The 110,756-nt window shown below is 43.7% G+C and overlaps 4 protein-coding genes and 2 long non-coding RNA genes across 6 annotated transcripts; 2 read left to right on the top strand and 4 right to left on the bottom strand.

Moving 5' to 3' along the window:
• Positions 1-1,136: 1,136 nt before the first annotated feature.
• LOC138788911 (cytochrome P450 2D17-like) lies at positions 1,137-12,826 on the bottom strand. The gene is made up of 9 exons (XM_069967306.1): positions 12,565-12,826; positions 10,660-10,831; positions 9,566-9,718; positions 7,286-7,443; positions 6,215-6,388; positions 4,504-4,645; positions 3,211-3,398; positions 2,398-2,539; positions 1,137-1,591 (listed from the first exon to the last, which is right to left on the bottom strand). Exons 1-9 carry the CDS (start codon positions 12,757-12,759, stop codon positions 1,410-1,412), a joined length of 1,506 nt encoding a protein of 501 aa, XP_069823407.1. The 5' UTR covers positions 12,760-12,826; the 3' UTR covers positions 1,137-1,409.
• LOC138788913 (uncharacterized) lies at positions 12,494-14,848 on the top strand. Its single transcript, XR_011362668.1, has 3 exons — positions 12,494-12,820; positions 13,951-14,090; positions 14,425-14,848. It is a non-coding gene; the product is annotated as an uncharacterized lncRNA (long non-coding RNA).
• LOC138788912 (cytochrome P450 2D17-like) lies at positions 14,119-30,617 on the bottom strand. The gene is made up of 9 exons (XM_069967307.1): positions 30,305-30,617; positions 23,690-23,861; positions 20,925-21,077; positions 19,052-19,209; positions 17,710-17,883; positions 16,157-16,298; positions 15,824-16,011; positions 14,931-15,072; positions 14,119-14,595 (listed from the first exon to the last, which is right to left on the bottom strand). The coding sequence occupies exons 1-9, from the start codon at positions 30,497-30,499 to the stop codon at positions 14,414-14,416; spliced, it is 1,506 nt and encodes a 501-aa protein (XP_069823408.1). The 5' UTR covers positions 30,500-30,617; the 3' UTR covers positions 14,119-14,413.
• A 3,778-nt stretch (positions 30,618-34,395) lies between these two features.
• On the bottom strand, positions 34,396-72,834 carry LOC138788907 (cytochrome P450 2D14-like). The gene is made up of 9 exons (XM_069967304.1): positions 72,560-72,834; positions 66,649-66,820; positions 57,417-57,569; positions 54,945-55,102; positions 54,164-54,337; positions 51,423-51,564; positions 46,240-46,427; positions 45,784-45,925; positions 34,396-34,969 (listed from the first exon to the last, which is right to left on the bottom strand). Exons 1-9 carry the CDS (start codon positions 72,749-72,751, stop codon positions 34,788-34,790), a joined length of 1,503 nt encoding a protein of 500 aa, XP_069823405.1. The 5' UTR covers positions 72,752-72,834; the 3' UTR covers positions 34,396-34,787.
• Positions 71,561-73,899, top strand: LOC138788910 (uncharacterized). The gene is made up of 3 exons (XR_011362667.1): positions 71,561-71,612; positions 72,394-72,436; positions 73,809-73,899. It is a non-coding gene; the product is annotated as an uncharacterized lncRNA (long non-coding RNA).
• A 2,608-nt stretch (positions 73,900-76,507) lies between these two features.
• LOC138788908 (cytochrome P450 2D6-like) lies at positions 76,508-106,288 on the bottom strand. The gene is made up of 9 exons (XM_069967305.1): positions 106,026-106,288; positions 103,645-103,816; positions 94,856-95,008; positions 91,904-92,061; positions 89,458-89,631; positions 87,103-87,244; positions 80,280-80,464; positions 79,884-80,025; positions 76,508-77,218 (listed from the first exon to the last, which is right to left on the bottom strand). The coding sequence occupies exons 1-9, from the start codon at positions 106,218-106,220 to the stop codon at positions 77,037-77,039; spliced, it is 1,503 nt and encodes a 500-aa protein (XP_069823406.1). The 5' UTR covers positions 106,221-106,288; the 3' UTR covers positions 76,508-77,036.
• Positions 106,289-110,756: the final 4,468 nt, after the last annotated feature.

The following is a 110,756-nucleotide window of genomic DNA, read 5'->3' as shown; positions in this document are numbered from 1 at the left end:
TATGTTTACACAACGTATATTTTCCTAAAACCATGAAACCACAATGATTATTTTACGAAAATATATGTGCCATTGCTGCCTATGGAATCCAGGCCGGAGCGTACACACATAGGGGGGCATTTATTAAGTCCGGCGTTTTTTACGCCGGACTTAAAAATGCCCCCGCAGCTCCGGCGCTGCCTCTACATAAATCCCATGCGAGCCGGTGCGCACCGCCGAAAACCTACGCCAGCTGAGGACTGGAGTAGGTTTTCGGCGTATATTTGGGCGGAACAGATGGTAAATCGCACGGACTCTGAGTCCGCGCCCTCCGTTCCGCCCACTACACGCCCCCTTTCCGCCCCCCTGGCGTACTCGGCGGAAAGTGCCGATTTGCACTATATTTTATTATTGCGGGCGCACGCTGATGCGCCCGCATCAAAGCTCTGCGGCCGTAAAGATCACCTGGCCGGTACTTAAGTACCAGCCGAGATGATCCAGCCAGAGACCGGCCGTTCCGTGACCAGGCCGGGGTCACGGAACGGCCGGTCTCATACGTTGTGTGAACATAGCCTTAGAGTGGCCCTTCAGACTGACAGGCCGCTTAGCCAATCACAGGCTGGGACCAGTGATTGGCTGAGCGGCCGGTCAGCTCTGATGGGCTGCTCTGAAGCTGCAGCTTGCAGGACCGGAGAGGAAGCAGACCGCAGGAGGAGCCGTGGAGTGTGGATAAATAATGTAAACTGTTTGTAGAATCCTCAGCCGTCAGCTGTGTATCAGTATTACACGTAGTGATGCCTGCCCGACACCCATTTTAGGTCTGAGCCTAAAGAAACGATCAGCCGATTTCAATAAATTTCCTTCATTATATTTATTAGATTGCATTGTATGACCGCAGTAACCCACAGAAGCACATGGCTGGTTATGTAAGTTAAAGGGAAAACTATCAGCAGGTTTGTACATTGTTCTGGAAGTCTGGTGTCTAGAGATGAGCGAACCAGGTTTGGGTTCGAATCCATCCGCACCCGAGTGTTCGGCATTTGATTTGATTTGATTAGCGGGGGCTGCTGAAGTTGGATAAAGCTCTAAGGTTGTCTGGAAAACATGGATACAGCCAATGACTATATCCATGTTTTCCACATAGCCTTAGGGCTTTATCCAACTTCAGCAGCCACCACTAATCAAATGCCGAAAGTTCAGGTTCGGATGGACTTGAGCATGTTCGAGGTTCGCATCTCTACTGGTGTCCTATTCCTCATACCCTCAGTGCAGAGGGGACGTACAAGCTGAGGAACACCCCCAGTGCACCAAACAGACTAATTAGCATATGTCTTCCTGAACAAATTCCTCCAAAATGGCATCACAGAGAAAAGTAAGAAGACCGGAATTAGCAGCTCTGCAGCAACAGGTACATACAAACCTGTTGTCATTTATCCCCTAGCTACAGCGCAAATATTGAAGGGATGTGGACTTAGTGTGAACCCATAGAGAGGCTCTTCCCTGGGACGAGGTTGGTCATTCGGTATCTCAAATGTAAGTTGCTGTAATAAAGTGGTAAAAAACAGGAAGAGTTCCATTCTGGCAAGTTGTTCCCCCACGCATGCTCTCCGACCTACAAGAGAATACATATGACGCTTAATAAAATTGGGATGGAATTTTTTTTTATGTTTTTGACTATACGACGGTTTATCACATGTTGTGCTGTAACAGATTTTAATGCTATTATTAAAGTCAAAACTAGGAATACAATTTTAAAAAACTACATATAGAGGCACCTAGCACGGACAGTTAGTGGATCAGTCAACTAAGTCCCCATGTATATGTATAGTCTCTGCTCTGTATAATTGGGGGAGTATAGAGTGTCCCACACACACCTAGCCCTAGTCAGCACATCAGCACGCGGTGTCTAACAACACAGGGAGCTGGCTGCCACACATTTAGAATTTAAAAAAACATAGAGGTCTTTTCCTCATTATATCCCTTCCCTCCTTTTATGACCCAGTCCTAATAATGGCTTCAAAAACTTTATTAACATTAAAAACAAAACAAAACAAAAAAACATTTACTTAAATTTACTTAAAATTAAGATTGGGTTCAATTATTTAAAAATAGGCTGTCACGCTCGGTTCCTAGCACAACTGGAGTGTACGGTCAATTGTGAGGCAGATGGTGTCCCTGGCTACCGGATGTCCAGGTTGCTAGGGATGCGATAGCTTCTCCATTAGTTTTTGCCGCGGTCAATCGGCTCAGGTGTTTGATATGAAATTTGTGCTGACTGGCGGCTGTCACCACCAGTTAGCTTCTGTTGTATTGTGGTAGTCGGAGTCTCAGCCTCAATCAAGCCCTGGGGCTGGGACTTGAGTCTCCTTTAGTTTTATGTATACTATAGCCGACACCGATAAGACTCCCCCGGCTCACCTGCAGAAAATGGCATAAATGCTTCTCGTTTTATAAACTTTCCGTTCTCATCTAGAAAATGCTTTGGGTAAAATTGGAAAGGTTTCTCCCATAGTTGCTGATCTTTGAGCACAGAGGACAGGTTGGTGATGACAGTGGTGCCCTTTGGAAAAAGAATAAAAAAAATATATATATAAGAAATCTATACAGCAATTCCATTTAACACATCATAGGAGACATAGGGCAAAAAAGATAAGAGTTTGTGCCTGATGCAAAGTCACACATTTTTGGGATCTGCCCCAAGCTCCCTGAATGGGTTTACTACAATTTACTCCTGCTACAAGGTGAAAATTGTGGTTGAAATTTATGCCCGTTCCAGGTAGGGGTAGGAGGGAGCAGGACAGCAGTGATATAGTAGGTGACTCCCTACAATCTGCAGAGTTATAAACTGCCCTGTTTCATAATGTTTTCTTCTCTATGATACTATGCAGCTTTACATTGCTTTCCCTGCCTCCTACTTGCAAGCACTAAGGAAACCCATCACAAGCTGCGTCATATAGGAAAACTCTGAGACTTATTGTCACTGATCTGTCACTTGCTGCACTTAGATAGAACTAATGCAAGTGTAGCGAGGAGACTCTGTCCTCTCTACCTCTGCAAAGTCACATGCATCATGGCAAAATGTAGACTGTTTTAGGAGAGCCATATCAGAGTGGAAGAAGGAAACAAGATGGCAGACATACACAAGGCATAGACACAAGCTTCTATACTATTCTCTAATAGCCTATGCTGCACTTCAGTTCTCATAATACAAGGTGTTTCCAATAGTTTTACCTTTGGTATAATGTAACCATTAATCTCCATGTCTCTGTAGGTCATATGAGGCATAGAAAAGGGAATAATATCTGCACATCGTTGTACTTCATGGACCACAGCATTAGTATACGGCATTTGCAGCACGTCCCCCATTGTTGGTTTACGCTCTCCTCCAATGACTTCATCAATTTCTTTTTGTACTTTGGCTGAAAGGTAATGCTTATACATCACTATACATACACTAATAAAGGAACATAATATTACATTGCAATTTGAAGGAAATTATTAAAATTTATTTCAACATGTGGTGAGCATGAGGGGGTGCAACAGTTGGTGTAGTGCAGAGCTAGCTGGATGCAGTAGTGCCTGCTGTACATCATGTGGCAGGGTGGCAATGCTAGCATCTCTTGTGTACCAAGCACTCTTTTTTAATACAAAGGACAGACAACTGACCACTGACAGAAGGATTCTGTAAAATACCTTTAAACTTGAATAGTTTTTGTTATACTGCTTATACCCCTGGGAGTAAGATTATTTGGTCATTTTCCCTTTAAGGTCAATGCTATTAGTAGGTCAATTAAAGACTTTAGCTTTAAAGCACTTTAGTAGAAATATCAGTGGCCTGAGATGAAAGTAGCAATGCCAGGGAGTCCTTTAGCAAAGTCTCCAACCCTGGACTAGAAGAGGAAAGTAGTAGAATGATCTTTGCAATATTACTGGAAAATGATGGTTTTTCTGACATAGTTTTGGGACGTGGTGGAATCCACTCAGAGGCAACATAACTTGCATATAGCTAGATCTTCTAAAGGTGCTTATGGCAAAATATTCTCCTTGGCTTGACCTTTACAGACAACATCAGGGGGCTGGATCTAGTCTTGGAACATTAGCCCAATTTACTTGTCACTTCCTGTACACTGTGGGAAATTTAGAAAAACCCACAGACTAGTTTAGACTTGTTTGCATCACCCCTTTCTAGGTTAATAGGAGCTGGATTAGGAACTGCTCTCATTGCTTGAGAGGCATCATGTGACCAAAGCATCTTCCTTACTGGATGTGGTAAAGATACAACAGATATGTTAACCCTTACATTCACAGTACCATTCAGTGTATGCTGTTAAGCAGTGTGCAGCAGTGGGGCAAATAAAATAGGAGAATATATAATACCTAAACACAGTTTAAAGTGAAAAGCAAGGTATTTATAAGCCACATGACAACCATATACATATAGTAGCTGGGAAACGGGTACTGGAACACCGTGAATACAGTTCCCTTTATAGGTTGTTAGATGCAAAGTTAAATACTTCTACTCACATTGGACATCTGGGTAGAGGATCATGTACAGCAGCGCCCACCTCAGGGTGGTACTTGTAGTTTCTGTTCCACCCACAAATAAATCATATGTTGTCATAAGCAGGTTTCCCTCAGTAAAGCTACTGCCACTGTCTTCTTTCACCTAAAAGAAATTAATATTATTAGTGTTTTACTTAGAACAAACTTAGCAGGCCTCACTACTGCTTTTAGAGCAGAGCAGTGGTCGGTAACCTAGACAATGAGCTATCAACAAATAAAGGAAAAAAGCAGCATATCAGGAGAAGGAGCACAGAGTTTGCTAAATTAATGTTTTTGCTAAAATATTTAATGTGACTAGTCCTACAAGTTAAAAGGGAAACTGACAGCACTGAGGGTACCCGTCTGCATAAGGAGGGTGCGCAGAGACTGTATGTATGGCATTCTCCAATGTTTTAATATGTTAATGCCTAATGCTGTCCCTCCTCTATTTCTCCTCCCCCTCTTTAGCCTATCCCTTCTTTTCCCTGGCAATTGGGCCAATAGGAGCTGTGCTTATGTTCCCTGGGCTGACTCCTGTTACAAGCACCGACCTCACCCTGCTTGCTTAGTTCGCACTTACCTCTCAGTAGCCGGTTTTCCATAAATATATGGAAGAGTTAATGATATAATACAAGTTGATATTTGAAAATTCTACACTTTACCTGTTCAAGTCACAGCGGGCTGGAATTTTCCGACGAAAGGCATTAGGAGAATGTACAGCGGGAGTCCGTCAGTAGCACACTGCTTGCTACCCCTGGAGTAAGAGTTAGGCCAGTTGATATCAAGTTCGGTTTGGTTTTAATAAACGCTGTGGTCACCATCACCCAGCAAAGATATTGAAGTGTCTTTTGTTTTTTCCTGGTGGGTTTTGTATGGTTTTGTATGATCGGTATGAACCCTATATGCAATCTGGCTATACGTAGCAAAGTGCTGGTAGCTTCCAGTTAATTATTTACCAAGAATTGTGTAGGTACCTTTATCTTTAGTCTCCGCTCCAGCATGTTTACGCCCTCCCCACTCCCGGACCACTCATCACAGAATAGTTGACAGGCGGCTCATCTTGAGACAACTTACTATAAGTTGAAAAAGTAACACCTCCTGCTATGAGGACAGTGTAATAATCCTCATCATTATATAAGCTAAGAGACTGTAAGTCTAAAGGAGGCTACATTGTCATCAATTCCATTATACTGTGTGAGAGGTGCTGCATAATCATAATAACTGTAATGGGAGTTTCTGCTCCTCTTCCCTATGGATATCTGGTATAGAACATACTATACATCCTGATCATACTGGAAGCTCTGGCAGAGATGGTAACCCCATTGAAAGCACAGAAACACATGTATTTTACAGGGGGTCATCATGTGATCACATGACCCAACTGTTCAAAAGGATTCCAGCAATTTTCAAACAACTAAATGAGGGAATTCTAGCCTCATAAAACAAATCTTAGTGAGAATGTTTCTATTTTTAGCTCTACTTCTTGGTCACGCCTCATAATATCACTGGCAACCAATACCAAATGAACCAAATTCAGTTCTAGAATACAGTATTGCAATGAGATGAGACACATACTCCCTTATCATTTTCTTGAGACCCCAGAAGACCACAGCTTCCAATACATATGTATAGATACTATAGATTTGTATAGAACATAGATAAAGTAACACACTTCTACCCTATAAATTCATACTTTTTCCATCTCCGCCAGGTAGGCATCTATAAAATCACGGATGTCATTCGGATTCCAATTTTTCTTATGTTCCAAAACCATTTCCCTTAAGAATTTAATGACTTCATGCTCCAACCGCAGCGCCCGATTTACAAGCCACGGGATGTTCAAGAGAATTGGTATTTCATTCAGAACCTAAAAAGTAAAATAAAGAATTGTTTGAGATTGCTTCTATATACAGTTATAAGTAGGGACATGTCTATCAGTCCCTTAAAGAGACTCTGTCGGTAGGTTTATGCCCTCCTATGCCAGGGTAGCATAAACTAGTGACAGAGAAGCTGAACAGAATGATGTATCACTTACATTGTTCTGTGCAGCTGATTCGGAGATATCCTCCTGAATAACATGGACAATAAGTAGTCCTCTCCGTTATGTGCATGAGCCCAGTAGTCCTGCATATTTATGAGAAACAGAAAGCTCCGCCCATCAATTGCTGATTGGTGCTTATCTATCTATACTGTGTATAGGCAGTCACCTGTTAATCAGTAGCTGGAAGGCAGGAGGAGGGTTGTGGCAAGAATCCTATTCTCCTGCATATTAGGAGAATGGCTGAACAAAATTTAAAAAGTAATTCACCGCTTTGCTCAGCATTTCTGTCACTAGTTTATGCTGCCTTCGTTTAAGGCAGCATAAACCTAGTGACAAATTCCTTTTAAGTGCCAAAGAAGCTGGGATAAACCCTTAGCATGCACACCTAAAAACCCCTGCTCTCATTGTTTATTAGAAGGAGCGGGTCGATGCACCGAGGACGTAGCTCCACCCCCAGTGCACTTGAAACACCCTGATTAGCATATCAAAAACTGCTAATATTCCAAAAACTGCATAGAGAATCAAGGTAAGTTTCTTACCTTCTTACCAGTGCCCTGTGCTCTATAGGGACATATTAGCAGGGTAGATGCCTCTAACCTGCTGATAGTTTTCCTTTATGATGAATTTCAATGTATATTAGAATGAATTTCTGGATTATCATATGTCATAATGTTCTACAGTAAGGGATATTAGTGTGACATTGCTACAAAGCTTTTAAAGTACCTGATACAAAAATCCATGTTTAGATTTTAAAGCGACATCGAAGAGACTTATAAGGTGTTGAAATTTTGCATCATCATAATCAAAGCGATCCCCAAATGCGATGGAGCAGATGACATTACTGACAGCGTTGTGTATATGCAGTTGTGGATTAAAGTGGCCTGCAGAAAAAACAACTATACTTTAAAAAGATAAAAGCAAAATTAGACACACATATACTGCATATAAGCAAAAAGAAGTGAGAAAAAAAAAAAGATTTTGGAATAACCTGGATTGATGCAGCACCTGGGTCTGGATGCCTTATGAACAATGATTATGAAACTAGATAGTGATCTAAAGCACATAACTAAGGAATAGTTAAAAAAAAATCAAAAAGTTAAAAAAAAAATAGTCAGAACTTAAGCTTTAAAGGGTTTATCTGAAGATATGTATATGTGGCTAATGATGGGGTAAGAATTAAAAAAATATATATACTTACCAGCCCTAATGCCCTGCAGCCACCACATTAACATTCCTCGTTCCCAGCCCTCTCAGCTACTTCCTGGTTGCTGATGCATGCAGAAACTGCCCAGCTTAGCTAATCAGTGACTGAGATGGCTACAACTGCGGCCCGTGATTGGCTGAGCAGGGCAGCTCCTGGAAGTAACCAAGAGGGCTGGGGGCAGGAAGCATTGGCAATGCAGCTACAGGGGCAATGCAGCTATAGGTAAGTATAGATTTATTTTTAACCTACAGTATTTAAACCTGTCAATATACTGTGGCTTGACCTGAAAAGTGCTATGCACAAAAGGTATCCCTGAGATATTGTTGGTGCTAAAGCATTGACAGGGTGAAATGGTCTAAGATTTTCCTTCAACATGGTACAAATTGTTATCACAGCTCCTTGAAACATCCAGGGGAGGTGATTACTGCCATAGGGGGGTCGAGAGGTTATAAAGTTGAATACGTTTTTGACTCTTCATATTTCTGCCAGCTCCAAGTCTTAAAGTGTCCCTGTCGTTATAACTTTCAAAATCTAAATCAACAGTAGATGTGGTATAAAGCAAGTTTGCCATATACATTTATATACAGAGAGTCACGGCTCGATGTGTCCATCAATCACATGGCTGCCTTCTCTATGAGTGCACAGATGACCTGGGATACACAGGACTTCCTGTTTTATGACTCTTTGAGAAAAAAAAGAGTCAGAAAACAGGAAGTACCATTTTTTTCCATGATAACTAAAAATATATATTGCAAACTTGCTTTTTTCACATCTACTGTTGATATAGATTTTGAAAATTATAACAGCAGAGACACTTAAAGGATATGTCTGGTCACACGCTTCTCCATCTTTATCTATCTTTTGTATAAGAATATAGGACACCGCCAAAACACACATCTGGATATAATGCTAAGTGGGACAGTCCTTACTGTCAATAGTCAGTCCAAAAAGGGATAAAGTTATATATTTGTAATAAACCTTTTATAAGAAATTGTATACTTTTTTTTTTTTTACATGCAGGTAGGATGGTAAATGGGAATCTATGCAACAGAAAAGAGTTAAAGGGGAAGTCCGGTGAAAATTTTTATTAAAGTATTGTATTTCCCCCCAAAAGTTTTATAAATCACCAATATACACTTCTTAAGGGAAATGCTTATAAAGTGCTTTTTTCCCTGCACCTACTACTGCATCAAGGCTTCACTTCCTGGATTACATGGTGATGTCACTTCCTGGATAAAATGGTGATGTCACTTCCTGGATAACATGGTGATGTCACGACCCGACTCTCAGAGCTGTGCTGGCTGTGGCTGCTGAAGAAGATGATGGCAGAGGGATGCTCAGTGCCCCTCCAGTGCCCTGTGTCCCTCAGTGTCCCCCTGCCATCATCCTTTCCAGCAGCCACAGCCCGCACAGCTCAGGGAGTCTGGTCGTGACACCATGTTATCCAGGAAGTGACATCACCATGTTATCCAGGAAGTGACATCACCATGTTATCCAGGAAGTGACATCACCATGTTATCCAGGAAGTGACATCACCATTTTATCCAGGAAGTGACATCACCATGTTATCCAGGAAGTGAAGCCTTGATGCAGTAGTAAGTGCAGGGAAAAAAGCACTTTATAAGCATTTCCCGTAATAAGTGTATATTGGTGATTTGTAAAACTTTTGGGGGGAAATACAATACTTGAATAAAAATTTTCACCAGACTTCACCTTTAAGCGGGTTTATTAAATTTAACATGTATATGACATGACATTATATATTATTTTATTATATTACACACACATCTGACACTCACCTTTCTGGGATCTAAATACAGAACGCAGCCACTGAGCTTCTTCTGTCACTCTCTCCTCCAGGGATTTCTTGCCCATCCCAAAGTTTCTAAGTGTCGTTAGGGCAAATCTTTTTTGCTCCTTCCATGAGCTCCCGTATCTGGCGACCGATATGCCTTTGAAAAATACAAAATGTATCCAATACTACAAGGAATACAATACGGAACCAACCCATGTATTTGCCAATGTGATTTATTCCAGGCTAAAAAATGTTTGTCCACGAATCCACAGTGTGCACATATCCTTTTAATATTAATAACTTTTGTGACTACAGTTCATGAGGTACTATAGCAAAGCAACAGGCTCCACCTTGTTCACACTGAATTGAAACGCAGGATGGCAAACAGCAGCGTAACTACTATCTCAGTGTCAGGCTCTGTTCACACAACGTATGAGACCGGCCGTTCCGTGACCCCGGCCGGGTCACGGAACGGCCGGTCTCTGGCCGGATCATCTCGGCCGGTACTTAAGTACCGGCCAGGGGATCTTTCCGTCCGCAGAGCTCTGATGCGGGCGCATCAGCGCGCGCCCGCATCAGAGCTTCCCATAGCACACAGTGAAGCGAGCGGCCGGAGCCGCTCGCTTCACTGTGTGAACTGACAGGTCTTCACTGAATTCCGGACGCAGAAAACTGACATGTCAGTTTTTTGTGGCCCCGCATGGGATCCCAGCCTGAGCGTATACGATGTGTGTACGCTCCGGCCAGGATCCCATAGCTTAATAGGCTGTGTTCCGCTGCACAAAAACTACCGCCGTTGTTGCCATCGGCAACAACGGCCATAGTTTTACGTAGTGTGAACATAGCCTCAAAGTGCAAAAACTGGATTTTACAAATTTCGACCAGCTGTTGGAGTCGGCTCTATACAAGGTCTTCACCCAGGCTATATCCCGGCAACTTTACTATTGGACAGTAATGGGCTTTGGACCCATCTCATCTCTTGATTTTGCTTTGCTGTTATTATGTTTGTGGTTTTAAATACATTTAGTGACTTCCTCCAAGTCTTAGGCCTTGCTTAGAACAGGTATAAAAGCGTTAAATCAAATTATCTGAAAGTACCTTTGGTGTCTCCAGCATATCCTACTTTTTCAAAGATAGGAAGTTGAGGCCGATCTGCGATGTCCTCGGCCTTGTTGATCAGCGCTTCCTTCATCATCTCAAATCCATTCAGCACCACCAGTTTTTTATAGAAGTACTGAAAACTGAATACGTCTCCAAACTCTTTTCTCAACTGTTAAAACAGATATATATATATATATATATATATATATATATATATATATATATATGTAATTAAGAAGGAAAGATCTCATATTCCCAATATTAGGTAATCCCCATTTGTTAGCCCTCCCCCCAACAGATAGCATATGTTAGGCATCACCCCCAGTATCACCCCTAGTAGATAGTGCCTCCAATAGTACGCATCTCCCCCAGTATCACCACTAGTAGATAGTGCCCCCCATAGTAGGCATCTACCCTAGTCCCCCCCCCCCAGTAGATAGTGTCCCAATTCCCTTGGTAGTAATAGTAGGCATCTCCCTTGGTAGTAATAGTAGGCATCTCCCTTGGTAGAAGAGCCCCCCAACTCCTCTCCATGAAGGGATCCCCCAATTGTTGAAAAAATAGCCCACAAGTGATGTGTTTCGAGCAATTGAGCACTGAGGGGGGGGGGGGGTCAGAGTGGTCTCTTGTGGCTAGAGGCATAGTGCTGCCTCTGGCCACAAGAGTGATTGGTGTGGTGGGAAGCCAATGGTTCCTTACTCTGTCATCACAGCACCGCATTTAACTGCAAGTGCTCGTCGAGAATGCCTGCAGTTAACGGGACATTTGCAGACCCCAGGAGGTCCGCTTGACCACCGGGCACTGCAAATGATTATAGCTCAGAAGGCCCAGTGTATTGCAGCAGCGGGCCACCAGGCCTCCTGATGCAGTTGGGCCCATAGCAGCCGTAATGGCTGCTACAGTGGTAGTTATGCCCCTGCGCTGGTTGCAGAGTCTGTAGGACTCTTTGAGAAGAGAGTTATATAGATTTGTAAAGACTTCTACGCCATTCATACTCCATTGGGAATTTTGGAAAGAGGGACATGCAAAGCAGCCCTCTGATGCCATCTTTTAGAGGACGTGTTCACTTGTTTGACTTCAGTTAGGAGCCTTATAGGGAATCTGTCACTAGGTTTATGCTGCTTTAAATGAGGGCAACATAAACTAGTGACAGAAATGCTGAACAGATCGGTGTATTACTTACATCAGTCTGTTCAGCCGTTCTCCTGATATGCAGGAGAATAGGATTCTTGCCACACCCCTCCCCCCGCCCTCCAGCTGCTGGCTATACACAGCATGGGTAGATAACTGCCAATTAGCAGCTGGTAGGAGGAGTTTTCTGCCTCATGAATATCCAGGATTACTGGGCTCATGCACATGATGAAGAAGATGACTTATTGCCCATGTTATTCAGGAGGATATCTCTGGATCAGCTGCACAGAACAATGTAAGTGATACATCATTCTGTTCAGCTTCTCTGCCACTAGTTTATGCTACTCTGAGATATGACGGCATATACTTTCTGAGTCTCTGTAAACACATAACTTGGACTTCATGACTTTTCTTAGTGAGTGAAGTAATCTACATAGGTATTGTCAAGATCACTTTATTTACATAAAGATAAAATAACAGTACACCTTATCACCGAACGGTGACCTATGTTCATCTAGAACAGAGATAGGGAATGAGCTGTGAAATCTACCCAGATGACACAACGTCTCATATTTTGTGTATTAGCACTATAAAACAAGGATCGGTAATGCAACAAAACAAGTGTAATCTGTACTCTATGTATATTGAAAAGATATATATATATATATATATATATATATATATATATATATATTGCTCTCTATAATCCTGAAACTTCATGTGTGGTCTGCGTGCACAAAGGTCAGAAATAACCCATATTATATACTGTACCTGGCGAACTGTTTCTGCTGGGTTTTTAAAGTCAACCTGCAGGGTGTTACCAAGAAATGGAATCCCTTTAGGACCCGGGGGAAGCCGTGATCCATTCTTCCTGCTCTTCACAAAGTCCAAGAGGAAAAGGCAAATGACGAAAGAAATGAGCAACAAAAATCCATTGGAGAATAAGAAGGAAATAAACGCGACCATCTCCTCTGTGTGCTGTGTCTAATGGATCCTACTAGTACTAGGTTGTGGAAGTTATGATTAGGTGAGTCTCAGATTTCTTTATATAAACTCAAAGTACAAGTCTGCCTTATCTGTACTAAGCGGAAAACAGCAGTGTCTGGTCACGCCTCTAACTGAACTCTAATCTATCCCTTAAAGGGGCAGCACACAGAAATACATGTTGCCTTCTAAGAGCAGTAGGGTTTAACAATCTGTAACATAACACAAAAAAGGAATTATTTACATGGTATTACAAGATATTAAAGGGAATTAAGATACGGAGCTGACAGACCCCAGGAGTTAGGGGATCTGTAACTATACCTACATTTACCGTGACAGCTCTTTATAACTGGATAATGCTGCACTTTTATACACAGTCGCTGAGCCACAGGGGCATGCCTCCTCCCCAACCTCATATCCTGGATAGATATAGATGGATCAGCTTTAAGCATGGAACCCTGTACATTAATTAGGGAAATCAGGGTGGTGGGTGTATAGTATTATAGTATTGTAAGTGTATAGTATCCAATAAGAAACAACCCCACAGTATATACCCCAACATCGGAATCCACCCTGGATGCCAATATGGTCCCAGACCAGATCCAGCCAACCTCCATGCCCGTTATCAGATGCTTTCTCTGCATCAATTTTAAGGCTTCCAGGCCCTCATGTAAACTGTGGAGACAAGACAAATCCTGAGCCCCACTTTATAAAGACCAATACGTTTAGGCATAAAGGTGACAAGTCGGTTAGTCATGATTTTCTATGGTAACTTAATTCATAAGGGACATTGACCATAAGGAACATAGATCATAAGGGACCTTGCTATGGCTACTGACTATGTAAATGGACCTGACACATCACAACCAGGTGGGGATAGGATAGGACCAGTGGTATGTGGCCGCCAGTGCTAGAGCCGGGGAGGTGAGAGCATGTTATTTTTTTTATCCTCCCCCTCCCTGGCAATTAATTTCCCTTGACTGCTGTCTGGTCATTCAGTCCTGCTCTACTATAAGTCCTGGTGGTATCTGAGTACTGGGAGCTACTGTTAGGACCTGGGAAAGGCAAACACTATAGGTGAAGCCAAGTATTGCAGTTTAGCAACCATCCAGGCGTGTTGCAGTTAAGCAATGTGAAGGTGTATATTGTTTGTTTCTATTTTTCTAATGACAGAGTAACCTTACTCCTATGACATCACTGACGCAGAGAAAAAGAAGTGGCAGCATCATCTTTTTGACATCACATGTTAGAGGAGTGATGATGACATGCACCTTCATTAGCCCTGTCGGTTGGCGAAGAATATATAATGCCAGGTATATACATATATAAAAGATACTCAAATTCATACAACATTGTTTTTTATTTTTATTAAAGTCACAGTCCAATAGGAATCCAATAAGTGACAATTTGGGCAACAATTCATCTCTTCATCAAGCTGTCAGCACCAAAATGGTCACCATTGTGTATCTGGGATCAGTGATCGGATGTATAGATTAGATTTCTAGGTGTGAGGTCACTTTTCTACTTTAAGAAAAAAAGGTTAATAAAAATTATTTCAAAAATTGTGTAAACTATTTGACTATTTGAAAATTTTTGTAAAGTTTATGTAAATTAAGATCACCCTCTGTGTCGTCATTTATCCCCTAGCTACAGCACGAATATTGAAAGCATGTGGACCTAATGTGAACCCACAGAGGGGATCTTCTCTGGGACGAGGTTGGTCACTCGGAATCTCAAATGTAAGCTGCTGTAATAATGTGGTAAAGAAGAGGAAGAGTTCCATTCTGGCAAGTTGTTCTCCCACACATGCTCTCCGACCTACAAGAGAAAACATATTACATGGCAGCTTAATAACATTGGGATGGACTTTTATTGACAAGTTTTTTATACACTTTTATATACTGTATAGTATGGTTTATTTCATGCTGTGCTGATTCTATTATTGGAGCCCAAACCAGGAATGGAATAAAATGGAGAAGTAGAATCTTTGCTATATCCCTTTCCTCTTTTTATGACCCATTCCTGGCAATGGCCACATAGTTCTACTGTCCATATTATGAAATCATAACCCCTGTATATATATATATATATATATATATATATATATATATATATATATGATAGCTGACACCAATAAGACTTGTCAGACTCACCTGCAGAAAATGGGATAAATGCTTCTCGTTTTACAAACTTTCCGTTCTCATCTAGGAAGTGCTTTGGGTAAAACTGGAAAGGTTTCTCCCATACTTGCTGATCTTTCAGCACAGAGGACAGGTTGACAAGGACAGTGGTGTCCTTAGGAAAAAGAGTAAAAATTTTAAAAATAAAAAGTTATACAACAATTTCATTAAACAAATCAAAGTTTGTGTCTGGAGCAAAGGGGGCAAAATCTTTGTGATCTGCCCCAAGCTCGCTGATTGGGTGGGTTTAGCAGTAAGTGGTGAGGCTTCACATTAAAGGGATATGGCCTTTATGCCAAATTTATTACAATTTATCAGGTATAAGTTGTGATTGAAATCTATGTCAGTTCCAAGCAGGATTAGGAGGGAGCAGGACTGCAGTGATATAGTAGGTGACTCCCAACATTCTGTAGAGTTATAAACTTCCCTGATTTATACTGTTTTTCTCTCCTGTGTATACTATGAAATGCATGTAAGGAATAAACCCATGACAGGAAGCTCTAAAGGAGCCGAAGCCATGTAATATAGGAATACTCTGAGACTCTAAAATTTGAGTTACAAAAGATTTATGTCACTGATCTGTCACTTGCTGCACTTAGATAGAACTAATGCAAGTGCAGTGCCACCTCTGAAAAGCCAGATGCATCATGGGAAAATGTAGTCTGTTTTAGGAGAGGCATATTAGAGGGGAAGAAGGAAACAAGATGGCAGACATACACAAGGCATAGACACAGCCTCTACATTATTCTTTAATAATAGCCTACTATCATTCTGCCAATTAATGTCAAAATAACAAAGTCAGCAGTAAGAACACAGGACTTCCCTCATAGAGTTCTTATAAGTCAAGACTTTGCCAATAGTTTTACCTTCGGTATAATATAACCATTAATTTCCATGTCTTTGTAGGTCATATGAGGCATAGCAAATGGTACTATATCTCCGCATCGTTGTACTTCATGGATCACAGCATTAGTATACGGCATCTGCAGCACATCCCCCATTGTTGGTTTACGCTCTCCTCCAATGACTTGATCGATTTCCTTTTGTACTTTGGCTGAAAGGCAATGCGTATACATTACTGCACATACACTTATATAAGAAGATAATAATACGTTACAATGTAAAGTAAAATGGACGTTAACATACCGTTCCATAGATTTGGGGAGTTGTTAGATGCAAAATTAAATGTTTCTACTCACACTGGACATCTGGGTAAAGGATCATATACAGTAGCGCCCACCTCAGGGTGGTACTTGTAGTTTCTGTTCCGGCAACAAACAAATCATATGTGGTCATAAGCAGGTTTCCCTCAGTAAAACTACTGGCATTGTCCCCCTTCACCTAAAAGAAATGAATTCTGTAAATGTAGTTAAATCTAGCAGGTGAAATTACTGGAGCTACAGTACTTGTATTGGTTAGAGATAGGATCAATAAGCTCAACAACATATACTGTAAAGTTGTTGTATGGTGGAATAAATACTACTTTGAGGGTAGCTTCACACTTGCGGATTTCACGCCATTGCCTTGCATTGCCGCTGCGAGTATGTAAGTTAACCTACCACCAGCCGGAGCATAATGGCTTGCTTCGGGGGCTCCCGGCGTCTGTCCGTCCCGCTCAGCCAATCAGTGGGCAGCACACTGGCTGAGTGGGACATCTTGCCGGGAACCCCAGAAGCAAGCCAGAGCAGGTACAGTATGCTTCGGCCGGCGGAGGTTAACTTATATACTTACAGCAGGATGTCAATCCCGCTGTGAGTATGTATTCTCAAGTACAAGGCAATGAATCCCCTGCGGATCGGTTATGTGTGAAGCTACCCTCGATAGGTAGACTGGTCAGACTAAAAAAAATTGCATTACTCACCTTTTCAAATCCTCCACTGCTAGTTTTGACCTCACTGGATCTCTGTTGATCTCCACTTTGTGGTCCCATATTGACACACCAGAAATGCCCACTGAGCCAATCACTGCGACCTGTCATAAACAGTGCTTTTTGTTTTAACCCTACTGTATATGTCGCCCCCCCCCTCCCCCTCTTTTCACATCAGTGCCACCATCTTGCTGAGCCCTTCCAAACTTCGTAAATAGTTTAGCAAATTTTGAAACAAATCTGGGTTTAGAAGGTTTTTTTTGCTCATCTCTAGTATCAATTTGCTTGATCGCGTGAGTGCCGCCGCCATTCTTCTCTTTGTATGTGAGATTATTTTAATAAAATGTCAGAAGTGACTGATCAGCCAACAAGGTTTTGCTGATCACTGGCTCTAATACATGGGCATTATTATTTACCTGATTGGGCAGATAATCAGCCCGGGTAATCGAACCTTTACCCTCTTACTGCAAGAAATCCACCATCTAGTTGTCAGCATGTGAACCCCCACCAGATCTCCTATAATAACAATTCTACAATGCAGTTCCTAAAAGTGATATGAAGTATTATCCCTCTAAAAAAATATTTTTGCCGCTGCCGTCTGACGTTGAGTAACACTTACAGTCAGATTAGCAAGATCCGTATGATACATATGAAGTGAGACTATTGCTGTGGCCTACATTGAAACCGAATTTACCTCTACTTGTTGTTTCCCTCCTCATACTAGGACGCAGGACTCTTGTCATGAGACACATACTACCATATCTTTTTTTTTCCAAGGGCCCCAGAAGAGCACAGCTTCTAATACATTCTGAATAAACACATGTATAGATACTAGTGAAGTAAAAGGAAATAGCTTCTATCCTATAAATATAAAAGCTCTTTTACTTTTTCCATTTCCGCCAGGAAGGCATCGATAAAATCACGGATGTCATTTGGATTCCAAGTTTTCTGATGTTCTGAAACCTTTTCCTTTAAGAATTCAATGACTTCAAACTCTAACTTCAGCGCACGATTTACAAGCCATGGGATGTTCAAGAGAATAGGAATTTCATTTAGAACCTAAAAAGTCAAATAAAGCAATCACACAATCATATCCCAATCCCCTAGGAGGACAAAAAAAGTAAATATAAAAAAGATTACAAAAAATAAAAATTTAAATGAAAAAAAAAAAAAAAAATAGCCTTTTTCCAATAACATTCTTTACTATTGAAAAAATAGATATAAGGGGGAGATTTATCAAACATGGTGTAAAGTGAAACTGGCTCGGTTGCCCCTAGCAACCAATCAGATTCCACCTTTCATTTTCCAAAAAGTCTGTGAGGAATGAAAGGTGGAATCTGATTGGTTGCTAGGAGCAACTGAGCCAGCTTCACTTTACACCATGTTTGATAAATCTCCCCCATCAAGTATACATAATTTGTGGCTATAGTGTCATTTGTCTCAAATTACAGAATTGCTGTTTTGGTCACCATAAAAAAGGAATTAAAATAATCATACATACCCCAAATGATAACCTGTACCAATAAAACTACAGCCAATGGGGGAACTTACATGGGGGGGGGGCCTACTCCATTGGGAAAACTACCCACAGGGGCACCTACTTAATGACTAGCTACTGGAGGGGAACTAGCTAATGAGGAAGACTAGAGACTGGGGGGAACTACCCAATGAGGAAGACTAGCTACTGGGGGAACTACCCAATGTGGAAGACTAGCTACTGGGGGAACTACCTAATGAGGAAGACTAGCAACTGGGGAGGAACAACCTAATGAGGAAGACTAGCTACTGGGGGGAACTACCCAATGTGGAAGACTAGCTACTGGGTGGGACTACCCAATGAGGAAGACTAGCTACTGGGGGGGAACTACCTAATATGGAAGACTGAAGACTAGCTACTGGAGGAACTACCTAATAAGGAAGACTAGCTACTGGAGGAACTACCTAATAAGGAAGACTAGCTACTGGAGGAACTACCAAATGAGGAAGACTAGCTACTGGGTCAACCTACTTAAGAGGGTAATTACCCACTGGGGACACCTGCCCATAAACAGGATTAACCTAACTGGTTAATGGAGGAGGCTAACCCTCTTCCTAACCCATTAACCTACTCACTTCTCTGTTGAGATTCGCCCTTTTGGACAAATGACCCCGAAACTCCCCTGGATTACCATATGTCATAATGTTTTACAGTAATAGATATTAGTGTCACGTTGCTATAGAAGCTTACCTGAAACAAAAATCCATTTTTAGCTTTCAAAGCGATATCAAAGAGACCTAAGAGGTGTTGAAAATTTGCGTCGTCATAATCAAACCGATCCCCAAACGCGATGGAGCAGATGACATTACTGACAGCGTTATTTATGGGGAGTTGTGGGTTGAACTGATCTGCAGAAAATACAATAAAAACAAAATTATACATACTAATATACTGTATATAAGCAAGAAAAAGTGAGTGAACACTATGGAATATCCTGGATTGATGCAGCACCTCAGGGTCTCGGAGAATGACGATGTGGTCAACCTAAAAAGGTGTTGGGTGATGCAACAAAAATTTTTTGGACTGGACGAATCACAGTTCAGACTTTATAGGGGTTATCTGGGGATGTGTATGTATATGTGGCAAAGGATGGGGTAAAAATAAAAGAATGTACACTCACCATCCCTGATACCCTGCAGCCAATGAGAGGGCTGGAGACAGGTAGTGTTAGCAATGCCACTGCAAGGGATCGAGGCAGGTAAGTATAGATTTATTTTTACCCTATTCCTAACCACATATACATTTCCCCCAGACCCTCCCTTTAACCCAATCAAATGTGGCCTGTACAAGAGGCATCCCGGAATTACTGTTGACCCTAAACACATTTACTGGGAGGAATGATCCAACATTTTCCTTCCATATGGTGTAAATCTTATTCACAGCATTGAATCTTTTATCGGAGGTGATTACTAATATAGGGGGATCTAGAGGTTATAAAGTTTAGAAGTAGAATGATTCATTTACTTTCTCCCTTGCCCTGTGGATGTTTGCCCAAAGTGCTCACTAAAAGACACGAACAGTACAACTGTCTGTGTTTTGGTTTGTAGTTTAGTACGACTGTGTTTGTCTATTACTGGGACCTAAAAAAAAAAAAAAAAATTAGTAATAAATGCAGAAAACCAGATATTTCCAAAGGGTTCACTTGGGCACCATGTCATATCATTTGGGGACAGTGTTATAGATCATTTGGGCATGGTTGTGCAGTACATTAGGGGACAGTGGCACCATTCATTAGGATACAGTGGCACCTTAAAGGACAGTGGCACTTCAGTAGGAGGGCATCAGCATTACTAAATTACTTAAGAGGGTACAGTGGCACAATAAAGTTATGTGAGGGGGCACAGTGGCACAATTAGTTACTTCTGTACACCATCCTCACCTGTTTCGCTCCTACACTGGTCCTCCATGTCACTTTTATTTACTTCCCTACAGATATTACCTTCCCACTTTAAGGGGTCATGGTGGCATAATTATTCAGTTTAGGGAGTGTAGCATTGTGTGAAAAAAAGGTATAGTAAAGAGAGCAAGGATCCAATGACATCTGGGCAGCAAACTTAGCATAAGAGGAGATGTCATCAGAAGTCTTCATGGTAGCCATGAGCAGATGGAGAAGAACATGAAAATGATCAGAGAAATTATCACATGTGCTGCTGTATGTCCTGCAGGAAATTCTCTTTTTTCTTTTCAGTCTGACACAGTGCTCTCTGCTGACATATCTGTCCAAAACAGGAACTGTCCAGAGCAGGAGAGGTTTTTCTATTGGGATTTGCTACTGCTCTGAACAGTTCCTGTCATGGACAGAGGGGGCAGCAGAAAGCACCATGTCAGACTGAAAAGAAAACATTTCCTCCAGGACATACAGCAGCTGATAAGTATGGGAAGACTTGAGATTTTTTAATAGAAGTAAATTACATATCTATATAACTTTCTGACACCAGTTAAGCTGACTAAACCCTTTAAGGATACATCTGGTCACATACCTTTAAATCCCTATCTATCTTAAATATAAGAACGTACATTTTACATTATAAATTATTATATTACACACACGTCTGACACTCACCTTTCTGGGATCTAAATGCAGAACACAGCCACTGAGCTTCTTCTATCACTCTTTCTTCAAGGGATTTCTTGCCCATCCCAAAGTTTCTAAGTGTTGACAGGGTGAATTTTCTTTGCTCTCTCCATGAGCTTCCGTATCTGGCTAATAAGACACCTATCAAGAGCATGCAATTTATCAACTAAATTGTTGGAGCCCAATAGTAAAATTCATTTCGATGTTCTTCCTGGTGTAATAATATAAAACCAACCATCAAAGCCACAAAAATGTTTTTTGTTTTTTTTTAAATAATATAGGTGTTGAGCACAACTAAAGAAACTCACACTATTTTTCCCATACAAAGGTCAATTAAAGTACAATATTAACTAATTCTGGGAAGACCATTGTGTCTCGACATAATAACTCTATGGTTCCTAAGCCACAAAATGTCAACCTAAAATACTATAAAATAAAAATTAAAGTCTTGTTGTTACTTAAAAAAAAAATCTGACATGTCACACAGACACAAACAAAGGGGGAGATTTATCAAACATGGTGTAAAGTGAAACTGGCTCAGTTGCCCCTAGCAACCAATCAGATCCCACCTTTCATTTTCAAAAGAGTCTGTGAGGAATGAAAGGTGGAATCTGATTGGTTGCTAGGGGCAACTGAGCCAGTTTCACTTTACACCATGTTTGACAAATCTCCCCCAAAAGTGTTTATCAGGGTCTTGGTGCTCGGTCTCCGTGTTCTGGTTTTGACCTAGTCTTCTCTGAAGTCTGCTTCTTTCTATCCCTTCTGTATACTAAGGGCCATATTACATGGCCCGATTACTAAAGTGTAAAATAATAAAGTGTATACATACCTTAGCTATATAGGGATATTGACAGTAAGCGCAATATTAGGCAATCTTAGGTAGTATGTTATACTGTGCGTTAGGTATATAGTTGAAGATAGAATTAAATTAATTACCTGGTATGATGCTGCTCATGGTTTGTGCTGTTTGCTGTAGATCCGATATATGCGTCTATGGTACGTCCTTCTAAAATGCTCTACGCCGTATGCTTTGCAACGGGATGATGAGTGTAACCTCCGCTGGAGGTGCCCCGGCCGGCGGCACTACTCCGCAGTTGGTTACGTAGGTGGTGGCAGTTCAAAAAATATTTCCGGGAGTCGAGTGACGTCACGACTAGTACGGGTGCTTAAAGAGGCAAAAAAGGTAATCTACGCGTTTCAGCAACAATGTCGGTTGCCCTCGTCAGGATTATGCCGCGGTCCCGTGTATCTCCCTTACTTATAGGTATTGTGGACTGCCCACCTCCCAGGTGTAAGATAATTATATGTTTTCATGTTGCTATAATGTTCTGATTCAGCATACGTTTGTATGATTATGCGGCATTTGAGTCACAATATTACACCTCAATATTTTATGTATACATACCTTACCAGGCTCCCTGGTGCTCCTGCCCACTCCCTGGTATCTCTCTGGCTTCTGCCCGTAGCCACTGGGAGAACTGCATCAGCCATTGGCCGTGCATCTCTGAAGTAACTGGCCTCTCAGCCAATCACTGGCTGCAGCGGTGTCCTGTCCTGTGATTGGCTGAGCGGCCAGTCACTTCAGAGACCGACCGTGCAGTTCTCCCAATGGCTGCGGGCAGAAGCCAGGAATATACAAGGGAGCTGGCAGAAGCACAGGTATGTATAAATGTTATCATTTTCTCTACACACTCATCAGCCATTGGTCGCACATCGCTATTACACATAGTGATGCGCATTTGGCAGGCGCTGATTTTTAGTCATCGGCTGATCCTTGTCTTTATTACACAGATCGATAATCTGACGAATTAGCCACTTTTGACTATTGCTATGAGTCATGCCAAGAGTGTAAGTAGAACTAATGGGGCCATAAACCAAAGCTCCACCTTCTTGACACTACACTGTACTGCAGGAAGGCAAAGATCTGTTTAATCTCACATCTTTCAGTACTTATCAGCTGCTGTATGTCCTGCAGGAAGGGGTGTAGTCTTTCCAGTCTGACACAGTGCTCTTTGCTGCCACCTCTGTCCATGTCAGGAACTGTTGAGACCAGTAATGAATCTCAATAGAAAACCTCTCTTGCTCTCCAGACTGGAAAGACTACAGCAGTTAATTTGAAAGATTTTTTTTTGCTGGCATACCTGACTTTAACTAATATCATGCGGTTCAAGTGCAAATACTGGAATTTTTAAATTTTGACCGACTCTTGATATTGGAGCTGGAGTGCTATAAAAAGTCTTGGCAGGGCCCTATCCGGTCCATTTTATGACTGGATAGTTATGGACTTTTGGACTTTACTCTAAGCCTTGGTCGTGCTAACAGGTAATTAAAGGGGTAGTGCGGCGCTAATCATTTATTCACAAAATAACACACATTACAAAGTTATGCAACTTTGTAATGTGTGTTATGTATGTGAATGGCCCCCTTCCCCGTGTTTCCCGCCACCTACGCTAGACCCGGAAGTGTTGGTGCATTATACTTACCGCATTCGTGTCGACCCCTGTCCGCCATCTTGTGGCAATGACGTCGTCTACAGGAGGCCGGCCGAACTGCTCCATCCGTCCCTCATGCCGGCCCCCCTATGCCGCGTCATCAGCTGCGATTGGCTGAGCACAGTTAAACGGGGAAGGGGGCAATTCACATACATAACACACATTACAAAGTTGTATAACTTTGTAATGTGTGTTATTTTGTGAATAAATGATTAGCACCGCCCTACCCCCAAAAGGTTTTATGTAATCATTTCATATTACCTTTGTTATCTCCGGAATATCCTATTTTTTCAAAGATAGGAAGTCGAGGGCGATCTGCGAGGTCTTCTACCTTGTTGATCAGCGCTTCCTTCATCACTTCAAATCCATTCAGAACCACTGCTGTTTTCCCGAAGTACTGCAAACTGAATACGTCCCCAAACTCCTTTCTGAACTGTTAAGAACAGATATAGATACATGGGGGGAGATTTATGAAACATGGTGTAAAGTGAAACTGGCTCAGTTGCCCCTAGCAACCAATCAGATTCCACCTTTCATTTTCCAAAGAGTCTGTGAGGAATGAAAGGTGGAATCTGATTGGTTACTAGGGGCAACCGAGCCAGTTTCCTTTTACACCATGTTTGATAAATCTCCCCCATTGTCCATAAAAAAAAGATCCATGAAAAGTACAGTTTGGTGATTTCAATATTTTAGAAAGAAAAATATGCAAAGCATCACTATGACGCAACTTTTTACAGGTAGCTTTCCCTTCGAGGGTACTCCAACAAAAATCTTTTTTCTTTCAAATCAACTGGTTTCAGAATGTTATATAGATTTGTAATTTACTTCTATTTCAAAATCTTAAGTATTGCAGTACTTATGAGCTGCAGTATGTCCTGAAGGAAGTGGTGTTTTCTTTTCAGCCTGACACAGTGCTCTCTGCTGCCACCTCTGTCCATGTCAGGAACTGTCCAGAGCAGAAGAGGTTTTCTATGGGGACTTACTATTGATCTGGACAGTTCCTGTCTCCAACATACACTACCGTTCAAAAGTTTGGGGTCACATTGAAATGTCCTTATTTTTTAAGGAAAAGCACTGTACTTTTCAATGAAGATAACTTTAAACAAATACACTCTATACATTTCTAATGTGGTAAATGACTATTCTAGCTGCAAATGTCTGGTTTTTGGTGCAATATCCACATAGGTGTATAGAGGCCCATTTCCAGCAACTATCACTACAGTGTTCTAATGGTACAATGTGTTTGCTCATTGGCTCAGAAGGCTAATTGATGATTAGAAAACCCTTGTGCAATCATGTTCACACATCTGAAAACACTCTAGCTCGTTACAGAAGCTACAAAACTGACCTTCCTTTGAGCAGATTGTGTTTCTGGAGCATCACATTTATGGGGTCAATTAAACGCTCAAAATGGCCAGAAAAAGAGAACTTTCATCTGAAACTCGACAGTCTATTCTTGTTCTTAGAAATGAAGGCTATTCCATGTGAGAAATTGCTAAGAAATTGAAGATTTCCTACAACGGTGTGTACCACTCCCTTCAGAGGACAGCACAAACAGGCTCTAACCAGAGTAGAAAAAGAAGTGGGAGGCCACGTTGCACAACTAAGCAAGAAGATAAGCACATTAGAGTCTCTAGTTTGAGAAACAGACGCCTCACAGGTCCCCAACTGGCATCTTCATTAAATAGTACCCGCAAAACACCAGTGTCAACATCTACAGTGAAGAGGCGGCTGCGGGATTTCGGGCGTCAGGGCAGAGTGGCAAAGAAAAAGCCATATCTGAGACTGGCCAATAAAAGAAAAAGATTAAGATGGGCAAAAGAACACAGACATTGGACAGAGGAAGACTGGAAAAAAGTGTTGTGGACATATGAATCCAAGTTTGAGGTGTTTGGATCACAAAGAAGAACGTTTGTGAGACGCAGAACAAATGAAAAGATGCTGGAAGAATGCCTGACGCCATCTGTTAAGCATGGTGGAGGTAATGTGATGGTCTGGGGTTGGTGCTGGTAAGGTGGGAGATTTGTACAGGGTAAAAGGGATTCTGAATAAGGAAGGCCATCACTCAATTTTGCATTGCCATGCCATACCCAGTGGACAGCGCTTGATTGGAGCCAATTTCTTCCTACAACAGGACAATGACCCTAAACACACCTCCAAATTGTGCAAGAACTATTTACAGCAGAAGCAGCAGCTGGTATTCTATCATAGGTAATGGAGTGGCCAGCGCAGTCACCAGATCTGAACCCCATTAACCTGTTGTGGGAGCAGCTTGACCGTATGGTACGCCAGAAGTGCCCATCCAACCAATCCAACTTGTGGGAGCTGCTTCTAGAAGCGTGGGGTGCAATTTCTCCAGCTTACCTCAACAGATTAATAGCTAGAATGCCAAAGGTGTGCAATGCTGGAATTGCTGCAAAAGGAGGATTCTTTGACGACAGCAAAGTGTGATGTAAAAACAATGTTATTTCAAATACAAATCATTATTTCTAACCTTGTCAATGTCTTGACTCTATTTTCTATTTATTTCACAACGTATGGTGGTGAATAAGTGTGACTTTTCATGGAAAACACTAAATTGTTTGGGTGACCCCAAACTTTTCAACGGTAGTATAGATGTCAGCAGATAGCACTGTGTCACACTTGAAAGAATACATAATTTCTAGCAGGACATACAGCAGCTGATAAGTACTGGAAGACTTATCGTGCGTAATCACCCGAACTCTTAACCCCTTAGGGACCAAGCCTATTTGGGCCTTAATGACCAGGCTCATTTTTCAAAATCTGACCTGTCTCACATTCTGAGATTTTCGATACATATGGTACTTTATGTTAGTGGCAAAATTTGGTCACTGTCTTGTGTGTTTTTTTGTGAAAAACATCAAAATATCATGAAAATTTAGAAAAATCTGCACTTTACGAACTTTGAAATTCTTTACTTCTAAAAAAAGAAAGTCACATGACAAAAATTAGTTAGTAAGTCACATTGTCAATATGTCCTCTTTATTCTGATTTCATTTCGTAAACATATTTCACTTTTTTAGGGTGTTACGGGGCTTAGAAATGTATCAGCAAATTATGACATTTTTATGAAATTTCCAAAACTGATTTTTTTTTTTAGGGACCAGTTTTAAGTTGATTTAGGAGGCTTGTATACTGGAAACCCCCATAAGTGACCCCATTTTGGAAACTAGACACCTTAAAGAATTAATCTAGGGGTATAATGAGCATTTTGACCCTACAGGGGCTGGAGGAAAGTATTCCCAATTAGACCGGAAAAAAATGGACTATAGAAATTTTCCAATAATATATTTGTTATGATTAAAGTATCTAATTTTCATAATAAACATGAGAGAAAATTCATCCCAAGTTTTGTAACGCAGATATGTGGGCGCAGATTTTCCGAAGAAGTTTCTGAGCGCCAGGTGCGTTTGCAGTGTCCCTGTAATGTCTGAAGAATAGAACCCACCTAAAAGTCACCCCATTTTGGAAAGTGCACCCCTCAAGGTATATATCTTGGGGTGTGGTGACCATTTTGACCACACAGGTATTGGAGGAAAGTATTCAAAACTAGACCATAAAAATGAAAAAAAAAATGAATTTTTCCAATAACATGTTTGTTTAGTTTGAAATTTCTCAATTTTACTAGGAACAGTGGAGAAAAAGCACCCCAACATTTGTAACAGAGGTTCTCCTGAGTACAATGGTACCCCATATGTGGGCATAAACCACTGTATGGGCACACAGCCGGGCTCAGAAGGAGTGTCATTTTAGTTACAGGCAATATGTGGGTGTTTACTGGCTATCTGGGGTGGTAATGGACAATCTTGGGGTGTTTACTGGCTATCTGAGGTGGCAACAGGCAATCTGGTGTGGTTATGGGCAATCTGGGGTGGTTACGAGCAGTATGTGCCAATCTGGGGTGGTTACAGGCAATCTGGGGTGGTTATGGGCAATCTGGGGGTGTTTACTGGCTATATGGGGTGGTTACAGGCAATCTGGGGGTGTTTACTGGCTATATAGGGTGGTTATGGGCAATCTAGGGGGTGTTCGCTGGCTATCTGGGGTGGTGACGGTCAATCTGGTGGTGTTTACTGGCTATTTGGGGTGGTGAGGGGCAATCTGGTGGTGTTCACTGGCTATCTGGGGTGGCAACGGGCAATCTGGGGAGGTGATGGGCAATCTGGGGAGGTGACAGGCAATCTGGGGAGGTTGACAGGTAATCTGGGGAGGTGACGGGCAATCTGGGGAGGTGAAGGGCAATCTAAGGGGGGAGACAGGCAATCTGGAGTGGTTGCGAGCAATCTGGGGTGGTTGCAAGCAATCTGGGGTGGTTACAGGCAATTTGGGGTAGCTACGGGCAGTCTGTGGCAATTTGGGGTGGTTAAGGGCAATCTGTGGTGGTTACGGGCTATCTGGGGTGGTTACAGGCAATCTAGGGTGGTTACAGGTAATCTGGGGTGGTTACATGTAATCTGAGGTGGTTACAGGCAATCTGGGGTGGTTACGGGTAATCCGGGCACTTGACTTTGGTGACAGGGGTAAAAAAGTGCCGGCACCATTTGGAACAAGCGATCAGCGGTATATAGTATATACCGCTGATCGCTTGTACTGGGACCACACCGGGTTGTCCCCGATCATTGCCCCATGCTCTCCGCCACCTCTAGTGGTGGAGAGAATGGGGCTTTGATCATTTTTAGGAATCCATCACTGTCAACAGAGTCTGTTCACAGTGATGGCGGCGGCCATCTTGGATCAGATGGCCGCCCAGGGAGGGGAGGATCAGTGACCAGGTCACTAGGGTTAATTCTGGGGACAGGGGGGGACATGTTTTCATCTCTTCTCACCGTGGATTCACGGTGAGAAGAGATTAAAGCGTTCAGCTGCGCTGGCAATGTCCCTTACCGGTTGCCGCCGTTATACTGTTAATAACGCTGATCGCCGGTGAGGGGACTGGCCGGGACTGACCCCACATTCTGCCACCAACCCCTCAGCTACCTCCGATAGCTGAGAGGAGGGGGCTGCGGGCATTACCGGCGCCGCTGCACTATTCTGCGCCATCGCCATAAAGAGCTGATGGCAGCAGAATAGAGCCCATTAGTGATCGCCGTAAAAATCCGTATCGGCGGTCACTAATAACATAATACATGTATTCTCTGGGTCGCTACGGTTACGGCGATACCACATTTGTTTAGTTTATTTTAACTATTACCACTTTGGCGCAATAGAAACTATCTTCCTAGCAAAAACCCACAAAAGCTGTCGCCACATTGCAAGATCCATAGCGTTCTCATCTTTTGCGCGACAGAGCTGGTTTTGGGCTTTTTTTTTTGCGGGAAGATCTGTAGTTTCTATTGATACCAAGTTTTATATGTATATGACTTTTTGATCTCTTTTATGATGTATTTTCTAAAGCAGATTGATAAAATATAGCTATTCTGGTACTGTTTTTTTTTTTTTTTTTTTTACAGCATGTGTCGTGCTGGTGTAATTATTGATATAGTTTTATAGATTGGGTTGTTACGACTGTGGTGATACCAAATATGTATATGATTTGTGTTTTTGATCTTTTTTATTTCACGTTTTATAGTGTATGGGGAATGTAATGCATTTTTATTATGGGTGGGGCTGAGGGGGGTGTTGTGTGTGTTTGGTGCACATTTTTTTTTCACTTTTACACTAGTGTACATTACTGTACACTAGTGTATTACTAATCAGTGATCATTGATCACTGATACAATACACTGCATTACCGTATTGGCTATGTGTCAGCTACTTGCTGACAGACATCTGCTCGGCCATACCTCTGTATGGCCGGGCAGAGGCATATCCATGGTGAGCTCGGGGGCCTTCATTAGGACCCCGGGATCACCACGGAGACCATCGGGTGCCGGACTTCCCCGTGGGACTTCTGATCAGGTCAGTATACCTGCGGCGCCGACCGGAATCCGTTAGATGCCGCTGTCATGCGGGCAGTTTCAGCGGGGGGTCAGCTGTCACACTGACAGCTGACCCCTGTACTCCTGCTGCCGCCGCGGGGCGGTAATTTATTCCAATTCGTCCGCCGTTAAAAGGCATACGCATCGGAATAAAGCCCATTAGTGGCCGCCGTGAAAAGGCAGCATGGCGGTCACTAATGGTAAAATTATCACATTCCTGATCTTGCACGGTAAATGGCGTAAGCGCAAAAATCCGCCAAACTGCAAAATTGCTTATTTTTGGTCGCATCAAATCCAGAAAAATTGTAATAAAAAGTGATCAAAAAGTCACATATGCGCAATCAAGGTACCGATAGAACACATCATGGTACAAAAAATGACACCTCACACAGCCCCATAGACCAAAGCATAAAAGCGCTATAAGCCTGGGAATAGAGCGATTTTAAGGAACATTTAGAATTTCAAAAAGGTTTTAATTTTTTAAAAGCCATGAAATAAAATAAAAGTTACACAAGTTACATATCGTTGTAATCGTACTGACTTGAGGAACATAGATAACATGTCAGTTTAACTATAGGACGTAAGGTGTAAACACAAAACTCCCCCAAATAGAAAAAATAGTGTTCCTGAAAATTCATGAAGGGGTTAAAACCTTTAAAATATGACTGAAAATTTTTGCCAAGCCAGAAAGCTCTCCAGAAGGAGATGTCACCCATCTGTAGACAGGTTGTTCGCGGTTATTGCCCTTCATCAGGACAGAGCAGGCTGGCTGCAGAAACATAGGACCAACAGGGTAATGTTTCTCCTCGCATCAAAAAGACATGTGGAGGTTTATAGGCCATTCATATTTACCTACCTACTGCTTTCTAAACCCTGAAACTCTATGTGTAATCTGCATGTACAAAGGTCAGGAATAGTTATAATACACATACTGTACCTGGCGAAATGTTCCTGTTGGATTTGTGAAGTCAGCCCACAGAATGTTACCAAGAATTGGAATGCCTCTAGGACCTGGGGGAAACCGGGATCCATTCTTCCTGCTCTTCACAAAGCCGAAGAGAAAAAGGCCAACGAGGAAAGAAAGGAGCAATAAAAATCCATTGGAAAATGAGAAGGAAAGAAACTCAGCCATCTCCTCCGTGTGTTGCGTCTAATGGATCCTACTTGTACTAAGTTGTTGAACGTGCCGTATGATTAGGTGTGTCTATATGTTTCTCTATATAAACTCAAAGTACAAGCCTGCTTTATCTGTACTAAGCGGAAAACAACAGTTCCTGGACATGTCCTTAACTGAACTTTAATTCCTTAAAGGGGTAGTACACACAAATACATGCTGCCTCCTTGGAGCATTACACATGTCAGCACTGACAAACCAGATGCATGCAGGGGGGGGTCTAACAATTTCAGGGCATTACAAGAGATTAAAGGGAGCTGGCAGACCCCAGGAGTTAGGGGATGTAACTATACTTACATTAAACTTTTATAAATGTATAATCAGGGGCGTAAATGTGTTGTCCCAATACGGGTGTTGCTACTATTCACACCCTTCGTAAAAGTCTGTACGTTTTGTGGTCTTATTGCAACTACAGTATTATTAGAGCTGACCACTAGATGTCGCTGTATTGTTTAACTGAAATATGGAAGCTGCATGGCTGAAGTGTCTCACAGGGTTATTGTTTGTGTGTATACCAGATTCTGTTGCACTCTTTCAACTCAACCACAGCGCACCTTATACGCTCGTTAGGAAGTTAGTCCCTTGGGTGAAGGAGGAGTCTTAGCTAAGCTTTGGTGGAGAAAGGATGCAGTTTAGCCCTGCACCGTGGTTCTACCTGGGCCCTGGCCCTCTGCCAGGTCCCCTCTACAGGGTTGCCGACTAAGTTTTTAGTCGGTACCCCGCATAGGTAGGATGCAGAACAGTCAGCTCTTTCAAACCTTTTTCTTGAAGCATCAAACACACTGTGTGATGCACTGCTAAGCCCTTTCAGGGAGGACTAGCCAGCAGATCACCTAAACCCACGTCGAGGACTAGGAGTAACTATAGTGTAAGACAGTATCCATAAAAGAGCCAAAGAGCTAGGAACTGAACCGGGCGGAGCAAAGTTACTTAAAGTCGATGAACTTCATCTCGCAATGCGGGTGTACCCAGAAAATTGTGATCATTCCTCTTATCCCAGGTAACAAGGTCTGGGGCCTGTGTCACCCTTTAGTTTGGTTCAGCCAAAGCGGTGTGAAGACTATAGGAAAGGTCAAAACGCAGGCACAGGTTGTCTATTCTTCTTCTTTTATCCTTATCTTTATTCTTCTTCTTGTTCTTTTATGCACTCCAACAACCCGGCAGAGCACATTACTAATTGGGTTGAGACTCTCACGGCACTCTCCTCTCTACTACGCTACCTCAGTACAAACTTATCAACTTTACTACGTCCTACTCAGCACTTATCACACAGATATGGTGGTTCTATGTTCATGTATTTATTGGAACTGTATCAAGTGTATCTCAAGATTCGTTGTATTATCTGCTGCATATTAACAAGTAGTAAACCAAGTCAACGTTATCACCTGAGTCTGTGATTACTGGCTACCACCTGCTCAGCACTTGCACCGCAACCTTGGAACATTTCCCCTATCTGTGGGTGGCAGGTCTTACCACTATTCGGGAGGGTCATTACACCGCTCTGGCCCCCTGTGACTACATAATCCCAAAGGACCCTGCAGCAACCTGACAGGACACCGACCACAGGGGAAAAGGGCACAACCGGCCTTACACTCTTAATAGCAGGAGTGCCATCACACTTGTGTGCCCACCAGGCACTGGAGTCACGCGACAAAACCCAAAGGTCCCGCTGTATCTCGGCCATCCACCACAATATTGGCATCACACTTCCATCTAGCAAGTGACCGGCCATCCCACCACTACAACATCATCCGGGTGCTCACCACATAACTAGAAATGGCTGGGCACCATAGCAAACGTTTGATTGCCCCCCCTTCCCAACTGACCACTAAGCCGTCAAGTCTAGTCATAGCTGCAAGTTCTCGTCAGGAGTGCTTGCAGTTAAAGGGACATTTGCAGAAGCGGGGAGGCCCCCTTGGCCACCTGGTGCTGCAACTGATCACGGCTTAGGGAGCCCAGTGTACTTCAGGAGCAGGCAATGGGCCCCCTGATGCGGTGGGCCCCATAGCAGCCGCTATGGCTGCTACAGCGATACTTACGCCCCTGCGTATAATGCTGCACTTCTCTTTTATAGCTGAATAGTCATAGAGGCAGTGCTGAGCCACAGGGGATGCCTCCTCCCTACCCTGCTTTCCTTGGTTGATGTACAGGACTCATTGTCCCAAGTGATTGCTAAAGTATCTGTGCCTCACAATAAATTGAAAGATGATTAAATTATTTCTTGCTGATTTCTTCAAATAGTTCGTAGGAGACTGCTTTGGCTGTCCAGGTATGATGGGAGTTGTAGTTTTGCAACAGCTGGAGAGCCAAGGTTCCCTACCCCTGAATTAGGGGATGCTGACTGGCCTAAACATTGTGTCAGTCATGTGACTTGCCCCACACATCATGTGACCTAGTATTTAATTTATTGAGGAACAAAACTAAACATAACTACAGCTACATTATGTCAATGTCATGTTTTTTGTTTTTTTTTTCAAACTGAAAACTTTATTGGCAACATTTTTTTTTTTTAATAACTTTAACAACATGGCAGTGTTACCTAGACACAGACCATGGCATTATACATGTAGATACACACCAAGTAAAGAAGTTGTTGAGCTAACCAACCACTATCTGGTGATAGGTGTCATGGAACCTTGTTGCTAATGGAATTAAATGGGTCACATGTCGTGTGTGTGCGCCTTTTCCTCCAACTTCAACTTCTTTCTTATATTTCTTATCACTCTCATGAGGGTGCGTTCATGCTCAGAATTCCGCCTGCTTCACTGTCAATTCTTTCAGCAGAGAGACACGGATGTGCCCTATACTTAACATTGAGGCAGTGAGGCAGGCAGAATTTAGAGCGGAGTCGTTGGCGGTGATTCTTCTCAGAATTTCCACCTGTTTTCCTCATTGTGAATGCACCCTTAGGCTATGTTCACATTTAGTATGAGACTACGATCTCAGAAAAGATCATCTGCAGTACCGTCCGGATGATCTTTAGCGCCGATGAGTTCTGATGCGGGCGCATCTGTGTGAGCCCACATTAGAACTCCCCACTGCACACAATGGAGCGTGCGGCCGGAGCCGCTCGCTCCATAGTGTGCACTGACAGGGTTTTCTGCTTCCGCTATTTAATGAATATGTCAGTTTTCTACGGGGCCGCTAGGGGTCCTGGCCGGAGTGTATACCCTGCGTTTACACTCCGGCCGGAATTCCCTCGGCCTGTAGCACAACGGAGGTTCTGTACCAATTACGGCCGTTGCATTAACATCCGTGATTAGAACAGAACTTATGTTGTGTGAACATGGCCTTATTCAGCAGAGAAAACCAGTATTCTTTTTATTATTTTGCTGCACTACAATGTTAGTACTGTCAGACCATACGGTGCCTGTTAGTGTTTTGCTTTTTTTTTTTTTTTTAAATAAAAGAGAACAGTCACATTTATAAGGGCAGAAAACAGGCAGAATTGCGCAGCGGAGCTCCCGGCTGTGGAATCCCACTTGCTTCAGTGTGTCCATGGGATGGCTCACGCGCCTCTACTTCCATCACTCTCCGCTCAAAGAGTTGACATGAGCGAAGAGTGGAGGGAGTAGAGACGCGCAAGCAATCCCATGGAAACACTGAGGCAGGCAGGATTCCCCGCTACGGAATTCCGTCTGTTTTGCTCAGTGTGAACATACCCAAAACTGACATTCATCAAAGTGAGTGGCACATCACTCCTGCAACTTTGCAATGTGGAACTGAGGGCTTCAGACTTATAACTGATCTTCAAAATGTATATGCCAGCATACTGGTCCTTTAAGCGGTAACTTCATTTGTCCACGGGGATAAAAAAAGGCCTGCCAATGGATACAGAATATAGACGACAGTACTTATATCCAAGCAAATATTGGTTCCTTTTATTTAACCCATTTGTACAATTGTATAATTATACATGACATTTCAGGCGTCAATCCAGCCATTCAAGGTGTCAGAACCTGGTGGAGCCGTATCATAATGATGACTACTAGAGAGGAGCGGGACTCAAGCATGCTCTAGTCCGGAATTTAAATACTGGTGGCTGAAGTTGGATGCCGCCCTAGGGAGTCCTGGAAAACATGGATACAGCCTATGGCCTGTGGCTAGTGACTATAATGTAGATTTGATCAGTGAATGGCTATAAAGGATTAATAGAATTAGATTTAAAAGGTTCCGTTTTATGACTACACGGAACTAAAGCAATGGGTGCAATGATACAAATCCGGTTCTCTCTCTGTAGGAAATGTTATCCTCTAGCTACAGCATGTATATTGTAGGGCTGAGGACTTAAAGTTAACGCATAGACAGGATCTTCCGTTGGACGAGGTTGGTCACTTGGTATCTCAAATGTAAGTTTCTGTAATAAAGTGGTAAAAAACAGGAAGAGTTCCATTCTGGCAAGTTGTTCTCCCAAGCAAGCCCTCCGACCTATGAGAGAAAACACATTATTTTCTGCAGAATCAAACACATTACAGCTTAATAAAGTTGGATATTTTTTATAAGATTTTAATGTCTTTGCTATTTAGTCATTTTACAACCCAGTCCTGGCATGAGCAATGGCTTCACAAACTGTCAATATACTATGGTACAATGGTATATGTGAAATCCTCCGAATTAATAATTATATAAGGAATCTACGGACATGAAAAAGATACTGAACATGTGCATGGTGTCCCACCATGGGTGTTTATAGTTTGGGCACCTGTCGTAAAGTCCTGTAACGTAGAGTAAAGAAATGAATGAAGGTGCACTGTATATATTAATGCATGTTGCACAGCTGTAGTAAGTCAAGGGTTATTGCTGTGTTTTGTGATTCTGTGCACCAATGAGAGATGCTCACCTCTTTCTACCTATCTCTACTCTCCTCTATTCTTTGCACTCTTTTCCACCACTCACAGGAGCTGTTACACACACCCTGTAGGAAGTAGGCACATGGGGAGAGGAAGAGTAGGTGGTAGGGATGAGCGAACCGAACCGTTACGAACCAGATTCGTCACAAACTTTGCAAAAAGTTCGGTTCGGTACCGAAACTGTACTTTAATCAAAGAATAGAACAGGCTACAAGGGATTATTACTCCTATAATCCTTTGTATCCTGTTATTATGTGAATATCAAGGTGTGTGACGTCACTCCAGGAACAGGAAGTGCCTGAGCGTCCATGCTCTTTCTCATTGTATGTCTAGACTGCAGAGAGAGAGGAGGTGTACGTTAGGCAGAGAGGAAAAACACATAGATTACATATCAAAACAACTGGATAAGTACAGGGAGAGATAGAGAAGGAGTATATATTGTTGGTGAGAGAAGCCGGAGAGAGGAAGATAAAAAAAAAAAAAATATCGCAAGATACAGGGAAAGCTTGATAAGCTCATACATAGTGGAAGAGGCTGAGAAATCAAGAGTTAGGTAGCGAGAGGGAGAGATAGCCATCTAACTCAAAAATCGTAATATCTAGGGAGAGATAGGGAGATAAAAAAAAGAAATAGGGAGAGAAAAGTGAGAAGAGTCACTCAGGAGTCAGGACACATAGCATTGAACCAGCTACTGTTCTGTGACAGAGAGGAGACGCTAGACGTTTGTTTGTTTGTGATCAGCTGTTGTAGGTGACGCTAAGTCAGCGCCTCACAAAAGCTGTCCGTTTGTGCTCTGCTGGTTGCCGTCAAACCCCTCTAGCCACCCGCAACCAAAAAAGTTTAAAAAAAAACCTTCAAAAAAAATAAAAAAAAGTTGGTTTGTTTGTTTGTGATCAGCTGTTCTATTTGAGGCGAAGTCAGAGCCCCACAAAAGCTGTCCGTTTGTGCTCTGCTGGTTGCCGTCAAACCCCTCTTGCCACCAGCAACCAAAAAAGTTTTTAAAAAAACTTTAAAAAAAATACTAAAAAGTTTGTTTGTTTGTTTGTTTGTGATCAGCTGTTCTATTTGAGGCAAAGTCAGCGCCCCACAAAAGCTGTCCGTTTGTGCTCTGCTGGTTGCTGTCAAACCCCTCTAGCCACCTGCAACCAAAAAAGTTTTAAAAAAAAAAACTTCAAAATTTTTTTAAAAAAGTTGGTTTGTTTGTTTGTTTGTGATCAGCTGTTCTATTTGAGGCGAAGTCAGCGCCCCACAAAAGCTGTCCGTTTGTGCTCTGCTGGTTGCCGTCAAACCCCTCTAGCCACCCGCAACCAAAAAAGTTAAAAATAAAAAAAAATAAATGTTTTTTTGGGATAACCTGTAAATTTCTGCTTTGCTGGGTGCCTCCAACCCACAAAGCAATAGTCACTGAAAATTTGTGCCTTCTGCCCAATAGATTATTTCTTTTTCAAAATTTACACCAACCAAAGAACTATGTCCAAGCGTCCTACTTCCAGCACTTCCCAGGCAAGGACTGCAACGGCAGGTGGTGAGGGTAGGAGAAGTGGCAGCACCAGGCCCGGCGGCAGCCGGGGCAACAGGCGTGGCAGCAGGGTGCAGCTACCCCAGACACCCAGTGGTTCTGTAAGAACCACACAGCCAGCGGTTCTAGATTGGCTTACCCAATCCTCCACTTCCACCGCCCAAAGCTCCCAAACGAGGTCGGCTAGATCATCCGACCCCACCCTTACATGGGAGGGTCACGACAGTCCTCTGCCCCGTCCCCTGTTATTACTATGCCACCCACCTCTGGGGCACCTTCTGCCAGGGAACTGTTGGCAAATCTTGATCTGCCTTTGGATTCTCTACCACTTTTTAGTGATGATGAGGAGGAGGATGAGGTAGTCCACCAAAGGCAGCAGGTGGAACGTGCAGAGACTGCAGAGGAGGTGGTGGCTGTAAGCCAGGGAGGGGCATCCAGTGCCACACCTGAGATCCTGTCCCAGCCACTGGAGGACAGTAGCAGTGGTGGTGATGATGATGTCGCCGATCGGACGTGGCGCCCCCAAGCACCATTATCCTCAGTGTCATCAGGGGAGGAAAGTGAGGTGCTACCGAAGCAGCAACATCCCACTGCTGCAAGGAAGCGAGGCACAAGAGAGAGGGGTAGAAGACAACCTACCAGGCAGAGTCATTTACCTCCAAGCCTTGGTCCTGAGAGGGGACCCTCAGGCAGCAGTGGCAGCCAACAGGCCGCAAGACCCCCCGTGGCTGGCAGCAAACCACGGTCCTCTGTCGTCTGGCAGTTCTTTCGGCTGGGGACAGATAAGCACATCGCTCTGTGCCTGCTGTGCAACGAGAGGGTCAGTCGTGGCAGGGGTGATAATCTTGGGACAACATCCATGAGGAAGCACATGGAAAGGCAACACCAACAGGCCTGGAAAAAACGTGACCCCAATACCACCTCCTGTCAGGATGCACCATACACTGCAGATCCCATCATGCAGCATCCTGTCACTTCAACTCAGGCCTCGTCAGCCTCAGTTGCCAGCAGCAGCACAGTCTCACTGCCATGTACACCCCTAATGAGGCAGCAATCCCTGACCGAGTCCATGGGCAAACGTCAGGTGTACTCCAGCAGCCATCCCATGGCACAGAAACTGGCCGGACACCTGGTTAAGCTGCTGGTGCTTCAGTCTCTGCCATTTAATCTTGTGGACTCCCAGCCTTTCAGGGATTTCATGGCGTGTGCGCACCCCAGATGGTGAGTCCCCAGCCACCACTACTTCTCGAGCAAAGCTGTCCCATCACTGCACAGTTATGTAAAAAGAAAGGTTGGCGACTCATTGGGACTCTCGGTGTCCAAGACCGTGCACCTGAGTGCTGATGTCTGGTCCTCTAATTATGGGCAAGGCCAGTACATGGCAGTTACTGCCCATTGGGTCAACATCCTCCCAGGAGACCATCAGGAAGTTGGCCCATTCTTGCCACTGTCACCTCCACGGTGCTTTAGGGGGCCAGCAGCGGGTAGCACAAGTTCTGCCTCCACCACCACTGCAGTCCAACCTGACCCAGTGTCTTACCACCGATGTCAGGCCCGCCGCTCTCAGGCTGTCCTCCATTTGGTGAGCCTGGGTCAACGAAGCCACAGTGGGCAGGAGCTCCTCCGGACCATCAGGGAGGAGATTGGCTGACCCCACGTCGACTAACGGTGGGAAGTGTCATAGCGGACAACGGGAGGAACATTGTCTCTGCAGTTCAGCGGGGAGGGCTGACTCATACACCTTGTATGGCACATGTGATCAACCTCATAGTGCACAGGTTTCTCCGATCATTTCATGCACTACATGACCTTCTGAGGATGTCACGTAGAGTGTGCAAACATTTCAGCCACTCCTACGCTGCAAGGAACACCCTGCTCAGAATACAGAGACAGTGCGGTATGCCCCAACATCGGCCAATCTGCGACGTGCCAACCCCCTGGAATTCTGCCCTCCATATGCTCGACCGCCTGTACGAGCAAAGGTCAGCCGTAACAGACTACCTCATGGGGCAATCAGGCAGCTTCACGCCACACTGCGACTTCCAAGTAACACACTGGCAGTTAAAGCGGGAAGTCTGCCAATTGTTGATCCCTTTTGAGGACGCGACTCTCTTTGTGAGCAGGCAGGACTATGGGATCAACGACATCATCCCACTCCTCCATGTTCTTGAAAGTGCACTGAGCATCATCATCATCATCATCATCATCATCACCAGGCTACAACTCCAAGGCTGAACATCGCCTTGAGCCCAGAGCTGGATGAAGTGCAGATGGAGGTTGAGGAGGAGGAAGATGTCTACGCCCAGCCATTCCGCACACCGCCACCTGGCTTCTCTGCCTCTCCATCACAAGAGGAGATGGAGGATGAGGTGGTAGAGGAAGAGGAGGAAGACCCCAGCAGACCCTGGAACTACACTGAGGACAGTGGAGAGGAGAGGCGGTCATTGTCCTTGGTGCAGATGGCAAGGTGTCTGCGGGAGTGTCTGCGGAATGATAGCCGGATTGTGGACATCCGCCAGAGGGACCAATACTGGCTGGCCACCCTGTTGGACCCTCGCTTCCGCCGCAAAATGGCAGAATTCTTCCCGCCATCACAGAGGGAGGCTAAACTGGTGTACTACAGGGACATGCTCACCAGTCAGTTGGTCTCAACTTACCTGTGAGACCAGCCAGGTTCCCAGACAACATCCTCTGGGGGGAACCAGCGCGCTCCACTCCCACCACCACTAGTGGAGGCGTCAGAAGTCGCTACAGCCTGCAAGCCCTCATGAGCGATTTCATGCAGCCAGCTTGTGAAGAAAGGACACAGCACCGGACTCATGGCGTGGACCAGCATGAGCTCAGCCACCAGGTCACTGCCTACCTTGATTCTACCCTGCCCCAAAGTGTCACCGACCCCGTGCAGTACTGGGCAGAAAAACTCAAGATTTTGCCTCAACTGGCAGAGTTTGCGTTGGCTCTAATGTCCTGCACAGCCTGTAGTGTGGCGTCAGAGAGGGTATTTAGTGCGGCGGGTAACATCATAACACCGCAAAGAACGTGGCTCTCTTGCCACAGTGTGGAGATGCTCACTTTTGTTAAGATGAATCGTGCCTGGATTACATCGGATTATACCATCCCCCTGCCTGATGTGAATGACTAATTCATCAGTCACCCGTCTTGCATGGCAATCCGTGTGTCCAAGAAATTGACCTTGATATCCTAAATATGTGCCCAACGTAAAAATCCGTAATTTAACTTATTAAGTAATGTTCCCCCCTTAGACCCCAAATTTTTAAAAAAAATCACCTTAAAAATTCCCAACTTAATTGGGATACATTTGAAATAACAGATCCCCATTTCCAAATTTGATGCCCATGGTGTGTTGGCCATTTAACATCTCCACACCAGTGCACTGTCCAACCCATACCCCAAGAACAGTAGCAACCCTAAAATAATCCCCACGACTATGCTTCAAAAAGTGTGGATTTCACCTTTTGTGAACTATAGCCGTGGGGTTCTATCCCTGGCACCCGTGCCAAGGAACACTACTCACCGTTTTGTGAGCGAGTACTAACTGTTCTTGAGGTATTTTGTGGATATCATGAGAGTAGTGAAATCTTGCACCGCAAATCCCGATGGGGTTCTTCTGTGTGCAAATTATTTCACGCCTCTCATGCAGTCACTTGTCTATTTGGAAACATACTTGCTGGAAACTGCCTTCTCAACTTGTGTGTTTGTAACAATACTAGCCATCAACTGCTGCCTTCTCCTGGTCCTCAACTGGTCTGTTTTAAATAATACTGACATGGAATCAATCAAATGCTGCCTCCTCCTCCTCAAGTAGCCGCTCCTCAATAATACTGGCTTGGAATTAATCAACTGCTGCCTCCTCCAGCTGCTCAAGTAGTCTTTTTTTAATTATACTGGGCTGGAAAAGATCAACTGCTGCCTCTTTGTCCTCAATTAGCCTCTCCTCCATAATCCTGGCCTGGAATAGATAAACTGCTGCTGCCTCCTCCTCAAGTAGCCTCTCCTCAATAATACTGGCCTGGAATCAATCAACTGCTGCCTCCTCCTTCTGCTCAAGTAGTCTGTTTTTAATTATACTGGCCTGTAATCGATCAACTTCTGCCTCATCCTCCTCAAGTAGCCTCTCCTCGATTATACTGGCCTGGAATCAATCAACTGCTGCCTCCTCCTGCTCTTCTAGTAGTCTCTTTTTAATTATACTGGCTTGTAATCGATCAACTGCTGCCTCATCCTCTTCAAGTAGCCTCTCCTCGATTATACTGGCCTGGAATCAATCAACTGCTGCCTCCTCCTGCTCTTCTAGTAGTCTCTTTTTAATTATACTGGCCTGTAATCGATCAACTGCTGCCTCATCCTCCTCAAGTAGCCTCTCCTCGATAATACTGGCCTGGAATCAATCAACTGCTGCCTCCTCCTCCTTAATTAGCCCTCTCCTCCATAATACTGGCCTGGAATCAATCAACTGCTGCCTCATCTTCCTCAAGTAGCCTTTCCTCCATAATACTGGCCTGGAATCGATCAACTGCTGCCTCCTCCTCCTCAAGTAGCCTCTCCTCAATAATACTGGCCTGGAATCGATCAACTGCTGCCTCATCCTCCTCAAGTAGCCTCTCCTCAATAATACTGGCCTGGAATCGATTAAATGCTGCCTCATCCTCCTCAAGTAGCCTCTCCTCAATAATACTGGCCTGGAATCGATCAACTGCTGCCTCATCCTCCTCAAGTAGCCTCTCCTCGATTATACTGGCCTGGAATCAATCAACTGCTGCCTCCTCCTGCTCTTCTAGTAGTCTCTTTTAATTATACTGGCCTGTAATCGATCAACTGCTGCCTCATCCTCCTCAAGTAGCCTCTCCTCAATTATACTGGCCTGGAATCAATCAACTGCTGCCTCCTCCTGCTCTTCTAGTAGTCTCTTTTTAATTATACTGGCCTGTAATCGATCAACTGCTGCCTCATCCTCCTCAAGTAGCCTCTCCTCGATTATACTGGCCTGGAATCAATCAACTGCTGCCTCCTCCTGCTCTTCTAGTAGTCTCTTTTTAACCCTTTAAGGACCGGGGCAATTTTTATTTTTGCGATTTAGTTTTTTCCTCCTTGTGCATAAAAGGCCATAGCAGTTGCATTTTTTCACCTAGAAACCCACATAAGCCCTTATTTTTTGCGCCACTAATTGTACTTTGCAATGACAGGCTGAATTTTTGCATAAAGTACACTGCAAAAGCAGGAAAAAATTCAATGTGTGGTGAAATTGAAAAAAAAAACACATTTTGTGTTTTTAGTGGATGTGTGTTTTTACACCGTTCGCCCTGGGGTAAAACTGACTTGTTATATATGTTCCACAAGTCGTTACGATTAAAACGATATGTAACATGTATAACTTTTCTTGTATCTGATGGCCTGTAAAAAATTAAAACCATTGTCAACAAATATACGTTCCTTAAAATCGCTCCATTCCCAGGCTTATAGCGCTTTTATCCTTTGGTCTATGGGGCTGTGTCAGGTGTCATTTTTTGCGCCATGACATGTTCTTTCTATTGGTACCTTGATTGCGCATATACGACTTTTTGATCGCTTTTTATTAACATTTTTCTGGATTTGATGCAACCAAAAATGCGCAATTTTGCACTTTGGGATTTTTTTGCGCTTACGCAGTTTACCGTGCAAGATCAGGAATGTGATTAATTAATAGTTTGGGCGATTACGCACGCGGCGATAGCAAACATGTTTGTTTATTTATTTATTTACTTTTATTAATAACCTGGGAAAAGGGGGGTGATTCTGACTTTTATTAGGGGAGGGGGCTTTTTATTAATAGCAACACTTTTTTTTTTACTTTTACACTTATACTAGAAGCCCCCCTAGGGGACTTCTAGTATAAGTGCTTTGATCTCTCATTGAGATCCATGAGATAGGCACTCGTTTGCTTTCGGCTGCTGCAGCCGGAAGTAAACGAGTGCCGAGCCGGGGACGGCGCCATCTTGGAGCGGTCCCCGGCCGGCTTCAGTTACGGAGATCGCTCCTCCGGGATAACATCCCGGAGGAGCGATCTCCCCACTAGACACCAGGGATGACGCTGCGTCCGGTAATCGGATGCAGCTGTCAACTTTGACAGCTGCATCCGATTACTGTATTAGCGGGCACGGCGATCGGACCGTGCCCGCTAATACCGGCGATCCCGGGCTACAAGCGGCACCCGGGACCGCCGCGCGGCCCCGCTCTGAACATCCTTACCGACCGCAGGGCGTAAATATAAGCCCGCGGTCGTTAAGGGGTTAATTATACTGGCCTGTAATCGATCAACTGCTGCCTCATCCTCCTCAAGTAGCCTCTCCTCGAAAATACTGGCCTGGAATCAATCAACTGCTGCCTCCTCCTCCTTAATTAGCCTCTCCTCCATAATACAGGCCTGGAATCAATCAACTGCTGCCTCCTCCTCATATAGCCTCTCCTCGATAATACTGGCCTGGAATCGATCAACTGCTGCCTGCTCCTCATCAAGTAGCCTCTCCTTAATAATCCTGGCCTGGAATCGATCAACTGTTGCCTCCTGCTCCTGAAGTAGTCTGGTTTTAATAATACTGGCCTGGAATCGATCAACTGCTGCCTCCCCCTCATATAGCCTCTCCTCGATAATACTGGCCTGGAATCAATCAACTGCTGCCTCATCCTCCTTAATTAGCCTCTCCTCCATAATACTGGCCTGGAATCAATCAACTGCTGCCTCATCTTCCTCAAGTAGCCTCTCCTCCATAATACTGGCCTGGAATCGATCAACTGCTGCCTCCTCCTCAAGTAGCCTCTCCTCAATATTACTGGACTGGAATCAATCAACTGCTGCCTCCTCCTGCTGCTCAACTTGTCTCTTCTCAACAATACTGGACTGAGAGGCGAGCAATCTACTGCTGCCTCCTCCTGGTTCTCGACTTGTCAACAATACTGGCCTGGGTGCAATAAAGTGCTGCCGCATCCTCCTTGTAAACTTTTTTTTCCAATATTTTTTTTCACTATTTTGGCACTTTGATTCACTATATTTTATTAATTTTATTCCTATTATTATTATTTTATTTTTTATTTTTTATTTTTTTTCTCATTATTTTTGGAAATTTTTTTTCCCACTTTTTTTCATTGTAATATCAACTGCAACTAAACGAAACTATACCCTATCACACTCCCACTATTGTAGCTGCAATTATTCAGCCGTTAGAGCAAGGTTCGTTTTCGGTTCGGTTCGATCCGAAATTCACGAAAGTTCGCCGGATCGAACCGAACCGAACTTTTCAAAAGTTCGCTCATCCCTAGTAGGTGGCTTTAGTTAGTTCTTTTCTGATTCTCAGTTGAGCAGAACACACAGATCAGGCATCCCTGATAAACTCAGCCAGGAGCCCAGCTCTGCCAGGTTCCTTGTCCAGGACAGACCAGCTGTGGTGTTAGGACACACGTATGGAGAACCCAGAGACTTTCTTAAAGCTAAACTTATAGCCAAGATACAGTGCTAAACACTTAAAAGGAGGACAAGTCAGAGAACACCTCAAACCATGCCGTGAACATTTCTATACAGTGCAGGACAGTATGCCAAGCAGAGAAATTGATCTGGATATCTCGCAATATAGGTGACACCGGGACAAATTCAGACATTCTGCTTAACTCAGGTAACCAAGACTGGGGCTTGTGTCACCCATGTAGAACGGGTAACCCGACTCTGCAATGCAGAAGGTGGTCTATAGCGACAAAGGTTGAAACACGGGGACAAGACAAGTATTCTTCTTTCAAGTATTTCTTCTTCAAGTATTTCTCTTCACAAGTTACGGTAGAGCACACTACTAAATTGGGTTGGGGCTCTCCCGACAAACTCCTCTCTACTCTTCTGAATTCTCTACTCTACTCAACCAAACCAGCACTACTGTTCTACGTCAGGACTACAGTATCTCTAAGGACAGATTCAGTGAACGCAAGTTTGTATTAGTCACATATTATTCTACGATCATGTATTACGAGAGACTTGTCAGTAAAGATCAGTTTATCTATTCAACTGGGACAGTCCAGGTGGGTCATATCTCCACTCCGGACCAACATGATAAGAGCCCAAGGGACCCATCAAAACCCCGCAGGTCGCCGACCATTAGGGGTCAATACAGCCAGCCACAAAACAAATAATAAAAGCAGGTACAACCTGTACCTGTGTGCTGAGTTAGCACTGGCGTCATGACTATATCACCATTGGCTGAGCTGTATTCCAACCACAGACATATCATCCGGGCGATTAGGCACCACACAAATTGATGTGCGTATAGAAGACACCAAAGGGGATAGTTTGCACCTACTAAGAGACAACTGAAAATTAGAGATGGAGCTTGATCAGAAATAACAGCTGTTGTTTTCCCTTATTTATACATTGTGGAAAAGGCTTAGCTAGCATTTATGGGGCCCTATTGCAAACATTTTTAAGTGGCCCCCCTCTCATACGCACAACACAAAGCACTGCACATAATTGCCAGCTGGAGAACAGAGGTTATCAGTGCAGTGAAGCAGAGATGTCTGTCTTCTGCTTGTTACCTTTTTTTTTTGTGTTGCAGCATGGGTCACTTACACACTGCAGTACATAAGGGGTTAAGCAGAAGGACACATACTCTTACCTTCTCCCCCGAGCCGCCCTCCTGCACGGGCCCCATAGCAACTGCCTACCCTGCCTCTATGGTAGCTACGCCACTGCATTGTAGGAACATTGCCTAAGAGCGGATTCAGTCATATTAAATAAATTGAATGGAAGTCTCAGATGGTATGATCTTGGATCTGACCAGTTTAATGACCCCTGTATATAAGATATAATAGCTAACACCGATAAGACTCCTCCGACTCACCTGCAGAAAATGGCATAAATGCTTCTCGTTTTATAAACTTTCCGTTCTCATCTAGAAAATGCTTTGGGTAAAACTGGAAAGGTTTCTCCCATACTTGCTGATCTTTGAGCACAGAGGACAGGTTGGTGATGATAGTGGTGCCCTATAGAAAAAGAGTTTAAAATATAGGATCGATAGTGTACAATTGTAGTCATAACGTCCAATAGTAAAAAATACCCTCATCCTTTTATTGAATTCAGGTTCAGTTGAGGATGATTGATCTGTTGCCGCTCATCACTTCCATATTGTATAACTACTGTGTTACTGACCTATCTATACTATTGTTGCAGAAAAACTATTTACCACCAATTTTTTTTTTATGTTTTTTATGTTCATCCTGCTATTTGGAATCACAAACTCATTTATGTGGACATAAGCTATCCCCTTTACAGTTCTGATGTTTCCCATAGTTTTTACCTTTGGTATATTGTACCCTTTAATCTCCATGTCTCTGTAGGTCATATGAGGCAAAGCCAAGGGAATGATATCTCCGCATCGTTGTACTTCATGGATCACAGCATTAGTATACGGCATCTGCAGCACATCCCCCATTGTCGGCTTCCGCTCTCTTCCAATCACTTGATCGATTTCTTCTTGCACTTTGGCTGAATGACAATATTCATTAATAAATGAATGCTTCTACATACTAAGGGGGAGCTTTGCTTTGGCTGTCCCAGGCATGATGAGTATTGTAGTTTTGCAACAGCTGGAGGGCCGCGAGTTTGAGAACCCTGCCATAGAAGGTTCTCATTATTAAAATGTGTCTGCTGGTCGAGATATCATGTGTAATCGAAGATACATAATGAGCTGCTAGATAGCCACTTCCTACTATCTATCTATCTATCTATCTATCTATCTATCTATCTATCTATCTATCTATCTATCTATCTATCTATCTCCTATCTATCTATCTATCTATCTATCTATCTATCTATCTCCTATCTATCTATCTATCTATCTATCTATCTATCTATCTATCTATCTATCTATCTCTCTATCTCCTATCTATCTATCTATCTCCTATCTATCTCAGGTATAAGAACACAGACAATAGAGCACACTTGTCAAACTCCGTCCCTCCAGTTGTTACAAAACTACAAATCCCATCATGACTGGACAGATAAAGCATGACGGGAATTGTAGTTTTGCAACACTTGGAGGGACGGAGTTTGAGACCCCTGATAAGTTATAAGACCTTATAAGTGATTATAGTGCAGTTACATTCAGTGACTCACAGTAGACGTCCTCTCTGCATGAAGAGACGTCCACTTTTCTTTTTCTTCTCCATCTGGCTCCGGCCATCATGAAGGCTTCTCTGGCCATGACTCCTCTCCACGGGATCTGCCAGACAGACATTTTAGGCTTCTTGCCCCAGCAACATCCTCATTTGTACATCCCTCCATATAGAATGCCCCCCCCCCCCCCCGCTGCACATCTCTCCATATAGAAAAGCCCCCCTGCTGTACATCCCCCATATAGAATAGCCCCCCTGCTGTACATCCCTCCATATAAAATAGCCCCCCCCGTGCACATCTCTCCATATAGAAAAGCCCCTCTGTGCATCCCCCATATAGAATAGCCCCCCCCTGTGCATTCTCCCTTATAGAATAGCCCCCTGTGCATCCCCCCTCATAGAATAGCCCCCTGTTCATTCTCCCTTATAGACTAGCCCCCCTGTTCATTCTCCCTTATAAAATAGCCCCCCTGTCCATTCTCCCTTATAGAAAAGCCCCCCTGTGCATCCCCCTTAAAGAATAGCCCACCTGTGCATCCCCCCTTATAAAATAGCCCCCCTGTGCATCACCCTTATAGAATAGCCCCCCCTGTGCATTCTCCCTTATAGAATACCCCCCCCCCGTGCATCCCCCTTATAGAATAGCCCCCCTGTGCATCCCCCTTATAGAATAGCCCCCCTGTGCATTCTCCCTTATAGAATAGCCCCCCCTGTGCTTCCCCCCTTAAATAATAGCCCCCTGTGCATCCCCCCTTATAGAATAGCCCCCTCTGTGCATCCCCCCTTATCGAATAGCCCCCCTGTGCATCCCCCCTTATAGAATAGCCCCCCTGGGCATCCTCCCATTTAGAATAGCCCCCCCCCCCTATGCATCCCCCATATAGAATAGCCCCCCTATGCATCCCCCCATATAGAATAGCCCCCTGTGCATCCTCCCTTATAGAATAGCCCCCCTGTGCATTCTCCCTTATAGAATAGCCCCCCTGGGCATCCTCCCATTTAGAATAGCCCCCCCCCCCTATGCATCCCCCATATAGAATAGCCCCCCTATGCATCCCCCCATATAGAATAGCCCCCTGTGCATCCTCCCTTATAGAATAGCCCCCCTGTGCATTCTCCCTTATAGAATAGCCCCCCTTGTGCATTCTCCCTTATAGAATAGCCCCCCTGTGCATTCTTCCTTATAGAATAGCCCCCCTGTGCATCCCCCCTTATAGAATAGCCCCCCCTGTGCATCCCCCCTTATACAATAGCCCCCCTGTGCATCCCCCTTATACAATAGCCCCCCTGTGCATCCCCCCTTATAGAATAGCCCCTTTGTGCATCCCCCTTATAGAATAGCCCTCCTCTGCATTCTCCCTTATAGAATAGCCCCCCCCCTGTGCATCCCCCCTTATAGACTAGCCCCCCCTGTGCATCCCCCCTTAAAGAATAGCCCCTCTGTGCACCCCCACCCCCTTATAGAATAGGCCCCCTGTGCATCCCCCCTTATAGAATAGCCCCCCTGTGCATTCTCCCTTATGGAATAGCCCCCCTGTGCATCCCCCATATAGAATAGCCCCACTGTGCATCCCCCTTATAGAATAGCCCCTCTGTGCATCCCCCCATATAGAATAACCCCCCTATGCATCCCCCCATATAGAATAGCCCCCCCTATGCATCCCCCTTATATAATAGCCCCCCCTATGCATCCCCCCTTATAGAATAGCCCCCCTGTGCATCCCCCCTTATAGAATAGCCCCCCCTGTGCATTCTCCCTTATAGAATAGCCCCCCTGTGCATTCTCCCTTATAGAATAGCCCCCCGTGCATTCTCCCTTATAGAATAGCCCCCCTGTGCATCCCCCCTAATAGAATAGCCCCGCCTGTGCATCCTCCCTCATAGAACAGCCCCCCTAAGCATCCCCCCTAATAGAATAGCCCCCCTGTGCATCCCCCCTAATAGAATAGCCCCTCTGTGCATCCTCCCTCATAGAATAGCCCCCCTGTGCATCCCCCCCTCATAGAACAGCCCCCCTAAGCATCCCCCCTTATAGAATAGCCCCCCTGTCCATCCCCCCCTAATAGAATAGCCCCCTGTGCATCCCCCCTCATAGAATAGCCCCCCTGTGCATCCCTCCTCATAGAATAGCCCCCTGTGCATCCTCCCTAATAGAATAGCCCCCTGTGCATCCTCCCTAATAGAATAGCCCCCTGTGCATCCTCCCTCATAAAACAGCCCCCCTAAGCATCCCCCCTCATAGAATATCCCCCCTGTGCATCCCCCCTCATAGAATAGCCCCCCTGTGCATCCTCCCTGAAGGGGTTTAAAAAAAAAAAATAAGAAAAACAACTCACCTCTCCTCGGGCCAGATCTTCAGTCTGCAGCAGCTTCTCCCTGGTGCTGCAGCGCAGCGGCTCCTCTTTCCGCTCTCAGGTCCTCAGTGGCGCGTCAGGGAAGTGACATCACCGCTGGGGACCTGATGTAGGTGCCTGTAGACGTGCCTGCGTGCGGCACGTCTGCGGCTACTGGGGGGGATCAGGCGGCCTGAAAGAGACTGAGGGAATAGCGCGGCGGCCGGCCGCGCTATTCTTTCAGTCTCAATTATAGCAGAGGGTCGGCCACGGGTCGAGGCCCACTCATTGGTGGGGAAGACCCGCCCGGGGGGCACAGCCCTTGCCCCCGGGTCAGCCCGCCCCTGCCAATCACAGACCCTCCTACTCAGAGGTCAAAGTGTTCAATACAATTGAGCTACAAAATCCACATCCAACCTAAGGAAAAGTGTGACACTGTTTCTGGTAGAAAGCGGCCATTTTTTGCTAAGTTCACAAAATGTATTTATTCAATTAGTAATGGCCGCTATTGCAGATTCCAACACTGGCCGTTATTAATTGAATAAATACATTGCATTTACTTCTATGGAATCCCAGCCGGAGTGTATACATTCTGTATACACAACTGATGGGATTCCTTGTGGCCACACAGAAAACTGACATGTCAGTTTTGTGCGGCCGCTGTTTATTGATTAGCGGCCGCACAAAACTGACAGTGCAAACAATGTAAAGTGCGTCTTCGGCCGCACTTTACATTGTCTGCTATGGGAAATTGGAATGCATGCACTACCGAATGCACCCGCATCCCAATTAAAAAGAAATTACGTTCATCCGGCCAGTACTGCAGTAAATTTCACTGACAGTGGCCGTTCTGTGACTTTCTGTGTTCTTCCTGGCCAGTGTCATACATAATGTGAACCCGGCCTAAGACTAGAGAACCCTTTTAAGTTTAAACCTCTCTCATGTACAGTAGGTGTGTCTTTCTTATAATAAATGTTGGATGTGAGGCCCGCAGATCTTAATAGTAGAGCAAGGTGGGAAGACCCACATGTAAGAAATACATGGCAATCACCATATTTGATCATTACAGTAAAAACATAATATTCCAAAGCCCACTACATTCCATCAAAAAAATGTGAATCCCTCCCCTGTCCAGGATTCCAGGTTTTGCTGTGAGAGCTCTGCTTTCTCTCTACACTTATACACAGCCCTAGTGATTCTCCCCTGCAGACTGCCTATTGTGTGCTTTCCTTCCTATCTACAGCCTGTGCATACTGTGTGTACTGTACTCCAGTGTGCTCTCTGCTTTGTTGTAATACTGAAAGAAGGCAGAAACAGACACGTGTTTGACAGATTTTTTTCTCATAGTCAAAATGCTATTGAAAGCCAATGAGAGCAAATTAAGACTGTCTGCAGAAGCAAAATGGTAGGAAAATTTTAATGAAGACTAAAAAAAAAGCTTGCTTAATTTTCTTTCTGGAAACAAGTAACAGTCGCCTTTAGATTACCATATTTATGTTGTTACTCTCAACTGTGGGGCTGGCAAAGTAGAAATTCTGGCAAAACTGGCAAAGTAGAAATTCATACTTTTATATGTAAAATTTGTATGTTAAAGCGGTACTCCGGTTAACTTTTTTTTCTTTCAGATCAACTGTTGTCAGAAAATTATATTGATTTGTAATTTGCTTCTATTTAAAAATCTCAAGTTTTTCAGTACTTATCAGCTGCTATATGTCCTGCAGGAAGTGATGGATTCTCTGTGGTTTGACACAGTGCTCTCTGCTGCCACCTCTGCCTGTGACAGGAACTGTCCAGAGCAGGAAAGGTTTTCTATCAGTATTTTTTAATGCTTTGGACAGTTCCTTTACAGACAGAGGTGGCAGCCGAGAGCACAGTGTCAGATTGGAAACAATACACCACTTCCTGCAGGACACACAGCAGCTGATATGTACTGGAAGATTTGAGATTTTAAAAATTTACAAATCTGTATAACTTTCTGTAACCAGTTGATTGGAAATATTTTTTTTTAGAGTTCTCTTTAAAGTATTACTCACACTGGACATCTGGATAGAGGATCATATACAGCAGCCCCCACCTCAGGGTGGTACTTGTAGTTTCTGATCCAGCAGTAAACAAATCATATGTTGTCATAAGAAGGTTTCCTTCATTAAAACTACTGCCACTATCCCCCTTCACCTAAAAAGAAAAATAGTATTAATACCGGGGGGGTATTTGGATTACATGTAGCAGGTGAACTGATATACCCAATGGATGGGATAGTTTTCTGGCATGTTTTAGTATATATTACATATTTACACATATTATTATATATTATTGTAGCACTCTGGTGAGATATATAGGTTTAAATATTTTTCTTAAGACCCCGACCAGAGCACAGCATTGAACAATTCTGCATGAACATATACACACTAATTAAAGGAAAGGAAAGCTCTTCTACCCTATTATGTAAGAATATTAAAGGAGAAGTCCAGTGGGGGTGGGGGCTAAAAATCATTATGGGCAGGGGGTGCTAGGAAATTAAAAAAGATAATATGCTCACCTGTCCTTGTGCCCGCGCTGCACCACATCACTGGGCTCCCGTACCCTACCGAATGTCCTCTTCTAGCTGGAGGGGAGCTAAGAAGACAGACAGACTGGGTCCAGGAGGGAGACATGGTGGTACGTAGGCACCGGGACAGGTGAATATACCTTCTTTTTTATCTTCCTCCACCCCCACCCTGGAATAAATTTGCTGGACTTCTGCCACCCTGTGCCGGACTTCTCCTTTAAACGATTCTTACTTTTTCTAGATCTACTCAGCATCAACTCACAGATGTCATTTGGATTCCAGATTTGATATGTTTGGTTAACCTCTCCTTTTGGAGAGTTTTCTGGCTTGGCTTAAAGTTAATGTACCATCAAGTACATTGCTTTAAAATTTTTACATCAATAGACTGGGGCTGGAGCGGAGATGCTGGTGCTGTGGTCCTTTCTTTGAACCACGGCCCGATTCCTGCGCACGGCGATGGACTATTCCTGGGCACCGGCCCAGCCTGAAGAACTGGAGGAGGACCCGCCCGCCCCCAGTGTGACAAGACCCCTCCCCTCTGTGATGCAGCTCCATTGATTCTAATGGAGCTGCATCACAGAGGGAAGGCAGAATGTCACACTGGGGGGTGGGCCTCCAGTTCTTCAGGCCAGGCGGGTGTTCAAAAAAAGCACCACGGCACCAGCAAGCAAGTCTATTCATGTGTGGTGTCCCACGACAGGTGTTTCTGTTTAGAACACCCCTCACAAAAGCCTGGTACCTCAAAAGTAAAGTGGTGAAGTCATGTATAAGTTTTGCCACTAGATGTCAGTATTATGTATATTCATGAATGTGTATGCATATATATATATATATATATATATATATATATATATATATATTGCACAGCTGTAGTCATGTAAGGGTTATTGTGTTTATTGTGATTCTGTGCACCAATGAGATAGCCTCTTTCCTTCTACCTATCTCTATCCTTCTTTCTTCTCACACTCTCTTCTCCACCACTCACAGGAGCTGTTACATACACCCTGTATGAAGTAGTCACATGGTGAGAGGAAGTGTAGGTCCAGGCTTAGTTTCTCTTTGTTTCTCCAAGGAGCAAGACACACAGATCAGGCATCCCTGCTGAGCTTAGCCAGGAGCATGGCTCATCCAGTTTCCCTGTCTGGGACAGACCAGCTGTAGTGTACACTTATGGAGATCACAGAGACTTTCTTTTCTAAAGCAACATTTCTACCTACAATGCAGTGCTAAACACCTACAGAGAGGAAAAGTCTGTAATCACCCCAACCCACTCCGTGAACATCTCAACACAGTGCATGACAATATCCTAGAGCAGAGGAACTGTTTCGGATAGAGCAAAGCTGCTAAGAGCCGACGTACTCTATCTCGCAGCACAGGGGACACCGGGACACCCTCGGACACTTAGCTGAACTCAGGTAACCAAGACTGGGGCTTGTGTCACCCTGATAGGACAGGTAACTCGACACTGCAGGGCAAAAGGTGGTATAGCGACAAAGGTCGAATCAAGTATTCTTCTTCTTCTTTCAAGAATTCTTCTTCTTCTAAAGTTCCGGCAGAGCACAGTACTACATTGGGTTGGGACTCTCAAGACAAGCTCCTCTCCACTCTTCTGAACTCTGTACTCAGCACGCAACCAGTCAGCACTGCTATCTTACTTTCTACCTCAGTATATCTCAGTACGCAAGTGAACACTAGTCTGTATTTCAACAGTCACTATATATCTTGTACCTCAGACGACTTGCTAGTAAAGAAATGTTATTTATTTTACCGGGACTCAGTGATCTTTGCACCAGCACCTACACACAAGCTACACTGTCATTTCCCCTTTCTGAGGGTGGCGATACCGACGGTCCACGTGGGTCACATCTCTACTTTGGATCACCATGATAAGCGCCCAAGGAACCCGTCACAACCCGGCAGATCACCAACCATTGGGAAAAGTATAGTCAGCCACACATTAAAAGCAGGTGTGCCTTCATACCTGTGTGCTGGCCTCACGACAACCTACCACCTGGCTGAGCTGCATTCAGTACCATCTAGCAAGTGACCGGTCGCAGCTGCAACAGAGCAGCCACCACAGATGTAAGAATCTTAAAGTGATTCCCTTCAAATCCGCTGTTAAACACGTTCTTGAAAGAAAAGCTACTTTCTTACCATATACAGCGATACCGATTAAAGGAAAGGCAAGTGCTTTGATTTTTTACGAGAATATAAAAGAGTCCTTACTTTTTCCATCTCCACGAGGTAGGCATCTATAAAATCACGGATGTCATTCGGATTCCAGGTTTTCTGATGCTCTGAAAGTATCTCCTTTAAGAATGCTATCAGTTCATACTCTGGCTGCAGCAAATGATCCACAAGCCAGGGGATATTCATTAAAACAGGAACTTCATTCATGGTCTGAAAAGTAAAATCATGATATATGGTATAATAATAAATTGTAGAATATTAATAAATGTTCTGATATATTTCTACAAAAAAGAAGAAAGCTATTCAGCCCAGATAATAGTCTGTATAGAAAGTGCAGCAGAGTATGTATGATTGATGACAACTAGAATAAGGGTAGCTTCACACACACCGTATCGCAGCAGATTTTCTGATTTGATCTAAATAACTGAACACAGCATCAAATCTGCACCATCAAATCTGCTGCGGATCTACTGCAGATCTGGTGTCTGTGAAGGCCCCCTAAGGGGGAGTTTAGATTCACAAAATACCTCTGTGAATAAAATTAGGCCACTGGTGTCATCCCCGAGGGAAGTCTGCAGCACGCCGCCTGAAGTGAGATGCTCATCTTGCCTCATGGCAGATGCAGCCCTATATGCAGAGCACATATACTGCTAGCAGAAGACCCTGCACCCCATATCAAATGTCTGCTAACAGTACAGTTTAGTAGTCACCAGTGAAATAACTAAATACAATACTTTATTAGGGAAAGTGCTTTTGCCATATAGTTTTCCATGAAGTAGATAGTGATGCCATTTTGCTATAAATGCTTTTGAAGTACCTGGGCCAAGAGTCCAAATTCAGCTTTCAAGGCGGCTTCAAAAAGATGTAAAAGTCGCTGGAATTTGGCATCATCATAATCAAAGCGATCCCCAAATGCGATGGAACAGATGACATTAGCAACAGCGTTGTTTATGAGGAAATGTGGATTGAACTGATCTACAAAAAAACACAACAATACGATACTTAAGTGGGGTTGGCCACTTTATAGAAAAATTTTCACTGTGATGTACTGTATTTGCGATGCCCGGGCCCCTAGGGGCCACTCCGCTGAGAGGGTGTTGTAGTGGGCAGGAACCGAGGCAGCTGGTAACTGGATGGTTGTCACGGTTTAGGCACGAGGGATCGCAGCTGGAAACCGGGCTCCTGACCATGCGGGAATACTGGGCGTGCGATTCTTCGTTGTCCTTAGTCAGGGCACCAATGATCACACCAATGCCAAGGTTCAGAAACAACGGTAGTTGAATGTTTATTGCAACGGTGGTAACTAGTAGCAACAGTCTCTCCGGATGCAACCGGGAATAAGGCAATCTTGAATAAGGCAGAGTAATGGGTGATGCTGCAATAGGCTGTGAGAGTAGCGTGCTGAATGATGGGAGTAGTAGTGAAACTGAAGATGAGATGCTGGGTGGAATGAGACTTGAATTAAATACTTGTTGTTGATGATTAGAGAAGATGATGAGAGGAATGACTGAAGAATCGGCACCCAGATGAGAATCTTGAGACTTGAGACAGGAACACAGCCAGTGGGCTGGAGCAGCAGAGCACACGCAGGCCTCTCTCTTAGCAGGGAGAGAGGACAGACATAACCTATCCCCTCTGTGGTAGGAAATAGACTGAGGTAGAACAGGAAGTCACATGGTAACCCCAGCCAAAGCTCGATGACCATTGGGGGTACCATGGCAACAGGGCACAGTCACGTGATACACCAGCCTTTGCATCATCACACCATTAGGCATATACAGAGAAATATACATGAGAAGTACCATACTTGAACATCAGGGGGCGACATAATACCATTAGGCACTGATAACTGAATATGCATACAAGAAATGAATGGAATAGCAGACCTGAACACTGAGAGGGGTGACACAATACACACAGTTTGCAGTGGACCATAGCTTTCCAGAACAGAACTGGTTATAATAAAAGTGTGATGATAAGAGGACCTGTTCTGGGACACTGCATATTAGTAAGTGTAGGTACTGCACTTACTAACAGCAGCTCCCTGTGTACCTCACATAGCTAAAATCAGACTTCCCTCCTCTGGGCTGGGCTGCCCTGCTCTGTGGTGAGGCTGTCCATAAGATGGACGACATGGAGGACCATGTGAGCATGCTCCGCCCCCAGTGTCCTCTATAGGCATATAGAGGATCAGTGGTAAACACTGGGGGGGGGGGGGGGTTGCGGGGAATGGTCATGTGCTCCTCCATGTCGGCCAGCTTATGGACAGAATCACCACAGAGCAGGGCAGGGAGAATCTGATTTTAGCTCTATGAAGTACACAGGGAGATGCTGTCATATATACAGTGAGTACAGTTACTTATACTGTGCACTGAGAAATTTTACTGTAGGTCAACCCCTTTTAAATAAATAAATAAATCACAAGTTTGTATACTATAGCAACATGGTGTTGGTAATTATTTGTATAAAGTACTGAGAACTAAGGGGCACATCTATCAATGTGTGCCCTTGGTGTATACCATGGAAAAGGGGCCGACTTTTTTCTTTTTTGTGACGTACACCAGGCATAAGCCCTGCTTGCTTGATGAGCAGGCAGGCGGGTGTACCTAATTTATCATGGTTTACACCTAGAAACCGATCGTAAACAATAGCGGAAAGCTACACCTGCTCCAGAGGTGTTTACCTCTTAATTCAGTGGGGTGAAGGGAGAGATTGATTTAAGACAGTAGGCCTTAATAAATGTCCCCCTATAAGCTTACAAGTTCTTTCTGTAGGCAGTGTCGGACTGGGGTATCTGGGGCCCCCCAGAGGAAATGATGGGGGCCCACCAATGAAGAACCAATGAACCAATGAAGAACCAGTGAGAAATGACATGTCAGTCAGTGTTTGTGCAGGTTCTAAAGCTCTGGTGGGCCAGTCCGACACTGCCTGTAGGGGAGGTTTCATACACGGTTTTTGTTTTTGAATTTTTTTTTTTCATTGCAGTTTTTGTCTTGACCAGGTGTTAGTGATAGATATATAAAACTTACTAAAAACGCTTTACCTTACCGTACCAGAAAGTTTTGTGTAGTGGACATAAGTTGATTTGCAAAGTAGGGAACCAGGGTTGGTTGGTTCATTTCATAGCCTTGGATCTATAGGCACTGGATGTTAGAGCAGGTCCATCAGGGACAGAACTGTCTCAAAAGTGGGTAAACTTGAATGTATTATCTATGCAAAGGGCCAGTTCTATTAAAGTCATGGTAAATTTTTATTGTATCACACTTATACACTGTTACCTACCACTCACCTTTCTGGGATCTAAATGCAGAACACAGGCACTGAGCTTCCTCTGTCACTCTCTCCTCCAGGGATTTCTTGCCCATCCCAAAGTTTCTAAGTGTGGTCAGGGAAAATCGTCTTTGCTCCTTCCATGTGGTCCCATATCGAGCCAATACTACACCTAACCAGAACACACAAAATGTTCATTATAGAAAAAATCATTGGTGCCCAACAGTGGGAGGAATACAGTATTCGGCTTGTTAACACTTGGTAAGAGACTGGCCGTTCCGTGAACCGGCCGGTCTCAGAAAAGATTATCCCGGCCGGTACTACAGTACTGGCCGGATGATCTTCAGCGCCACAGAGTTCTGATGTGGGAGCATCCGTGCGCGCCCGCATCAGAACTCTCCACTGACACAATGGAGCGTGCGGCCGGAGCCACTCACTCCACAGTGTGCACTGACAGGGTTTTCTGCGGCCGCTATTCAATGAATAGCGGCCGCAGAAAACTGACACGTCTCCCCCTTAGTATACGCTTCGGCTGTGTACCACATACATTTATGTAAGAAAAAAGAACAAACGTGCTGTTTTTAGTAAAGAAAACTTACATCTCGTTACCATTTTTCTTGCCATGCAACAGTGCAGACACTTTCCCACAATCCTCCTTGCTGCATGTGAAGTGAAAGCCAAATGCCAGTACTTATCAGACAGATCATGTGACTGAGATTGAACTGAGCATGTGAGGATTCCTGGTGGGCCATTACCAAGGGCAACAGGCTATGAATGCATGGTAGTTTTAGCGAGTCTATATCTCTCAAATGATACATTTGAAATTCTTGTAAATTTGGAATATGTTTCTTTCAACATAATACATCACTATCACTACTTAGTTTTCTTTGTGACACCACCCCTTTAAGGCAAAATTCTTGCTCCTTGCCATCTTCGTGTCCCCTTACAAATGACTCCATTGACCTAAAAAAATGAACACATATGATTTCCTTGGCCATGTAATTAAAATCAAGGATTGTGATGTCTATAGCTGCCCATGCCCTTCACTCTGTCTCCCACCAGGGTCATATCCTTATCTCCGAAACTAATTCCTGTCTAGGAAACAAAGAATTCCGGGGCACAGGGCAACATTTTCTCACACTAAGCAAAGGTAAAAAGCAATATACAGTGTATATATATATAAATATATGTAATTTCATGCAAGACATGTGTCCATGGGCTAGTGCACTCAGGTGGTTTCCTAACGGCCCTATTAAACAAAGTGATTATTGTTAAAAAATTCGCTATAACGACCAAAAATTAGCGAATTATCTGTCCATGTAATAACACCCAATGATCAAACGAAAAGTTGTTCATTTTTGGCAATCAAAAAATCAAGAAGTTGAAAAAAATTGTTGGTAGTTCGCCAGTCGTTCGTGTATCTGTTCATGTAATAAGTCGTTTCCAGATAAAACATGTTGTGTAGGCTGTCCTGAGAACGATTAGGACCATATACCGACATAAAAATGATCACTCATAACAGTAATCAATGAATGTAATAACTTCAGAATTTGCTACAAAATTGCTAGTTTTCACTAGTGATCGATCGTTATTGTGAATCTTTACAGGACAATCGCTATGTGTAATAGGGCCTTAAATCTTAAAACCAGGTAAAGTAACTCTCACATCAAGTGCTGGTAGCTGTGTATTTCTCTCCAGCCACTAGGGGGGAGATTTATCATACATGGTATAAAGCAGGGGTGTCAAACTTAAATACACAGTGGGGGAAAATTAAAAAAATGGACCAACTTTAATAATTATTGAAGCGCAAATGCGGCGGTGCTGGCACTGTCAGAGCAGCATGTGGTGTTCCTGGCACTGTCAGTGGTGTGAGTCTCCCATCGCTGTGCACTATGATAAATGACATGTTAATTGCTATGACATGATTAAACCCCAACCCATATAATAGCCAATTCCCCCAAAATTGCCCCTCATATTAGCCAGCCCTCCCAATAGTATCCAAATAGTAGCCAACCCCACCAAGGGTCCCATATAGTAGCCAGACCCCCAAATGTTCCATATAGTAGCCAGCCCTCCCTAATAGTCTCTTTTATAGTAGCCAGCCCTCCCCAATAGCCTCATATAGTAGCCAGCACTCCCCCATAGTCTCATAAAGTAGCCAGCCCCCCATAGACTCTTATATAGTAGCCAGCCCTCCCCAATAGTGTACAAAAACTATAATAGCCAAAAAACAAAGCTAAATGGGGAAAACACCAATAAAATATAACTTTTAATCACAATCTTTAAAATAGATAACACCTCACACACATTAAATACCACAAGCCGTAGTCCTTACTAGAAGTTTTTGCCACGCATTAATATCATGGTACTCTTAGGACTCAATTCACACTGAAAATCATTTACAAGTGGATAGGAGAAAAGAATGATACAATCTCACCCACTCCACGATCAGTCTCAAAATTCTTTTTCTTGGAGTCCAAAACGATATGATGCAGGGGTACACAGCCTTTCTGGGCAGTCAGGATAAATCACCCTAAAAACGCCCCTAGTTGTGTGTATGTGTTGTCTACCCCTGCTCGCACAGGGTCCGTCGGGGCACTCGCCCTAACAAGGGCGACCCCTGCCCCGAACTACCCCTTTGGGATACAATCCCTATATACACCCTATATCCACATCCCGACGTGGCCCGTTTCTATTGGTTTCACCAAATATCATCAGGGGATATATTGGAAACAACAAAAGGTAAGTATATATGTAAATTAAACTATGCAATACGAGGAGACATCTCAGAGACATTAGGGTACAAGCAGACAAACCATTAGCGAGACACGTCAACGGAGTACATGGGGGGGATACAAGGGAGATAAAATTTGTTGGCATTGAACTGGTTAAACCGAATCTAAGAGGTGGCGATTGGGACAGGATCATCTTGCAGAGAGAGGCCCAGTGGATATTTAGGCTACAAACCACTGTACCAAAAGGCCTTAATGAGCAATTGAGCTTTGCATGTTTTTTATGATTTTTGATCCCCGGTGCTTTCTTGGGTAAGATTTCAGGTATCCCTCACGTAGTATTTCAATTTTTTAACTTGTTGTAGTGTCTCGTTTTCTTTCCATACCTTTATCATGGGTATCATTAAAAGTAGTCAGGTCCTCATTTGATTTAAATTTATTCCATTGATCCACATAATGTAGTCATACACTAATACTGACCTCAGGTCTTGCGCTTTAGGTCATATGTTTTGTAACACACGTAATTTCCATTTTTTCTTAGTTCAATAATTTTTCAGACAAATTTCTAAGTGCCTCTGTTCACTTGTGTCAGTAATTTGATTTGCGGGGGGCTATATATAAAAGAACCAGGTAACGGCCTATTTATTTATTGTATATTCGTTGCGAGGGGCGGAGTTGATGAGGTCACACGTCCCCTAGGCAACGCCTGACGCCGCCAGCTTGATGCGCGCGGCTTTCCGGATGTGACGTTATTGTCGACCGGAACTCCAGCCGGCGTTCAGGAAGTGTGGAGTATGGCGTTCAGGAACAGGTAATTATAAAAGTAGCCCCACAATAGACGATACCAGGGACCACTAGGATAGTCTGTAGTTAGCCACTGCACCAGACTGTGCCTCAGCAAGATCGTATTATAGCAAGTGTAGTAGCTTAAGTATCATTTTAGCATTGTCTTATTGGTTGTGATACAGCACATAGCACTTTAGCTACGAGGTAGTGCAATACTCCTTGCCCACTGGCATAGGCACTATTCATAGCACTTTAAACCTTGCACGATTTTCTTGCATGAGTCACTTTAGGATCGCCACTGTGATCAATGACTAGGAGGTACTCTCCTCGTATTGCATAGTTTAATTTACATATATACTTACCTTTTGTTGTTTCCAATATATCCCCTGATGATATTTGGTGAAACCAATAGAAACGGGCCACGTCGGGATGTGGATATAGGGTGTATATAGGGATTGTATCCCAAAGGGGTAGTTCGGGGCAGGGGTCGCCCTTGTTAGGGCGAGTGCCCCGACGGACCCTGTGCGAGCAGGGGTAGACAACACATACACACAACTAGGGGCGTTTTTAGGGTGATTTATCCTGACTGCCCAGAAAGGCTGTGTACCCCTGCATCATATCGTTTTGGACTCCAAGAAAAAGAATTTTGAGACTGATCGTGGAGTGGGTGAGATTGTATCATTCTTTTCTCCTATCCACTTGTAAATGATTTTCAGTGTGAATTGAGTCCTAAGAGTACCATGATATTAATGCGTGGCAAAAACTTCTAGTAAGGACTACGGCTTGTGGTATTTAATGTGTGTGGGGTGTTATCTATTTTAAAGATTGTGATTAAAAGTTATATTTTATTGGTGTTTTCCCCATTTAGCTTTGTTTTTTGGCTATTATAGTTTTTGTATATGATTTACCGTAAGGGGATTAGTTTGGTCATTTGACTAAAATCGGATTATTCCTCCCCAATAGTGCCCAAATAGTAGCCAGCCCCCAAAGTGTCCCATATAGTAGCCAGCCCTGCCCAATAGTCTCATATAGTAGCCAGACTTCCCCCACAGTCTCATATAGTAGCCAGCCCTCCCCATAGTCTCTTATATAGTAGTCAGCCCTCCCTCCCCAATAGTTTCTTATATAGTAGTCAGCCCTCCCCAATAGTCTCTTATATAGGAGCCAGCCCTCCCCCATAGTCTCTTATATAGTAGTCAGCCCTCCCTCCCCAATAGTCTCTTATATAGTAGCCAGCTCTTCCCAATAGTCTCTTATATAGTAGCCAGCCCTCCCCAGTAGTCTTATATTGTAGTCAGCCCTCCCCCATAGTTTCTTATATAGTAGCCAGCCCTCCACCATAGTCTCTTATATAGTAGCCAGCCCTCCCCCATAGTCTCTTATATAGTAGCCAGCCCTCCCTTATAGTCTCTTATATAGTAGCCAGCCCTCCCCCATAGTCTTTTATAGTAGCCAGTCCTCCCTAGTAGTCTCATATAGTAGCCAACCCTCCCCCATAGTCTCTTACATTGTAGCCAGCCCTCCCCATAGTCTCTTATATAGTAGCCAGCCCTCCCCATAGTCTCTTATATTGTAGCCAGCCCTCCCCCATAGTCTCTTATATAGTAGCCAGCCCTCTCCTGTATTCTCATATAGTAGCCAGCCCTCCCTAGTAGTCGCATATAGTAGCCAGCCCTCCCCCATAGTCTCTTATATAGTAGCCGGCCCTCCCCATTAGTCTTATATAGTAGCCATGGCGGGCCAGATGTAATTCTATATAAGGTAGGGGTGTCTTGCCAGGAGTTAGTTTTGTTTCAGTTTGTCTAGAGAGTGGATAGACACAAGCCAACAGGTTCCTGCTGCTGTGCCTAAGTGGACCTGGCTTAGGCCAAAGTCCTGGTAGTATACAGTGCTGAACCCTAGAGGTGAGGTAACCAGACAATAGGACAACCCTTGTCTACGCCGTGGATTTCTACAGTCAGGAAAGTTACCCCAAAAGGAAAGGCAGAGAAACTGATCCCCAGTAAGGCTAGTTTCACACTACGTTTTTGAAAGCCATTCTTTTCATCCATTTTTTGCAGAAAAAAAAGGCATGAAAAAAACGGATGCATCTGTGTGCATCACTCTACTCTATTGTCTGCTCAAATCTACCTCTATGTCCCCAAAGAAGTTTTGCTAAGTATTTTGCACTAGCACTTGTAACTAGTAATTTTTCTATCCTGTATTTTGTATTGCACAGAAGTATTTTTTAAGTAAAGTTTAAAGTGTCACTGACGGTTTTTTTTTTTTTTGTTTTTTTTTTGCAGTACATGCGACTAAGAAACTTTGTAATTGGGTTTATTAGGCAAATATGCCATTATCTGCATTCAAAAAGACTTTCCCCAGGCACCCCCCCCCCCCTCCTTTCTAATCCACTGCTCATTATCAGGAAATCTCAACTCTTTCACATTAGTCGAGTCCTGTCTGTTCTATGGAGAGGGGAGGGGGAAGAGGGAGATTAGACGGCAGCAGAGAACAAAGGATTACACAGTGGGAGCTGTGTGGAAGATGGTATTCAGAGGTCAGAGAGGTCAGTGCTGACTTCAGAGTTGATAGCCCGGTGATGCAGCTGTAAATTAAAGGACAAGTGCCATGAAAAACTTTTTCCCAGAAATTGAAGCACATTACAAAGTTATATAACTGTGTAATATGCTTCAATCACCTATCTGCCTCCCTTCCCTGTCTTTTCCCCCCTCCACCCCCCACCAGGAAGTGTCCTAACTCACACAGACCTAATGACTGTCGTCACCGTCACCAGGCAGCTCCTTCTTGTGAGGATGAGTCATCAGCAGGAGGGCTGCTCTAGGTCCTGTTACACCAGCCCCCCTCCCCAGGGGGGCTGCTGTAACAGGAGAAGGAGCTGAGAGAAAAGCTTGGTGACGGTGACGACAGTCATTAGGTCTGTGTGAGTCAGGACACTTCCTGGTGGGGGGTGGAGGGGGGAAAAGACAGGGAAGGGAGGCAGATAGGTGATTGAAGCATATTACAGAGTTATATAACTTTGTAATGTGCTTCAATTACTGGGAAAAAGTTTTTCATGGCACTTGTCCTTTAACTCTTTGTTTTCCTGTTTTGGTGCCCAATCCTCCTCAACCCCTCCCCTCTCCATAAGAGAACCATGAAAACGTAGGAGAGCTTCAAACTGCTTTTTCATGATAAAAATGCATTTTTCGGCCACCATGACAAGTTGCCACCAAAACATCAGAGCCCACCAGCTGCACACAACATCTGCAACCTGCACTGCAGGCCACAGCCCTAGTGGGAGACTACTTAAAAGGAATCTGTCATCCCCTGACCACCTACCAAGCTGGTGACACCACTGGATAGATATCAAGATATTTGTGTCTATGTTTTTTTATCTTCATTAAAAAGCCTAGCACTAGGGATGGTCCGAAACTGCCGAGGTTCGGGTTCGTATGAACCCGATCGCTCTGCATCAGATTCCCGCTGTCTGCCCGCTCTGTGCAGCGGGTGGATACAGCAGGAGGACCACCTGGAAAACTGGGATACAGCCTATGGCTATGGCTGTATCCCAGTTTTCCAGGCGGTCCTCCCGCTGTATCCACCCTCTCCACGGAGCGGGCAGACAGAGGGAATCATTTCCGAGAGTTCGGGTTCGTACGAACCCGAACCGAACTAGGTTCGGACCATCCCTACCTAGCACCCTTGCATAATCAGTGACATACACTCAGTATACAGCATAGTGAGGTGCACCGGTGCTGGGGCCTGGGGAACTATGGGCTCCGCCTTTTTGACACTATTCACATGAAAAATAATGGTCTTTTTTTATGAAAATAAAAACACAGACACAGGGAATAAAAGTATGTTGTGAATGCTTTCATTGATGTCTATCCAGCGGGGCCACTGGCTTGATAAGCGGTCAGGGGGTGACAGATTCCCTTTAAGAAAAATAAAAGTGAGTTGTTCTCACCCAGTGTCACCTATTGCACAGTATTGTAGGAAATACTACCAGATAGCCGAGTGCAGACAATTCAGTAATACAGATGTTTTACCATTAAAATGCTCTTGTGGATTGCACAATGTGTGCTGAATGTGGTATAAAGTTACAATGGCCTGGGAAAGGCTATAATAGTATGCTGAAAATAATGTAACCCGAGGCTGCTGTAATATAAGTGATCAATTTGCATGTTATTATTCTTTCTTTACACCTCAAAGGAATTATATGTAATCCTTATAGAACAAGTGTCAGTCACAGCTCAGCCCTCACCCATATTCATAAACTAAACCGGCTAGAGAACTCTTGTATATTGTATGTACTAGACAGGTTTAGACTCTATGAAACCAAACAGGTATAACCTGTGATTTCTGTAGGTTATGAAGATTCAGGAACAAAGGAACTTATTCTATAGGCTGAGATTTTGATCTATTTCTGTTTTCCGGCTTATTAAAAAAAAACAGTATGGGGGAGATTTATCAAACTTGTGTAAAGTAGAATTGTCTAGATTTCACCTTTCATTTTTCAAAGAATCTGTGAGGAATGAAAAGTGGAATCTGATTGGTTGCTCGGAGCAACTAAGACAATTCTACTTTACACCATGTTTGATAAGTCTCCCCCTCAGTGCTTAAAGGGGTATTCCACGCAAACATAACTTTTGATATGTTGCTGTCCACGGTGAGACTAATAATTCCTTCCATACTTTTTATTATCTATTCAGTCTCCTTCTCCCAGTTCTCAGCTGTTGCTTTCTGCTGAATAAACAAAAATCTGTATGTGAGCTTTTCTCTCTGTCTCTCCCTCCTCCCCCTCCCTTCTGAGACAGCTGATGTAAACAAGTCCCTGGCCGGCTTCATCTGCAACTTTGTGGTAAGTTGATGATGAACTCACTGTGATTAACCCTCCCGGCATTACAAAATTGCTACAAAGTTGCCACAAAGTTGCAGATGGGGACTTGTTTACATCAGCCGTCTCAGAGGGGAGGGGGGAGGAGGGGAGACGGGGAGAAAATCTCACACAGTTTTTTGTGTCTTCAACAGAAAACCAACACTAAGAACTGGGGGAAGGAGGCCAATAGATAATAACAAGTGTGGAAGGAATTCTTAGTCTCACCATGGGCAGCAACATATGAAAAGGTGTATAACCCTTTAAGGATCATGAAAACACACTCTTTTCTTTAATAAAGTTACTTATTGCAGAAAATGAATACTTTTTTTTTAGATTTTTACATTGGGTGGTAGAAGTAGGGGGGTGACAAAGCCTCTCTGCTGCCACCAAATATGTGTCGGGAACTGCAAGGCTGCTTAAGCCCGGGTCCCGTCACAGCTGCATATCTATAGCCCAGCTGTGTGCAGTTACTAAGCCTCCCCTATTTTAATACATATTAGCATTGGGCCCTGTTCACATTACGTAATTGGCACAGAGATTCCATGCAGAAACCCCCCTCGCTGATTTGGCGCCAATTCCGTAGTGTGAATGGGGCCTTGGAATAGACATTACACTTGGTGAAGCTGTCTGTGTCAATATTGCTTATACAAGGTACCATGGGGGAAAGAAGTGGCATGTCACCGCCTTGAAGGTTCCATTGAAACCAATAGGAGCTTTATGACAATTTCGAGGGAATATTTTCAGCTCTTTTTTCACCATGTGAACAAGCCATGAAGGTACAAGATAGAAGGTGACAAACCACAGCCGAACACTTTGTGATGCCTTTTTTTTTATGTATTTACATAACTACGCCTAAATTATTTAGACATTACCTTTGGTGTCTCCAGCATACCCTATTTTTTCATAGATAGGAAATCGAGGCCGATCTGCAATGTCTTCCGACCTGTTGATCAGCGCTTCCTTCATCACCTCAAACCCATTCAGCACCACAGTGTTTTTCCAGAAGTACTGCAAGCTGAATACGTCCCCAAACTCCTTTCTCAGCTGTTGAGAGATATACAGTATATGTATTTAAAGGGGAAACAAAATAAATCCATTAAGAATTCAAAGTTCTCAACTTGGTCATTTAACCAAGTTGCAATTCACATTCCAAAGTGCTGACACTGTTCTCTAGCTGTTACAGCAAGAAGACACATGGTACCTTTAGATTTGGTGTGTCACTGGTTCCCTATGTGAGCTTTGATTTTGATCACGTAAAAGAAAGCTTAGAGAGCGGCCACTCTACCCGCGCGGGACCAGGGAGGAAGCAGAGTGCAGGAGGAGACCAGGAGAGTGGACAGGTGATGTAAACTGTTGGGCAAGGGCTGCACGGACATTGTTATCGATGTCTGTGCAGCCCTTGCTAAACAATTATCGGGCTGTGTAATAGGCCCAGCGCTTGTTAACTGTATTGATCAGGGCGCCATTGGCCGTCTTATAGGACCCCTACTGGGCCAACTACCTAGAGGGGCACTGTCCAGTATGTACAGAACTCTGCTGAAAGGGGATTGTAGTAAGAAAAAATAGAACAGCGCTCCACAGCACAGATCAGGGGGTATAGACGGAAGGTGAGAGAATAGTGTGGGAGACTCTCACCTGGTGCGGTTGTGCAGTGGAGAGGCACAACACTCAATAAACGCATGGATAAGGATCGCTGCCACTCCCAGGTGAACCCAAACAAGATGGGTAATGTAAACAAAAAAAACAACCTCCTCTCCAAACCAGGGTAAGTACGGGCGCAGATCCAGAAGGGGATATGAGATGGTTAAAATAATAATTTATTGTATAAAAACATTCATGGCGACACAACGCGTTTCCAAACCGAACTGGTTTCTTTTTCAAGTGTCATCTGCCTCACAATCAACTCGACCTACATATATATACGCCTCCTTGATGACATCAGCATGTAATGATAGGTTAAACAAGAAAAAAAACATTTTAACCCCTAGTAACCCAAAAGGGAAAGAACGGGCTTCCAATTACATAAAAACAAATATACAACCCTATGTAGAGTATATGACCATATAAATATACATATGTCAAAAACATTGATTTCTAACGGACATTCTGAATAGTTTCGTTCAAGCCATAAGGTGATAAAGTACATAATTTAAAAATCCAATACGATTCGCGATTAATAAGGTGCCTATATCTATTACAGCGTGTCTCTGGGATGTGTTCTAAAATTGTTAGAGTAAGGTGCTTGGGGTCACTGTTATGTTTTAGAAAGAAATGTTTCGAGACACTATGTAGTAGGTAACCTTTTCGAATATTAGACCGATGTTTATTCATGCGGGAACGCACTGAACAGTGCGTCCCACATATTGTAGCCTACATGAGCACTCCAAAAGATAAACTACAAATTGTGTAGAACAATTAAAAAGGCCTGTAGATTTCTCCAGTACTCTGAGATGTAAAAGTAGTACTTGGATTACGAGGTATCCAATCGCAACAGAGACATCTTACACTGAAACATTTAACGGTTCCTAGTGACCTATCTCCATCTTTCTTATCTCTCACCTGTTTGACGTTGTTTGTATCCCTTTTGGGTATTTTGCTTGGGGCAAGGTAATTCCGTAAACTCTTAGTTCTTCGAAAAATTATATTGGGATTTTTAGGGATGCTAGATTTTAGAATAGGATCATCCCGAAGAATTGACCAGTTTTTTTGTAAGCACTTCTTAATCTGCATGGCCCCACAATTATACTCGGTCGTGAAATGGAGTCCAAATTCATTATTAAATGTTTTATTTTTCTTTATATTTGTATCCCTTTTTTCTTTCATTTTTTTTTCAGTATATTTCCTTGTGTTGTGGACTTATTTCGGTTGTATGCATTTTTTAAAATTCTTTTAGGGTAACCCTTCTTAATAAACCTTTCTTTCAAAATTTTTGATTGCTGTATATAGTCGCTCTCCAAACTACAATTTTTTCTTATTCTTTGATACTGACCAAAGGGGACATTTTTCAACCATAAGGGTAGGTGACAACTATTAAAATCTAAAAAACTGTTTACATCAACACTTTTAAAATGAGTTTTTGTAGCGATATGGAATTCATCTGTTTTAAAAACCTCTAGGTCTAAAAAATCAATAGCATCAGCTCCAAAATTAAGAGTGAATTTTATGCCCCATTGGTTGCAGTTTAGATTTTCTACGAAGGATTGGGCCTCAGATTTTGATCCCACCCAGATTAAGAACAGATCGTCTATATAACGCCGATAAAAGATACATTTCTTAAAATCACTGGACTTTGCGATAAATTAAATATCTGTATTGTTTCAGACTTGTTTATTCCTTCTTCTATACTGTCATGGGCTATGGTATAGTTTTTCGTTCTATTTATTCTTTTTTGCTCCCTCTTTCCCCCTCTACAACCTCTGAATACATTTTTCTTTTTGCGCCTCCTCCTCCTGTGGATATCTGGAGGGGGTCCTTCTGTATCGTCTGAAAATAGTTGGTGATTCTCTGGACTTTGGGACTTGTAATGGAAGGTGTGAGTGTTAATACTTCTGTGTGAACAGGGAGTAAAATGGTAGTTTGCAGCTGTTTGGTGTGTGTTGGCCCCACGTCTACACATGGGAGACGGGAGCCTAAAAAAGATAATGAGGTGGACATATCGGATTCGCATCCTCCAACCGCACCCTCAAGAGATTCACACAATGAGTTATCATGTACTGAAATCTGAGAAAGCGCTAAAGTACCTGAATTTGTGCTCAAAAACTCAGTGTCAATTCTACCCGGAGCAGAGGTCACCACGTCAGGAGATGTGTGGGAAGTGAAAAAGGTGGGAGGATGGGGTATATTAATCACACTAGATACAGTCTGCGTATCCAGTGTTTCACTAGGTGAACTTGGAATGATAGTTGTGGGTGTTTCTACAATCTCCCTGCAATCTTCGATCTCAGGTTCTGAATTTTTTAAGGAGTGAAGTGGTTTATTTTTCACATTTGTGGATTTTTTGTGATTATTGTTAATGCCCCCCAGAGACAATGTCTGCTCGTGCCTGGAGAGGCCAGAAGCAGAGTCTCTGGGATATCTGTGTGAGTTAACAAATGTACGGGTATTGGTCCCCGTTGTGTCGCCATGAATGTTTTTATACAATAAATTATTATTTTAACCATCTCATATCCCCTTCTGGATCTGCGCCCGTACTTACCCTGGTTTGGAGAGGAGGTCGTTTTTTTGAAAGGGGATTCTGACATACTTGGAATCAGTTGTAGTAAGTTGGAAGAGAGAGAAAAAACCGTTACTCACAGTAGATAAATTTGTCAGACTGTGATGAACATGCAGAGCGACACATCTAGGAATATGGGCACCAGGCAGATCACCTGGTAGGAGATGACCTTCAGCTCTTGGCCAATAGGACTTGCAGAAGGGCATACAGATGAGAAACACTTTTCCAACTTCTGCTTGGAAACTGAAACACTGTGGATCGCAAGACTTGGAAGACTTGTAGAAGATAACCCCGTCAGCCTGGACAGGCTGGTGGCAGTCGCACCTCTAGTATACTGGAAAAACGATCAGCAGTACAGAGGCTCAGGGACAGGTACTGGCCTGAGGCCAGACCCTGCGGATTGACACTCTGGCTCTGGATGCAGCTGGTCAGCATACAAGTGTCTATAACTATACTAGGCATCAACTCTACACTGAACCAAGCACATGGCCCTCTCCCACCATTTTTATCCTACAGGGAAAGGGCTTCCATTGGTGGAGAGAAGCCTGAGGTAACTCCACATGAGACTTGACAGGACAGATGGGGAAACTTTGAGCAGGCCCGGAGATAAGAGAGGATGCAGGTGGCAGAGGAAGAAATGTGCAGTTAGTCACATACACATTTAACTCTTTTTGCCTCTTCAGAATGTGCTTGCTGTAAGTGAATAGAATACAGTGAAATATACAGACAAATGCAGTTTAACCATCCTTTATCCACAGAATACCCTTAGACTTTGAATAAAGATATAGATATTCCCACCAAGCAGGGTCCTGGGACACTGCGTATGTCCGTCTGTGCTTCCATAAAGTAAAAATGCCTTCTCTTTCACTAGTGCAAAGTGTCCGGGTCATGAGGTGGTTGGACCTGTATCACCTCCTCGCTCCCCCTCCCATCCTTATCCCTGCTTGATTTGCAGTTTGCAGCACTTGTTGCCAAATCGCACAGGAGCAAGATTTGAAAACAGGGCTCGGCTTCTAGCTGACTGTCAACTAAGTAGAGACCGGAATGTGAGAGGATAGCGAGGAGGCACTTCGGCCCTTACCACTTCGGGAGTTTGGAAATGTCTCTTTGATTATTAGCACCAGAAAATAAAAGCATTTTTCCACGTTTTGGAAGGACAGATAAGATATATATATATATGAAAGGTATCATGCGTATCCCTCACCTAACAGCTAAGTGAGTCATCAGTTTTCAGAGTGAATTGCACCTGACAGAGAGTGTGTGTTCATTTGTCAGATGGCCGCTGGCTCTATTACAAGGGGCGATATCTTCCTTATTGGGCATAGAATTGGCCCATGTACTCGAGCTTTTGCCAAAACACAGGGGTGAACATTTACAGGAAACTTGTTGAGTCAGCATAGCTGACTAAGCAGAAATCTCAAGTCCTGATGTGACCTATGTCGTCTGTTGTGAAATCTACCCACCTGATCTCATTTTTGTGTATTAAGATAGATAAGAACGATGATTCCAAAGATTAATTAAAGGGAACATGTTACCCCTGGATCCCCCCCCCACACACACACACACCCACCCACCCTACCAATGCATACGGCCCCCTATACTTTTCCGGACCGGCAAGATGGGGTAAGTATAGGGGGCCATATCCAGGGGTAGGGTGGATTCAGGTGGATGTCCAGGGTGGACAGGTTCCCTCTAAGTATCCAATGTGTTTTTCCATGGTAGAAATACATATGTCAATACAAGGATTAGCTCCAATGTCTGTTATAGGACTAATCCTTTGGGACAAATTTTAAGAAAATTTCTCGCATTGGAGGTGGACTGTTCTTAGGGGTGACACAGAGCTGAGTCAAATCTAACATAGACTTGAAGTTACTCATAGGAAGTCTAAGCTTGAAGTTCAGTGATCTTTGGGGAAACCATAGAACAATTTATATTTTTTTCAATAGAAAATATCAGTAGGTCTCCAAAAATTTGTAATGCCCGTCAAAATATGTATACAGAGCATAGTATATCATCAGAGTCAGTGCTGGAACGTTGGTCACCGATACATGGTAGGTGGCTCTTTGATGGGAAGAACTACAATGGCCGTATAGCATTTTATCTATAGTAACATCTCATTGGTAGTGATTTGACAATCCTACCTTTAGCACTCACAAATATCTTGATTTTTTGCATTGCTATCTACTTTTGCACTATTTATCTTGTGGAGACTATATGGCGGTATATACAGGTATAAATATGGGTTCTGCTAGTTTGAAACATTTGCACGTCTCTTTCTGTTTCTAAAGAACAGGGAACGCACAGAAAATCTATCAGTCTGTATATATGAAGGTGTCAAATGGAATTTTAATATTCTATTCAAAACTAGTAAAATTGCCCAATTTTTTTTCCCTACATATTAAAGAGTCGTTCGCGGTGTTCAAACATCATGCAACTATGATATCTCGGTAAGTTTATTATTATTTTACTTATATAACCCAATGAATCTACATATATTCCTCCACGCACAGAAGTATTCAGGAATACATAGGGACTGGTAGGAAATAACCCATACTATACACATACTCTACCTGGCGCATTGTTTTTTCTGGATTTCTGAAGTCAATCTGCAGAATGTTACCAAGAAATGGAACTCCTCTAGGACCTGGGGGAAACCGTGATCCATTCTTCCTGCTCTTCACATAATCCAATAGGAAAAGGCAAACGATAAAAGAAATGAGCAATAAAAATCCATTGGAAAATAAGGAGAGAAGCTCAGCCATCTCTTCTCCGGGGTGCTATATCTAGGGAAGCCTAGTAGTAAGAGATCACACAATGTGCCGTATAAAATCAGTATGAAATCAAAGTACAAGTCTGCTTCAATTGTACAGAGTATAAAACAAACAAAATTGGCCACACCTGTTACTGAATACCAATCCTTCCCTTAAAGGGGAAACACACAGAAATATCTGCTCTCTGCCAGCAGCATTATAGTAGTTAGTATAAGTAGTCAAATAAATTAACATGTCAAAAGTTAAGGATTGTACTATGTCTTACTCCTGAAGCCTGCCGCAATCACAAGAATAGTTGGGTGAAGCTTCTCTTCCCAGCTGTCAATCATATCCAATTGATTCACACCATTCTTGGCAGATTCACTGAGTGAATCAGTCAGATCTCAATCAGATTTTCTGCTTGGCCAGGGAGAGAAGCACGCTGCCATGCGCTTCACTCAGCTATATAACATGATCACAGTGAGTTTCAGGAGTGAAATCCAGTGCTATCGTCAAATGGGCACTGTCATTAAAAGGGGCGTACACCAGGGAGAAGGCTCAGATTTTCCCCTTCTCCCTGGTGTACACCTGCCCCATCAGGCGAGCAGGGGGGCACGGGGAAGGGGGGTGCGCCAAGGCCCGGGAGGAGGCGCACCTTATTTATCATGATTTACGTATAATTCATCATCCAAATCTACACCTGCTGGAAGCAGATGTAGATTTGGTATGCCAGTTGCAGGTTCGCGTGCACCTCTCAGTGAATCCTGCCGGGGAAAGGAGACGGGGCCTAATTTAAGACTGGTGTATGAGTATGCCGGTCTTCATAAATCCCCTACTAGGTGGGACCTGTGTTCCTGGACCTGTGTCTATCAGTGCCCGCAGACAGCAATAGTCTAATCTTCATAGCCGCAGATGTAGGTATTCATTCTTCCAAGTCGCACAGCTAAGTACCTGAGTCTCTAGATAAGATCCCCCTCGAAGTAGCCCACCGTCACCACTGTAGTCAAGTAAAGTTTTTTCTCCCTATAATCGGAGACCTTACTCAAAACTTCTTAAATCTTCTCTACAGTGGACGTGACTCTAAAGTCTAGAAGAATCCCAAGTATCCAGCTAACTACAAGGGATCTTAGTCAGTAACCTTCAACCCACTGTATTCCTGCACCCCCTTGAAAAGGACTGTGATTTTACAAGTAAAAGTTGCACCTGTTTAAGTCTATCATGGGCACTGTAGTTCTTCACACCACACTAGCACAACCTGTAACGGGTGTGTGTCTAGGACTTGGGAAAGGCACATACCACACAAGCCCCATGCCAAGAGCTGAGAAGGTATGCTACCATCTTCCCTAGCTAACACCGCCTGGCTGCCCTGGGTTACTGCAAATATACAAGCAAAAGAAAGTGCTTGTTCCTTTTATTTAACCCATATTTACAAATAGCATGAATGTAAGAGACATCTCAACACCAACCCAGCCTTTCAAGCTGTTAGAGTTATATGTGCTGGTATTCTGATGGTCTGGTGACAATTTACAGGGGGCTTGCCAGTGGCGTAGCTACCATAGAGGCAGGGTAGGCAGCTGCTATGGGGCCCATGCAGGAGGGGGGCCCGGGGGAGGAGGTAAGAGCCTGTGTCCTTTTGCTTAACCCCTTATGTACTGCAGTGTGTAAGTGACCCAATGTTTACTTACATGCCGCAGCACAAAAAAAGGGTTAACAAGCAGAAGACACCGCTATGATAACCTCTGACCTCTGTTCTCCAGCTACACAATCAAGCAGGAAAATTAGCAGATCTCCATGCAGAGGTCAGGGGTTATCAGTGCACCAGCAGTAAAGCAATATATCTCCTTGTTTATTGAACTTAGGGGCACTTACACACTGCAGTACATAAGCAGAAGGTAGTCCGCTCCTGCACCTATGTATTTAACCATAAGACTCCTAATGGGCCCTTATAGGTAAAAAAACAAACAACAAAAAGCAGTGGACGGTCATAGCAAGCAGCCATTTGTTCTCTGCTCTGCCAGTCACTCTTGCGGCTGTAGGCCGGCTGTCTCTGGCCACAAGAGATTTTATTTTTATATGTGTATATATATATGCGCAGTGTTTTGTGTATGGGAGGGGGGCCCCTTAAAATAGTTTGCTATGGGGCCCCGTGAATCCTAGCTACGCCCCTGGGGCTTGCATTCACTCTGGCTTCTGGCAGTGTTTACACTCCTACACACAGAAAGCCTCTGTCAGCCAACACGTTGTTGTGCTCCATTTCATGTCACCTGGCATACGCTATAAGAAGCTTACCTGTAGATGAAATGATTTACATCAAGCGGAAATATTATAATAATAGTTCTTTAATAGTGAGATCTTGGGGTTAGATTATAGACCTCTACAGAGGGATATCTCCATATTGCCAATCACATTGCTATTGTTTTTAGGATATGTTCTTTCAGCTTTCCTATTTTGTATGTGTAATTGGTTTGTAATTTGCATATATTGTTGACACTAGTGATGCACGATGCACCGAACTGCAAAAAAAAACGGTTCGGTACCAGGATCTGAATAAGTTATTCTCAAGCGTCCCATTGGTAGCACAACCGATGGGGTTTGATTGGCCGAATGAGCTGCGGGACAAGGAATATTTTAATGAATTAGGCAAAAATTTGCATAACCCCTCCCCAGAAAGTACATCTGCCCCCCCCCCCCCATACACTGGTCTTTTGTTTGTCCTAGAACAGCCCGTGGAGGGTATACTCCCCTCCTTGATACAGAGTTTAGTAGTTATTCTAGCTTGTTTCATTCTTTTTTCATCCAGCAGAGGGTTACACTCTCCTAAATTTGCAAAAGCTCATTCCACCAGAGCTGTAGGCACTACCCGGGAAGAACAAGGTTGTGTTTTTTTTCCCTGGACCAGGTTTGTCAATCTGCTTTGTGGTCATCTCCGGCAACGTTTCGTAGACATTATAGACTGGGGTCTATTTTATTTTCTTTACGGACAACCTTTTTCAGGTCCATCCTGAGTGCTGCTATGCAGGAAATCCCTCCCTGTGGGGGTATTACTTGCTAAATCACCACCAGTTGTGCTGCCAATGGAACGCATGGGAAGTTAATATTTTTGATGTTAATCTGTTTTCCCTTAGTCCCATTGGCAGCACAAGGTGCCCTCCCTTATTGCTTAATTTACTATGACTCAGTGTATTGGGGGGGGGGTTGTCTGGCAGATATACTTCCTGGAGAGGGGTTATGCAAATTTTTGCTCATTTCATAAAAATATTCTTTGTCCCGCAGGCTCATAGGGGCCTCAAACCCCATCAGTTGTGCTGCCAGTGGGACCAAGGGAAAACATATTAACATAAAAAAAGTTAATTCGTATGGTCAAGTCCAGCACTGTATTTGTCCCGTCTTTTGCTTGTTACACTTGGGCATTTCCCACGTCCATTCCCTGCACACCCCCAATGCTGATTTTTTTGTTTATAAGAAAGACATATTCCCCAAGGTTTCCATATCAGGCCAGTTGTATCCATCTATACTCCATAATTTCAGTAAAGAAGGAAGAAATGGTCCCCACTAGAGATGAGCGAACCTGGAGCATGCTCGAGTCGATCTGAACCCGAACGTTCGGCATTTGATTAGCAGTGGCTGCTGAACTTGGATAAAGCTCTAAGGTTGTCTGGAAAACATGGATACAGCCAATGACTATATCCATGTTTTCCACATAGCCTTAGGGCTTTATCCAACTTCAGCAGCCACCGCTAATCAAATGCCGAAAGTTCGGGTTCGGATGGACTCGAGCATGCTCCAGGTTCGCTCATCTCTAGTTCCCACCAACATTTTTACCATGCCAGAGATAACATAAGGTCCTCCACCAATTCTTCTCCAACCTTGCAGACACAGAAAAAGCAGTGAATGGGACCACCCTTATGACAATTGAATAACCTCCATATAAACTAAGAGGAGGATATATACCTGATGTTTTCTAAGCTCTGTCCTCAGTCGAGAGAATCCAGTGTACACATCCCTTATAAGATTATAGGTTTAGCACAGATGTAACTACGCCAGAGCTGCTAACACCTATACAGTTTCTTCTCTTCTTGTCAGGGAAGGAGCCATTGTATCCGCCCAGAATCTCCTCTGACAATTAAATAATTTATTCTAATTATATTCATTTAGTGCAGATACACCTAAACATTATTAGAAGGAAAATATGTTGTCTTCAGTAAAAACTATTGTTAATCAGCTAGGATTTATAGAATTATATTATATTACTAAATGAGCAGGGTGAATGATATAAATCCAGTTCTCATTCTGCTTGTTATCCCCGTGTTATAGCACGTATATTGTAGGGCTGTGGACTTAACGTTAACGCATAGACAGGTTCTTCCCTGGGACGAGGTTGGTCACTCGGTATCTCAAATGTAAATTGTTGTAGTAAAGTTGTAAAAAACAGGAAGAGTTCCATTCTGGCAAGTTGTTCTCCCAAGCAAGCCCTCCGACCTACAAGAGAAAACATATTATTTTCTGAATACTTAAAAACATATGAAAAAATTCCAATTTCATTAACATCTTTGTTATATACAGTGGTGCCTTGGATTACGAGCATAATTGGTTCCGGGACCGCTCTTATAATGCAAATCCACTCTTAAACCAAAGCAAATTTCCCCATAAGAAATCATAGAAATGCAGACAATTGGTTCCACACCCAAAAAAATAATGATTTATTATTCTGAATAACATGTAAAACAAGTGAAACAAACATTCAGAAAAAGCAGAATATGTGATATTATAAGTTACTGTACAGTAATGGAGAGGATGGGAAACACAAGGACTGACAGACTGCAAGGGGCATGAAGGAATGAGCAGGGCAGATGTGGGCACAGTATAGCAGCACTCTGGGGAGAGAGAGGTTACAGCTATGGAGAGATTACCTCCACAGTCCTGTCCCCTGATGTGATCCCCAGCCTGAAGTGGATCTGCTATGATTTGGAAGGTGAGGGAGACTTCCTGGGTCAGAGTACAGGGCTGTAGACCTCACTATGCAGACCATGCCCCTCCTCCACTCCCCCTCCCACCCAGTACAGGGAGCTCTTAAACCAAAGAAATGCTCTTAAACCAAGTCACAATTTTGAAAAACTGTGAGCTCTTAAACCAAAACGCTCTTAAACCAAGTTACTCTTAAACCAAGGTACCTCTGTACTAATTCTGCAACCCAGTCCTGGCAAAGGCTTAAAAAAAGGTGTAAAATACTACACCAAAATGTCATGTGTGAAAACACCACTATAGACATTACTATAAGGATCTTGTGCTCAAAACAAAATAATAGATACTGTCAGGTTTAACTTCCCACAAATCAATCTAAGAAATGACATACTTTTTGAATTTTGTCAAGAAAAAAATTCTGCTTTGTTCTTTTATCAGGTTTTTATTCCTGACACCCTCCCCCCCCCCCCCCCCCCCCCCAAACTAAACATTCACTCTGTTGGGCAAGACAGGATAACAGATCACCGAGGGATAAAGTTACATACTGCCAATATGACACTATTAAAGGGGCACTCCTGAGAAAAAAAACTGGTGTCAGAAAGTTATACAGATTTGTATATCTCTAGTTTTCCACTACCTATCAGCTGCTGTATGTCCTGCAGGAAGAGGTGGGTTTTTTTTTTACAATCTGACCGGGTCCACTCTATAGCCACCTCTGTCTGTGTCAAGAACTGTCCAGAGCAGTAGCAAATACCCATAGAAAACCTTTCCTGCTTTGGACAGTTCCTGTCATGGACAGAGGTGGTAGCAGAGAGCACTGTGTCAGACTGCAGGCCATTCTCTCCAGAGTGCCCCTTTAAGACTTGAGAAGTGACAGAAGCAAACTGAGACTAAGGACGCTGAAAGTGAGTATTAGATCACAATGTTATGCTTGCTTCACAGCTTACACTGCTGAGTACTGCTTAGTAATGTCTTCCATGCTGCCGCTACTTCTTCGAATGTGCTCTACAAACTTGGAAGTCTAGGAACTGTGTGTGTCGAAGACATAATAAAGGTTAGTCACCTCCTACAACAAAAAAATAGAGATGGACCCTGCAGAGCAAACCTAGCAGAAATGCTTTATATAGCTTCATTGTCTGAATGATTTCATCACCCCAGTAAATAACATATAATAGCTAACACAAGAGCCGGTGCCAGCACTTGGCTTACTCGGGCAAGTGCCTTGGCCCACAGCGCCTCTGGGGCCCACCAGTGGTGGATTATAATGTGGGCAGTGCAGGTGGCCGACCAAAGCCTGAGGCTCCAGGGGCCCACAGCCGTCCGAAACCACCCACATCTGATATTGCTGCAGCTGCACATCACTCAGGGACTCCACCAGACAATGCATGGACCCCCAGTGCTGGTCAGAAAAGAACAGCTCGCTTCCCACACGCTCTATTGTCAGTGTTTCTCTCACCTGTTCTGTCTGGCACAGGCAGGTCTGTAGGTCTGTAACACAACACTGCCTGTGACGGACAAGAGAACAGGAGAAAGAAGAGCAGGATGACCTGCAGTGAAGAAATAGTACGTGGGAGGTGAGTCTTGTTTTCTTCTTTTCTATTCATGTACAGTTGGGGCAATCTACTAAAGGGGGACTATACTGGGGGCCATATACTGATAGGGGGGGCTACACTGGCGACCATCAACTAAAGGGAGACTATACTGGGGGCCATCTGCTAAAAAGGAACTACACTGTGGGCCGGCTGCTAAAAAGGAACTGCACCCAGGGCCATATACTGAGTGGGAGCCATCTACTAAAGGGGCTCTACACAGGGGGCCATATACTAATGGGGGAGTACAATGGGGACCATATACTAATGGAGGAACTACACTGGGGACAATATACTGACAGGTGGACTACACTGGGGGACAAATACTAAGTGGAAGCCATCAACTAAAGGTGATCTATACAGGGGGCCATGGACTAAAGGGGCAACTATATGGGGGCAATCTAAGGAAAGGTTGCTACCCACCTCTAAATGGGTCAGTGTATGAGGGGATACTGATATTTGTACAGTGGATGTTGGTTTTACTGTCGCCACATGATTTTTTTCACAAAGGGGTTGCTGAGGCTCTGTCGCCCAAGGGCCCACAAAAACCTAGAGCCGGCCCTGACTAACACCAATAAGAGTCCTCAAATCACCTGCAGAAAATGGCATAAATGCTTCTCGTTTCACAAACTTTCCGTTCTCATCTAGGAAGTGCTTTGGGTAAAACTGGAAAGGTTTCTCCCATATTTGCTGATCCTTCAGGACAGACGACAGGTTGATGAGGACGGTGGTGCCCTTAAAAAAATAACAGTAGTATTCATTTAATAAGAAATATGACCACACCCCAATGTAAACCAGTGGCACTTTATTGAATCTCATATAATGTTCTCTCTGGTTTGGTTACCTGCTCAGGGTTTACTATAGATACAGTTGATTTGTTTCCGCATACGAATGGGCAGGAGACGTTTTTCCCTAATTTTTCATTGGTTTTATGTGGACACAAGCTATCCCATTCAGAGTTAGGAAAATACAATTCCCATAGTTTTTACCTTTGGTATATTGTACCCTTTAATTTCCACTTCTCTATAGGCCATATGCACGGCCAGGGGAACAATATCTCCGCATCGTTGTACTTCATGGATCACAGCATTGGTATACGGCATCTGCAGCACATCCCCCATTGTCGGTTTCCGCTCTCTTCCAATCACTTGATCAATTTCTTCTTGTACTTTGACTGAATGACAATATTCATTACTACATGATAACAACGTTACCTTCTCTAAATAAAAATAAATAAATAAATAAAAAGTTTTCCAATAGGTGTGTCTTTCTTATAATATATGCTAGATATGAGAACCAAAGGTCTTCAGAGTAGAGCAGGATGGGAGAATTGCACAAGAAATATGTGGCAATTGCTATATTTTCTTATTACAGTAGAAATAACTTTTTGACGCATACTACAGTGTGGGCATCCATCATGCCAAGTAGGGAACCTGCTGTTAAAAGTTTTAATCCCAACCCTGTCCAGGATTCCGGATTTTGCTGTGGGGGCTTTGTTTTCTCTCTACAAAGCCCAAGTGATTCTCCGCTGCAGACTGCCTATTGTGTGCCTTCCTCCCTATCTACAGTCTGTGTGTACTGTATGGTACACATGTGCACTCTGCTCCTAATAATGAGAGAAGGGAAGGGTGGACAAGTAAGACATCAGAAACTGCATAACTGTATATTCGCTCATCTCTACTCAGGATATAGTTCCTACTTAACGTCAATGAGGACCAATTAAAAACTTTGAAAGTCTACAGAAGTAAAACAATAGTAAATTGTTAATGAAGACAATTTAGAAACTTGCTTAACCCCTTAAGGACAGAGCCTGAAATGGCCTTAAAGGGGTAGTGCGGCGGTAAAGAATTATTCACAGAATAACACACATTACAAAGTTATACAACTTTGTAATGTATGTTATGTCTGTGAATCGCCCCCTTCCCTGTGTCCCACCACCCCCACCTGTGTACCCGGAAGTGTGGTGCGCTATACTCACCTGTCACGTGCCGACACCCGTCTCCGATCTTCATTCAGTGACGTCTTCTTCGGCCGGCCAGCGAACAGCTCCGTCTGTTCCGAATGCCGGCCGCCTTCTGCAGCGTCATCCGATGCTCAACCGCGATTGGCTGAGCATAACTGTGCTTAGCCAATCGCGACTGAGCAGCTGATGGCGCGGCCTCGTCATCAGCCGCTCAGCCGCGAATGGCTGAGCATAACTGTGCTCAGCCAAACGCGGCTGAGCACAGTTGTGACACGGCAGAGGGGGGACGGGCGGCAGCGACTCGGCCGTCCGTCCGAAGATGTCGTTTGGCACAAAATGGTGGACGGCCCTCGACACGGATCAGGTAATGTATAATGCACCAACACTTCCGGGTACACGGGTGGGGGTGGTGGGACACGGGGAAGGGGGCTATTCACAGACATAACATACATCACAAAGTTGTATAACTTTGTAATGTGTGTTATTCTGTCAATAATCTGTCAATAATTTTTTAGCGCCGCACTACTCCTTTAAGGACAGAGACAAATTTTATGAATTTGACCAGTGTCACTTTATTCATTAATAGCTTCGGGATGCTTTTACCTATCCGGCCGATTCTGAGATTGTTTTCTCGTGACATATGGTACTTTACATTTCTGGTAAAATGGAGTCGATACTCATAACGAATCTTTATGACAAAACACCAAAATAACGTGAAAAATTGTGAAAAAATGCATTTTTCCAACTTTGAAACCTTTCTGCTTATACAGAAAATGGTTATGCCACATAAATTATATATTAAATAGCATTAGCAACATGTCTACTTTATGGTGGTGGCATTTATTAAACTATATTTCATTTTTTTTAGACAATAGAAAGCTTAAAACATTAGCAGAAATTCCAAATTTTCAGTAAATTTTCAAAATCAGATATTTTTAGGGACCTGTTCAGGTTTAAAGTTTATTTCAGGGGACTGTATGTAAGAAAGCCCCACAAAGCACTTCATTTCAGAAACTGCACCCCCCAAACTCTGCAAAAGCACAGCCAGAAAGTTTTTTAACCTTTTAGGGGAGTCACATAAATAAAAGCTAAGTGTGTAAGAAATTTGAAAAATTTTATTTTCTGTGCAGAGATATTATTGTAATCCAATATCTTTCATAATGATAAACCTATTAGCAGAGAAATGCACCCCAATATTGATTGCTCCGTTTCTGCAGTTTATAGAAATACCCCATATGTGGCCCTATTGCGCTATTTGACGCAACCACAAGCCTCAGATATAAGGGAGCGCCTAGTGAATTTCAATGGCTCCGTTATATTTGGTCATTTTTGACTGTACCACTTCAGGTTGGCAGAGGCTCTGGGGTGCCAAAACCTAAAAAACACCCCTAAAGGGACACCATTTAGAAAACTGCACCCCTCAAGGAATGTAACAAGGGGTGCGGTGAGCATTTGGACCCCACAGGTGCTTCACAGATTTTCAGAGCAATGTGGTGTAAAAAAGGAAAAATTCTATTTTTTACACTAAAATGTTGTTCTAGCCTTCATTTTTCATTTTTACAAGGGGATAAAAGAAAAAAAAAAACACAAAACGTGTAGCGCAGTTTCTCCCGAGTACGGAAATACCCCACATGTGGACATAAAGTGCCAAGGGGGCGCAGGACGAGCCTCCAAAGGGAAGGAGCGCCAATTGGCCTTTGCAAGCTGGATTTTACTGGAATGGATTTCAAGGGTCATGTCGCATTTACAGAGCCCTCGTGCTGCCAAAACACTGGAAACCCCCCACAAGTGACCCCATTCTGGAAACTACACCCCTCAAGGAATCTAACAAGGGGTGCAGTAAGCATATGGACCCCACTGGTGACGGGCACAAATGTGGAACAATGTGACGTGAAAGGGAAAATTTTCATTTTTTTCACTTTCACGGCACAAATGTGGCCGTCATCAAGGGGTCCATGTCCTCACTGCACCCCTTGTTAGATTCCTTAAGGGGTGTAGTTTCCAGAATGGGGTGACTTGTGGGGGGTTTCCAGCGTTTTGGCAGCACGAGGGCTCTGTAAATGCGACATGGCGTTCATTATCCATTCTGGCTACATCCAGCCTCCAAAATCCAAATGGCGCTCCTTCCCTTCGGAGGCTTGCCCTGCACCCACATGGCGCTTTATGTCCACATGTGGGGTATTTACGGACTCAGGGGGAAATTGCTCTACACATTTTGTGTTTTTTTTTCTCTTTTAACCTCTAGTGAAAATGAAAAATTTAAGGCTAAACCAACATTATAGTGTAAAAAATTTAATATTTCATTTTCACGCCATATTGTTCCACATTTGTGCCCGTCACTAGTGGGGTCCATATGCTCACTACACCCCTTGTTACATTCCCTGAGGGGTGTAGTTTCCATAATGGGGTCATTTGTGGGGGGTTTCAACTGTCTTGGCAACACAGGGGTCTTTTAAAAGCAACATGGCCCCTCGAAATCCATTCCAGCCAAATCCAGCCTCCAAAAACCAAATGGCGCTCCTTCCCTTTGAAGGCTTACCCTGCACCCGCATGGCGCTTTATGTCCACATGTGGGGTATTTCCGTACTCAGGGGAAATTGCTCTACACATTTAATGTTTTTTTATCTTTTAACCCCTTGTGAAAATGAAAAAATCAAGACAAGATCAATGATTTAGTGTAAAAATTAAACATTTTTTACACTAAATGTTGGTTTAGCCTTGATTTTTTCCTTTTCAACAAGGGGTTAAAAAAGAAAGTGAACACAAAACGTGTAGGGTAATTTCCCCTGAGTACGAAAATACCCCACATGTGGACATAATGTGCCATATGGGCACAGGGCAAGCCACCAAAGGGACAGAGCGCCATTTAGAGGCTGGAATGGAGGATGGAGGCCATGTCGCAATTAAAAAGCTCCTGTGCTGCCAGGACAGTAGAAACCCCCCACAAGTGACCCCATTCTGGAAACTACACCCCATAAGGAATCGAACAAGGGGTACAGTGAGCATATGGACCCCACTGGTGACGGGCACATATGTGGAACTTGTGCCGTGAAAGTAAAAAATACAATTTTTTCATTTTCACGGCACAAATGTGGCCGTCACCAGGGGGCCATATCCTCGCTGCCCCCTTGTTAGATTCCTTATGGGGTGTAGTTTCCAGAATGGGGTCACTTTTGGGGGGTTTCTACTGTCCTGGCCGCACAGAGGCTTTGTAATTGCATCATGGCATCCTTTAATGGGAATGGCGGCCATACCTATTTAGCTGGGGAAAAGGGACAATTCTAATTTATTTGGGGGTGTTAGGCCAATTATTAGTTTATAAGGTTGAAAATAACAGAAGTTCATCAAATTCAACCTGTGTTGAAGGAAAAAAAACCCTCGTAAGGCAGACGACAGTAGCCTCATCACAGGGGAAAAATTCCTTCCTGACTCCATAATGGCGATCAGAATAATCCCTGGACCAACGTGACCCCTGAAATAGGAATTAGGGACAGAATTTAGAAAATGTAGAACCCCAATGACGTGTGGTACGCCTTGGAGCGATGATGTATGCAGAGGCCGGGGTGATCAGGACAGGTGTCACACTGGAAAATGGTGTCCCTCCTGATCCCCCTGTTACGCCACACTCTGCACTTCTTCTGGGGTCTCCTGTTTTCCAGTGTGGGGGACGTCACCTGGAAAATGTTTCCCTGGTGCGATATGGGGTCCTTCATATCCAGAAGCGCTGGGTCCGCTCCATGGCTGCTAAATATTAGGGCTTTATTACTACTGCTGATATTTTGCTGCAAGCTACAGTAGCTCGGGCAGCGATGGACTGGAAGAGGGGGTGCTGGTATAAAAGTTATCCCCGTACAGGTGGTGACCTTTATCCAGCAGTGGGAAGATCTGGTCCCAAACGATATCCCCACTAACTCGGAGGATGGGTGGGGGCATCTGGGGGCTGGATTCGGGTGTCCCTTCCTTCATACACTGTAAGGCTATGTTCACACTACGTATATTTCAGTCAGTATTGTGGTCCTCATATTGCAACCAAAACCAGGAGTGGATTGAAAACACAGAAAGGATCTGTTCACACAATGTTGAAATTGAGTGGATGGCCGCCATTTAATGGCAAATATTTGCTGCTATTTTAAAACAACGGCTGTTATATTGAAATAATGGCCGTTATTTACTGTTATATGGCGGTCATCCACTCAATTTCAATATTGTGTGGACAGATCCTTTCTGTGTTTTTTATCCACTCCTGGTTTTGGTTGCAATACTGACTGAAATATACATATACTGACTGAAATATACGTAGTATAGTAGCAGCCTAAGGGTACGTGCACACTGCGGAATGGAGAAGGATAACCCTTTGTGCATTTCGCTGCTGGCACCCGCTGGCGGACTGATGGAGGCGCGCGTCTCCGCTCGTGTCACACTCCATTCTATGCACGGGCGATTTCTGCCCTCTGTCCAAAGAATGAACGTGTTCATTCTTTGGACGGACAACGGAATCCGCCCGTGCATAGAATGGAATCTATGACACGGGCGGAGACGCGCACCTGCATCAGTCCGCCAGCAGGTGCCAGCTGCGGGTGCCAGAGTTTGTAGAATTTCTTATTAGGACGGTACTGGCGGGAAAGACGTGTCTGGGGGGCAGCGTTCACTACGCTACCCCCAAACACGTCACTGGATGATGAGGATGATGAATGGAGGAAAGAAGAACCCCCCCATTCATCCTCACTGGCTGTTTCGGTGTCGGAGGCAATAATAACGTATGCGTCCGACCCCGAAAACACCCTGGGGGCCATCTTTATACGGGGATTAGTATATGGGGTATGTAAATGTGTAGTGGTGTAGTGTAAAACTTTATTTCATGTAGTGTGGTGTAGTGTAGTGTTTTTTACGTGTTTTTTTGACAGTAAGAAAAAATATACCTACGACAAGAAAGGAGCTGCTGATAAATGCTGCACTTATGTGCGGCACTTATCAGCAGACAGTGGCGGTAGGATATAGGGGGGAAAAAACGCTCCAACGCCAAAAAGGAGGAGTTGCTGATCAGCAGTGCACTTATGTGCGATGCTGATCAGCACTCAGTGGTGTTAGGGTGCAAAAAAAGAAAAAATATTTGAAAAAAAAAAAAAATCTTTTTAACCCAAAGCAACTGATCAGTGAATGATATTCACTGATCAGCCGCTAGGGGGCAGTAGAGCGACGCTGCCGGAGATTGCCGAGGCCCACCGAACCCGAGGACCCGAGTGTTTCCGAAGATTTCCGACGCTGGACGACCGAACCTGGAAGTGAACCGCAGATCGTCGCTCCGGACGCCCAGATCAGGTGAGTATGGTACACCTGCACCACACACACCTGTTCTGCACCCCTCAGCTACCTAGCTGAGGGGTGCAGAACCCGGCGACACTGTTTTTTTACAGTATGATCGCCGTGATGGGCCGGCTGGTACCGGCCTATCACGGCAATTGTGGGGGTGGCATCGGCGCCATCTTTGGTGGGGACACTGATGGCGATTGGTGCTATCTCGGACAGCACCAATCGCCATTGCTTTCCGGGTCACCAGGTCACAGATGACCCGGAAAGCTGTTTTCAGCTGCTATATGCTGATCTGTATTGATCAGCATATAGCAGCGATCATCGACACGGGAGGGGTTAATCCCCCCCCCCCCCCGTGCCGACGAGCAGAGATGGCCTGCTATACATTATAGCAGGCCATCTGCCCCGACCGCTGTGTGTGTAAGTATACGCCTGTTTGCATTAAAGCCCATCCTGCGGGGGCGTATACTTACGCCCAATGCCGTTAGGGGGTTAAAGGGGTATTTCAGAGAAATAATACATATTATTTTGATACTCACATTGGACATCTGGATAGAGGATCATATACAGTAGCCCCCACCTCAGGGTGGTACTTGTAGTTTCTGTCCCAGCACCAAATAAATCATATGTGGTTATAAGCAGGTTTCCTTCATTAAAACTACTGGCGTTGTCTCCCTTAGCCTAAAAAAAATAGAGCAGGTAAACAACATATACCTAGGTTAGTTGGGTTAGTTTTCTGGCATGTGTATGAACACTTATTAAAAGCTGTGGGGAATTTTTAGGAAGCGCTCGGCTCTTTTGAGGGAAATTTCACCCCTGGAAATGATGGGCTCCCATTTGAGATTTATGCTGGTTTCACACATGGCAGTTTTTTGGAAAACTGTCTCTGCAGTCTTTGAGCCAAAGCCAGGAGGGGATCCAGCAGGTAGGAGACATATACAGTAAGTGCTTCCTTTATTGTACCCATTAGGGTGTTTTCAAACTGAGTAAAACAAGCGGAATTCAGAGCCCCCACCGCAGACTCCACCTGAAATCCTGCCTGCCCCAGTGTCTAAATTTGAAGGCAGTGTATCAATTCTTTGAGCGGAGGGCGTCCTATACATCACAGAAACAGTGAGGCAGGCCGGATTTCGAGCGGAGTCCACAGGTGTAAGTTCCACATGTTTTGCGCAGTGTGAACATACCCTTACTTTGAATCCACTTCTTGTTTTGGCTCAAAAAGTGCAATGGCAAGAAAACTGGCATGTGTGAAACCAGCATTATAGGATTTTGGGGGAGCTTGCTCTGCCTTAACTGCTGAGAACCCTACATGAAAGAGGCTTCCTTCTGAGCTCTATATAGGAGGCATTAATGGATCTTTCCCAAAATAAAGGGAAAGATCCATTTTTGCTTGAGACGTATCGACCTATATCCTATTAAATATGGATAATAAACTCTTTGCTATTAGGCGGCTGTTCAAAAACATACAAGTGGGGTCCTGTCATTGGATGAGGTCAAATTATTTGACAGGGTGGCAATAAATGGGATAATATCAGATTTCCCCTTTCTCAATACCAAATCTATGTTAAGGGAGCTTGAAATAAAAGTAAAAATTTGGAATGGCCTACCAGTATCAAGGGTGGAAAGTCTTAATTAAATCAGTGTGGCTTTCTTTAGTGCTTTACTTGTTTACAGCTTATCCAGTCTGTTTTGATGAATGATTATTTTTTTTTAAATTTATATTTATATAAATCTATATTTAATGTATTCATTTAATGTATTCATTAATTAAGATTAAAATTGATATTCTCACCCAGCCAGTCAGTCGGGAGGCCTTGGACTTCCTAAAATTAGACTGTACTTGGCTGCTCAGCTTGTTTTGCGTTTTTTTTTTTTATGAACTGGAACAGGGTCTTTTGTCTATTTTTAATGAATGAACTGTTAGAATCAGGTCAACTTCAACAGAGGGATACAGTAAAATCCCAGCTGGGAATGCAATAGTTCGAATATGGAAAAGATTTAAAGCAGCAGTACAGATGGATGGGATTTTAGAGTCCACTCCATTGTGGAATAATGTAAATCTGAGAAAAGTATATAGACATGGCCGGTTACCTAAGCTATACGCAGCAGGCATACAGAGAGTATCAGATATTTGTCAAGGAGGGAGTCTTAAAGGAGAAGTGCAGGCAGACCTCTGTTTTTCACAAGTGGCAGAGAGGGGGAGGATAAAAGAAATAACATGCTTTGACCTCCCTGGCTCCAGCACTGATGGCCACATACTGTCGGCCTTGTCCCGGGGTCCCCGGCCGCTTCCTGCTCTAAATGGGAACTCAGGTTGTGACCTGTCAACCCTGTTCAGCCAGTAAGTGGGATTTCGCTACTGGCTGAGCGGGTCCCTACTCCAGGGACAAGGCCCAGTCATTCTCTATGGGCGTCGGACTCATCTCTGGTGATCACGCGCACGGCTTCCGACGGCGATATCTCGATGGCAGGACCGGGTCCAGGACCGGGACTTTGGGTAAGGGGTAAGTATATGGTGCTCCACCGGGTGGTCGGGTGGGCGTCACCCCAGCACGGGGGGTGACAGGTTTCCTTTAAGACCTCGACCAGAGGACATTTCTACATGAACAAATACACACTAATAATAGGAAAGGAATGCCCTTCTACCCTATTATGTAAAAATATAAATCTGCTCCCATTTTTCCCATCTTTCACTAGGTAGGCATGAATAAAATCACACATGCCTTTTGGATTCCAGCTTTTCTGATAATATGCATATGGGTAACCTCTCCTTCTGTTCTGGCTTAAATTCCCTGTCATGTTCTAAGGCTTCTAATTGAATCAGACACAAAGCAGAGAGAAAGAAAAGGCAAGTGCTTTGGATGTATTTTCTAAGAATATAAAAGAGTCCTTACTTTTTCCATCTCCACTAGGTAGGCATCAATAAAATCACGGATGTAGTTTGGATTCCAGGTTTTCTGATGCTCTGATACTATTTCCTTTAACATCGCCATCAGTTCATATTCTGGCTGCAGCACACGATCCACAAGCCAGGGGACGTTCACTAGAACAGGAACTTCATTTAGGATCTAAAAAATAAAAACATATATTGTATAATAATAAATGCTCTGATATGCGTCTATAAATAGGGATATAGTTATTCAGTCCTCTATGACTAAGAAAATATAGACTGTGACTATTACTTAATTTATAGGGAATGTATCATGTTTCATTTTAGTATATGTATCTTTTACATGTCTTGGCTATTATTCAAAGAATAATTATGTTTTGTATAAACACAATCCACTTTCCTTTCTCCATCTGGCTCAAACCGCCTTGATGATTTTTTTTCCGGGCACAACTCATGTCAGCAGAACCTTCCAGACAAACATCTTGGCCTTCACTCTTTTTCAACACCCCCCTTCTCTTCTCCCACCTATAGAGTCTCAAAGAGTAATTATTCTGCCATTGTAGGGGTAGGTTGTCCAGGTAGGAGTATGACAGTCCCACATTTGGTAGATAGGTTTTCCACAGAAAGGTGTCTCCAGGATGTAGTTTTCCCCAGTATGATGTTTTTCCTCTGTAGTTTGGATGCCCTGTAGATAATTTGACCCCCTGAATGTAGTTTGCCCTCTGTAGGTACAATGATCTGTAGATAATTTGCACTTATGACTTTAAAATAGGACCCCCTATAAGTAGTTTGTCTTCTATCAATACGCCCAGCTGTAGGTAGGACACTCTTGCAGGTAAGATGCCCATGAAGATAGTTTGCCCCTGTAGGTAGGACCTCCCTGTAGATAGGACCCAATCGCCAACATTAAAAACCAAAATACGGACATAGAGAGAAAGGAGCTGTTGCACCTCACACCTATGACTGACACTAATGCCTCTCGGCTACATTTAAAAACCGACGGCAGGATGTTGGTATACAATTTGATCAAACCATATTGCCCCATGTACCACGTGCCGCTCTCCTGGTTCACATGGGTCCCTACATTAACTCCACACTGTGTTGGTCAGCGACCGCCAACCCTGCAAAGCGTGCACAAGCAGGGAAGGGAGGCCATAGAATGGCCCTGCAACTCCAATGTCACAGGACCAAACCCAAAGGGCCCCCCAAAACTCAGCAGGTACCACCGGAGGAGAAAGCTGTGTGAAGTAGCCGAGAGGCATTATTGTCAGCCATAGGTGTGACGTGCAACAGCTCCTTTCTCTCCATGTCATATTTTATTTTTATCCCTTTTCTGAGCAGTTGGCACTCCTATTTTGTTAGTCCCACATGACCCAAATTAGCAAGAGGCACCTCTGCACACATGTCAAGTACCTCCTATCTTTCCCATTCTACCTGCATGAGCTATGGTGAGTACAAGATCATATTCACACCTGTGTTGTTTGGCGGCAGCTTTCTTCGCCCATGGTGCCTGACAAGTTTAGGGAGGGCCCTTTGGGTTTGGTCCTGTGACATTGGGGTTGCAGGGCCATTCTATGGCCTCCCTCCCCTGCTTGTGCACGCACGGAGTTGTCGGTCGCTGACCGACACAGAGTGGACCCATGTGAACCAGGAGACCGGCACATGGTACATGGGGCAATATGGTTTGATCAAATTATATACCAACATCCTGGCGTTGGTTTTTAAAAGTAGCCGAGAGGCATTAGTGTCAGCCATAGGTGTTATGCGCAACAGGCCCTTTTTTCCATGTCGTATTAAAAACCAAAAACATACTTACCTTCTTCTTCTGGCTCCTTGCAGCCACTGTGATTTTCTGCTCCCACTTATATACCATTGCCACTAGATTCTGAGAGCAGCTCTACCTTCCGGAAGTGCAGAATGATGTCAGTCATTGTAGATCTCTCAGAGGAAGAGACGCTCCCAACCTTTAGTTGCCATAGGCTTGAATCTACCTGCGACCTAAGATTGCAAACCCTAGGATGCGCTAGGATACCTGTGACAGTGCTTAGCCACAGGCATCCTGGTTGCCATGTTGGCAGGTTCTCAAGGCATCCTAGAGTGCCATGGCAGCCTGGTTAGGAACCACTAACTTAGCCTAATAAAGCAATGACCCCGTTCCCCTAGACACAGCAAAGCTAAAAATAAAAGGGGTGTTCCACTATGGCCCCAATATGACCCATTGGGGGTATCTAAGGATGGGAGTTATTAAACACTGGTCTAGATCACCTATAAGCATAAAGATAGTCCACACTGCGTATCTGTAGCAATGCCACAGTGTCTGAACATACTGCCCTCTATCACATACTCCCCTTTTCATTTCTTCTAACTGATAATAATAAATATGATTATACCATATATTTGTCCATTAAGTAGGTAGTGATGCCATTGTGCTATTAAATCGATTGAAGTACCTGGGCCAAGAGTCCAAATTCAGCTTTGAGGGCAGCTTCAAAGAGACGTAAAAGTCGCTGGAATTTTGCATCATCATAATCAAAGCGATCGCCGAATGCAATGGAGCAGATAACGTTACTGACAGCGTTGTTTATGAGGAAATGTGGATTGAACTGATCTGCAGAAAACACAACAATACATTATATAAATAACTAAATACTGTATATGATCAATGTTCAGCAGTAGTAACATAGTGCTGAGAATTCTTGGGTATAAAGTACTGGGATTCCCCACTTTTCCCACCTAATTCAAAGAACCTAGACTACTGTATGCAGAGTGGCGGAGTGCACATATCTCCTCTATCGGGGACTGATTAGATACTACTTCTGGTACCTTCCTGTCATGGCACACTGTCCAAATGAAATTTAATCTTCCCTCCTCTCACTTACTACAATATAACTCACTAATAGAAAATTTCACCAATAGAGTACGGAATATTGTCGAGGCAGAATGTAATACGGATTTTGACAATCTTTTTCCGGTACTATCTGTACATAATTCTTTATCACATATTTATGGAGAACTAATATCACCATCACAAAGAAATTTATCTCAACAAATATTTCAACACAAATGGTCCTCCATACTTCCTTCTACGGATCTGACACAACAAATTCTGAGAGGGTATCAGTTTGTGCATTCTGCCACTCCTAATGTTGTGTCGCGGGAAATACATTTCTGTTTTATTCATAAGGCCATATACGCTTTTAACTTTTCTTCTTCTACTTTACCTGTCCATTACCGGAAAAGTTGCCCAAAATGTGCACTTCCTAAGGCGGATTTGTATCACTGTGCTTGGTCCTGTGTACCTGTTCAGGAATTTTGGGATTCAGTACGGCTCTGTCTTTTATCCACATGGGGTCACGCAATACCTCTTCTCTCTCTTAGGTATCTTTTTCATTTCATCAAAGAGGATTCTGCTACTTCTATGAACCATTTAATCTCTTCAAAAGGGATTCACCTAACATTATTGGTTTCCTTGTTCAATAGTTTTTATTAGAAATGTTAAAATTTTTCAGTATAAACAATACAAATATATAACTGGTGGCTAGACACTATACCTTCTATATCCTAAATAATATCTACCTTAAAGGAAATATTTCAACTCTTAGATATACTACGTACTAAAGAAAAATCAACCAAAATGTTTATGACTAAATGGAAACAATTCCTAATTCATGACTTCACTACTGAAGAGAGAGAACCTATTGGGAATCAGTTTAAAGTGACTCTGTACCCACAATCTGACCCCCCAAAAAAACTTGTACCATCAGCTGCTTTTAATCCAAGATCTGTCCTGGGGTCCGTTCGGCAGGTGATGCAGTTATTGTCCTAAAAAAACAACTTTCAAACTTGCAGCCCCATGCCAAACTGCTGTGGCCTAGAGTGACTATGCATTAGGCTGACACAACCTCTCAGTCCCTCCTCCCCGCCCTCCTCATCATTAGGAATGCCCCAGGCAGACTGTCTCCTATTCATCAGCTGTGTGAACACGGCACATGGGCTGGATCGTTAAGGCACCTGTGTAGTTTTCACTGCAGAGGAATAGGAAAAATCCTGCCAGTGGCATTCCTAATGATGAAGAGGGTGAGGAGGAGGGATGGAGGGGTGGTGTAAAGTTAGGGCACAGATACTCTAGGCCACGGCCGTTGGGCACGGGGCTGCAAGTTTAAAAGTATTTTTTTAGGACAATAACTGCATCACCTGCCGAATGGACCCCAGGACAGATCTTGGATTAAAAGCAGCTATCCGAAGGTACAAGTGGTTTGGGGGGTCAGATTGTGGGTACAAAGTCGCTTTAAAGATACTGATTAGTATTGCATGGCCGCTCAAAGAGGTACCCTGGGAGCACTCCAACTTCCTTAATCTTTCTTTTTCTTCTATTACGAGATACTTTGTTATGCTTTATTGATAGTATATATCTGCCACGTATACTATGTTGGAGGTGATACTGTTCGTTAGAACTGTTTTCTAAGGTTTTCTGATTCTTTATTGTATTCTATGTGATCATATACATTTAGATATTGTTAAATAGCTCCTATTATTGTAATGAAATGCAGACATACTGCTTTTGTCGCCTGCTCGCGTCTTTTTTGTCATCTTTCTATTGATGAATATCACTATGTATGTTCTATACTTTAAAAATGGCACTAATAAAACATCTTTAAAAAAGAAAATAAAGCACTGGGATATATAAAATTACACATTCTTCCTATGGTGGGAGTCACACTTTTATTTATTTTATTTTATTTTTTTGCTTGTTTTATTTTCTTAATAAAACACCATTGCAATCTTTGATGTGTTGATGCAGTTTTTGGCTATGTTCACACTACGTAAGTTTCCGGCCGTAGCGCGTTCCGTGAATAAGCGGACGGAGACTTACTTGGTTTGCGTACAATGGAAAGTATAGGATCTACGGCTGCACAGTTCACACTACGTAACAACTTACGCCCGGATCGTATGCGGCACCGTAAAAAATGAACCAGACCATTGTTTAAGGACGGAAATGCTGTAACTTACGCCCGTAGCGTAACATGCGGTCCCATACGGAGTGGGGATTTCTTCATTTTTGCACTTTGATTTGCCGATCCAAAAGGTTCTGTGGGGTGTCCGGGGCTACGCGAAGATTTCCAAGTAAAAGACCGCTGTCAGATCGCTACGTACGGTGCTCGGGAAGCGTAAGTATACTACGGGCGTAAGTTCGCGGACGGTATGTAGCCAGCCGCAACTTACATAAATCCCCGGCCGCGTAAAATATGCGGCAGGACATATACGTAGTGTGAACATAGCCTTTAACCAGAAGTAACCAGAAGTAACCAGAAGTAACCAGACATAACTGACCGGAAAGCGGGTAGAAAAGTAGATTTGTATTTGAATCACTCTTCTTCTTTACACTACTACCTACCACTCACCTTTCTGGGATCTAAATGCAGAACACAGGCACTGAGCTTCCTCTGTCACTCTCTCCTCCAGGGATTTCTTGCCCATCCCAAAGTTTCTAAGTGTGGTCAGGGTAAATCTTCTTTGCTCCTTCCATGAGTTCCCGTATCCGGCAAATAATACACCTAGCAAGGTCAAAATAAAGGCTCAACACAAAGGTCAAAATATATTTATCCCCAACAACTCCCTTACAGCCCTTTTAATCGCAATTTCCATCACTTTACTTTTTGGAATCTGTATTCCATGTCTGAATATCCAATAGCTGCCTCTTCTATACAACAATTTGTGAATTTGTGTAGTTTTTTTTAATTGTGTACTAGTTTTTTAAAATGTTAACTTTTTTGTGAATATGCTTGAAATTAACCTGACTCCTACAACTTCCATTTTTTTCCACCTATGGGGCATCCCTACCAAATAATTTTCTGCAAAAGACAAAAAAAACTGCTAAAAAGATGCAATGCACAATACCTATATATCCCTAATTACAGTGCTGTTATATCTAGTGACTCACTTATGGAGTCGTTTACCTTCCCTTCTCCATCTGGCCCAGACCGCCTTCACGATTTCCACGGGTTTCTTCCTGCAGCCACTAGAGGCTGGGAGCATGTCTATCTTTTGGATGTGAACAATTACATCACTTAGGGTACTAGGGTACGAGGAACGATAATCGGCCCAATCGGGCCAATTCGGATGATTATCGCTCCGTGTAATAAATACAACGATCAGCCAATGACAACGTTCATCGGCTGATCGTTGATATAGGTTAGAACCTATATTTGTCAGGCGCCGACCGTGCACCGCTACCTGTAATAGCGGTGCGCGGCCGGCGACTGACGATATACATTACCTATCCACGCTCCAGGGCTGCTCCTGCGGTCCGCTTCTCCCCGGGTCCCGCGCGCTCTAGCTTTAGAGCGGCCTGTCAGCTGACAGGCCACTCAGCCAATCACAGGCCGCGACGGTCCAGGCCTGTGATTGGCTGAGCGGCCTGTCCGCTGACAGGCCGCTCTGAAGCTAGAGCACGCGGGACCCGGGGAGAAGCGGACCGCAGGCGCAGCCCTGGAGCGTGGAAAGGTAAAGTATACAGTTTAAGCAAGGGCTGCAAGGACATCGGTAACGATGTCCTTGCAGCCCTTGTTAAACAATTATCGGGCCGTGTAATAGGCCCAGTAAACGAGCGCCGATCTAGCAGATCGGCGCTCGTTTACAGGTATTATCGGGCCCCCATCGGCCAGTGTAATACCACCCTTATTGTGCTTGTCCCAGAGGAAGAAACGCTCCTGCCCTCTAATGGCCACAGGTAATAAGCTGCCTGCAGCCTAGAGATTTCGAAGTCCCACCTGTGATGTTGCTGAGCCACAGAGGTTCCAGTGCATCCTGTTGCCATATGTCGCCCTTGGAAATCCCACAGCCATCCCGCAGCTCATTTTGTGCACAGCATTACAACTGAACCCCTGCCTTGCTTGCAAGCTGAGCCAGCTCAGCAGCAGTACAGACAGGTCTCCCTCCAGAGCAGAAGTTTTCTGCTCCAGGCTGCGTTCACACTACGTATATTTCAGTCAGTATTGTGGTCCTCATATTGCAACCAAAACCAGGAGTGGATTAAAAACACAGAAAGGATCTGTTCACACAATGGTGAAATTGAGTGGATGGCCGCCATTTAATGGCAAATTGTCATGTCCCAAGACTGGTTTCTATTCATTGACATGCATATGTGTTATTCTGCTTTGCTTTTTGACCCTCCTATCTTCCTGTTCTCTAGCTGCAGTGTTGTAGCTCCTCCCCTCTCCCTCATGTTAGCAGCCATTTTCATGTTAAGACAGTGCATGTACCTGTATGTTCCTGCTACCCCTGGCATATTATATCCTTTTCACCCCGTTGTACCAGCATTTCTACAGGGTTTCTGCACCAAATAAAGCTGGAATCTTCCTACATGCCTCTACAATGGAGTTGACGCTATCTGACAATATGTGACTTGGTGTGAGTACTGGTTGAAGCACAGATATAAGACTATCTATAACCCCACCTGCTCATAGCCAGGTTGTTGAGTCAGAATAGTGAAAAGGATCATAGACTGTCAGTCACAGCTGTGGGGACAGAGACTCAGCTTCAGATACAGCCATAGCAGCTACCTGCAGTGTCCAAGGGATCATCAGTGTGTGTGAACTGGAGCCACAGTGCAGACTCTCATCATAGAACCTGCTAGCAGCAGCCATCTTCCTTCAGTGTAACCCATCCTGTGTGCATCATGGCTGAGGGACACTCAGTTCAGGGAAGCATGGACCCCAGTCTGCAGTCCAGTGATAAGGACAAACGCTCTGTTAAGCCTACATGGAAGGTTAGAGAGAACCTTGAAAGCCTGCAGCATGAACTTGCATCAGACATTATGAATCTGTGGAAAACTTTACAGGCACATGTCTCCACCATGTGCTTGCCTGAATATGTATTACCACTAGAGGGAGCCCTAGAGCAGCTGTCCACTATGCATGAGCAATACAAACTGAAATGTGAAGAATACCATTGCATTCTGAAAAGAATCAATACTCAGGACAGTCTAGTAGAATTGCAAAACTTCCAACATCTTAATGTTGAACGAGACGGCTTAATATATGAAACTAAGTCTAAAATAAAAGCAAGAATTATGCAACCTCATGAAACAACATCTTGTATTTCTGAGTCTACAAGACGCTCAAAACGCACGTCTAGGTCACGATCTTCAAAATATTCCACACTAAGTGAGCAGCTTATAAAGGCGCGTGCAGAAGCAGAAGCGACTAAGATTCAGGCCACTTTTGCGCAAAAGAGAGCAGAATTAGAAGCAGCTGCAGCGCAGAAGAAAGCTGAAATGGAAGCAGATGCAGCACAGAAGAAAGCAGCCAAAGAAACAGATACCGCAAGAAGAAAGGCAGAAATAGAAGCTCTGCAGAAACAATGTGAGCACGCTACAGCCATGGCAAGGTTGAAGGTCCTAGAACGAGCAGCCAGTGGGAGTGAAAGAGACAGTGTTGCCTTGAGCGGAATGGATGCAGAGGATCCTCTCAAACGTACTAGAGACTATGTGTTAAGCCAAAACAGTGCAGATATTTCTTCACAGCAACAACACATTATTCCTTCTGCAATACCCCAAAATCAAGATCAGTACAACACTCTGCCTGTTCATCATCCTGATACTTCACTCCGCATAATTAACCATGGCCCTACACCTCTGCAAGCTCATCACAGAAGTACACAGGTGCAAGCCAAGATGCCAAACCCTAACAATGGCCTAGCATCTTACCAAGCCACAGGTAAGCCTATGGATAGCAAGCCACCTCCTGGGCTAAATGCCTATGCAGCCTCATTTACGCCTGTGTTTCTTAGCCCGAACTCTGGAGACAACGTGGCCAGCACTACTCAGCCAGCACTTCCTTGTCCAAGCTCAGAGCGTACAGACATGTCAGAGTTTGCAAGATACATGTTACGCCGTGAACTTACTAAGACCGGACTTACAAGGTTTGATGACCAGCCTGAGAACTACAGAGGCTGGAAATGTGCCTTCAGAACCGCAATTAGTGACCTTGGCATCACCGCTGCTGAAGAGCTAGATTTACTCATCCGGTGGCTTGGCCCACAGTCCACAGAACGTATTAAGAGACTCAGATCTGTCCACATTGGTAATCCAGCAGCAGGACTCACAGCTGCCTGGGAGAGACTAGAGCGTACCTATGGTAGTCCTGAAGCAATTGAGAGTGCTCTCTTCAAACGGTTGCAAGGTTTCCCAAAGATATCTGGTAAGGACAACCAGAAATTCCAAGAGCTTAGTGACCTACTTTCAGAGCTTCAACTAGCCAAGACAGACACTCACCTACCTGGTCTCAGCTACCTGGATACTGCTCGTGGGGTAAACCAAATAGTTGCCAAACTGCCATATGGCTTTCAAGAAAAATGGACTACAGTTGGTTCAAGATACAAAAGAGAGAATCAAGTCTCCTTTCCTCCATTTGACTACTTCTGTGAGTTTATCAGCAACATTGCAGAATCCAAGAATGACCCAAGCTTTTCCTATGGTGAGTCCAGTGGCCCTGGTTCACCTCCTTCTAAATATGACAGCCCACGCTCCGAGTACAGAAAACACAGAGGTCCAGTGTCTGTAAAAAAGATTGATGTTCTTCCCACTACCTCATCAGCTTCTGAGGAGCCCAGCTATAAGAACAACCAAGGTGAAAAGATTGAGAACCCCAATCGCCAATGTCCTATTCATAAGAAGCCGCATCCTCTCAAGAAGTGTATTGGCTTCAGAAGGAAACCACTCCAAGAACGCAAGGAACTGCTAAAGAAGTTTGGAGTATGCTTCAGATGTTGTGCTTCCACTGAACATGTTGCTAAGGACTGTAAAACTGCCATAAAGTGCATAGAATGTGACAGTGAGAACCACGTACAAGCTCTTCACCCATCTCAGTCCAGCCCTACACCACCTACAGATTTCCCTCCTCTAGCAAAGCATGGCGGGGAGAACACAGATCAAGCAGCAAAGCCTACCACAGTATCTTCTTCATGTACAGAAGTCTGCGGAGAAGACCTTTGTGACAAGTCCTGTGCAAGGATATGCCTAGTCAACGTGTACCCCAAGGGTCAGCCAGAAAAGACTGTAAAGGTGTACGCCATCTTGGACGACCAGAGCAACCGATCACTTGCAAGGTCAGAACTTTTTGATCTGTTTAACCTAAAGGGAGATGCTTACCCATATACCCTGGGCACTTGTAGTGGCATTACAGAGGTTTCAGGGAGAAGAGCCAGTGGACTTGTAGTAGCTTCTCTAAATGGAAATCTAGAGGTACCTTTGCCTACACTTGTTGAATGCAACCAGATACCATCAAACAGAGAGGAGATCCCTACACCAGAAGCTGCTCTCCATCATCCTCATCTAAGGACCATAGCCAGTGAAATACCAGCTCTGGATAATAATGCAGAGATCCTACTTTTGCTGGGAAGGGACATTCTCAGAGTGCACAAAATACGTCAGCAAATTAATGGACCGCATGATGCACCATTTGCCCAGCGCCTTGACTTAGGCTGGGTTATTATAGGCAACGTCTGCATTGACCGTATGAAATGGCCTACCAAGATATCCTCATTTAAGACTCATATATTGCCAAATGGTCGCAGCACTTATTTTCAGCCATGCCCACATCACTACCTGGTGAAAGAAAAGATGAGTAACTGTAAGGGGCAGCATGACCAGCAAGATGACATGAACATTTGCCTTCCATGGGATGATAACCTTGGGTCTACAGTGTTCAACATCACAAGTGATGACAACAAGTTGGCACCTGCTAGAGAAGATAAAGAATTTCTCAAAGTAATGGATAAGGAATTCACTCAAAATGATTCCAACAGCTGGGTAGCACCTTTACCCTTCCGTACTCCAAGAACAAAGCTACCAAACAATCTGCAGCAAGCAGCTTCAAGATTTTCCTCTTTAAAGCGCACCTTAAAGAGAAGGCCAGAGATGGAAAAACACTTTGTAGACTTCATGCAGAAGGTGTTTGACAGAGACCATGCAGAACCTGCACCGCCACTAAAGGAAGGAGAAGAATGCTGGTACCTACCATCCTTTGGTGTGTATCACCCTCGGAAACCTGACCAGATCAGAGTGGTGTTTGATTCTAGTGCACAGTTTGAAGGCGTTTCTCTCAACAATATGCTCCTCACTGGTCCTAACCTCAACAACAGTCTTTTAGGGGTCCTAATGCGCTTCAGACAAGAACCTGTTGCAGTAATGGCTGACATTCAACAGATGTTTCATTGTTTCATTGTTAAAGAAGACAACAGAAACTATCTTCGGTTTTTATGGCACAAGGACAACAACGTCAACAAGGAAGTCATAGATTATCGAATGAAGGTGCATGTCTTCGGCAACAGCCCATCTCCTGCTGTAGCAACCTACGGACTGAGAAGGACAGCCCAACAAGGTGAGAAGGAGTATGGTTCTGATGCTCGTCGGTTTGTTGAGAGGAATTTCTATGTTGATGATGGACTTAAATCTTTACCAACAAGTGAAGAGGCAGTTGATCTTCTTACCAGAACACAAGAGATGCTGTCTGCAGGGAATCTCAGACTTCACAAGATCATCTCCAATAGCCATGAGGTAATGAAAGCCTTTCCCTCAGATGATCATGCCATCAACTTGAGAAACCTTGATCTCAGTTCTGACGCTCCTCCTGTGCGCAGCCTAGGGTTGCTGTGGAACATTGAACAAGATACTTTTACTTTCCAAGTGTCTCCTTGTGACAAACCTTTCACCAAGCGAGGAGTTTTATCTGTTGTGAACAGTATTTATGATCCTCTTGGGTTCATTGCGCCCATCACCATCCAAGGCAAGATACTACTAAGACAGCTTACCACTGAAAATGCGGACTGGGACTCTCAGCTACCTATTGAGAAACAACAAAGGTGGGAAAAATGGAAAAGGTCTCTGGAGGTATTAGAGCAACTCCAAGTTCCACGTTGTTATGCCCCCAGCTCCCTTTCAGCGGCCATCAGAAGGGAAGTCCACATCTTCTCTGATGCATCAGTGGAAGCCATAGCTGCAGTGGCCTATCTTAGGATTACAGGAGTCAGAAATGAGACACATTGCGGATTTGTCTTAGGTAAGGCAAAACTAACTCCAAAACCTGCACACTCTATACCAAGACTTGAGCTTTGTGCTGCCGTGCTAGCAGTTGAAATTGCTGAAGTATCTGCTATAATCAACGCAAGGCCTTTAGTTCCAGTTTCCTCAGACCCTGATTCTCCAATCATCCTTACTCCAGCGACACTTCTTACCCAGAAGATTGGAACTTCTGATATTCCTCCAGGCACCTTTGACCACAGTGACATCTACAGACGCCAATGGAAACAGGTTCAACATCTGTCTAATGTGTTTTGGTATCGGTGGAAGAGTGAGTATCTTCACATGCTCCAAAGCCGTCACAAATGGCAGACTTCAAAACCTAACCTCCAGGAAGGCGACCTTGTTCTTTTGAAGGATAAAGAAGCCCATCGTAATGAATGGCCCATGGGTCTCATCACAAAGGTCATCCCCAGCGACGATGGAAAGACTCGTAAAGTGGAAGTCAAGGTAACAATGGGAGGTTCAGCAAAGGTTTTCTTCCGTCCAATTCATGAACTAGTGCTCCTTCTACCAAAAGAAGAAGTTACATGAGTGACTTGGACACCCACACAGCTTATGGCGGGGAGCATACCACCATGGACTATGGCTGTGTCATCACTGATAACCTCCTCCTGTGGATTACAGTGTGGGTTGGTGGAAGTGTTTGCAGTCCGCGGCTTCCCCAATCCGAAGATGGGTTTATTTGAAGTTTCTTCGGGATTACAAATCTTCAACTTCAAGATTTGGACTTATTGTTTATTGTTTGCACGTTGTTTTTCTCTCTTGTTTTTCAGGTTTCAAGAACAACCTTGGACTTTCAGGACATTGTTCCGATTTGGAATATATTGTGAAATCTAAAGATTTCAGACGGGGAGTGTCATGTCCCAAGACTGGTTTCTATTCATTGACATGCATATGTGTTATTCTGCTTTGCTTTTTGACCCTCCTATCTTCCTGTTCTCTAGCTGCAGTGTTGTAGCTCCTCCCCTCTCCCTCATGTTAGCAGCCATTTTCATGTTAAGACAGTGCATGTACCTGTATGTTCCTGCTACCCCTGGCATATTATATCCTTTTCACCCCGTTGTACCAGCATTTCTACAGGGTTTCTGCACCAAATAAAGCTGGAATCTTCCTACATGCCTCTACAATGGAGTTGACGCTATCTGACAATATGTGACTTGGTGTGAGTACTGGTTGAAGCACAGATATAAGACTATCTATAACCCCACCTGCTCATAGCCAGGTTGTTGAGTCAGAATACAAATATTTGCTGTTATTTTAGAACAACGGCTGTTATATTGAAATAATGGCCGTTATTTACTGTTATATGGCGGCCATCCACTCAATTTCACCATTGTATGAACAGATCCTTTCTGTGTTTTTAATCCACTCCTGGTTTTGGTTGCAATACTGACTGAAATATACGTAGTGTGAACGCAGCCCTAGACTGGGAAACCCTGTTTGTAGCTGGGATTCCCCACTCCTGCAGTAAGGAGCAGTATGGAGTAGTAATCAATAGAATCTACTGATAAACTGTGAGTCACAGTTCAGTCATTCTTCCCCATATACATAAATATGAAACAGGATAGAGGACACTTTCTGCATCAATAGTATATGACAGGTTCAGATTCCCTGGACTGCAGAATAAGCAGTGATTTGTGGAGGCTATAAAAGAGTCGGGAACAAGGAATTAATAGTATAGTGTGAGATATAGATATATTTTTGTTGTCCGGATTTTAGAAAAAAATTTGTGCTCCATGAGGATCTTGTCTCCAGTTCAGGTGTGGTTTGCAATTAAGCTTCATTCACTTCAATAGGACTGAGTTACAAAACCTGCACCCAAACTGGAGACAAGAGTGGTGCTGTCGGGGGAAGAAGGTGGCCATATTTTTCTAGCGCTGGTTAAGCCCCCTTGGTCTAGCATTGTAATCCACTCCCTCAGTGATGATGTGCAATGCAATCACTTTCTTCCATCTCAATGGCAGTGCATTTGGAACACCCATCACCCCCACCACCAGCACCCCTGTGACATCACAGGAGGGAGACGTGGATTACAGCACTGGACTGAGGGGGCATGCTTAACAACCACATAGCTCTTCCTATAACTTTATGCAATCATATAGACATTACCTTTGGTGTCTCCAGCAAGTCCTATTTTTTCATAGATGGGAAATTGAGGCCGATCTGCGATGTCCTCCGGTCTGTTGATCAGCGCTTCCTTCACCACCTCAAACCCATTTAACACCACAGTCTTTTTCCAGAAGTACTGCAAACTGAATACGTCCCCAAACTCTTTTCCCAGCTGTTGAGAACGATATATAAATATTTAAAGGGGAAACAAATAATGTTATCAACAACATGAATCCATTAAGAATGCAGAAATCCCATTTCTAATTGGAATGGTCATTTAAATATTTTTAAAAGGGAATCTGCCAGCTGCAGTTCACTTCCAGACAACTGACACTGTTAGATAGCTGTTAGTGGAAGGAGACACATGGTACCTTTCATATATACAGCTATGCTTCCATAACATATGCACTGTCTTTTCTAAACAGGTATAGGTCGGTACCATATGTCTGTATGACCTCTGAGACTGTAGTTTGTAGTATGCAGCTCCCACCACTAGATGTCACACGGCTGATAGCTAAAAGTATAGATGGGTTTAACTGATGTCTCTATTATAGATTGTGAATTTGCTGTCACTGTCTTTTGATTTTCAAGTGACCAATCAGGAGCTTTTACCTATCAGAAGGTTATCTTATGCTTACAGAGAGATATGGCTCTGTAAGCGGTTATACAGTATGAGGCCGGGTTCACACTGTGTATGACACTGGCCGTTCTGTAACACGGTTGTGTGGTAGAACTGCCAGTGTCAGTGAAGTTTATCCTGGCCAGTACTGCAGTAGCAGCCAGATGAACTTAATATCTTTAGAATTGGGATGCGGGCACATTCCAGTGTGCCCGCATTCCAATTTCCCACAGCTGACAATGTAAAGTACAGCCAGAGAAGCACTTTACATTGTCTGCACCATCAGTCTTGTGCGGCGGCTATTCATTGGATAGTGGACGCAAAAAACTGACATGTCAGTTTTTTATGCGGCCGCAAGGAATCCCGGACGGAATGAATACAGAGTGTATACACTCCAGCCGGGATTCCATAGTAATCAATGTAATCAACAATTTCATTAAATAACGGCCGTGGTTGCAAAAATGCAACTACAGCCGTTGTTTAGTGAAATTTTACGTAGCCTGGAGATGTAATAAAGAAAGATGGTTTTATGGAGAAGAAACAAAGGAATTTTTATTTTTTATTGAAGAACACTTGGCCTTGACCCATGCGCAACATTGAGCTGTAAGGTGAACTGTCGCTTTCTGTTTGTTGTTTTTTATATGAAGTATGGGGATGATCAAAGTTACCACAATTCTATGTACTGTATATGTATAAGTTCAGGAAAAGTTCAGGAAAAGTTTGTTAAGTCAGCATTCACAAAGTCCTGAACGTAACCTATGTGCAGCGGAACAAAGATAGGGAATGAGTTCTGAGCTCTATCCACCTGATGTGATGGTTTTTTGTTTTTTTTTTGTCTTGTCTAATAGAAAGTACAGAGAGATAAGTTGAAACGTTGGATAATAATCTAATGTGTTTTTCAATGGTGGATCATTTTATTTCAGTGTTGGTTGAGCAGTTTGCCATACCAGGACTAACCCCTATTGTCATCAATAGAACTGATATTCAAGGAAAATTGTATGAAAAATTGCAATGAAATTGAAAGTCTAAGCTTGAGGTTCAGTGATCTTTAATGTATATATATTTTTTAAATGTTATTAGCTCTCTACAAATTAGGAATGCCTACCAAAATATGTCTACAACAGTCATTCAGGAAAATCTTGTGTTCTTACACATATAGATGCATTATATGTTAGTATAAGAGCCAAATGTGAACACAAGTAAACTGTCCAATGTCAGCCCAACAATACCAACAGAGGACAGCAGAACATCAGATGTAGGATAGTTGATCGCCGATACGGGAAGAGCTACAATGGCAGTATCACTGCATTGGTAGTGATCTGTCTAATCCCTTTAGCAGCACCAAGCTAGGCTTTTTGCATAGCTATCTACTTTTGAACTATTTATGTAGTGGAGACTATATGGCGGTATATAAATATAAATATGGGCTTTTCTAGTCTAAGAAACTTGTTAGATTGCAAATCACTTTCTATATTTAAAGACCAGGGAGTGCACAGCACAAAGAGGCAATGACAAAGAGGCAATTTAAATATTTTATTAAAAACTGGAAAAATTGCCTGAGTTGTCAATAGCGTAACTATGGCCGGCCAATTATTTTACAATGCAACAAGAGATCTGTATTCTAAATATATTGAGAAATTTATTATTTTAATATGAGACGATTTACTTCTATAACACAAACAAATCTATGTAGAATCTGACAGAAGCGTGCAGGGTGGTCTATGGCTGGATGGGACCAATCCATACTATACATATACTGTACCTGGTTAAATGTTACTGCTGGATTTCTAAAGTCAACCTGCAGAATGTTACCAAGAAATGGAACTCCTCTAGGACCTGGGGGAAACTGGGATCCATTCTTTCTGCTCTTCACAAAGTCCAAGAGGAAAAGGCCAACGATGAAAGAAATGAGCAATAAAAATCCATTGGAGAAGAAGAAGGAGAGAAGCTCAGCCATCTCCTCTGTGTGCTACGGCTACTAACTCATAGAACTTGCTGTATGAAATGAAAGTACAGGCCTGCTTCTACTCTCCTGGGAAAAACTAAGACAACTGAACACGCCTGTCACTGAATTCCAATCCTTCCCTTAAAGGGGAAGCACACAGATATACGGTATCTGCTCTCTGCCATGACCATTAGGCCAGGGCTATCCTGTTATTTGTTTAGCATGTTACACCTGCAGTCCGAAGTAATCCATAGAGTTGTATACAATCCAGTGTAATAAACCAAAAAAGCAAGCCTGAAGCAAGAAAATGCTCAGCACATCCGAAATAATACACAAAATATACTTTATTAAATAATTGCAGATAAAAACACAAAAAGAAGAAAGAAGCTGTATACAGCAATTAAAACCAACTACATAGAGGGAGACCCAGATCCGTCAACCCTTAAACCAAGGTCCTCCACTTGAATAAATCATGCTTTGAAGGTACAGCACAGGGTACAGGGTAGGGTAGCACCGGGGTCACTCTCATCCCTCCACTATACCTTTATCTTGGTTTGTACAATAGTGCATGTGTTTGGTCATTGTGTGTATGTTTCATTTTTATATGTTAATTGCATACCTCCCAACTGTCCCGGATTCCGCGGGACAGTCACGTTTTCGGGGTGCTGTCCCTCGGTCCCGGAACAGTACCCAGTGTCCCGCATTATATGTGGCCCCACCCAAAAAAACAATAAACCAGTAACTCACCTGTCCGCCGGCCCCAGCAGCTCCTCTCCCGGCAGAGCGCGCACTCCCGTCATCCTCCGGGGCGGGCAGCGGGGTACAGAGACACTGACTGTGACGGAAGTGACCTGCCGCCTCCATCATGAATTACTTCCGGTACAGTCAGTGACTCTGTACCCCGCTGCCCGCCCCGGAGGTTGACGGGAGTGCGCGCTCTGCTGGGAGAGGAGCTGCTGGGACCGACGGACAGGTGAGTTACTGGTTTATTGTTTTTCTGGTCGGGCCACGCAAAGGGGAGGATTGGCTACTATGTGGGGCACTATATGGGGGCATTGGCTATTATGTGGGGCACTATATGGGGGGATTGGCTACTATGTGGGGCACTATATGGGGGATTGGCTACTATGTGGGGCACTATATGGGGGCATTGGCTATTATGTGGGGCACTATATGGGGGATTGGCTACTATGTGGGGCACTATATGGGGCATTGGATACTATGTGGGGCACTATATGGGGGCATTGGATACTATGTGGGGCATATATGGGGGATTGGATACTATGTGGGGCACTATATGGGGCATTGGATTCTATGTGGGCCACTATATGGGAGCATTGGCTACTATGTGGGGCACTATAATGGGGGATTGGATACTATGTGGGGCACTATATGGGGGATTGGATACTATGTGTGGCACTATAATGGGGGATTGGATACTATGTGGGGCGCTATATGGGGGATTGGATACTATATAGGGCATTTTTAGGGGGATTGGATACTGTATAGGGCACTATTCAGTCAGCAGCATGTGGTGACTGTAGGGGAGTGGCTATGGAGGGTTGCTATGGGGGCGGGACTATGGAGGTTCGCTATGGGGGCATGGCTATGGGGACCGCGGCACACATGTCCCTCTTTGCTCTTTGCAAAAGTTGGGAGGTATGTATTTGCTTTGTACCATTACCTATGCATGCATTGTATACTTGTATCTTGATATCAGAGAGGGGTGCTGTACCTTCAAAGCATGATTCATTCATGTGGAGGGCCTCGGTTTGAGGGTTGACGGATCTGGGTCTCCCTCTATGTAGTTGGTTTTAATCGCTGTATACAACTTCTTTCTTCTTTTTGTGTTTTTATCTGCAATTATTTAATAAAGTATATTTTGTGTATTATTTCGGATGTGCTGAGCATTTTCTTCCTTCAGGCTTACTTTTTTGGTTTATTACATGTATTTTTTTTCTGAAGTAGCTCGCACTCCATCTGCTTTATTTTCAATTTATTCAGTGTGCGCTCACACTATACTTGTTGTAGGTATACAATCCAGTGGACTGCAGTTGTCATTCAATGCATAAAATCAATCTAAATATCGATGTTGCCCTGGCCTTATACATTCTCAGCACTAAAAAAAAAGACAGATGCATGGAGGGGGTCTAACAATGTGTTTCCAAGTCATGTAGCAGTCAGACCTTAGTATAAGTACAGTATTTATCCGTAAATTGGAATAATGGATTCTTGGTGAAGCTTGTCTAAATCCCAGGGAACCTTTAGTTAGCGCCAAACGTTTTATATTCTTTTTGTTCCTGCGAAACTATAGGAAACAAGGTCAAGCTGGCTATTCTGCTTTTTATGGTGTACTGGCCCTTCAAAATAATCTTTTGTGCTCAGCATACCAGTCCTGCAGCAACTTGCAGAATATGTCATGTATGTAAGAGTAGAAAACAGCGCACAAATTCATGAAAATATCAGTTTTTACTTAATCCATAAATATAAGTAACAATCCAGCTGACAAACTATACAGCTGGGCACTGACTGGCACGTTATTTATTTTTTGGCAGGGTGTTGACGTACTGTACCCATGCTTCAGAAGGTGCAATTGTGGTGTGGACAGCCCTAAAAAAACATGGCCACTTTTCCCCCTCTCTTGTCTTCAGGTCAGGTGTGGTTTGCAAATAATCTACATTTACTTCAATGGAACTGAGTTTCAAACCCCACCCAATCTGGAGACAAGAGAGGGGAAAAAGTGGCCATGTTTTTGTAGCACTGGATAACCCCTTTAAGCGCACTGCATCTGGATTGTAGATGGGATATAGCACCCATAACGTTACCTTTCTCTATCAGTACTTCGTGTCCAGTCTTCTTTTAAGGGCCCTATTGTTTTAAGGCCGCTCTGAAGCTTTAGCTACGGGATTGGGAGAAAGCCCGGGAGCGTGAAGAGGTGATGTAAACTGTTTGGGCAAGGGCTGCACGGACATAGCTAATGATGTCCGTGCAGCCCTTGCAAAACGATTATCGGGCCATGTAAAAGGCCCAGTAAACGAGCACAGATCTAGCAGATTGGCGCTTGTTTACAGTATTGATAGGGCCCTCATGGCCTGTGTAATAGGAGCCCAAGGGATTATCGTGCAGAAAATCGTTATATCGTTCCAATTTAAATAATTATCGTCCAGTGTAATTGCAGGCAACAATAAAAAAAAAAAACGCTCATATGTCTCTGATCAATGATTTAGACCTGACCCTAAAATCGTCATTAACCGTTCACTTATTGTTCGCTAATCGATTGCTGTAATTCCACATTCGTTCACTTTTGCTGGGATCAGATGGAGTAAACGATCGTAGTAACAAGCAGAATTACTACTATCGTTCTGTGTAATATGGTGAACAATTTCATGTTAATGATCGCGAAATATGGTGAGCGATTTCAGGTTAACGATAAACAATCTTGTTTGCGATCGTTTATCGTTAAAAAATCGCTTCATCTAATAGTACCCTTTGAGTCCTATTAGACAAAGCGATTTTTAAGGATTAAAGACTAATGATAAACGATCCAAAACAAATTGTTTATCATTAACCTGAAAACGCTCACCATATTACACAGAATGATAATCGTTAGTTCCCATCGTTACTATGAACGTTTACTTCATCCCAGCAAAACAATATGTTTTTCCACTGAATGATTAGTGAACAAATGTGGAACTACAGCGAACAAATAATGATGATTTTAGGGTCAGATCTAAATCAACATCAACGACACACAAACGATTTTTTGATCGTTGTCTACAATTACACAGGATGATTATATTATATGATATAAATATTTTTCGCATGATAATCGTCCCATGTAATAGGGCCCTAATTCTCTATAGTGCGCCCCCTCCCCTATCCTTTACAGTGCAAGACTCCTATATCTCATAGCTGACACCTGACAAAGTTTTTCTGACCTGGGGCACTGCAGCCTTAACTTGTTTTCCCTTGATGCCCCTGGAAGAGTCACACATGAGAGCAGTCACTGACTGTGTGATGGTGCGTTTACACAGGCAGATTTTTCTGACAGATTTTTAAAGCCAAAACCAGGAATGGATTTGAAAAAAGGAGAAATCTCAGTCTTTCCTTTATGACCTGTTCCGTTTATAGTCTGTTCCTGGCTTTGGCTTCAAAGATCTGTCAGATAAATCTGTCTGTGTAAACGCACCCTGACTGAATGGAATCACTGTCAATAAACATCCCTGGTGTGGAGCCTGCACACTAGAGATGCACACTTGAATTTCATAGCATAGGGGGGCGTTAGACAGATTACGATGGTCATACGCCTTCTTGGATCTCCAGCACATGGGGTTCATGGGCAATATTTTGAAGGCCATGGAAGCCCTGTACTCCACATCCACTGCTACTGTCTTTACCAATGGGGCCATGTCCCCAGTGTTTGCACTCACCAATGGAACCTGTCAAGACTACCCCTTGTCCCTATTAATTTTTATAATCTCTATGGAGCCACTTGCCCAAACTATCTGCTTGGATTCCTCTATATTTTATCTATGACAGATCCACTTA

Source organism: Dendropsophus ebraccatus, chromosome 4 (assembly GCF_027789765.1).
Source record: "Dendropsophus ebraccatus isolate aDenEbr1 chromosome 4, aDenEbr1.pat, whole genome shotgun sequence".
NCBI lineage: Eukaryota > Metazoa > Chordata > Amphibia > Anura > Hylidae > Dendropsophus > Dendropsophus ebraccatus.
This window is presented reverse-complemented; position numbering and strand designations above follow the sequence as displayed.

Bases quoted from the DNA above. Each gene is read 5' to 3' on its own strand.
- LOC138788912 (XM_069967307.1), bottom strand. From the start codon at position 30,499: ATGGCTGAGTTTCTTTCCTTCTCATTTTCCAATGGATTTTTATTGCTC. The intron at 21,078-23,689 runs GTAATATGAAAT...TGCTCTTGATAG, and splicing joins ATATTCCGGAGATAACAAAG to GTGTCTTATTAGCCAGATAC. The intron at 16,012-16,156 runs GTGAGTAGAAAC...ATTGCCTTTCAG, and splicing joins CCTTTACCCAGATGTCCAGT to CCAAAGTACAAAAGGAAATC.
- LOC138788907 (XM_069967304.1), bottom strand. From the start codon at position 72,751: ATGGCTGAGCTTCTCTCCTTATTTTCCAATGGATTTTTATTGCTCATT. The intron at 57,570-66,648 runs GTAATGTCTAAA...TGTTCTGGTTAG, and splicing joins GTATGCTGGAGACACCAAAG to GTGTAGTATTGGCTCGATAT. The intron at 45,926-46,239 runs GTAAAAACTATG...CTTTTTCTATAG, and splicing joins AAGGGTACAATATACCAAAG to GGCACCACTATCATCACCAA.
- LOC138788908 (XM_069967305.1), bottom strand. From the start codon at position 106,220: ATGGCTGAGCTTCTCTCCTTCTTCTTCTCCAATGGATTTTTATTGCTC. The intron at 103,817-106,025 runs GTACAGTATATG...CGTTCTCAACAG, and splicing joins CAGCAGTAACATTTAACCAG to CTGGGAAAAGAGTTTGGGGA. The intron at 80,465-87,102 runs GTGAGTATCAAA...ATTGTCATTCAG, and splicing joins CCTCTATCCAGATGTCCAAT to TCAAAGTACAAGAAGAAATT.
- LOC138788911 (XM_069967306.1), bottom strand. From the start codon at position 12,759: ATGGTCGCGTTTATTTCCTTCTTATTCTCCAATGGATTTTTGTTGCTC. The intron at 7,444-9,565 runs GTGAGTGTCAGA...TTTTTTCTGCAG, and splicing joins TGTATTTAGATCCCAGAAAG to GCCACTTTAATCCACAACTG. The intron at 1,592-2,397 runs GTGAGCCGGGGG...ATTCTCTTGTAG, and splicing joins ATTTATGCCATTTTCTGCAG to GTCGGAGAGCATGCGTGGGG.